The sequence below is a fragment of the Lates calcarifer genome, linkage group LG7_2 (genome assembly GCF_001640805.2).
Source record: "Lates calcarifer isolate ASB-BC8 linkage group LG7_2, TLL_Latcal_v3, whole genome shotgun sequence".
Classification (NCBI taxonomy): Eukaryota; Metazoa; Chordata; class Actinopteri; family Centropomidae; genus Lates; species Lates calcarifer.
The window spans coordinates 2828538-2968963 of record NC_066854.1 but is presented as its reverse complement, the minus strand read 5'-3'; the positions used below and the strand labels follow the sequence as shown (position 1 = coordinate 2968963).

The following is a 140426-nucleotide window of genomic DNA, read 5'->3' as shown; positions in this document are numbered from 1 at the left end:
GTCCTGGAGGTCCTGGTTCTCCCGGATTTCCTGGCACACCAGGCTCTCCGTCAAATCCTGGAGGCCCCGGGAATCCCTGCAGGGTGAGTGGAAACAGTCACCAGTGAGAGGAGGCATATTGTTTAGACACCATATAATTGATCAATTAATAACTGAGCTCATTAGTGCAGGAAAGAATACAGGGCAGCTGCTTCTTCATTAGTTAATGTAACAGTGGCACTGTTTGCTCTACGAGTCAACATTTTCTTTCTTTTTCTTTTTTTTGAAGCTTTAAGTGGTGTGTGTGATTAGTATTACTTTAATTCTGACTTGCACTTCATGTTTTCATTGTGGTTTTACCTTGCTAACTCCAATTTCTCTCTTTTAATAGCTAACGATTTTAACTTCTAGTTTAATCTAATTAAGCTGTGTGAACTCTGGCCCAGGATTGGTGGAATCTTTTGTTGACCCGCCCCCTCCGTCACGGGGAGAGCAGTGGCTAACCATTTTAAGTTCTATTTTATGCAAATTAAGCTGTGTGAGCGCTGGCCCAGGATTGGTGGAATCTTTTATTGACCCGCCCCCTCCGCATTGGCAAGGGCAACGGCTAACCATTTAAGTTCTATTTTATGCAAATTGAGCTGTGTGAGCGCTGGCCTAGGATTGGTGGAATCTTTTTTTGACCCGCCCCCTCCGTCATGGCAAGGGCAACGGCTAACCATTTAAGTTCTATTTTATGCAAAATGAGCTGTGTGAGCGCTGGCCTAGGATTGGTGGAATCTTTTGTTGGCCCGCCCCCTCCGCCACGGGGAGAGCAGCGGCTAGCCATTTTAAGTTCTATTTTATGCAAATTGAGCTGCGTGAGCGCTGGCCTGGGATTGGTGCAAGGCCCGCAAGCGCGGTCCAATGGAAGAGGGGGCTGAGGGCGGGCCAACAAAGGATCTCACCAATCATAAGCCAGCGCTTACACAGCCTAAATTGCATAAAATAGAACTTAAATGGTTAGCCATTGCCCTCGCCGTAGTGGAGGGGGTGGGGCAACAAATAATTCCACCAATCCTAGGCCAGCGCTCACACAGCCCAATTTGCATAAAATAGAACTTAAATGGTTAGCCATTGCCCTCGCCGTGGTGGAGGGGGTGGGACAACAAAAGAATCCACCAATCCTAGACCAGCGCTCACACAGCCCAATTTGCATAAAATAGAACTTAAAATAGTTAGCCGCTGCTCTTCTCGTAGGGGAGGGGGCGGGCCAACAAAAGATTCCACCAATCCTAGGCCAGCGCTCACACAGCTCAATCTGCATAACATAGACTTTAAAATGATTAGCCGCAAAAGGTCCGGTGTGGTTCAGTGTTTCCGCAAACGCAACATGACGTTAATACAATAAAACCAGATGAAGCCGTTCATCATGGTGGCTGTCATCTGATGTTGTCGGTCCCTAACGGCCGCCAGTTTGCCTCCATGTACTGTTTTTATGTTATTTCCCCTTCCCCCAGCATGCCGGGGTTTTAACAATACCAGTCAGCATTTATTCAGACTTACCTTCCTGCCCTTAAAGCCTCTTGGTCCAGTGTGTCCCTGGGCTCCTGGAGGACCCTGAACCATAAACACATAAAATAATATACTTAATTAATGATAAACTAATGGCATTATAAAATTATTAAGTAATATTGAAGAGCAGTGAGTTCATGCAGCAAATGTTGCTGCAGACACTTCTGCCTGCACTAATATTAATACGTTTACATGGTTTACCAACACATATTTATTGCAAGTAGCCAACATAACAAGTGCAAGGTGTTTTCCAGTCGCAGAGTTAAAATAGTGGTCTGCCCGACTCTGTAAAAAGTTAATTGGTGCCCTCTAGTGTCAAAAATGGTGCACAGAACTTATTATAAGGGAGATCATATTAAAAAGCCTGCTGCTACCTACTTTAATCTGTTTCTTAAACCCTGTATATCAGTTATACACATTGACATAGTTTAGAATAAACAAAAGTAAAAGCAGTAAAAACCCACCGCAGGTCCTTGAGGTCCAGGGTGTCCCACCACCTAAGAGGAAAAAACAAAACTTTCTTTACAAACTCGTATTTTAATTTTTTGGAAAATGCATGTAAAAACAGACATAAATATAAAAACATGCCTTGCACACTGTTAACATTACTTACGTATGGGATATCACCTGGCTCACCTTTCTGCCCCTGGAGGGGAAACAATAAACATTTTTATTTTGATTAAAAACATCAGTTTGTTTTAGATAAATCCATGTCAAAATGATTCAGTACTTACCTTGAAGCCCATTATTTCTTGGGGAAAAGAGAAATAAGAAAGTTAATTACATTTATACATCAGGTCACATTCTCCTAAACCTGAATTAATGATACAAACAGCTACTGAAAACTCGGTTTCAGTGATGCAGTGATGTGAAAATGTACTTCAAAGTGAGTCAGTACAACAGGACATCACTGCTAGGTGTGGCTACAGGTGACTAAATAAACTCCTGGTTTGGCTTGAACAGGTAAAATCAGCTCTGGACAGTTTGGACAGAGGTATAACAGGTAAATTCATCTCACCGATCATCCTGCCGACACTGGCGAAGTTGTCACACACAGGGCAGCACTCGCCCTCAGGTGTGACGACCTTCTCGCAGTTGGACAGGGCCTCACACTGCACCTCGTCACAGATGGCGACACCGTTGTCACAGACACAGACACGACAAGGCTCTGGTTTCCAGATGTCGTTGTGAGGGTGGATCTCCCCATCGACTGTGCAGTTATCTCCTTTACTCTCATCTGCAACTGTAACACAAACACAGGTGATTGATTTTATAACAAACAGTCCTCAACAGACTGACAGGATTAACATCTACCTGTCATGGGTTCTTCTTTGGGAGTTGATGGCGACGCCGGGGTCAAGCACACGGGGCAGCATTCGCCATCCGGGGTCACAGTTTTCTGGCAGTCGCCGAGGTCCTCGCACACCACATCCTCACACACAGCGGTCCCCTTATCACACACACAGATCCGACACGGCTCCGGGTTCCACATGTCGTTGTTGGCGTAAACTTTCCCATTTTCTGTGCAGGTATCTTCATGAAAAAGAGATTAAATTCAATTAGTAAATAGTGTTAGAAGGTAACGCTGACCACGTGGCATAAAATCCAACAAATGAAGAAGTTAAAGAAAAAGTTTAACATTTTGTGAGATTATTCACTTTCTTGCCAAGAGTTTAGTAAACAGCTAACCTCTGTTTAAAGTAAATCTAAAAGCAACAAATAAATGACTAACCAGTTTTTTTTTGTATGATAAGATAAGCTAACTGGTTGCTGGGCATAGCCTCGTATTTGCTGCAGCATTAGTCTTCTCTTAGCAAGAAAGTATATTTCTCAAAATGCCAAACTTTTCCTTTAAATACTAATGGCATACTCTGACATGCTTAACTTTTATGCCAGCAATTAAACACGAGAATAGACGTAGCCCTGTTTTTAAAGCCCCTATGTGCAGATTGTTTTGTGATTTTATCTTGTCTCAGTTCATTTATCTCATTGGGAGCCACCAAATACACAAATCCTAGTCCTACACATAGGGGCTTTAAACAGTGGAAAGGGTTGTCCATTTAAAATCTTTGATTTCAATTTAAAAGCCTTATTTACTGTGAAAAAGGAAACAACCCACAGTAAGTGCAAAGACCAATAAAAGTGACAATAACCATAAATAAAAGTGCATATCAACGTGACACAGAACATGGTGGAAATGGTACAATTTCCCAGAGGAATACACCTTATTTGGTAAATAAGTCACTTGCTCAGTGTTGTTTGTGTGGCAGTAAAACAAGCAGCAGCTCCACAAGTTGCATTTAATTTCCATTTTTATCAACATTAAACTGCAGATGAAACTGCTACCAGTGTTTTTGCTGCACAAAAGTTGGTTGAGAAGTGAACTTATCAGGCAAAAAGTCAATGTATTCCTTTTGCAAACTTAAAATACAGTCAAAGGGAAACTCAGAGAACAATATCATAGATTTAAAAAACAACATTTTGAGGTGGTGTGCACAGGATGGAGCCTGAAGAGGAGGGCTTCAGGCTGTGACAGCTGGTTAAGAGCACCAGCAGTCCTGACACAGGTGGGAAGATCGACTGCTTGAAAATAACCAAGATGCATCATCCACAGAAAACCTGGTCTCAGGACGTTCACTTTTACCAGCATTAGTGTTCAGGGCCGAGCACACGGGGCAGCACTCGCCCTCTGGGATCTCTGTGGTCTTGCAGTCACCTACATCCTCACACACCACGTCCTCACAAACCACCGTCCCCACATCACATATACAGACTCGACACGGGTCTGGGTACCATATCTGATCGTTGGAGTAGACTTTGCCGTCCTCTGTGCAGGAATCTTTGTGGAAAAGAACAGCAGCTGGTGTCAGTTGTTCTTCATTAGCTGATACAGTTGGCAGCAAGTGCACTGCATTTCTAGGCGCTAGGAATAACAACATTTTTACATTCATAGTTCCCCAATGATGTTCCCTGTTGATTTTTGTGATGCTCTGACTTTTCCTCTTTGTGTTTTTTGGTGAAATGTCTCGACAACTAGGGGAAGGATTGTCGAGAGTTTATTCAGTGTGAACTGAGTTTTACATGTTAGAATAACAATAATGAATTTTATCATGGCCCAATTGTCAGCTATCTTTTTAAAAAAGGTATAAAAAAAAGCATTTTACAACTAAATGTGACAATGTTATGGACATATACATTGACGACAACAGAGCACTGTTCTGTAAAATATATGGTTAATTCAGACACCACTTTTAATGTGTTTTATTTTGTCCCACTGCAGCACAACTCATCACTTCACTGATAACTTTAGAGGACAAGTAAGGAACATTGTACATATTATTTCTACAAGCATCTGCAAAGAACAAGTGAGAAAAAATAATGACTAAACTTCAGGTTTTAAGTTCTACTGTAGCTCATGGTGCCATTTTATGATTGTTCAATCCCATATTGATGCATTGTGCTGACTAAAGGTGATTACAAGGTCATTTCATCTCATGATCTCAGTGGAAACAACTTAAAATATGTGAAAATTAAATGCAGTAACACAACAACACAGTAGATACGAAGAAATGTGATGCAAAATCCATGAATGAAAACTACAAATGCAAAAACTGTGGAGTAAGGGATGGACTTATGGTAGAGGAATATACTGAAGAGCTGGTCCCAAATGCAAATAAAATGAAATGAACTGAGAGGAAAGTTGATCTGAAGCGACATAAAAATCTATAAAAACAGACCCAAGGTAGATTTGTAAATGTGGATATTTATAGAACACACAGACCCACATTTAAATCTGTTTAAAACGGTTCTTAAATATTTATTACCAGTTTTATTGTCCATGCTAGGAGTAGGAGTAGGAGCAGGAGTAGGAGTAGGAGCAGGAGTAGGAGCAGGAGTAGGAGTAGGAGCAGGAGTAGGAGCAGGAGTAGGAGTAGGAGGAGGTGGTGGGGCTGTCGAGCACATGGGGCAACACTCGCCCTCGAGGGCCTCGGTTGTGCGGCAGTCCCCGAGCTCTTCACACACCACTTCCTCACACACCACTGTCCCCGTGTCGCACACACAGATTCGACACGGCTCTGGGCTCCATATCTGATAGTTGGAGTAGGTCGTGCCGTTTTCTGTGCAGGTATCTTCATGAGACAGAACAGCAACCACGTCAGTATCGTGGGTGATTCCCTTTCAGCTGAAGTCTGAGCATCATTATGGGGTTTTCAATCGTAGCTGAGATGCAGGAAAGTCTATTTTCACTAAAGTATATGAAGTGTAGACATAGCAGCTGGTCTGTTCTAGCTCAGAAATAGTTCAAACCTCAAGTTTAAACCAGGACACAGGAGACAACAGGCCCTCCGCTGTTAAAACAATGCAGAGAAAGCTGGTTTCCTCAGCTTAAATTGCAGAACCTGTGGTGAAGGCATCCTGGCACTCGAGAGTCAATACTTGACCTCGACTGGAGCGCGAGACAAAGGGTACTGAGTGTAGGAGGCCTGGTGTGATTATACAACACCTACAGCTCTGTTTCCTGTTTAAACGCAGGAGGTAGCTCTGACAGCAGAAATGATCCTTACAGGGCAGGTCAGCCTCAAACCAGGGACAGGCCTCATTCAAACTTTACTTCATCAGAGTATGTGATTCTGTAGCTTGTTTCACTCATGTTCAGAGGAATATTACTTCTAATTAAAACCTGCTGCATCCTGTTATTTGTTATAATAATTTGTGTTTTTAATAATTTGTTATTAGTTGTTGTGCAAGGTGAACGTCTTTACACTGATTAGCTCTCAGGCTGAAGTTAGGTGGAGCTAAACCCACTCTTCTCTATCTGCTGAGCAATAAACAGCACACAGAAAACCTCCATAATGATGATATTGCACTAACTGAAAGGAGACTGAAGGTGTTGAGTGTAACCAGAGTTCCCTGCAGGAGGGAATGAGGCTGACGTCCATTTACCTGCTTTAGTTTCTGGACTGAGAGGCGGTGCTGCAGTGGAGCACACGGGGCAGCACTCGCCCTCAGGGGTCACAGCCGTCTGGCAGTCACTTAGCTCCTCACACACCTCGTCCTCACACACTACAGTCCCCGTGTCGCACACACACACCCGACACGGCTCTGGGCTCCATATCTGATAGTTGGAGTAGACCTTTCCGTTTTCTGTACAGCTGTCTGAGTCAAGCAGAGCAGCGGTGAAACATCTGGAGCAGTCACGGACGTCCATGCACAAAACTCTCACTGGCTATCTCCACATTTTCAAAGTATTTCAGAGGTCATGAGACAATTTCTTTGCACAGAAGACATTATTATATATCAGCCAGGGGAGGAAAATGTTTTAAAAATGAGTAAAATAAAAAAATGTGTTTTTTGAGGGTACGGATACAGCAATGAATTAAAGGATAAAAACTGGAAAAAAAAAACTTTTACCATAAACAAACCTCCATAAAACATCTAAACAACTCAATACCTAAAAGACTAAATGCCAGCCAAGTGTATTTCCCACTTTTGGCCAGTAGGCTGCGCCCATTACTAAGTAATACAATAAATTTCAGCAGGCTGAAATCGATCAAATACTCTGTGTAAATGCAGTAAATTTCCTCTGCTTGTGACAACCAGGAAGTGCAGGAAGTAGTCACATCCTTTACTTCAATGAAAGAATAAATACCACACACCACACTGCTAGTGTTCCACTATATTTATATATAATACTGAATTATTATCAGCCATGTAGTCCTCTGTATTTTAGCATTTTAATATTATTGTTTCATCTATAATAAGGAAATATAGAAGCTCACCATGTAATTTAAGTGTAAAATCTTAACTTTTAAAAGTCATTTGTAACTACAGAATAAACGTAGTGGAGTAAAACAGAGAGGAAGAAGTACGACTCAGCCGGTTTTAAAATGTCTTCTGTGACTCTGGAGGGTAAAAATAAATCCTGGAGACCTCAAATTTATAAAGGAGAAACTATGTTAAACTGCGGGTGTGGAGGTTCAAAGACATGGGCATTTAAGGCATGAGCAGTCTATGAAAAGATGCTACAGAGAAGAGCATTATGGGAGTTTAACCCATACAAGGGACAAAAAAACAGGATATATCAGCTTCTATTTTTAACCTGTCTCTCACCAGTCACCAAACTTTATTTATTTTATTTAAAATGTAAGTATAAAGCATGAACCAGTGACCAGTAAAGCTAGTCTGCTAACCCTGCTCCTACATGCTTTTAAAAGACACAAAACTCAACAAGAAAATACACAAAAACCAGAATTAAACAGTGAAATTTCCATAATCTGTCAGTCAACAGATCATTCATGACTATACGATTGATCCCTTCACTACATAGTTGGAGTCTTTCTTTATGCATCGGTTTTTCTCATCAACAAGTCACATGCACAACTACTAAGGTCTGAAACATACGTCTTTAACGGCTTGTGTGCAGTGATAACACAAAAGCGCTGCTGTTTTGTGTGTTGGTAACATTTTAATTTGCCTCAGGGGATAAATGACAGACACTGATTTATATCTAAAACCAAAGATGTGGCTCCAAACTGAGATACCTCCTCACTTTAAGACTCTTTCAGGCAAATTGCCACTGACCTGCACTTGAGCAAGGCACCACAATTATCCAGCCAGGCAGCGACTAGACTGTGGTTGATCTCAATAGCTCTTGGCTGTAAATGCATCTGTATGGTAGTATGCAATCATCTCTAATGTCTCTGTGTCTCTAGGCTCCAACTGTGATAATAAAACAAGATGAGACCTGTAGTTTACATGTTAGCACATCACGGTGCATAATATACATCTACATGTCATTAAGTCTGAAGGAATGTCATAGAATCTAACTTGTTTTTTGCAAATCAAGATGTTGAAAATATAAACTGTAAAACTAGTGATTTAAGACCTTAAATTATAATTTTGATCAACAAACCTCCAAAAAAAATAAGGTTTGAATTCATAAAAGACAAAACGACATGTGATGATGATGTGTACCAGTGTGTACCATCAGTCTTTAACAAAACAAAGAAAACCATCAGGAGAAAAAGTGCAAAACTAAAAGAAAGAAAGAAAAATATGGCCACCTGCTTCAGGCTTTGTGTGCATATTTTATTCCAGGCAGTTTAGTGACGTCCCTAAGTACTAATTATGTGGTGGAGCCTCTCCCCGCGAGAGAGGCTGGCTTTCAGAAACGGGAGTTATTTCAGGGGAAACCACAGCGGCTGTATTATATGTTGGGCTTGGGTAGAACTTGTGGCTCGCCTTTATTTGGGAGGTGCCACACCCGGAGAGAAACCCTCCTGCTACGAAACCTGCTTCACTAAAACTCAATAAGCTGCAGGTTTATTCAGCTCTTATTAGCAGTTTATTGGTTTTACATCCCTCTGATGATTTCTTCTTATTGAATAAATCAATACTCTGGAAAAAAGGAGCTTTGCAGATAAAAATGAAAATAAAAAGTTATAATCTACAGACTTCTATGATTAAACACTTATATTTTTAGTCAGTTGACCTTAGTTTGTGTGATTATGGCTCAGATTTCCAGCTTGAGAGCAGTTACCATGACCAACTATGGGCCCTCTTTTTAAAGTGGAAACTGCCCATGCAGTTTTCTGACCTGCTTTAACCTGCTTTTACTTTTTATTATGATATTTAAACCACATAAACTGTACCTTTGGCGAGCGGTTTACAACCTGAGAGCTGAATAAAAATCATGTCCAGGTGATTTATGGGATAAAAAAGGAAAACATTTCTTGTTTTCCTTGTCGTTATTCCACATTTAAAGGGGAAATTTAGATTGCAGGTTTACAAAATGCTACATTATGTTTGTGTTTCTGACTTGTTATTGATAAAGCTATAGATAGAGGTTTTTTTTCTTTTTCCCTGCAAACAACTGGATATTTTCTCTTTTTAAGCCTCTGAAAATCCTCAAAATGAAACAAAGGAAAAGGATCAGGAGGCCTTTCAGCAGTTAATTAATCACCCATTTAATCCAGTTTTGCGTCCTCACATCTTAAATCCAGTGAGATACAAACAAACTTCATCCTGCTGCTTAAAATCTCGACTCTCTTCGTCTCTTTCCATTTTTCCCACTGAAACAAACACACACATTCGCACACGCCGAGCCAACAGCAGCACACTAAAACCTTAAATGGCCAGTCAGCGTCTTCACAAGCTGACAGCCAGGCTCGTAAATCTCAGCAGACTGTTTCTTCACAACAACAGCTAACACACCTGGCTCCCTAACAAACACAACGTCTGAATTCAGCTGAAAACACCTGAGCTTCACTGGTTTCTCTCCTTAGACGACTGAAATCAACATATTGTACTTTAAGTGACACAGCAGCAGCAGCTCTCTACACTTCCTACAGATCTACAAACACAGGGTCTGACTGTGTTTTGGACCAGTTCTTATCATGGTTCCCAGTCTGTGCACTGGACACACTGCAGCCTTTACTAATCAGTGCTGCATTTAAACATCACATATTCAGTCCTAAAAGCAGCTGCTGCACATGTTGCGACCTTTCAACTCAGATGTAGGCAAATACATTGAAGCTTCAGTGGTGGTGATGAAAGTGAGCGAGGCATATTTCATATCCAGCATCCTCTCACTCTGGGTGTGTCTTGTCTGCCTTTGGCCCGAAGTCTGACCAAAATTAGTGGCCTGCTTTTGTCCATCCCATCCGCGAGGCCACATCATTATAGCCGTGGCGTTCAAAACCCCTTCATTCAGTCTCGACCTCGCACTGAAATAGCCCAACCAGCCGTGTGCGCTCTTTAGTGCAGCGTGCGGGGGGGTGGAGGTATTTTTGACCCAGAATCACATCCACTGGGACATTTTTATTTTAGAAGACGTGCTTGAAGGAGAAAAGCCACATCTCCTTTCTGCCTGGAAGTGGAGATGGAGCCACTTCAGCTTCAGCAGGCACGAAATCAGGAGTTTGTCATGACCTTTCAGATTTCTAATTCATTCCTGAAAAGTTTGCAGCTTTTGCCAGATGTTTTGCGTCCACACCATGAGAACACCCTCCTAATCACCGCTCTGTGAACAAGCAAACGGTGTCTCATTAAGGCGTAATAAGCCTCTCTGGGTTGAGGTTGTGGGTGTGATTTTAACCTTTAGCTCTTGAACCACAAAGGCGCAGTGTGGTCCGAGCATTTGGGACTTATAAACACTAAAACACAGAGCAGGAAATCTGGAAGAGACAAGACACTTCCCAAACCACATCCTAAAATTTTTGAAAAAGAAGACATCATAAAGCAGGGATGTAATGGGAAAAACAAACAGGAGCGTATAAAAAATGACAGTTTCATAAAAATCAAAGCAAATGTTTTTACAGGACTCAGTAACTCAACCATGAATCTTTCACAGTCAGCAAAAAATGATTCTATCCAGCATTAGAAGCGTTGAAAATGCAGCAATGCAGGTTGTTTTTATTAATCTTATCAGTGTTTTTTCTGTTTCATTTTTGCAACAACCTGCCAGCATCTAAACATATCAGGTATCAAAGCAGAAAACCAATCAGAAGACAGAGGGAGAGGTCATATCCGGGCGGGTGTCACTCACCTTTCTTGGAATCTTCTTGGCAGGTCACAGCAATCACCTGAGCCAAGGTGATGGCCAGGCAGAGAGTAATCCCAGAGCGTAACGAGGGGCCCATGTCTGCATGCCAGACATGCAGCGTCCTCTCACACGGCCGCCGCAAAATCAGACGAGGAAGTCAAGAGAGAGAGAGAGAGAGAGCGGCAGAGGTCGACCCCCGAGCTACAGCATCCAGACTAAAAAAATCCAAATATCCCTGAGTGGAACAGGCTCCTGGATGAGCGATTACTGCAAACTGAAACAAGCGCCCCCCTCCATGTCTTTCTCTCCTGCTCTCACTCTCCTCCTCCTTCATCATTTTTTTTTTCTTTTTGCTTTATTTCAAGGCCAACCTCCTCCTCCTCCTCCTCTTCAGGCTTTTACAGTTTGCCTTGGAAGATGCAGCTAATTAAAGGCTGCATTAAATTTGTCCAGCTAGAGCACTGATGAAAGAAACAAAAAAAGCTGGATTCGAGCATTTCTTTCTTTTCAGGATTTTCTTGCTTTTGCAGGTTTGAGACAAGTTGTCAGAACTGAAAAAGTACAAAATGTAGGGTGTAGGTTTTACAGCTTGTTGCACGAACTTTGACCTTGACTGCTTTGTGGTTCATGGATAACGTCAGCTCAACCTAAATAACCAGATGTTTCATGTTGTGGCGATTCAAATCATCCAGAAATACAGAAATGAAAATGAAGGAACAGTTTAACATTTCAGGGAAATACAAATATTTGCTAGTATAGTTCCAGTATGTCATTTTAATTTCGTCATTTCTTGGTGGATTCGTTACCTTAGCGCTGAGCTAGGCTAGCTGTTTCCCTCTGTTTCCAGTCTTTATGCTAAGCTAAGCTAGTTACAGCTTGGACTGGGGAATCTCCCATTTGCAAGCTCACATATCACTCACTTTTCTTTACATAATTTAGTAAAGTCTACTCTCAGTTGCACATTTTCAGTTGTTGATGCACCTGAAGTATACACTGGAGATAAAGCAACCTTCAGACAATCAAAGGTCCTTTTCTGTTTGTGTTGCCATCTACCTGAGGTTCGACTTGCTGACCTACATCCGTGCACTCGAGCCTGAGCGGTTTACAACGTGCATGTTACACTCTGGAAATCTGATTTGTTTTCCAGGGCGAAGCTCTGCCAAGTTGGTGCGTCAAGCCGACTGTCAATCCCCGAGGCGATGTCCTGGAGGTAAAGAAAAAAAACAAACAACATGAAATCTCTGCCACCGTCTCCACCAGTGCTTCCTCCACAGGATACTGTTGTCTTAACAAGTGATTTTTAATCTTTGAGCCGAGGTTTGAGGCCTTCTTAACGTGACATTTCTGTGTGTGGATGAGGAGGATTTCACTTGTTTCCTTTGCAGAACAAGTCAGGAAGCGTTTAAGGTGCTTGAGGAGCAGACTGATTTCCCATTAAGGCCTCAGAGAGCCACAGGGGACAGAAGCTGAAGCAGATGGGAAGACAGTTCCTCCATCAGATCAGAGTTCAGCCTCTGCACAGTTATACTTTTCTTTTTTACACAGTGTGATAAACTGGTTGTTAGAGAATATATGCTTTAAACCAAAGGTCACAAGTGTCGGCCCCTGGAACAGCCAGTTTGTTCCTCCTGAGACACTGAGTCCTTATAGATTATTTTAAAGCAGCAGTAGACATCATGTCACCTGTACTCAGACTCCTTTGTTTGGTCTTGGCTTCCACGTAAACCACCAACACATTAGTGATCAGTTGCATGTTGACAGGTATTACACAGAGGCACTAAACAGTCGTCCTTTTTTGTTAGATTGCTTCAACTCAGGTGATAAATGTGTTTGAAGCTGTCTGGAATGAGTCTCCTTGAAATTATGTGAACGTACAACTAATTCACCACAACAAATAAGCTTTAAGTTTTCTGTAAAAATAATCAGGTGGTTAATTAAGTTACCAGCATCCAAATATGCAGCACAATATCCACTTGTAGAGATTACAACAGATACTCACAACACTTCATTAGCAAAAATCAGTGTTGAAGGTATGATAAATCACTCTGTGGTAATAAAAATTAATTCTATTAATGATGAATTTACCTATTAAATCATGACACATAGCATCCCCCTACATTAGCTGCTATTAATAGTGATAATAATAATAATTCCAGGTGTTTTATTTCAGGTTGAATCCAGTGTTACGGTAAGAATAAGAAGAAACTTCAAATAGCAGCATGTGAATTACAGAAAGATGAACTCTTCTGTCCTTGAATCATTCTTTGCGGCAATTACATGACCTCTTTTGGCCAAGAAGTCAAAATTACAGGGAGTGTATTGTATAGGAAACTAATATTGTGGTGAGAAAGCCTCTTACATGTGGTGTTTAAAACCTTCCAACTTTCAAGCTATTTCTGGATGTATAGACTAGACAGCAGCGCAACCACAGGACAGATCGGCCCACGATCATGCAACGCAGGACACACACACTGTGAGGGGAGGCCGCCAGTCAGAAAGGTGGACATTATCCAAACTAAAAAAAGCAGCAGTGAAAAAACATTAGATGTTACAAAAACCACAGAGACATCTCTAAAAAAATATATGTAATCCAGGCCAGTTTTCAAGCTCGCTATAGAGAGGCTGGCAGCTGGAGCAGATGTTTCATGTATCTGAGTCAAAATGGAGCTACTGTTTAAATAAGAAAATGTACGAATACAGAGAAAATCAAACACCAAAAAAGTCATATACGCTGGTAAATGTGTAAGAAAACTCCTGTAATTAGTTTTTCCACCTCATTTGTCACGTGACAGGAACCAGCAGGCCCACAGAGACCAGGTTAACACACACTTTGTCCCATATTCTCTTACACACCACCTGCATTATTTAACATTTCACAGTCCAGTCTGAAAGAACACTCCTGAATTAGCCTCCCCCACTGAGAGGAGTCCTCCAGCAAACAGACCCACAGCACTGTAGTCCTTCTCCTGAGGTGGTGTTTGTTCAGAGGAATATATTTTTTAACACTCATGCATCGCTCGAAATGTTTGCTGCAGCCACCAAGAACTTTGTGAAGCAGGTTGGAGACACCGGGAGGTTGATTCCCGTCCCGAGCCTGAGCGAGGCCGACCGGTACCAGCCCCTCAGCCTGGTCACCAGCAAGAGGAAGAGGCATTTCTGGAAGAAGAAGAAGTACGCCTCAACCCCTTTCTCACTCAAAGACATCCTGGTAGGGGAGAAGGAGATTACAGCAGGTACAGTGATTAAAATAATGGAGGTGACAATTTTATAAAGCCAGAATTAGGAGGATCTGAGATTATTCTACCTTGTTCCAGCTCCCTTACATTATCTTTTTAAATATTTACAATCTCACAGTCCATGTTTTTATGGTTACGCACTCCGGCAAATGTAAATATTTTACATCTGTTGTGCATTGTTTTTGGAGACATTTCCCCAAAATTCAGTTGGTCACTTAGATTTGGTTTGGGTTACAATCTTAACACAGATTAGGAATATACCCTGGCCTGCGAATATGTTAGGCCAGAATACATTCCAGGCCATATGTATTTTGTTAGTTTAACTGTGCTTGTTTCGTTAGCTTAGAATGCAGCTAGCTTTCTCTGTTTGAAGCTATCACATCACCTCTAACACACACTAATTCACACATTATATAATTTGTGTGAAAACTACACATTTAGCAAAAAAAACTCGCTTCATATTTAGCAAACAGGCTAACAAAGTTCCAGTTCCTTCCAATTGAACCCAACATTTGACTGGGGTTAAAAGCACAATATTTTCATTGAACTCTAGGTAAAATACTTGAGTAAATGTACTTAGTTACATGCCAACACTGAGTATTTCCCTGCATTCCTCAACCACAACCTTTTTCTCTCTTTCATAGGAGTGTCTTCTTATCAGCTCCTTAACTACGAGGACAAATCAGACGTGGCCCTCAGCGGTCGATTAGGAAACCACATCATCAACGATGTGGGCTTCAACATCAGTGGGTCGGACTCTGTGGCCGTCAAAGCCTCGTTCGGCATCGTGACCAAACATGAGCTGGAGGTGCCCACGTTACTGCGGGAACTCAACTCCAGGTATCCCAAAGTACCGTGTGCTGCATTTAACAGCTGCTCCAAATCACTTAAGACTGATTAGATGAAGTATCAAGATCATTATTTATTCATTATTAAGTTAAATGATCTATATTTGATGAATTGTTAATCACTTTGTATGGAGATATAAAACTGGACGCATCTTAAGAGTCAACTGTCATCAGTTAACGTTACCAAAATCTACTTTTAAGTAGATTTTAAGTTAAAGTTTGACGTCTGACCTTTGACCTCGTTGTGACAGAGGGAACGTGAGAGGAGGGTTTTCCTGTGAGGATGAATAAATGATCATGTTATTCTACACTGGCACGCGTACAGGAGTTACATGCAAGAGGACAATACAAGACAGAAAATAGACTGCTGGTGTTGTGTTTTTAACATTAACAGGTGTCAGATGTAGCTGTGTTGGAAATATTGGTCTGCTGTAACGATACACGATGAGTGGTTGAGAGTTTATTTTCCGGTCTTTCAGGAAAGTGGACCTGGATCACTGCCTGGTTCGTCAGTCCAAAGACAGTGGGCGAAGTGTGCTCTGCGTTGTTGTGGAAAGCATCCGCACCACACGACAGTGTTCGCTAACCGTCCACGCCGGAATGAGAGGGACCACCATGAGGGTAAATACATGAGTTAAATCACTTATACAATCCACCGCCAATGTGAATAGTTATTGTTATTCATCTTAGATTATCCAGGTTTAAAATACATGGATTCTGTATCAATTTAATTATTTTTTGCACGGGACACCCAATAAAAATGACAAATAATATTAATGCTGCAACACTTAGTTGATTAATTGACTCCCAGTCAACTGGCAAGAAAGTTTAGCATCAGTTTTCATGATTTTCTAGTCATTGTTTAAGCAAAAATAACAAATATTTGCTTCTAGCTTCTCAACTTATTAAACTGATTAAACTGCATATGATATTTGCAGTATCTGTTAATGCATCTTTCCCTTACTGGACCCCTGACCCAGACTCAGCTTTTCTGCTCTGCTGCAGTTTCAGATCGACGACGGCAGAAACCCCAAAGGTCGAGACAAAGCCATCGTCATCCCGGCTCACACCACCATCGCCTTCAGCATCTGTGAGCTGTTTGTTCGACTGGATGGTCGGCTCGGTAGGAAGTCTACCTAAATCATTCTCCTTCTACACTTCATGTAGTTTTCTCCAGTAAAAGAAAATAAGTAAAGTCTTCTATCACAAGCATAAAAATAACTAAATGAAGCTACAGTACTGAAATTAGAACTGTTTTCAGTTTACCTGACTCCAACTTTAATCCACTACAAACGCAGCTGAGATGAAAGTCAATGAGGCACTTAAAGGATAAGGAGTGTGGTTTTTAAGAAAATTAAAGATTTGGATCCTCTTCTGGTTTACAGCTGTGTCCCACATGAAATACTCTGGGTGTATTAGTTGTGGTTAACACCTGAGGCTGTTCAGCATTCAGAGCTTCATGCCACACATTTTTATCCTAACTGCAGGGAGTTAAAGCAGCGTCTACACCTTTAAACCTGAAAAATGTTCATTTCTTTAACTGTGGCACCTGAAATTACAGGACCTGAGTCTCACTGAGTTTGATTTTTGAAAAACTGTCCTGTGAAAAGCAGCAACTGGGCCGGTTAGCTCAGCTGGTTAGAGCGTGGTGCTAATAACGCCAAGGTCATGGGTTCAAGCCCCATACTGGCCAGTAATGTACGATACTAAAATACATAACAGCTGCATTCCTTGCAACATCTTTCACACCAATAAAATTAGCATTGTCAGATTATTTGTTAAATAAATAGTTATTTTATAATCAGACCCACTGAGATGTAAACAGGAATGTGAATGTGACCATGTGGCCTAATGGATAAGGCGTCTGACTTCGGATCAGAAGATTGAGGGTTCGAGTCCCTTCATGGTTGCAATGTGACAGATTATATACTTAGATTCTTCCTAAATTAGTTTAGCATCATGCTAACACCACATATTGTTTTTTTTAGATGGTGACATGATGTTAGTGCACATTTTACCTCAGAAACTAAGCAAGTCTCCTTGTCGGTGTGTCTACAACAGGCCGGTTAGCTCAGTTGGTTAGAGCGTGGTGCTAATAACGCCAAGGTCATGGGTTCGATCCCCATACTGGCCAGTCTTTAATATTTATGAACCATTTGAGTGACTCCTATCAGAGGCAGGAAATTAAAAAGAAGAAACTGTAATAGGTGAAGTTCTTACAACATGAACTGTATTCTTTCATCAGTTTATTATAACAAAAGTGCCAGAAAGAACTGATTTTTAACATCTCAAACTTGATTCTGTGTCAGATATTTGCGTAGCTCCGGAGTCTCAAGGAGGATTTGAACGTGAGCAGATCAGGGAGCAGCTCGGTGGCTTCATCGGTCGCTTCTCCATGGGTCGACTGCGCCGCTTCCTGTCCGGGATCATCTATGGAAACCCCTTCAGGGCAGGTATGTCACCGTCCTCCACTACATAACAAATACAGAGTCGTCTTTTGGTATGCTTGTGCTTTAATCCAAGTCCTGCGCAGATGATCGAACGTTCGAGGAGCTCACCCACTCCGACACCTACATGGACGACATGGTGACCGACTACTACGAGAAAGCGGCCAGCATGACGGACGTGTCCACTGCCTACCTGAGGGAAAGCAGCCACACGCGGGCCAACCTCCTCAAACACAACATCCCCAAGGGCCCCTGTGCGTTGTGCGGCATGGGCAACCAGAGGCGGGAAACTGTCTACGGCTGTCTGGAGTGCTCAACCGGAGGCCAAAAATATGTCCGCCTGCACGTGGTGCCCTGTTTCGACCTCTGGCACAAAACTCTTAGGTGAAAAAAAAAATGTTTGTACGTTTTTTTCTGGTGGTGCGAGATGCTACAAGTGTAACTGTTTACCACGCTGTTTTTGAGATGTTAAACTTTAAATAAAACTCATAAAAATTTCCTTTGAAACATCTGTGACAGTGTAAGACACCTCAAGCCATCACCTCAGCAGCAGCCAACTGTTCCAGAAAAAAAAGATGTAAATAAAAACTCTGTGTTATCTCCTCACTTTGTGGTGTAATGTGTGGTGTCGTTTTCACTTTACCTTTGGCGCCGGCCCATTTCCACACGTGTGCTGTGCGTGTACTGTAGCTGCCAGACGATTAATTATTCACCAACGCCATTAAAAATGGACAGGAGGGATCAAGCGAAGGCCAGCAAGGAAACAACTAGAAAGAACGACCTGGTTTTATTTGATTCCAAGTGGGCCATTCATTGTATACTGAGTAGAGGTGTTTATGAGTAAATAACAACTAGTGACGAGGAAGACTGTGGTGGCAGATTATGCACTTTAATCTCTTATGAATTCAACTTTTCTAAAAATCTATGAAAACTTTGAAAACTCTTTGCACAGCTGAGTGTTAGAGGAGACCTATCATAATCTTACAATAAAAAGATATAACAAAAGAGTAAATATAAGTATATTATTTGGATATTTTTGTCAGTCTGATGTAATTTAAAAAAAAACTAACTTTCTCGCTAATAACAGACATACTCTGATATTTATTATGTTATACTGATTACTAAACAGGGAAGACTGAATTATTATTCAACAAAACACAACATCAAATTTTGTGTTAAAGATATTAATTTCATAATATTTTAATTTCCCTGGCTTTTTTTTATCGATATTTTTCTTTATTGGCCTTGATTTTATCTTGAGTCGTTTTTCCTCCCTGCCGCCAGAGGTCGCTGTGTTTTATCTCTTCACTCAACACAAGGCGGATACGTCAAGTGTCAACAAATCACAAACACGTGTGGAAGAGGAGGCATGTGTAACAGTAGTCTTATATTCTTACTTCAACGGGGATGTTTAAATAATTAATAAGAAGATAAATGCACGAAGATTAAGGAATATTCAACAAAATGAAGTTTGCTTATAGGGTAAGTACGCTACTGTTAGCTAACATGCTAATGTTCTCCTTGGAAACATTGGGTGCATGGGAGAGAACGTCAGACCAAACTTCATTCAAAAATAGCTAGTTTTATTATTGCACAGAGTTAGCTGTGTAAACCATACAGCACTTTTCAGACTGTTAAAAGTAAAGTGTTAGCATTCACATTTAAGTTCGGCGGATGTCTGTCATAACAAATAGTATTATTTTATTGATATTTTAATGTGTTTTTTGTTACCAGCTTCCACTTAAGTAACTCATGCTACACTGCAGAAATACAAGCGAATAGGCGTTTTAATGAAATTCTACGTTAGTGTTTTGTGAACGGAACTTTTCAATGATTAAAAAGAAAACCACTTTGTTTTCTGTGTAGTTTTCCAATCTGCTCGGAGCAGTCTATCGACAGGGGAATTTGAATTTCTCTAAAGATGGTAACGCTGTGATCAGTCCGGTTGGAAACAGAGTCTCTGTTTTCGACATGAAAAAGTAAGTGATTACGATAAATATAATAAATGGGGAATGGTTAATGTTGTCACGTGTGTGTGTGTCTCAACAAATCAAGTGTCGAGTGGGTGTATTGTGCAAATTGTATGTACAGCATGCACGATATCTTGTTAAATTGACTTTAAAATGTAAAACCAAAGCAAGGTTGAAATCTTTTCTTTTTTGTCTCCAAGCAACACATCTGAGACGTTACCTGTCTCCACTACGAAGAACATAACATGTGTGGGTCTCTCACCTGATGGAAACTTAGCCATAGTAGTGGATGAAGGTAAGAGGCTCCACTTAAAGTAAAACTTAAAAGTTAGTGACCTGTTACAAAAACCAACAAAAATCCAAATTGTTTCTGTGTTAATGTCTGTGTCATACAGATGGTGCAGCCTTGTTGGTCAGTCTCATCACCCGAGCCATCCTTCATCATTTCCACTTTCACAAACCTGTGAACAGCATCCGTTTCTCACCTGATGGCAGGTAAGTAGCTCAACCTAACCTTATAACTATCAAATGTAATTGTTTCAACTGTTAACTACAGTTGTTTGGAACAACAAGGTGATGCAGAACTTTGCGTTTTCCTCTCTCAGGAAATTTGTTGTTACGAAGGAGAACGTAGCTCTGATGTACCACGCTCCCGGGAAGCAGCGGGAGTTTAATGCCTTCGTATTGGACAAGAGCTACTACGGTCCTTACGACGAAACCACCTGCATTGACTGGACGGACGACTCCAAGTGAGTCAACATTAAGGCGCATATCAAAGTGAACGTGTAGCTGAGAAAATATAAAGCATTATTTGTGGTTGTGATGTTTTCCTTCAGGTGTTTTGTGGTGGGCAGTAAAGACATGTCGACATGGGTGTTTGGTGCAGAGCGCTGGGCCAACCTCATCTACTACTCCCTGGGCGGACACAAGGATGTGATCGTGGGCTGTTTCTTCGAGAAGGACAGTCTGGATGTGGGTTTAACTACTTTTATTTATTTGTGCTCAAAGTACAAATGTGGTTTTGCATAGAAATAAAAATAAAACGTCAATACAGAGACCCTGACCCTGTGTTTATCATATGTTTCCAGCTGTACACGGTGAGCCAGGATGGGACGCTGTGTGTCTGGGAGAGTGACACCGAGCTGGATGGCCTCGTCCTGAAGAAGAGCCGGGACAAACCCAAGCCCCTGAGACAGAGGGAGGAAGAGGAGGAGGATGAGGAGGAGGACAGGCTGGAGGGAGAGGAGGGAGAGGTCATCAGAGGGAAAGCTGAAGCTCCCAAAGAGAAGACGACGAAGAACGTTCGATACAAACAGAGAAGCAAGTAAGAAACCTACAAAAATCTTTTATAACCCATCGTGTTTACATCTACCCTGTTGTATTTTGTCTTTAGTTTGTTGCCTGTAGTTTTAGGGAGTGAACTTCTTTTTGCCAATTGTAAAAACCACACAGCAGTTTTCATTCCACTCTCAGTCACAGCCAGAAGTCCTTCCAAAAAAACACCGCAGGATTCAAACCTTGACACTGAGAGCGGCAATTATCTCACTCTCCATTAGGGTGCTGGCTTCACAGAACGCAGGTTTATTTGTCCCTTGGCTGCTCCAAAACTGTAACAGCAGTATCAGCATTTGTAACGTAGGCTGATGTCTTTTTGGCAGCAGGAGTTGGATGAGGGGTAAAAGTAAAGGCAGCGCATCTTGCTTTATTTCCTTTGTTGCCTCTGCTCTTGTAGACACTTCTTCAACAAGGAGGGGGATTTTAATAACCTGACTGCAGCCGCCTACCACAAACCGACCCACATCCTGGTCACCGGTTTTGCGTCCGGTATCTTCCACCTGCATGAACTTCCAGAGTTCAATCTTATTCACTCCCTCAGGTGAGAGAAAAGTTAGCTTTTTATTTATATAGTAAGAAGGAACAAGTAAAAAAGACATTTGACTATTTGAGTGTTTCTCCCTTCAGTATTTCAGACCAGAGGATTGCTTCAGTGGCCATGAACAGCTCTGGAGACTGGATCGGCTTTGGATGCTCAGGTAAAATGCCCATCTCCTAATGGTTTTCTCTTGCCTCAGGTGGAGCTGCAGCTGACTTTATTGTATTCTGTTGATTTTGGGTGGTGGTGTTTGTTTCAGGGATGGGTCAGCTGCTGGTGTGGGAGTGGCAGAGCGAGTCGTACGTCTTCAAGCAGCAGGGACACTTCAACAACATGGCGTCACTGGCTTACTCACCAGACGGACAGTACATCGCGACGGGCGGTGACGATGGCAAAGTGAGTGCAAGTCTGTAAAGCAGTAGGAAGTAATATTGTGATTTCATGAGCTTGAAAATAAAAGAAAAGCACCTGTGACCTAAAAGTGTTGATATCTGACGTCAGACTATGGTTTCGCTCCCTCAGGTCAAAGTGTGGAACACCAACAGCGGCCTTTGCTTCGTCACCTTCACTGAGCACACCAGCAGCGTCACCAACGTCACCTTCACCTCCAGCGGCTTCGTCATCGTCAGCGCTTCTCTGGACGGGACGGTCAGAGCGTTCGACCTGCACAGGTGAACTTGGGTGTGGTAAAGCTGGTTCGCTGCCAGAGGTGGATAGAGGTGGAGGTGGAATTGGTGTGAATATGTTTTGTGTGCGTTTACAGGTACAGAAACTTCCGGACGTTCACATCGCCTCGGCCTGCACAGTTCTCCTCCCTCGCAGTCGATCACAGCGGGGAGCTGGTGAGCGCAGGAGCCCAGGATTCGTTTGAGATCTTCCTATGGTCCATGCAGACAGGCAGACTCCTGGAGGTATTCATCACCAAGACTACACACAAACAAGATGTCACTGATTAAAGCTGAATAATGTAACTAACTGTGACGCCTCATCTCCTTCCTCCCTGTGATTAATCAGGTTCTTGGGGGTCATGAGGGTCCAGTCAGCTGCCTCTGTTTCAGTCCAGTCCAGTCCATCCTGGCCAGCGCGTCGTGGGACCGCACCGTCCGGCTGTGGGACATGTTAGACAGCTGGCAGGTCAAGGAAACGCTTCTCCTCACCTCTGATGGTAAAAGGCAGTGATCTAATCTGATCATGGGATGTTCAGCTATATATCAGTTGAGGTGTACCGTCGTGTGCCACAGTGTCTTTTCTTCTGCAGCCACTAGGGGGCACCAGTGTCAGAAAGATTTAAATTGTACTGCTCTCAGATTCATAACTTATGAGCTGAACTCATGGCAACAACATCTTCAGAAGCCGTTATAAGGTGGTCTTTAAGTGCTGTTGTTCTTGTGAAAAAATTTCAAAGAATCTGGAAAATTATTTTGAGATCTTGAAAGCCCTAAAATGTTTGTGTGAAACTGTAAACAGTAACTTCAATCACTGTATTTATTTTTTTCCCTCAGGCTTGTCGGTGACTTACCGCCCTGACGGTCAGGAGTTGGCTGTGGCCACTCTGAACGGGGAGATCTCTTTCTGGAACCCGAACACGGCCACACAGACGGGCTCTGTGGCTGGACGCCACGACCTGGAGGTGGGCCGCAAAGAGACTGACAAAGTCACGGCCAAACAGACCGCCAAGGGCAAGTGAGTAGACAGGATCATAACTTCAGTTTCCTCTGGTTCAAATCTTATTTTAAACGTTCAATGGGATAAATTTTTGCTGTAGATTAGGTACTGATTCACTGATTGTTTTTCATCCAGGTCCTTCACGTGTCTGTGCTACTCTGCGGATGGGGAGTCTGTTCTGGCAGGAGGTCAGTCCAAGTTCGTCTGCATCTACAACATCAAGGAGCAGATGCTTATGAAGAAGTTTGAGATCTCCTGCAACTTGTCATTTGATGCCATGGAGGTAATGGCCACACGTTCAGCTCAGTTCAACTTTTACAGCAACACATAATGTAATCGGAAACTTTGTTCAGTGGGAAGAACCTGCTCTTGATCTAGTTTCTCTCAAAAATCTAATTTAAAAAGACAAATTAAACATCTCAAAACAGTCTTGTCAAAAGAAAAATAATTGAATTTAATGCTAATGCTGTTGTTGCTTTTTCTTCAGGAGTTCCTGGACAGGCGGAAAATGACGGAGTTCGGGAGCCTGGCTCTGGTGGATGAGGGAGCTGGAGACGGAGACGGGGTCAACATCAGCCTCCCTGGAGTCAGGAGAGGTGCGACACCACCTCCAGACCAGTTTTTATAAAGTAGAAGAGTCGTTTATTTCTCCAAACAGGTGTGGAAGACTTGTATATCTTTTCTCTCTGTCTTTAAAGGTGACATGAGTTCTCGACACTTCAAGCCAGAGATCAGAGTCAGCTCGCTGCGGTTTTCCCCGACTGGTAGGTGACAGAACTACAACTCAGACAGTTTCTTCCCCTGTAGAGAAGTTGTCGTTAACGGGGGGAAATCCTGCTTCCATCTTCTCCCAGGTCGTAGCTGGGCGGCCACCACCACCGAGGGCCTGCTGGTCTACTCTCTTGACGGCTCCATGGTGTTCGACCCCTATGACCTCGACCTGGACGTGACGCCGGCCAGCATACGCAAGCAGCTGCGACTTCAGGAGTGGACGTCGGCCATCGTCCTGGCGTTCAGGCTGAATGAAAAGGCCCTCAAGCAGGAGGTGCTGGAAACGGTGCCACATGAGCAAAGTGAGTGGAGCATCTATCAAACACATTAGTTTACGTTAAAGCTGAAAACACCTGATAGATCCTGATTGTTTGTCTTCTAGTCCCGGTGGTTTGTGGGTCTCTCCCTGACATTTATGTGGAGAAGCTGCTGGGATTTGTGGCGTCGTGTTTGGAGAAGTCGGGTCACCTACAGTTCTACATGAGCTGGGCTCAGAGCCTGCTCATGCTGCACGGACAGAAACTCAAGAACAGGTCTGCTCTTGGCTCTTTGTTACTTTCTTGCTGGATGTAAGACTAACATTTCATTGCTTTGAGTCTGTTTTTAACCAGATTTCCTTTTGGTGTGCAGGTCAGGAGCCATACTGCCTACCCTCCAGGCGCTGCAGAAGAGCATCCAGAGACACTTTGACAACCTGTCCAAACTGTGAGTCTCAACGTTTTTGCAACTTCAACCTCCGTACACAAGAAATGACACAAACTTCAGGAGCTGTAAATGTGTATTTTCTCTGTGCAGGTGCGACTTTAACATGTACAACATTCGTTATGCCAAGGCCCTGTCGAAGCAGAGGGGTGTGAAGAGGGCGGCTGAGGAGGTCCAGGAGGAGGAGGAGGAGGAGGAGGAGGAGGAGGAGGAGGAGGACGAAGGGCTGTCTGAGGGCATGAGTGAAGCCTCTGCAGAAGATGCAGCAGAAATGATTCTTTAGGCTTATTTAGGTGTCCTGAAGCCCTGCAGAGATGATAATGATGTTGGATTGTAAAAACAAACAGATTTCTGTGATAAAACTTTGTTATTGTAAACTGTTTTTTATTAAATTCTTATGTAAATGTAAATGTGGATGTTTTTATGTTTTATTATTTATACCTCCCTGTCCAAAAAATGGAGAGGACCAGCTACTATGTGTACCTGAACAACCCCAGCTCCATCCCCCACTGTTTTGATGCTTAAGTCAACAAAATATGGGATGCTGGTTATGATTATGTTGTTTACCACATGGTGAATCCTAACACACTAATTTATTTAACTTTCAATTTAACACTTTTAATGCATATATGAGCTGCATTAAACTCATTTAGTTTGCCTATGCCTATAAAAAAATACAATGGTCCACAGTTAGAATTACATTTAAAGGATAAGAGCACCTGAAACCAGCAAATATGTGGTATTTTTCCATCAGTTTGAATGAAATGCACCAGAACTACATCGAACTACGTTACCCAGCAGTCCTTGCGGCGGAGCGGAAAAGGCGGAGTTTGAGCCAAAATGAGGGAAAATAAGAACATGTCCGAGTCCCCTTCTCAAGCGGGAAAAGAAATACCGGCGAAAAAACAAAAACTAAGCAGTGACGAGAACAGTAACCCCGATTTATCAGGAGACGAGAATGTAAGAAGCTAAACTGTGTTTGTTCTTCGTCGATAAATGACCCATAATTAGCTTCTAGCGGGTTAGCATTGCTGCTAAAGTAGCCGAATAGCTAAAGCGGCTAGCTAGCAGCTTTGTCCACCTGTACCGGCTGAATTCAGACAGCTGTTCCAAATTTATACCTGCTTTAAACCTGTTTAATATCTCCTAAATGTGTTGCACAGAGAGAGTTTTGTCTTCACCGTCTCTGTCTTTTATGCACACCCTCAAATGTCGCTATCTTTGGGCTCTGATCGCAGCTATTCACGTGTAAACTGAAGTTAGCTTTAGTGCTAGCAGCTAACTGAAATGTGCATTGTGGCAGTTATTGGAAATTATCTGTTAAATTAAGGGTCGATGGAGATGGATAAAGCTTGAGATATGATAATGGAGGATGGCTTGTTATCACCAGCATAATAGGCAGTTAGTATGAGAGCCACGTTGATTTATAGGTATTACTATTTATCACACTGAGCAAATATAAACTGTTATAATTTAATTGTTTACTGTGGAGCCACTTGTGCATGAAGTGCTTGAAGGTTAGTGCCCATTGACTTTAAGTGACTTTTCTGACGAAACTGTTATGCAGATTATTAAGAATATTATTGATCAAAATAACATATTTCTATTTTAAAACAGCAACAGTCACCAGGCAGATACTGGCAAGAAATGACTGTTGTGTCTGTCAGTGTAATGTCAAAGCATTCAGCAAGTTTAGAGCCTCGGGAGCATCTGTGAATTAAGTTATTTGTACTTTGTCTTTAAGGAAGTCTGTAAGATTTACTTTAAACACACACATACATCACTTGTACCTGTGTTTTGCTTTCATAGGATGATGCTGTCAGTGTTGAGAGCGGGACCAACGCAGAGCGCCCAGACACACCCACCAACACCGCCAACGCCCCGGGCAGAAAGAGCTGGGGCAAGGGCAAGTGGAAGTCCAAGAAGTGCAGATACTCTTTTAAATGTGTCAACAGTCTAAGGGTATGTACCTCCACCAGGTGTTTTCCTTCCGCAAAACAGGCAGCATATGTCTGGTGTCGTGGGCTCACTTCACCCTCTGAATGTTCATGAATCGTGTAATGGTTTTCACAGGAAGACCATGGCCAGCCGCTGTTCGGAGTCCAGTTTAACTGGCACAGTAAGGAGGGAGACCCGCTGGTGTTCGCCACAGTCGGGAGTAACAGAGTAAGTGACGACGAGCCAGTTCTCACATGCTGTTGTGCTGATGCTGTGATGTTGCCCTCTTGGCTCTACATAACCTTTTTTTTTAGTAATTTGTTGTTTGTACTGTTCCATAACTAACCCCCTGTTTCTTTTCTTCCCCAGGTAACTTTGTATGAATGTCACTCTCAGGGAGAAATAAGACTCCTGCAGTCTTATGTCGATGCAGATGTATCCTTTACTTACTTAAAATGTCTTTTTAAATTGGCTCCTTCCTTGTTCTTGTTGTCATTCTTCACAGTTTCCAGTCCACATAGCAGTTGCTTTTGTTCTCAATCGCTATTATATAACTTGTCACTTGAGCTAAACAGAAACACAACAACTGGAGGTCATACTTGAAATGTTTGCACAGAAATGTGAAAATCTTATCTCCTAGAAACCTTTTGAACATAATTAAAACAAACATACAGTGATAGTTGACAGCAGAAATAAATGGCAGAGTAAAAACAGGGTATTTTAAGTAGTATAGACAGAACCACCTTTCTGTCATCCCATGAAGCTCTTGAATTGAGGTGAAATTCTCTCACAGCTGAGAGGTTGGAGCATCTGAGACTTCTTGTATCGATTTCTTTGACTAAACTTGTGCAAAAGGCTGATGAGAACTTTTACACGTGTGCCTGGACCTACGACACCAACACGAGTCATCCCCTGCTGGCTGTAGCCGGATCCCGCGGTATTATCAGGGTGATCAACCACATCACAATGCAGTGCATCAAGGTACATTTAAGCCATTCTCGCTCAATATTCGGTGGCTGGAAGGCACAGAGGACTGTGTTTTCACAGTTCAGTGCTCCAGACTGATATAATTTTATATCCTATACATCATACACTGGATAAGGATGCATTTACTGAGAAGGAGATGCTGTTTCCTGCCTTTGCTTATCACCATTTGGTGTTTACTTTTCTAAGTTTTCTGACTGTGCCACAGATGGGATCAGATTGACATCCACCAAACCTGTTCACTCAAATACTTTAAATTGCATTTTCAAATCACAGAATGAATAAATTAAGACCACATCTATAATAACAGTGTTTTTCTTTTCATATCCAGCACTATGTAGGTCATGGAAATGCCATCAATGAGCTCAAGTTTCACCCGAGGGATCCCAATCTCCTCCTGTCTGTCAGCAAAGGTAAAAAGTTCTAAAATTCTTCACAAACAGCTAACAAGAGTTATATGTCCTGCTTTATTGAGCACTGAAAATGTTTTCTCACCCATGATTTGTTGCCACTGTCTTTGTGACACAGCAGAGAAGTAGGTTACTGTAGGTCAGGGGTAGGGATAGACAGTAGGGATAGTTAAAGTGTTTTTATTACCATGATTGTCAGGTGGTTCCTTAATCTGAGCAAAAACAGATTACTTCTCTGATAAGGGCCTAGTTTAATCTTAATAATGTTTTCTCAGTTACAACCTTCTTTAAATTTGCATATGTGAAACATCTGCTTCGCCTTGCTGAAGGGCAAAGGATTTTCTTCCATTATGAGCACATAATCCATCTGAAGTAGCTGTAATAATCTCTAAACTCTTGTTTTAATTGGTTATTTCATGCCAATTTCCTCAGATCATGCCCTTCGTCTATGGAACATACAGACAGACACATTAGTGGCGATATTTGGTGGCGTGGAAGGTCATCGAGATGAAGTCCTGAGCGCCGTGAGTGTTGCCAAATCACACCTCACATCAACGACTCTGTCCCATCAATAGATACAGTTAAATAAGTAGTTTATATGAAGGACTTCTAATCTGTTTTTTGTACATTTTATTTCAGGATTTTGATCTGCTGGGTGAAAAGATTATGTCATGTGGGATGGACCACTCCCTCAAACTGTGGCGGATCAATTCAGAGAGGATGCAGAAAGCCATTCGTGGATCTTATGAGTACAACCCCTCAAAGACCAATAGGTAAAAACAAATACAAAATAATTATTCTTTACTTGATAAGCCTCTTGGACCTTTGGGGGCAGTGTTTCTCATGTTTTTGTGTTTTCTTCAGGCCTTTTGTCTCACAGAAAATTCATTTCCCCGACTTCTCAACACGAGACATCCACAGAAACTATGTGGACTGTGTGCGGTGGCTCGGAGATCTTATTCTTTCCAAGGCAAGTTCTTACAGAGAGTGCAATGTTTGTAATGTTTTCAAACCTCTGGACTTCTTGCAAGCTTAATCAGGTCAGAAGGGACACATGGAAAAACCGAATGCTGCTTCTCCAGGTCAATATAGGTTGTTATGAGTAGAATTTTATCCATTTAACATTAAGTTTAACACAAGAAAGTGTAAAAACATTATGGTCTGATACTTTCTAAATCCACTAAATGTGGGAAATGTGGATAAAAATTGGATTTTAAATATGATATATTTGTCTGATGAGAAATGTAACATGGCTTTTATCCAATTTATCGTTCTCGTTTCCTCTTCCTGTCTCATTGCAGTCCTGTGAAAATGCCATAGTGTGCTGGAAGCCAGGAAAGATGGAGGACGACATCGATCACATTAAGCCCAACGAGTCAAACGTGACGATTCTGGGACGCTTTGATTACAGTCAGTGTGACATCTGGTACATGCGCTTCTCCATGGACTTCTGGCAGAAGGTCAGACAATTTAAACATTTCTGTCCACTTGTATCTCCATCTATAGTCAGGACATAACCTGTTGCTGATGCTCTGTGTGGTCTGATGGTGGTTTACAGATGCTGGCTCTGGGAAACCAGGTGGGGAAACTTTATGTGTGGGACCTTGAAGTGGAAGATCCTCATAAAGCAAAGTAAGTCCACAACGCAAACTGATAAGTCACAGTTTTAATCCTCTGTGACTCTGAGCCAGGACACTCCTCCTGTCATAGATAATGTCTGTCAGCTAAATCCCTCTACATATGACTATAATGTTTCACACCAGCCAGACGTGTTGTGAAACAAAACACGCGTGCTGCCAAAGTAAACTGTAGAGCAATGCTAGATGCTAATCCAGGCCAGAAAAATAAAGAGTGTCATAGCTTCGTCTGACAGCTGAAGTTTCACTTAAGTTTTATTTTTATCAGTAGAGTGTAGAGAAAATAATACATAGAAACACAAAACTGCTGCACATAAAATTACCATTTGGAGAAGATCCAGCTGTTGACTTATGTTGAGCTGTAACCCTCTTGTTTAGAGTAGGGATCTGTATGATTAGCACCAGAAAAACTGGTTGGTTAAACTTATTGATATATGCTAATGTGCAGATGTCAAAGTGGAAAGTGGGACAGTAGATGTGTCGTAAAACTACTCCACTCAAAGCTGATTTCTTCATGCTGAATATAGAATAAAATATACCAATGTTACAGCGCAGCTCACTGTCTTCTCTCTGGTCTCCAGGTGCACCACGCTGACTCTCCCCAAATGCATGTCGGCCATCCGGCAAACCAGCTTCAGCCGCGACAGCAGCATTTTGATAGCGGTGTGTGATGACGCGTCGATCTGGCGCTGGGATCGACAGCGCTGAGCGGTTCAGACTGACTCAAAAGCGATTTGAGTTCCTGTTGCTTTTATCCCCAACCTGCATCCCTGTTGTACAGATCTACACTGCTGTTTGAGCATTTTGTTTCCTCTGTGTGTTTGTGTGAATGATGTAAAAATACTGTATTTCCTAAAAGAAAGTGAAGAATCGTGCCAAGGTGAGATGATCCTGTGCTACTCCAGGAGTTAGTTTCCACTTCCTGTTTGTCCGGTAGCAGGAACGACAGATATTTCTAAGATGTTTAAGGACAAGGAACAAAAACATCAGTGATTATCTGAGATTTTTCCCTTTAGATGATCATGATGGAGCCACAAAAGCGTAAGCAATATGTTGGTGAAATAATCAGCATCGGCAGAACAAAGTTCATAAATTAATCACTAACACCATTTTAAGGCTTTGAGACGAGAGGAAATGTTGGTATTTCAGGCACCTGGCAGATCTATCACTCATTTTAGGGGAAAAAAGCTTTTAAGAATAAATGTGATGGATGGCAGTGTGACATATTTTATATCCAAAATGAAGATTTTTCTCCTTTTTTCTCCGCTTATTTTAACATTTCCCACATTCCTTTTCATATTTTTTAATGCCCTCTTGGTTTGCTCACCCCCCTCCTCACAAACACACACCTTTGACTGTTGCATCATTGACATTTGAGGCTTTATTGAGTGCAGTCAATAAAATGATTTTTGTAAATATACATTTACTAAAGAGTCAGTTTGTGCAGTTGAAAATGTTCCACTTTTGTTTGGTGAATAGTTAAATGAGATTGTGCTGGGAGTGTTTTTTTTTTTTTTTTTTTTAGCTCCAGAGAAGTTGACATTTGGATGATTGGATTTTTACAGCAAAGTAAAGTTGAAAAGTTCGAGTTAATCTCTTAAAACAAAAGTCTCTTAAAATAAAAGTCTGCTGAAGAGGAGGGAAGTGGGGTCCTTTTGCCTCTATGGAGTGCTTGTATTTGAATTTACCTGGACTTAAATAAAACTTATTTTTCTACACATATTATTGTTTATTTCTGTACCTTAAAGAACAGCTGTTTTGCACGTTACTGTTTTATAACGCAGATCTGCACTTTCTCCAGGCATTTACACACGTCACGTGACTCAAGGCTTTGCCCACTCTCATCATGTTCCCTCTCAAATCAAACCCCCAGGTCCAGAGCCAAAAAAAGGAAAAAAAAAGCATGACTTTTGCCGGAGTGCGCACCCGCAGCTGCGCCGTGCGCCCCTTATCTCCAGCAGGAACTGGACGAGGCGCTCACCCACTGCGGACTTTTGCCCTCCCGACTTTGACAGGTGAAGATAAAAAACTCAGCGGTATCGGCAGCAGCAGCAGCGGCTGGCCTGACCATGTTTTCGCCGAAGTCGCCCAGAAGTCTGTCCAAGTATGTCTCCAAGTCGTCGCCGGGCGCCGGGGAGCAGATCTGCATGGTGGAGTGTGGCTGCAGTAAACCGGACTGCACCTGTAGCGTCCACCCGGCAGGCCGCGGCTGGAGACTCTGTACCCAGGAGATCAAGGTAGGCCTCCTCCTGAGAGAGACGTCTGCAGCTCCTGTCCTGTCTGTCTCCACTTAGTCACATGTTGTTGAAGCAGGAATGTCTTATTTTGAAGGATTTATGTCCGTCTTTTTCAGTTAATACAGTTTATTTTAGCACAAGTAACTTAATTGGGATTTTATTGACACACTGGTGCACCACATGATGATAATGACAAGTTTATTTCATGGTAACACTTTATTGAATCATTTCTACCATAAACTGTCCATTTTCTGCGTTTTCTCTTAGTTAGAATTAACTGTTTACCTTGAAGTCAAAGGAAAAAACAGCTAATTTTACCCTGCTGCACTAAACTCAGATTTTGCTCTACTTTTTGTATTTCTTTGCTTATTGTGAAGTACTGAGTAGTTTTATCTCATCAAATTCAAACCACAACTCTATGTGTGTGTCAGATCATTTGATTTTTCTTGCAGTGCTGGACACACGTTTTATTGTCAGGCAGTGAAACATTTCAACAAGTCATTGTATCTGCTCATGTATCATGTGTAACATCTATACTCTAGTTTCTGTGTGGGTTCAATGCACTTATTGTATGTGCTCTGGACAAACGCCAGATGAATGTAATGTAATCATGCAAAGTTATTGAGTTGAGCAGAAGAGTCAGTCTTACACTACAAAATGTGAAGTGTAATCAAACTCACACTGATTGTTGCCATAGTTAAATTAACACCAGCTTTTTGTCTTTTTTTTAATACAACGTCTTAAAACTGAGCCAAACAGATCTGTATAATCTACCAAATGAAGACAAGAAAATAAGAATAAATTAATACAAGATTATATGTCACTGAATTATATGTTTATATATATATATTTCCATTAAAATCATATGTATTAAATTGTTCTTAATAGTCTAGTCTCTTCATCTCATAGCTTTCCTTCTGGTTGCGCTGTTTCCTATAAAGTCTGTTTATGTTAGAACTTTTATCCAATCAGATTCCATCCCTGCGTTGCCACGGCAACAGAAATAAGGCCCCTGTAATTTAAAATAAATGGCAATGAAACGGTCGCCTCACAGTTCCCTTTAACCAATCAGATTTAGAGTTACCGAAATCAGGGTCCTTCTAGCAGGCCTGTCATGACGTCGGCATTTTCATGACATTTGATTGGAGGGTCAGAGAGCGTACTGGTCAGAGCTAGCTAGCAAACGTCTGTTGCTACTAGTGCAAGCTAAAACATGTTAGTACAGATTTAATTTTTTTTTCAACTCACAATGGCTGAAGAAGAAGGAAGAGTTCAATTACTCTCTTGTAGAGGTTATCTATCTCACATTAGAGGTGGGTTGACCTCAGTGAAGGCCTAGGTGTGAAATGCACGGCCCGCCACGGTTGTGCTTGGAGCTGGTTGACATTAGCATCTCTAAGCTAACGTTAGCTGTAAGGGAATGGAATATTTTTTAAGTTAGGTTATAATTCATTTACACACATTAGCAATTAAAAAAGAATAATACGTGTAAATTGATTCATATTCTTACATACAGCATAGAACTTTCAATTAAAAGCCAAAGGGAAAAGTGTAATTACAGTCTTTTCCTACTAATGCTGAACTCATGTTACTGCAATAATTACCTTTCTCCCACTCAGTAAACACCACAGACTGTAAATTACAAAACCTCCTCCTGAATTAACTCTGCATGCTTTCTACCTTGACAGATTTTTGAAAATTTCCTTATTAATAATGAACCTATCCAGCTGATGGATTTGGTTTGTGCAAGAGCCGCCCAGTCCTTACTTTCTGTTTCTTCAGTAACATGACACATATATGAAAATATTTTCATCATAAGCAGCTGTCAAAAGAAAAGTTAAGACAGCAAGGTGTGACGGCAGATACTCAGGATGCAGGTAGGCAGAGGATTTAAAAAATATTTTCTGTAAAAAGAAATGTTGATATGAAAATACTGCTATTTTTCATTTAAATTGATCAGAACATCAGTTATCTTAAATAAAATTAATCATTTTTGATTGCATGTTACGTTTTTCTAAAATGATTTAAAAATTTTCATGACTTGCCTAGCAAAATCAATTTTACGTCAATACAGAAAGAAGGGGTATGTAAAAAAATAAATAAAACAATATATAAAATGTAAGATAGGCACTTTATGACTATGATATATGCAATATAAACAAAACTTAATATACAGTATGTACAGTAAAGTGGGCTGCTTATATTAAAGTATAAACATAAGAAGTTATTAAATATGTACAGTGTAAAAGAGACCCCTGGTTGGCCCTGAACCAGAGGTTGAAGCTCCCTGCAGTTCACTATTGCTTAAATAAACAGAAATGTGTATTGGTAAATCCCCTCCTCAGCTGTTGTGACAGGCCTGTAGCTCTTTAGATGAGTAAGATGGCTGCAGAAGATAAAGGAGCTGTAAAATACAGTTGTGTCACTGTTACACAGTTTATACTGTTGTGACGTCTTAGAAATATCACTGCTGCAGAAACACTGGAAATCTATAATAGAGGTCTGACATGTTTGATTTTTCTAGGAAGTGTTTGTCTGCGTGTGATTTATTAGAGAACTGTTGCACTTTGAACAGTGTTCATGAACTCAGCAGTCAACATTTCAGTGTTTGCTGTATTGTAACACAAAGGGCCACATGGGGACAGATCTTTCCAGTTATTGTAGTGTGGGGGTTTCCCTTGCTTTAAGACTCATTCTGAAAATGAAAGTGATATTGTATATGGAGTGAGGGGTGTGTTGTAGCCCCAGTGGCCTAATGGATAAGGCACTGGCCTCCTAAGCCAGGGATTGTGGGTTCGAGTCCCATCTGGGGTGGTTTCCAGCAGAGTGGCGCAGCGGAAGCGTGCTGGGCCCATAACCCAGAGGTCGATGGATCGAAACCATCCTCTGCTAGAAAGTAGTTCTTTTATCTTGCAGTGAGAGAAACAGTCGTGATATTTTTTTGTCTTTCACAAGAGTCACTGTGTCAAATACAGCAATCATAGCGCCATAAATTCTTGCCACATCTTGATAGAGGAGACTGGCAAAAAACTGCAACTTTGACCTCGATCAGTCATTGTTCACGTCCATACGTCTGGGAGGAGGGTCACGAATGTCAAACCAACAGATGGCAATACAACCCTAAGAGACGTGACATTTCTTTGAGGTGCCGTGGGGCGTCCCAGATGCCACATTGCTGTGTTATGTCCCACTACAAGACCTGTTAGTTGTTCCAGACACCTGACGCTTGAAATTTGTCATTTCAGAACTGGGCTGGATTTGTGTAGACTGGCACTTGTGTAGCCCCAGTGGCCTAATGGATAAGGCACTGGCCTCCTAAGCCAGGGATTGTGGGTTCGAGTCCCATCTGGGGTGATTTCCAGCAGAGTGGCGCAGCGGAAGCGTGCTGGGCCCATAACCCAGAGGTCGATGGATCGAAACCATCCTCTGCTAGAAACTCATTTTAGTGTTTTTGACCACTGATGTAGTTGTTACTGTTATAGACAGACAACAATAATGTATCAACCTTTAAAGGGTGATTTATCCATTTTTTAAAATAAAAAACTAAATCAGCAGGAGAAGTAAAACTCTCCCCTCAGTTCTGTGAGGTACCAATGATTATTGACTTTAAGCAGAGTCACATTGGGAGGCTTATGTGAAGGGCCAGTCATGTGGTTTTCAGGCCCCAAACTGGCAATGCTGGGTCTTTCCTCATTAGGGTCAGATGGAGTCTCCCATTTTTTATGACGTTCATGTTTCATCTAATTTGAATTTATAATATACAGGAGCTGATGCAGCTACTTCCTTTTTTCTGAAGAACAGTTAGGTGTCCAGTAAGCTGTTATTTGAATTTTTGCTAATGGGCAATGTGATAAACAAGAACCAGCTCTGTGTTTTCAGGAGGGACCAGTTCAGCCTGCATGCTTAAAAAGTGTCCCTTGATAACCTGATTCACAGGGGATTAACTCCAGGGCAGACTCCATGGCTTCACCCATGGAGCTGCATTCTTCACATCGTGACACTTTTACATTGATGTGTCCTGAAGTTGTCTTACGTGAGCAGTTAAGAGTTTTTTAAAGCGTAGCAGTTGGTACCTATATAGTTTAGGGGTTAAGATGCTCATCTTTAGCCTTTCAGTTGCCTCTAAAATACAAATACTGAAGTCGTAAAGCCTGGTAAAGGCTTTTTACTCCTGTTTTGGTTGGCAAAATGACAAACCAGACGCCTAAATTTCAGAATAAAAGTTGATGTTGCCAGTGATTATGATCCTAGGAGACTGTTCCACACCTGTTTTCCAATGGAAAAAAAAATACACATTTTTGGCCCATTATGTTCTCCATATTTTAATGGATAACTAACCCTAACCCTTCTCCAACCAGGACCACAATGTTTTTGTGATGTCCACTTAGTGAGAGCAGAGATTTGAGGATGCAGAGCTGAAACCATGGCCAAAGTACCACATACAGGCTGAACAGGGTCAAGTGGGTCTTGTTGAGTAGCTCAATAGTGGTTTGCCTGGGGAACATGTCCGTCAGTTCCAGCTGTATTTCTTGCACTCAGGATGAAAAGAGCTAAAGAAAACAGAGTAAGAATGCTGACATAGATGGAGCAGGAAATTAGAAGCGTGTTCCAGGTCTGTGCTGGCTTTGTTCCTGAGCCAATACAGTAATTACTCAGGAACACACAATAATAAAAGATATTGGTTTTATTGTTGGAAAGTTGTCAGTGATTTAAAACACATGTTTTGGTGTCAGAGCAGGAGGATACATGCATTTATTTTTTCCCTCTTGAGATTTATTATATAAAAGAGATCAAGCGCTTAAAAGTTTAATTATACATTTCTTTTTGGGTGTAAAACCGAATTAAACAAATAAAACAAAAGATCACTGGTGTTGTCCAAATCAATGTTATATCATGATATTTAAATCAGGTACATCATCCTTTTGCTCGTACTCTTTTAGTTGTTTAAAAGTAATTTAACCAACACTGTGCTGTTATATTATGAGAAAATTACAAGAAAACTATCTCATAATTCTAAAAAAAAGAATAATAACAAAAACACAATCAAGATCAGATCAGGATGTCATAAATTTGAGAAAAATATTGCATAATTTTGAGAAAACTATCTCATACTTAGAATTATTTTATATTTATGAGATCAGGATCTCATAAAACTGCCATTATTATGGGAAACTATCTCACAATTAAGAGGTAATTTGTTTGAAACCGTTGCTTGTTATTAGGAGATGCAGAAATTATGAAAATGCTGACTTGATTGCACTTTTCTCTCACACTTTTCCAGGAGAATTGCACTGATGTTGGGAAACAAGGCCTTGACAACTTGGCCTACGAGTATGGGAGTCAGAGTGAGCTCTACCGTCCACCCAAAGCTGCCTTCAGGGTGACCTTTAGACTCCTGGGACTCACCACTGAGCACCAGGCCCGAGCCATCGAAGCCAAAATCTCCATCCTGAAGGGAGTAGCCAGTGTCAGCTTGTCTTTACCCCGACGATTAGCCAAAGTGGACTATGATACCTCACTTCTCTCAACCAAAGAGATCGCCCTGGAGCTCCAGAGGCTGGGGTACAGTGTGGAGTTGGCGGTGCAGGTCAGGGTGGATGGTATGCACTGCCAGTCCTGTGTGCAGTCCATTGAGGGACAGATCGGGGAGCTACCTGGGGTTTCATATATTCAGGTGTCTCTTCAAGACAGGGCAGCACTGATTGTGTTTCAGCCTCTTCTGGTTACACAACAGGAACTGAGAGACAAGATCGAGGACATGGGGTTTGATGCCACTTTATTATCCCAGGACCCACCAGTGGAAGATATAAGCTACTGGCAGACTGACATATCGACTTCATCCTTGTCATCGTCAACCCGGACTGTAACTGTTTGGATCGTAGGGATGACTTGCAACTCTTGTGTGCAGTCAATAGAAGGGAGGATCTCTCAGATGTCAGGAGTACAGTCCATCGCGGTGTCGCTGAAGGATGAAAAGGGAACAATAACCTTTGACCCCTGTCTGACAGAGCCGGAGCAGCTCAGGGCGGCTATCGAGGACATGGGCTTTGATGCGTCACTTCAAGGTAGACACTGACGAGGAAAGGTTTACTGATAATATCAGAATATTTAATATCTTCGGCTTGTTTCTCTTTCCCAGAAGAGGAGTTGGTTTTGGAACTCAAATAACATTGAACTGGTTTTTCAGCTTGCCATGCTCAAGGTAGAAAAACACCCATTGTTAGATGCCCTTAGAAGGACTTATATTGTTCTTCAAGCAACCACCCCACCCACAAATTCCTGTACATGATATTAGGAGGAGGACTATGTTATTAATAACCTCATGAGTGTAATAAAAGAGGCAAAGAAATCTAGTAATAGCACCTGTTCGTTAAGCTCTTGCATGTATAATCTGAAGGGTCACTAAGCAACAAGACACCCCATAGTCACCTCAACTCAGTTTCCACCAGTTACTGTGGAAACCAGCCAAGTATGCTCTGCAGTGCAGCTCAGAGAGGGCCCTTTACGGTGGCCAGGGGATTTCTTGTCGGATTTAATGACAAAAAAAAAAAAAAAAAAAACAGCGTGCCAAGACATGGAATTAACTCAGGGAGATTATGAGCAGATTCTTTCATCTACCTTTTTCCAATTTCAGCTGTTATGGTCGAGTTGAAGTTGACGTTTTCAGCTTTTAAAGCTGCACTGCTGGCCTGGACTTGCGATTAATTCAGAGCTACAACTCAGCATAGAAGTTGTATATATTGGTATCATTGTGATGTGAAGGAGTCTGCAGAATAATAAATGGTCCAGTTATACCTATTACAACCACCGTTTTCTGAGTAAGATTTCATTGCTTGCAGATCACCAACATTAAGGCTGAGGTAATGGAGGCAGAAACTGTCTTCTGCTATGACTCTTTGTTTAGTCCAGTAGGTTTTCGAGGTTTGGTGCTTTGGCATCTTCCACTGCAGGATATACTCACAGTTAGCAGTTTATTAGGTACACCAACCTAGAAGTAATCCAGTTTAAAGAGGTGTCGATTCAACCTCCCTTTAAACATCTTTGGCCACTGACTTTGCTCTCTTTTCTCTTCAGAACCTGCACAGAGCATCCAGGGTCATGAACAGTCCAGGCCTGTTATCTCTGGACCCTCTCACCTCCCTGACTTGCAGTCACCCAGTAAGGCTGGAGTCAGCAATGGCACCGGATCACAGGCGAACACTGCGAGTCATCACCCCAACCCTCCTGACATTAAAGTACAAAAATGCTTCATTTGCGTAATGGGAATGACCTGTGCCTCCTGCGTGGCCAACATTGAGAGGAACCTGCTCAAACACAAGGGTATGTTTGATTTAAATAGTCAGTTTATCACCCAGTTTTCCAGTATATGAGAGAAGGGTTATTGATTAAGTAAACTACTCAAGTATGAGTCGCTGATAAAAAATAATGAGGAAAACACAGTGTTTCACAATCGCTTTGACTTCCAGGAATCATTTCGGTGTTGGTGTCACTAATGGCGGGAAAGGCAGAGGTGAAATATGACACAGAAATCATAGATGCTGCTGCTGTAACTCAGCTCATAGAAGACTTAGGCTTTGGGGCCAAATTAATGGAGGACAATGCAGTAACGCATGGGAAACTGGACCTCTCAGTAAGTCCTCAGAACGTAACGTGATACAGCATTCCTAAATACCAAGAACAGTTAAGAATTTTCACCAAATCTCTCACTGTTAGATAACAGGAATGACATGTGCGTCATGTGTCCACAACATTGAGTCCAAGCTCACCACAACCAAAGGAATCCTCGGGGCCTCTGTCGCTCTGGCCACCAATAAAGCACAGATCCAATTTGACCCAGAAGTGCTCGGAGCTCGAGATATCATCAAGATCATTCAGGTAGCCATCACTTATTTTTTACACTGTCTATTATAAGCCTCGTCTTTGATTTTGTGTCATGCTGTTGTTTCTCGCTGTAGAGCCTTGGATTCGGGGCCAGTCTGGTGAAGGCGGGCTTCAAAAACACCCTCGACCACTCAGAGGAAATTAGACAGCAAGTATCTGTTTAATGTTCCTCATTATCAGAATAAACGTTTATTTAATCTGTTTAAAGTTTAAATACATTTATAGATTTAAATAAAACCTCAAACATAATCTAATGGACAGACCCACCAACATAAAGATGAGTTTCTAGCAGAGGATGGTTAAGATCCATCGACCTCTGGGTTATGGGCCCAGCACGCTTCCGCTGCGCCACTCTGCTGGAAACCACCCCAGATGGGACTCGAACCCACAATCCCTGGCTTAGGAGGCCAGTGCCTTATCCATTAGGCCACTGGGGCTACACAAGTGCCAGTCTACACATGATGACCAGACTACACAAATCCAGCCCAGTTCTGAAATGACAAATTTCAAGCGTCAGGCGTCTGGAACAACTAACAGGTCTTGTAGTGGGACATAACAGCAATGTGGCATCTGGGACGCCCCACGGCACCTCAAAGAAATGTCACGTCTCTTAGGGTTGTATTGCCATCTGTTGGTTTGACATTCGTGACCCTCCTCCCAGACGCATGGACGTGAACAATGACTGATCGAGGTCAAAGTTGCAGTTTTTTGCCAGTCTCCTCTATCAAGATGTGGCAAGAATTTATGGCGCTATGATTGCTGTATTTGACACAGTGACTCTTGTGAAAGACAAAAAAATATCACGACTGTTTCTCTCACTGCAAGATAAAAGAACGACTTTCTAGCAGAGGATGGTTTCGATCCATCGACCTCTGGGTTATGGGCCCAGCACGCTTCCGCTGCGCCACTCTGCTGGAAACCACCCCAGATGGGACTCGAACCCACAATCCCTGGCTTAGGAGGCCAGTGCCTTATCCATTAGGCCACTGGGGCTACAACACACCCCTCACTCCATATACAATATCACTTTCTTAAAACACAAATCCCCCTAGTGACAATAGCTGGAAGGATTTGTCCCCATGAGGCCCTTTGTGTAGCCTGCACAGACCACAATGGACACCATCAGACAATGACTACAGCTGTCAGTGCTAGTCAAGTGTTGTGTTAGGTTGCTGTTGCCTTTCATACATCTGGAAATCAGCAGAAAAACAGGCAAAAGGTGAGAGACAAAATCACTACAGTGTCTCATTTCTGTGAATGTTGCAGGTGGAAGAACTCCTTCCTGCTCAGCCTTGTTTTTGGCTTGCCTGTCATGGGCCTCATGATTTACATGATGGTAATGGACAGTCAGCACCATGAACATGGAGGCTCCATGCCTGAGGAGCAGAACCTGTTGCCGGGCCTCTCCCTCCTCAACCTGGCCTTTTTTGTGCTGTGTACACCTGTGCAGGTAAGAGAACAGGTGACCTTGTTGGTTCTTTTTTAAGAGTTTGTTATTGCTAAATTCACATTGTGCATCAGAAATGGTTACGTGTTTCCTCTCTGCAAGAATGTACATGTGATTGGTTTTGTCTTTTGTGATTCTACAGGTCAATAAATTGATAATAAATATACCTTATATGTTTGATTGGCGGCCATTTTTCCTGTCTTCACTCCCTGCAGATCTTCGGAGGTCGGTACTTCTACATCCAGGCATATCGCTCGTTAAAACACCGCACAGCCAACATGGATGTCCTGATTGTGTTGGCCACCTCTATTGCCTACATCTACTCCTGTGTTGTCCTCATCGTAGCCATGGGCGAGCGAGCGAGCCAGAGCCCCGTCACCTTTTTTGACACTCCACCCATGCTGTTTGTGTTCATCGCTCTGGGGCGATGGTTGGAGCATGTTGCAAAGGTAAAAATAAGGCTCTTTCCAGCTGTTGCCAGTCTTTGTGCTAGGCTAAGCTAACCAAGGAGCTTCATATTGTATTTGCTCTGTAGACATGAGTGATATTGATTCTCTAATCTAACTCTTGGCTGGAAATAATTAAGCATATTTCACTGAATGATGTACTATTCTTTTGCTGAAAAAAATAAGTGATGTTAGGAGTGTGTTAAATTGTGGAAGATCAGCATTAACACTGACTGACTGAAATCACCTTCTGTTTTTTCCATTATAATTCTATGTAAGCTTCCATGTCACCACAAAGGCATAACTTCAATTATTCATTATACAAATCTGCATCAACTGAGCCTTTATTGTAATGTTTTGATGACTCATCAGTGGACATTTTAACAGCCTGGGATATGGGTCATGTCATGAGTTTTTGTAGATTATTAACTGTACATCAGCTGCTGTAACACAATCATAAGACCGGATTAAATTTTATCATGAGACTTGCTAGTGACCTTGCTGTACCAACAACTGACCAGATAGCATCTTGAATCACCCTTAAATACAAGCTATAATTCACAACCGCTGACAAGTCTGAATTCAGCATATATAATGTACAACAAAGCAAAAAGTACTACAAAGCTACTACAGGTTTTAAGTACTTTGTTTTGTCGCCATTTCTGCAGAGTAAAACCTCAGAGGCCTTGGCAAAGCTAATGTCACTTCAAGCCACTGATGCCACTGTGGTCACTCTGGGATCTGACCACTCCATTATCAGGTGGGACAAAAGATACAGTAAATAAAAACACAACACAATAGATGGACACCAGAGAGTGTAACTGTAGATACATTTGTTGACTTCAGTGAGGAGCAGGTGGTGGTGGAGCTGGTCCAGCGAGGCGACATTGTGAAGGTTGTCCCTGGAGGAAAGTTCCCCGTTGATGGGAAAGTGATTGAGGGAAGCTCCATGGCAGATGAGTCTTTGATCACAGGTAGGAGGATGTAACAGTTGTAAAACATTAACACAAAGGCCTGTAATTTTTGCTAACTTTATTTTTCCTGCCGTCTGTGTCTCCTATCTCTACCAGGTGAGCCGATGCCTGTTAGTAAGAAGGTGGGCAGTTTGGTGATCGCCGGCTCCATCAACGCTCATGGCTCTCTTCTGGTGGAGGCTACTCATGTTGGTGCAGACACAACTCTGTCTCAGATAGTCAAACTGGTGGAAGAAGCCCAGACCTCCAAGGTAGGGAGGCAGATTCTGACAATTTAAACATAAAAGCATAAAATGTTAATGACAGGTGCATTGGATCTTTGGAATACAACAGTGTATTTGGGTCATTGTAGGTAAATTTACTGCTTTAATCCCAGAGAATATCCACATTTTTACATAAATATACGACTTTAATCTTGGAAATTCTGAGTTTTTTTCTAAGTATATAAAACCCTTTTTATATTTAAGTCAAGATTTTCACAAATGAAAACACAGTTTTTGCTGCTTGGACTACAAAAACATTCACTTTAGACCTTTAATATCTAATATATTCCACATTCAATCCTGTTTTTTTTCATAAAACGAGAAAATAAGCAAATTCTTAAATCTCTTAATGCAGTTTCAGATATTTCCTAGAGATCAGTGTCTTGAGATAAAGATTAAATAAGAGGAAATAAGGAAAATCCATGCACCTATATTAGGAAGATGACAATTGACACTGAACATTCACAAAAAAAAGTTTCTTAGAATTTTTTTCACTTGTTTCAAAGGCAAAAAATATAATAAAGAAAGTGGTTAAGTTTAGTTAGTTTAGTTCTGATAAGAGCTGACAGTTCACTCTCCTTCACTCTTGTGTTTGCTCAGGCCCCCATCCAGCAGTTTGCAGACAGGCTCAGTGGGTACTTTGTGCCCTTCATAGTTATCGTTTCTCTGCTCACACTGGTGGCCTGGATGGCGGTCGGGTTTGTCGACTTTGATATTGTGAAGGAAAACTTCCCGGTAGGTGCGCACAAAAATGTTTTCACACGTGGACAAAAGCGTATGACACAGAGAGAGAGAGGTTATTTTTATTTTCATATCACTTTCACAACTTCCTCCTCGCAGGGTTATAACCAGAACATATCCAAGGCGGAAGTTATCGTCCGCTTTGCCTTCCAGGCGTCCATTACTGTTCTGTCCATCGCCTGCCCCTGCTCTCTGGGGCTGGCAACCCCAACAGCCGTCATGGTGGGAACAGGTGTCGGAGCTCAGAACGGAATCCTGATCAAAGGAGGCGAGCCGCTGGAGATGGCCCATAAGGCAACGCACTTTCATTTACTTAACTGTTGTTGTTAGCAATTTAACATTTAATAATTTGTTAATAATTAATAATGAATTCTTAGTTTTGTTTTATACTGACTGAAACTCAGGATGTTTGTAGTGTTACATAATGAGCATGAACAGAAAAGTTAGAGGAAGAGGGCAAAATGATTCCATTTTCCAAATAAAAGTTGAATTAGATTTATTTATTTTACAACAGCAAACAACAAGATTATCAGGTGCATAACTCAAGCTTTTGTCATATTTATTCTTTGATTTACTTGTGCAGAAACAAGAAGAGAACAACACCAATATTGTTGTAAGTTACATGAGATATAAGTGACTCACTCGTAAAAACATCAAACTAATGTGGCAGCTGTGTTATTTTAACTTAGGCAAATATTTGATGGGTGAATTGATTCATTCATGGCATCAATGTTGCCATTAAAGGTAGAAAAACAAAGTGGCTGCAGTTTGTCCTGGTATGTAGATGTGCAGCATACCATCCTCCTGGTGTAATTGATTCTTGTTGATCTTCTCACTTACTGCATGATCAATGAGAACAAAGTGTATTTTCCCACACACTGAGGTCAGGAGTCTGGAGTTCTGGATATTTTAACATCTAATCTATCTCTGTTCTAATTAACTAGCGCCACTGTGTGGCGTCAGAAGTTACTGCTTCATTACAGGCACACTCTCTTCTCCTGTGTAACTGCTTCCACCTATGTTTGTGTTCTTTAGTTTTACAATACTGTGATATTGTTACATTTAATTTGTCTTTGCTGCTTGCTCAGATCGGTGTGGTGATGTTCGATAAGACCGGCACGATTACAAATGGCGTGCCTCGGGTGACTCGTGTTTTGGTGTTGTGGGAGATGGCCCGCATGCCCCTGAGAAAGATCCTGGCGGTGGTAGGCACGGCTGAGGCCAGCAGCGAGCACCCGCTGGGCATGGCGGTCGCTAAACACTGCAAAGAGGTGGGAGAGGAAGCCATTTAGCTTCATTAACTGTTTGTATCCAGGTAAAATTAGCAGTACTGTCGTCTGTGTGCATGTACCAGGAGCTGGGCTGTGACGTCCTGGGCTACTGCCAGGACTTCCAGGCGGTGCCTGGCTGTGGGATCAGCTGCCGGGTGTCCAATGTAGATCATCTGCTGCAGCAGCAGAGTGAAGAGCGTTTCCTGCTTCCAGGAGCAACCACAGACGAAAGCAGCCTGCTCTCTGCTGTCGAGGCCCCGTCTGCAGGTCTGATGGTTTTCACTTTCCTGGGGTTCAACTCAGAGTCATACACAGTGTTTACTTGTTGATTTTAAATCTGGAGGGTTTATTTAACTGATTCCCACTTTGTTTGAATGTAATCACTGTCTGCCTTCAGTCAATGAGGAGCCTTTATCTTTCCTGTGGTGAATACATTAAAGTACAGCCTCTTAGCTGAACAATCAAAGTTTTACTACCCCTGAAAACACAGCACACACTTCAAACTAAATCTAGGTTGTTAACAAGCCCTAAATTTGTCCATTAATTTGAAAAGAAAACAAACAATCACAAATTTTAAAAGCCCCTGATTAAAAGATTAAGTAGAGCTTAGGTGGTACATGACATTAGCCTTAATTTTAATTTTAAAGATTTGACAATCTCATCAATTGTCAGTTTAATTTAAGATTATATTGAGGTCGATATTTTGGTTTCAGTTGTCTGAAATACTTTAATGTGCAAATTAATTATATTTTAGGAAATTCTCATACAGTATTTAGGTATTTAATAGGCTCACTGAGGGATTCAAAGGGGTAAAACCATTAATCTACACCTTCATTTATAACTTAAGACATTTTTAAATGGATTATAATATATTAAGGGGTTTAATGGGTTTAATGGTCTAATATGGATGTAGCCGCTTTAAGGTGTGAATTAACTGGATGTCATCTCCTTGTCCTAGATCATTTTTACTCATGTAATTTTCACTTCTGTGATCCTAAAATGTAGGTGAAGGCTTGTCTTACTCAGTCCTGATTGGAAACAGAGAGTGGATGAGGAGGAACGGTCACCACATTGGAGCAGATGTTGATGCCGCCATGAGCAGCCATGAGACCAAAGGGCAGACGGCCATCCTGGTGGCAATAGACGGTGAGGATAAAACTATTTTCTCGTTCTCCGATCTTTTATAGATTTTACTGCTGCAGTCATCGTCTGTTACGTGTGTTGTCTGCAGGTGTGCTCTGCGCCATGATAGCTATCGCAGACACAGTGAAAGCAGAGTCAGCGTTAGCGGTGTACACGCTCAACAGCATGGGCATTGAGGTGGTTATGATAACAGGCGACAACAGACGCACAGCCAAAGCTATCGCCGCACAGGTAAAATCTTTTTTTTTTTAAATACTGAGAGAAAAGCACCTGAATTAATGAAATAAAAAGCCTGGAAGTTTGGTTGAACTCAGGTGGGGATCAGGAAGGTGTTCGCTGAGGTGCTGCCGTCACATAAGGTGGCTAAAGTTCAAGAGCTGCAGGAGCAAGGCCGGCGAGTTGCCATGGTGGGAGACGGCGTTAATGACTCACCCGCTCTCGCCCGTGCTGACGTCGGCATCGCTATCGGCACGGGGACAGATGTGGCTATTGAGGCAGCGGATATTGTCCTGATCAGAGTAGGTGACCCACTGTAACTGCCAGTCTGTGCAGAGATATAACAACACGTTTACACCACCTGACCTGAAGGTTTTCACACCGTCTAGAATGACCTGCTGGATGTGGTGGCGAGTATCGAGCTGTCAAAGAAGACGGTGCGGAGGATAAGGATCAACTTTGTCTTCGCTCTCATCTACAACCTTGTAGGAATACCAATCGCTGCAGGTACAGGCTGATCATACACTGACTCACTCCTGAGGAATCAGATCTATAACAGCAACAAGATACTGTATCACCAACACAGCAGATCACCTTTTTTATTAATCAGGCAGGGAGATAAAACTCAGCAGTAAAACTTCCCAAATATCAAATTGGAGGACACATAGCAAAGCTGCAGCCAGAGTTGTGTTTGTTCATTTGGAAGCTGTTCAGTCTGTCTTTTTTAAAACTTAAATCCTAGTCATGAACGCAAACTCCACAAGCACAACCTCAAGAAAACTTTGACAAGCCAACAAAAAATGTTATAAGTTATATTTTTGTCTTTTCCACACTTAATTCTAGCAGACTATTCAATTTGCTGTCTTCTCACATTAAAATATAAATAATCAAAGCATTAAAACATGTGATCTGTGCCTCAACACATGGTTAAAAATCTTGTGAAAAGTGATGTCAGTGTTTACAAAGAAAGGAAATGATTTGTCCATACTGGTACCATGTGGACACAGAGCAAACTTAGACTTTGTTACGTAAACTTTAAAAAACTACATTGAAACACACCACAGCTGCACAAATTACACAAAGCTTTAACTTCTCTGTTGTGTTGTAGGTGTGTTCATGCCTGTCGGTCTGGTACTGCAACCCTGGATGGGTTCAGCTGCAATGGCCGCCTCGTCCGTCTCTGTGGTTCTGTCGTCCTTACTGCTGAGAATGTGAGTCCCTGGTATATCCTGTGACTTCTCTCTCCCCTTCATTAGAGTCGACTGACTTTCATGATACGTTTTCATCTTATTATACCTCACTTGCACTCAGAGGAGAAGGTAATAACCGTCTGTTTCCTCCAGGTACAAGAAAACCTCTGTGGAGCTGTACGAGGTGCGCGCACAGGGTCAAATGAGGAGCCTTCGATCGTCTCAGATCAGCACATATCTGGGGCTGGATGGCCGTCGGCGGAGCCCGGCTCTCCCCGCCAGAGCTCGGGAACAGCTAAGTCAAAGCAGCTCGGCAACCCCGCCCTCCCTCTCCAGCCAGGGGCCGTCCATTAACTCTGTCCAGGAGCAGCAGGACCGCTGCTCCCTCCTGGACCACCAGACTACAGAGGACCTTCATGTGTAGTAAAGGGAAAAGGGAAGAAAGACCTGGTTGTTTACAAATTCAGTGACGCTCTTTGATATTAATATCTCTAAGTATTTATATAAACAGATGAGGTTAATTGTGCACGGAAACTTTTAAAGTTCTCTTTTATTTCGCCTCATTCATCTTTAGCTCATAAATCCTGATCCTCTGAGGACCCTGAGTCAACACTGATCCTTCACTTTCTCATTGAAAATATCTGAAAATCAATTTGCTAACACTCACAAAGTGACGTTTGACCGTGCTTCTGAAGCATTTTCTATATTTTTTTTCCTTTTTCATGCCAGATCACAGGTGCTACACGAATTAAAATTGACGTGTATATAAAGGTGCACTTTTACAGTGAACTCAAAGTAAAACTACACATTGTTTGTTTGGATAAGACTGTGCTGGTGTGAGTGTTGGTCTCAGGTTATAAACAACTAATACACAGGTTGATGGAGGAAAATTAGCATTTTTATCAGTACGTGGGTTTATATTTGCACTTGATGCTCCTGTCTTTTGCATTCAGCTGCTCAGGTTTGTGCAGAACTGTCACTTCATCCAAGAGAATAATATTTGTTCTTGTTGATATGTTTTAAACTCTTGCAGTTCACAAGTATAGAGTTCTTGTGTTAAATATATAAATGAGGGAGAAGAAATGGAGCTCAGACCTTCTGGACTTTCCTTCATGTGTATTTCGAGCTGTGCCAGAGATAATTAATGCAGTAAATTAATCAAATCATCTCATCCATGGGCTCTATAGTTAACCAGAAAAGATCAGTCACATATATCGGCTTCAGAGATAGTAATGACTCTTGTGTTGCACTCAGCCTATATGATAGATAATAATAATAACTCATTGATGCTTTTAGTATGATGATCTTTTATTGCTTTATTTTGTCACTTTGCAAACACAGCATTGTTATATGGGGTATCCTTTGCTTGCTCAGCTATGCATCCGTAATTGTGCCAAGTTTTAAGGCTGATAGACTCGGCTTGCCTCCTTCTGCCTGCAGCTGAAGCCAGCGTAACATACCCGCAGACACAGTCCAGTGGTATCAGAGCAATGCAAAGACCTTCCATTTATTTATTTATTTGTTTAAGGTTTGAGCATATCTCAGAGAGAATACATTTGTTAAAAATCTCTGGTCCGTGCCTTTGACTTCGAAGACCCCCCTAAAGGTTTTTCTCAGCATGAGAATGCAAATCCTGAGACATCCAGACAAGTCAAAGAGGATCAAGTTGGATTTCAATCGATGCTATTTGGATGCGCAATTACAGCTCTGTAGGTAAAGGTGCACTTCTGTAGAATATATTGAAAAATACCTGTCTTTAGTAGCTAATATCTTGGTTTTTATGTTTGATTTTCTTAGATTTGCTGTTGTTTTGTTCGATTCTAACTTAACTAACTACTAAAAACTAAACTAAACCTAACTTAAATTGTACTTTACCTTGGCATACTGTAACTAAGCATAATATTTTCCTGACTTACAGGTTTGAAAGGGGTGAAAGAAGATATAAAAACCCTGGCAGTGGTGCAGTAATGTCAGCTTTATCTAAACATTTTCACACAATTTGGAGCTCGGAAACCCCCTGAGTTAAGACTTTTTCTGCTACTCTGCAAAGACAATCCTCTGACCCAAGGGCAGCAGAGGAGGAAAAGATTAAGTGTACGTACAGAAGCCCCAGGGGGACTAAACGTTTCACTCTGCTAAGGTACACTTAGCTGTGATATAGTTGTTTTTAACTTTTCCTTTACAGATATGAAGAAGCTCTTTGTTGTGTGCTCCTGAGTTCAGCAGCTGCAGCAGCTTCTGATAAATGACCTCCCCAGCCATGGGTTATAATGGGTTGCTGAGGGCACTGACTGGTTCAAGACCAGCCTCTGCAGCTCTGTCTTTGTGCTAAATCTTAATGGAAAAGGGCTGCGGAAAAAAACAAAAACATATTTAAATAAGTATGTCAGTGGTATCCAACCTGGGGGTAGGGACCAAACGCAGGGTCCTAGATTAGATAAATCTGAGCAGTCGCAAGATTTTTAAAGGGATAAAAGGGAAGAAAACAAACATATCTTCTCTTTTGAGGGTCTGCATCCCAAAGAGGCAGGAAACCACTTAAGTTTGTTCCTTCAAAACAGCACATTTAAAATGTCAGGCATGTTGGGATGAATGTGCAGTACCCAAACATGTTGTCCCTAGCTGCCTGCAACAATAGAAATACAGGTTGAAATGTCAGATTAAAGCTGCAAGCTCCTCTGAATTAAATATCTATTTTATCAAAGGTTACTATTGCATTTTTAGGTTTGATCATCTAAAGCTACTGTATATGACATATTCTTCTTACCACTGCGGGAGAAAAGAACATGATACTTTGGGACAATCACACCAGAGTAAAAGTGGTTAGTTTCTAGCACAGGATGGTTTTGATCCATCGACCTCTGGGTTATAGAGCCAGCACACCTCTGCTGCAGATTGGGATTCAAACCCACAATCCCTGGTTTAGGAGGCCACTGGGTCTCTCTTGTCACAGATGCAAACACATAAATTTAAAAACCTGCACCTTGGAGGATACATCCTGAATCACAAGACTTGTCAGGGAGCAGAATTCATTCATCCTTTTTTTTTTTTTTTTTTTATCGGCCTCATCTCTTTCCTTCTTTCTCTTGCACACACACAGAAAAACACATTTCAAATGCTTCATATCTTCAAGAATTCATCCTGAACTGAGCGGCCCCCTCTCAGCGTGTTCACCCACAAACTCCTGTGCAACACAATGATAGAGAATTACTCTCCTCTCTAAACCCTGGCACTGCATCTTCCTTCAAAAGTGCATCCTAAATTGAAAGACCCCTCGGCAGGAATCTTTCAACTTTCTGTTGCAACATGAAGGGACTATTCTTTGTTTGTCTCCTTGTTTGACCTCTTCCTGCTTCTCTGCTGCCTTACACGTGGATTAAATCACTAAAATGTGCCGAGAGAATGCATCCTGAATGGAAAGATAAATGTATAGAAAAAGAAATGTGATGCCTGTCCCAGCGTGTGCAGTTTTGGAGAACAGATGGCCACCACAAAACATTATGTGCTCCATGAATATCCTAAAGGGGGATTTGTATTCATTGCAGGGTTTAGTTTGTTTCTCCAGCCATGTGTCATTGCGTGTGTATATTATATGTTCACCCTATTGTTGTCTATCATCAGAGACAATCTCAGTGGAAATGAATGTCTCCAGTGAGTACATGTTTGGAGAGTCAAAAACCTGAGAGGCAAACGTTGTAAAGAAAGGAGACATCAAGAAAACTCAATGGGACCATGTATTTCAATACCTCAATGTGAGTGGTTGGTAGCTGTTTCAGCACGTGATTCAATTAGTGAGGGCACATTTTAATCAAAATTAAATTGAATCAGGTGTGTGAGAGCAGGACTGCAGCAGGAACACTGTAGGGCAGTTTAACAGTCAGGGCTCCACTGGGAAACACTCCATTAGGTTAATTACCCTAATAAACTTATTAAATGACCGTGTAAACTTTTTAAGGGGAGTCACCTTTCCCCTCAAATGATGGTAGCTGTGTTGAAACTGAAAATTCAAGCTGCAAAACTACTGACGGTGAGTTTGTTTTCATGAGAAAAAATGTTATCCCTTCGTTACAGCTAACATGTTAATGTTACGTGCTAATGTGTTTTGCTAACACTCTTTTGCTTAGCGTCACTTTCCATGACGCTTTGCAAACGCTAAATTTCTCATGTTTAGCTAACAAAACTTTTTTTTTGTTTTAGCATTCTTGCTAATGCTAACGTGCGAACTTGTTTAGCTGACGTTCTCTTGTTGAGCTAATGCTGTTTTGTTTAGCTAAATGTTCTTGCTAACGCTAACGTTCTTATGTCTTGCTAACGTTCGTTTGTTTTGTTACTGTTTAGCTAATGGTGTTTTGTCGAGCTAATTTGTTTAGTTGATGTTTTGTTTAGTTAATGTTATGGTGTTTTGCTGTACACACCTTTCTGAAACTCACCTCCCAACAAACAACAAAAATAAGCGTTATTGTGCACTGAAATACATAATAAGGAAAAGTATTAGTATGGATTAACATAACCTAAAAATTGTTTAATCCCCTTGAAGAACATCAGGCATTTATCATTCAAAAACAACAAATGCTTAGCTCTATGACTTGTGTGAAATAATAACACACATAGGCACAACTTCTCTCTCTTAAATCCTGTTCGTGCTGAAAAACTAAATGATAGATCTGCCTTGGGTCAGGTAATTTACAGGGATAAATTTAACAGGAAACAACCTTATTCCCCCTGCTGAGAAAGGAGGAGAAAATTTAATTTAATTCTTCCTTGGAGAGGAAGCACTTCTGGCTGTGCTGTCAGCAAGAGGAATAACACCAGCAATAAAACTATACTTAGTTTATATCTTTAGCAATTTACTTTGAAACTAAAAGTAGCTTCCCTGTCATTTTGCTGTATTGCTGAAATGTGTCTCACCTGGTGAACAACGCATCAGACACCATATTGTGCGTTCTGCACTGCAGAGTAATTCACATCACACTGTATGAACAGCTTTAAAAAAAAAATTTCTAGAAAGTAACACTAATAAGTTAGCCTTAAGTTTTACTGTGTTGAAAGAGAGAAAGATTGTGAGATAGACAGACAGGTCACGACGTAAGGGCACCTCTGTATAAACATCCTTTTCATTCTCTGTCTGTCCTGCAGATGCTTGAACCTTGAACAGTGATCCGTGAAGGTGCTGCGCAATGCATCAGCTCTGACCGATAGAGGTGAGGCGTGAGAGTGTGTGTGTGTGTGTGTGTGTGTGTGTGTGTGTGTGTGTGTGTGTGTGGTTGTTTGTGTGTATGTTTGTGCATAAGTATTGTAAGATGTCAGTGTGACAGAGACACATTTGCTTTTTTATAGACTGAGAGCAGGTCTGGAGCTGAGAGCAGATTTGGGAAGGGAATTTAAATTAAGGTAAATCAAAACACAGAGTTCACTTAAGATTCAGTGGTGTCATATTAGTTTGGGCATGACTTTGACAGGGTTTTCTCCATTATATTTACTGCCCCAAAATAAGAAATCATCTTTAAGATTTCTCCACAACAACATATGTCCAGTCACTGCTGAACAGATGTTCCAGTACATGTGTTTTAATTAGTGGGCTGATCATATACTTCACTTTATGTTTGTAAATGAAGTTTAAATGATGTGACAGCTGCTTAAGCAGCCACACAAGTGCTGTTTCTAAAGGTAGCACACGTTTGTAGACTGCAGGAGTGAAGCCAGCATTTCTAACTTTTTTAATCTGAGAGGCAAAGTGAACTCAGTTATTTGCAGTTTCTTATCCCAAAGGTACTTCATTGGGCACAGTAGGTGCTTTTTGTGTGATGCTCAGTTAAGCAGCAAACATGCTTCATCAAAAACTGTCATTCTCCCTGTGTAATGTTTTGCCAGCTTTGAAAAATCATTATGCTAAAGTCATAGTTCAGCATTTAAAGCTCTGTTCCAGTGCCATTTTGAAGGCAGTGCTATTGTGTCAATCACAAACACATTGCTGGCAACATAAAAGGATTTGAACCCCCACTCTTCTGGCAATCTTGTGGTAATTACTACATTTCAATGGAGCTATGGTTTGGATGCTTTGGATTTATTTGGGTGTTTAGTCAGCTGTGACCACCAGTTTGGTGTGAGTATATTTGTTTCTGTCAGAAGTGTTTGTGTCAACACTTCAAATGTATTGACCCTTGTAGCTGGAGGTGTTGCACCTATGATGTTGACTAAAGCAGGAGAAATGATTCCAACATCAGATAAGGCAATATGTAGGGTAAAACTTCCAACCATGAAGGGACTCGAACCCTCAATCTTCTGATCCGAAGTCAGACGCCTTGTCCATTAGGCCACATGGTCACATGGGTGCAATCATCACCTTTCATTGGACCTACGGTTTGGATGTTGTAGATGATTTTTGGATATTTTGTCAGCTGTTATCACCAGGGTGGTGTCTGTAAAGAGGACGTAGCTCAAGATAGTGAAATTCCGCAATATATTTGTTTCTGTGAAGTAAAACTACCACTGTTTTCTCAACTTTGCATCAACACAACCTTAATAGTAGTCAGAGTTGTTTCAATAATGCTTCCAACAACTATGCAGCACCCAGAGAAAGACAGGATGTAAATTTCAACCACGAAGGGACTTGAACCCTCAATCTTCTGATCCGAAGTCAGACGCCTTATCCATTAGGCCACATGGTCACATGGGAGGTTGTGATTGGTTGTTGAAGTTGAATTATTTATTAAAAAGGTGAAGATGCTTTTCATTGATGATAGACTGTGTCATGTTTTTACATTTTAATTTAATTTCTTCAGGCCTACAGTTAAAACTTTGGTGATGCAAGATGTTGTAGGGGCCAAAATTTGCATTTTGCAATTGTTGCCTGGAAAATTTTTCCTATTAGTTGCAGATTACTGGCCAGTATGGGGATCAAACCCATGACCTTGGCGTTATTAGCACCACGCTCTAACCAACTGAGCTAACCGGCCTGTTCTCCAGCCTTTTTTTCACCATTTTTTTTCTAATGTGGTTGTTCAGTCAGGTGTAACCATCTTTCACGGTGATGTTTGTGGATGGGAATTGGCTGAAATAACGGGGAACTCACTTCACAGGTAGGAGGTGGTGTGATTGAGCAAAATGCTGTTGGTGTTGTATTAAATATTTGGTCTATTCCTCCGTGAATATTAAAGACTGGCCAGTAGGGGGATCGAACCCATGACCTTGGCGTTATTAGCACCACGCTCTAACCAACTGAGCTAACCGGCCTGCTGTGGACTCAATGACTTGGGGGAATTAGTTCAACTTACAGAGAGGTTGCACAGGCTCTAAAAAGTAGTGGTATTCTCCAGTATATTTGTTTCTGTACAGAAAAAGGTGCAGTGTTTTCAAGCTTTGCTGCATTATGTGTTTCAACCACGAAGGGACTCGAACCCTCAATCTTCTGATCCGAAGTCAGACGCCTTGTCCATTAGGCCACATGGTCACATGTCTATGATTGTTCTTACTCCTCAACTAGCTAGCTTTTAAACATTTTGGTCCAACAATTGATTGAGACTTAAGTAGAAAGTTGAAGCTGTTTTTCTATCGATGCAGAGGTGATGCTGCTGTGTCAATCAGCCTTCAAGTGGATTTCGATGAGACCACATGTTGCAGTTGCTCCTCATTGCTCAGTGTAGGTCCCTTGGTAATAGTTTTGAATTTCATTCAACAGACGCTCAAGAATTAATTTACCTTGAAAGAGCCCTGAACCCAACTGGCTGTAAACAGCAATTAGAGAGAAACTGAAACTACAATGCATACACACTCACCTCCTGACGTTTTCTATTTTACTGAAGGTCGTTGTTTATGAGTGAAGACACAGCAAGGCCTCCGGGGGAATCTGTAAATACTGTCCAAGTGAAAAACCTCCACAAGGGAGTATTATTCTACCTGTTTTAAGCTGGCAAATGCACATCATAAATCAACGACACAGTGATGGATTGGAGTAAATAAAAATACTGAATAATACATTAATAAAACAGCACATTTACCAACAATCTAATGACTTATACGCACTGTATAACACAGTATACAATGAAGGGAGTGTCTCACTGTCTTGTAGCTGCTTTTTGTGCGTCTGTGTTGTTGTCTAAACATCTTTTATGTTTCTGTATGAAAGCTGTGTGTTCAGCGATACAGGCACTTGAATATTCAACAGCCTGGGGGGGGTGAGTTTAGGAGTGAGTCATTTATGCAGTGATTGTGCAAGACAAACATCAGGGAGCAGATTCTCTGGTTTGCAACAGCAAAATACGTCTAAATTGCACACCAATGTCAGACAATCAAGAGTCTCTACTCCCTTGTTTGGAGGTAAGAGCACAGAGAAAGCACTAATAGGGGTTTTTGAACCTGATAGTAAGCAGAGGTCATTTTGGTGTCTGTTTAAAAAGTCAGCAACCTCCCTGTGTTTCACCCAGGTGAGTCAAAACACTGCCCAGGCATTAAAGAAACTGCAGATGTGGAATACTCTCCTGATTTCGCTATAGCGCTTAAGTAACGCTACTGAAATGCCACTGTGAACTTAAACTTAGGGGAAGACACACTGACCTCAACTGTATCCGGCTTAATTAACAGTATTCAATTCATTATGACGTACGCCACAGCCCTCAGGACTCGTAAGACAGAGTAACGTGGACTGTAATTAATGTGGTGTCCGTTTGACAGCAGGGAGAGGTTGAGTTTTAGAGACTACAAGGTCAGGATTAGATAGTATACAAAATATATGAAGTGTTCTGTGCTGGGAGAGAGATAGATGCTAGAGGACAGGTCACAATTTTAGCATCGAGAGAGAACAAACTGATGAATCAAGTTGATTATATAAATGGACACTGTAGTAAGACACTAAATGAGCAGCCCTTCGTAATGCTTCCTACAAAGGCTCATTAGATTTATGGATTTGAACTGTTAGCTGGATGAAACTATTTTTGGGTTGCAAGACACATATTAATATTCTGCCTCATCCAGATCTATGCAGCTGAAGATATATGGCATCCATATTTGGAGCTGTGGGTATTTTTCACAGTAATCTGGAGGAATAAATAACAGGGTCTTATTGTGAGGAATAAAATAAATACAGAATTCAAAGCAGGATTCAAATATTTCTCCACCAAACAAGCTCACTGATAACAAACATTTCTAGTTTCCCAGCAGGAGAAAAAAGAGTTTTGTGTTATTATAAATTCCAGAAAGGACAGAGAGGAATAAATACAGTGCTTTTTTGTGATAAGACATAGTGAGGCAGCAGTATCTGACTTACTGAGTGACAGGATGGGATTCTCACAGACCCATGAAAGGGCAGGAGCTTGGTGTGAATACAGCCACTGGAAAATCGACTTGAGTTGGCATGAAGCTGCAGTTGTCATGTCTGTGATTAAGAAATACACTTGGTCTGTTGCTCTAAATCAAAAACCTGGGACTGTAATAAAACTACTAAATGGGGAAACAGTCTTCCCAAAGAAAACAATCACTTTAATCACTTTAGGAAATACCTAAAAACATTGTATGATTACATTCAAGTGACCTTTTAAAATACACCGTGGAAGCTTGGTTTTGGTAGCTCTATTTCAGGTATGTTTTGGTCCTGGTACTGGACTCAGTCTCAACACAACTGTGACAAATTCTGCATTGTTTGAAAGCTCTAAGTCTCCTGATTTTATCTGTGGAAAGCATTTTAGGATCCTCATATCACTGCAGAATTGGTTCAGATTTGTGGCCGTGGTGTTTTACACTCAAAAGCTCCAACTAAAGGCCTTATTGTCCCTTTTTTATTATTATTTATTTTTTTTATTATTAAAATTAGAATTTCTACCATGTTTTGTGCGCCTGCAATTTCAGGCTTGTGCACAAAAATGGCGGATGACATGTCTCTCCAGGAAGACATTCACAAGTGAAGTGAAGTGAGTGTGTATCTGACATTAGAAAGGTGATATTGGGAGTTGTCTTGCTGATAGGATTAGAAAACATGTCGCACTGGAGGGCTTTTATAAACTGTGTATTTTATTATGGATGATTTGATGAAGCTGTTTATACACATTTACTGTCAGGACATAAAAAAAATAAGTGTTTTTATGTTTTAAGATAGTGTATTGATAAAAACAAAGTGCAATAGAAACAGACTTGGCAAATAAATCATTAGCATGTGATGTTTAAATATCACTCAAGCTTTCACTGAAGAGACAAAAAACATAGATCTGTTTGGACTGACGAGGAGACTTTAATGTTCCTCAAATTAATACATGAAACAAACATAAATGTCTCATTTCCAACATGTTTTTGTTTGTTTGAGGAACAATTTAATAGCACCAAACTGGAGACTTCTCTTGATGCACCAAAATCCTAAACACACATACATTTTCTGGTTATTAAGTTAAGATTTGCTCTTGCTAAAACTTTGTGAAAGGTCTCCAAATGCCCAAATTAATTTCAGGTGTCGGGGGACAAGAGGAAGGGAGCGATCCATCTGCAGAAAGCTGACTGAAACTCCTGCAACGTTTTTACCTGCACCAGCATCCAACTCCATTTGGACCGCGTGAGTACACAAACTGTTGATGATAAAATAAGCCTTAAAGTTGTTTTATCTGTTTTGAAATCCGTTTCGTATTCACAATGCTTTAAACTGCTTTAGGAGGTTCACAAACTACTGTCTACTACCTTAAGCTTCAGAGATGTTGTATGAGAGCAATTTATAAAAGCCTGTAACTTCATTTAGAAGGAAAAAAACCTCAACAGTATTTGTTCAATATCCGAAACAAGCTCATCTAATGAAGGTTTTTCTATGACAGGAATCAATTACTCCCAAAGGTGACAAAGTTATTACCTTTTTGAAGCAAAACATAAAGTGAGGTGACAAGTGTTCAAGTGTAAAATTTAATTTGTGTTTGCAATTCCACCTTAAATGTAAGAAGCAGCAGCAGAAAAGGTTTAGAAAGGTCCACTGCTACTGGTCTAGATCCTTTTATGGATTATTATAACACACAGAAGCTAGTTTTGACACAGAATTTAACAGCTAATACATTAAAATATTTTTCCTCCTTCTCTGCTACTCTGACCAAAAAACAAAAACAAAAAACGTCCCCAGTCAGGATTTACTTTTTCATGAAACTCTCTCACAAAAACAACTTTTAACAGTGATATTTCTCTTCAAGTATCCTCCTCTGAAGCTGTGGGGATTATTTTCCAGGTATCTCATTTCACTGAACTATGTTTGACACTAACAGTGAATGAATGCACAGTGAACTCTTCAACCACGTATGCAAAACTATTTAGTTTTTTTTTTCTTCTTGAAGTTTACCTTAGAGATGCTTTTATGCATGAAACCTAACAGCTGCTTGGGAAAATAATGATGTGCCTCCTTTTGTTTCCATGAAAGGGAACATCTAAATATTAGCTGTTTTCCTGCTGGTCACACTTTTTAAAAAACTGGAAGTTTTACAGATTCTGTTGCTACTTTTAAGCCAGAACTCAAGACTTTGTTTAAACCTCCTCCTGAAGCCTTTATGCCTCTTGCAGTGTATATCACACAGCAAAGTTTTATCACTTGCTGCGGAGCTGTCACTTATCCTCATATGCTGTAAACATGTTCGTTGCTTCTTTTCAAACGCACTAAAACACACTGCTGGCTGTGTCGTAGTCCTTGCTGATGTGGGAGGTGCTGGGCAGCGACTTGAGGTACTCCATGTGCCTCCTGGCGTCCTCCTGGTTGTGTTTGATGTAGTAAATGATATAAGCCGTCACCATGGAGAACCAGCAGAACATGGCCACAAACATGGCCACATCTGTCGTCTTGTGGTGGAAGTTGCAAAAGTTGATCCCCGAGTCGAGGACCTGGATCACCGGTTGCCCCACGTACTCCTCCTGCACCGATGTGTAGCAGCTGACCTCGTTCACCGTCTCTGGGTCGAGCCTCAGCTCCCTCAGCACCTCCTGCAGGGAGCACTCACAGTGCCAGGGATTGTGGGACAGACGGACGCGAGCGTGGAGCTTGGCAAATGTATCCTTCGGGAGGCTGCTGAGGTGGTTGTTTGACAGATCCAGTGTCCGCAGGGCCTCAGAAATCCCCTGAAAGGCGCCATCCTCCACCATCTCGATAGCGTTGTGAGATAAGTCCAGCTCCCTGAGGCGGTGGAGGTCTGTGAATGCCTCCCTCGGTATGTGTCTGATGCGGTTAGATGAAAGCAAGAGGACGACGGTGTCCTTGGGCAAGTTCAACGGGACGGTCTCCAAGTTGCGCGAGGTGCACTGCACCACCATGCCGTTCCTGTCTGTGCAGTGACAGATCTTAGGGCAAGCGTGTGCCGTCATAATCACCGACAGGAGCCACAGAAAGAAAAGAAAACCACAGGGAGGAGGTTTTATGGGTGACCTACACCTACGAGAGGCCCCCATTAGCGGGCGAAGTCAGGTATCGATGAGACATGAAAAACAATCCAGGAAGTCCAGTTTGAGCTCGAGTTCGGTTTCTCAGATGCAAAAACAAAGCAAAGAAATAGTCTGTTCACATGAGAAAGTTTCCTACCAGGACTGTGTGATTGCATGTATTTGATTTGCCGATACAGAAGCTTAATGGGTGACGACAAGTTGCGTTAAGTTGTAGGAAAAGTTGAGCCAAATCCAACTTTTCTGGCTTCATTTAAACAAATGAACGGGCACGGCTAATCTCCCATCTGAAGTTTCATCTTCATTTACCCAGGACGTTATCGTGCATCATTTACCTTGACAGCGGCAGAAAACTGAACCCAGATCCAAACACAAAAGGAGCCACAAGGGTTTAGTATACAAGCTAAATGAGATGTTGAAGTGCAGCACAGCTGAGGAGAAAGGGGAAGGAAATTTGAGAGGGCCAGTCATAATCATGTATCCAGGGCTGGAGGGCATGTCTTTTTGGCTTATTGGGAGAAACCTGTGTGGGAGAAAGAGATAAAATGATGGAGAGAGAGAAGGTGAGATAAAGAAAATGTCAGTTCTTCGTTCTTTTTCTGTATTTAGCTGCTTTCCTGTTTAAAAATGCTGTTAATGTGAATCTGACAGCTCCTCTAGCCTCCCCTGTGCTTTGGATAAATTTTATGTTGTTAATTTCCCGGTCCTGTCATGTAACAAGTGCCCATTCAGTCATACTTCTACACCATTTCCCCTCTTCCTTCTCCTCGCAGAGGGGAAGCCAGTAAAGTTCAGCATTATCATAATAATAGCATGTCTCTATAGCGTGTGTCCCTTCACTCTGGATTTTGTCCCTGTGAGAAAATGACGAGCCGTTAAACAAGGTGCGGGCTCATCAATATGCAGCAGATGAACTTTTGAAAACAGTGATTTGTGAAAACTGAGTCTATAAGATGAACAGTGATGTATGTGGGAGCAGTGAAGGTCGGGATGCATATTAACATGAGTAAAGGACACAGTGCATCGGCTGGAAGATAACAACACAAAGAACAACTGATAAGCAGCTTTTTGATCAAGATGCTGAATGTCAAACTACTGTTTCTGATTTCTTCCAGAGTCAGACGATAATATTGATATTGATAAGCTAAATGTCTCAGAGAAACTACATCAGTGCAAGAATATTATTTGAGGTGCAGAAGACACAGTAGGAATAGTAGGAATATTATCAGGATATAAATGTACTTATTTGTGAATAAGGGAGATAAAACCATTAGATTCGATAATCAAATTAATCAACATTAAATTAACTGGCAACAATTTTGATCATGGATAACTTGTTGAAATTATAAAATTATGCTAGAAAAATGCAAATAATTGTTATTATACTAACAGAATAACTAAAAATTGAGCTGGGTTCAACTTCGTTTCTGATTCTACATATGAATATTTCCTGATTTCTTAGTTTTCTGTGATAATAAAATGAATATTTTTGTGTTTTGGGCTGTTCTTTGGACAAAACAAGACACTTTAAGATCTCACTCCAGGCAAATATAATCTGTTAATTAACCTTGACAATAAACAACAGATTAATTGATATGAAAATAAATAGTTGCAGCCCTAAAATCAAATATTAACAAACCAAATTTCAGTTAATAATAATATTTTATAAATGTCTTAGGAGTGCATTTTTTTCAGTGGCGAATCGATAATAGTGTAAATTATGATGTTTCAGTTGGTGACTAATTAACAACACATTTCCTCATATAGTGGATTTTTATAAATCTTCCTCTGATCATATATTCATCTCTTTGAAATCTGTAGTAGTAGGTAGGTTGTAGAGGAGGCTGAACTCCCTCCTGCTGATAAAAATGGTAGAAAAGTGAGTTGAGGTTGTTATTGTAGTCTGCACCTACCTGACATCTTCACTCTGTCCGGTTCAGATAAGCGTGTAGTCTCAGGGGGAGAGATTCTTTTGTCTGATCTGACATCCAGAAATAAATAAAATAAAAAACATCATTCATCCTTTGTTAATAATCTCACATCTCCGGTGAAACAAACAAAGAGGATGCAGACGGTTCAGGAGTCGAGGTCCAAACACTTTCATGTCAGTTTACAACCTCCTGTCGGTGCAGCTTTGCAGCAGCAGTGTTTCAGTCGATGTGTGTGTGTGTCAGTGTGTGTATGTGTGTGCAGAGGCAGCGCTGTGGTCCGGCTTCTTCCTCTCACTCTCTCCCGTTTAGAGAAAATACCCGAGGGAACCACTGTTATTAACTGTAATGGCTGAACACAGTGCACCCCCCAAAACTTTATCAACTGTACCTAATTTCCACTGATTATAAACCAGTTAATGGCAGCCATCTTAATTAATTTCCAATTGTAATATAATTGTATTATAGCCTATAATAATAAAGCAATTACCCAACAGACAGAATAAATATCAGAATTTTTGTTGTGCTGCTACTTTTACTTAAGAGAGTAGTTTGACACTTTGGTAAATATACTTGTTTGCTTTCTATAGCTAGCAGCCAGTTAGCTTAGCATAAAGAATGGAAATATAGGGAAACAGTTAGTCCGGCTCTATTCAGAGGTAAAAATAAAACATCAGAATTTTATGTAATGATTACCAATTATTTCAGCTTTGTTTCTGCTGCTGTTGTCATGGAAAAGAAGCTAGTTAGAGGTGCGCATAGTTAACTTCTCCCCTGAAAATGTACACAACCTAGCACCTTTGACTTTTTATGAACCAGGTATTATCTTACATGTTCATATTTTGCACTGATAATTTAAGTTGGAGAGTTTGGGTGTAGAAGTTCTCCAGCTGTGTGTTTCTATGGGAAATATGAATGAGACTTTTACTTGCAGAGCCAGAGCTGCCCAGAATAGCTCCTCTTCTAACTCTGTATAATTAGAAAATGATTAGGTTTTTTGGGGTTTCTGCTGCTAAAAAGGCCAAATGAGAAAAGTTGTGAGAAAAGTCTTGGGCTTGTCTGTTACTGTCCTATTGTACAGTCTACTCCATCACCTACAGTATTAGCTCATCTTACTGTACTCACTGAAATTTAACACCTTTAAATGGCATTAAATAATTTTTTACTTTCTTTTGCACTTTTGATTTGATTTATATTTTTACTCCTGTGGAAAAGAAACATAACAAGACCTCAGCAAAGAGCAACTACTTGAATTAAAGGCTCAGTATGTTGCATGTGCTATATATAAATCTCCTAAACGAACCACTGGAGCCCTTCTGAGGCCTCCTAAAGGTCCCCGAACCTCATTTTCATCACCTCATTCTCCCCATGCGTTGCCTGTCACTGATGGTTTGCCCCTGCCTGTCACGCTCTGTCATTCTTCATAAACATTGATCACTATCGTCCTGCCTCCCGATGGAGGACTTCAATACAGCGCCCGTCACACCCGCTGTGACAAAAGACCTTTTGAAGGTACTCCCCACCTGAACGATGCGGTCAGTGTGATTAAATGCCCGACCGTGCTGCAGAGTCCAGCCCCTGTCAATTTTGCTGAAAGGCAGAATCATTGATTTTATTGACTAACTCAACAGGCGCACTCATAAATGTCAAAACCTAACACCAGTATCTTTTTTTTTCTTTTCGCTCTTGGGTAATCAGGGTGATAGATTCACTTCACATTCTTCACTCTTTAATCTACGTACAACTTGCCAAGCCATTTGTTTAACATCCTTACTCATCTTGTCGGACTCCTGGCAGAAATCCCGTTCGGTAACCCATCTTAAATAAATCCACCCCCCTCCCAGCAGTATCACAATGATATGGAGCCGAGCCAGTTTATAAGAAGAAGCTCTGTTGGGTAAGCATTATAGACTGAGTGATTCTGTCTTGACACATTTCAGGAGAGGTATTTATCATGTAAAGAACACATGATTACTTCAGATTATTCAGAGATATATATCAGCATCATCCTGTCCCATCTGCCTGGTCTGACATTGCGAAGTCGCTCTGTGAAAGCAGCACAGCACTGCCCTACAGTATATATTGACCTCTCTCGATGCCACGCTCAGTACATTTGATAATGGTTTCCCGCTGCAGAGACTATCTGACATTGGATTTTGCTCGCTCTGTTCGGGATTGCTTTCATTCACGGGCGAGGACACGGCAGCTCCCGTAACCGCTGTGTCCAAAATCAAGCAGCGGGAAACAGAAGAAGACTTCTCACGCTCCCTGCTTCAAGACATTTCCAGCAACCTTTTAGATTTGTCGTCGTCTACCTCATTGCTTTGACATCACCTTTGCATTATAGAGAAGGTTGTCTGTATAAGCAGCTTACAGCAATGCTGAGTGATAGCATGGACCCACTCCAGCTTTGATGCAGAGCCAACACAGGGACAGAGCAAGCCTTTGTTTTCATCGGACAAACCCTTATTGAACTGTTATTGAGGGTGAATTGATTGAGGAAATACAGTCTGATGCACAGTGTATAGGCTGCTTGACCTGCTGGTGTCCTTCCTGTTAAAGGTTCAGAGCGACCCGGGTTAGAGCAAGGGGTTTTGTACAGATGTACAAAGTTTTAAAATTTTGTTTTGCAGAATTGTTCAAGAACATTTTAGCAAGACCTGAAGACCTGGATACTTTACATTTGAATGAAAATAGCTTGAACAGTGCACAAGCCAGAAGAATGTTTTCTTGCTTCCGGTGTTGCTTTTAAGTTGTGCAGCCCAGTGAGCTGAGCAAAGGCAAGAATCAAAAAGATCTGCTCACTGTGATCAGTCACCTGTGGATGTTTTTTTTTTTTTTTTTGGATCCCTTTTATTGTCTGGTCCCACACAGCCTGTAGGCATCACATTGACATGTATGTAAAAGTAGCTTTGGGGCCAAACAAATATAAAACCATCAAGTTTAGTTCTTTTTAAACAAAAATCAAGTAATATTTGACCTTTGAGGTTGAGCTGTCCTGTCAACAGTTTGACAGACATTTCTTTTATGGTGGTGGCCTAAAGGGAAAAAGCTCTCTGTGCTAAAGTGTGTTGTTTTTGGGCAACTATTACTCTTATTCTTTGGACACATTCTTGTGAACACAAGAATGATGCATAGTAGAAACTTTATGTTGTATTTTGGGAGCCTTGTTGCATAAATTTACATATTAATAAGGTAAAACTTTTGGCAAACTAGTACTGTGAGCATTTGTTCGGTGATGATTATTTAAATTTTTTTTACAGTACCATGGTTGTCCACTGGGGCTGTTTGGCTGTGCCACACTCACCTCTCTTCATATGGTACATTCATGATATTTCTTGACTGTGTTGTGGTGATTTGTTCCCAGTTGCAGCAGGAAATCTTTCTGAATTTGTGAAGATACTTAAACCAAGCTTTTATTTTGCTGCTAAACGCCACGCTTTCGTGCTGACATGTATTTTACCTTTAATATAAATTAATATCCTTTCTTTGTCAACTCCTCTTTGTAATTATGTGAATAAATTTGTCATGGTTCCTGTGTGGATTCAGGCTCACTATGAGCTGCAGCCCGTTAAACTCTGATACACCCTGCAAAGCTCTGTGCTGGATCCTGGCCAACGATTATTGCCTGCCTACCTATAAGCTTCACAGACAGCTTCTTGGCTCTCATCAAAAAGTTCTTAATCTACCTCTGAATCCAACCCTGCGAAACCAGAAACCATTATCTGTTTTGCTACAACTGTGGGGGCTCCCTGTCTCAACAGCATGAAGCTAACATTTCCTGGCATCATCTCATGCTCTGTTTTTAACTGTCAGTTTTCTTTTAAGATAAACTCAGCAGTATTCTGGCCATCACACATGGTTTCACTGCTCTGCCAGACACCATAAATGAAGACCAGCTTCATGTCCTTGAGAATCTACCCAGCTTTAGAACAAATCCAAACACAGAGCAACTTATTTTCCCAAACAAGTCCTGAGGTTAAGCTGAAAAAAAATCCCTTTTTTCTCCACCTGTTTATTGCTTACAACTGCTTGGTTCAAGTTGTATTTGCAGAGCTAAAGAAAGTAAAAGTGGCCTCTTGGATTTGTCTGTTTTTCCTGTGCTTAATCCAAGTAAAGATCCTCCGTAGGTGGATAATTTAATTGTGCAAAAGATAGTGTTCTGGATGGGGGAAATGGCCCTGAATTACTTGTCTGAGAGCTGCCTGGGAGCTGTCTGCAGTCTGGATGTTCAACATCCACTCTGGCAAAGCGGTTTGCAGGTTCAAAGACGGGTAAGATCCTATCAAGATGATAGAATGACTCTGAGCCTTTCAGCAGAGGAGAGAAACTTTTGGATCTTACCTTCTGTCTTTTGGTGCCTGATTTTAGAGTGACAAATGCTCTCTTAACCTCATGTTGTGGCTGCGGAGATATATGTCAAGATTTGTAGAAACAAAAGTGCTAAATAGTTTGGGAATAAGTGTAAAGACAGAGGGAATTGCACTGATTGGATGTAATATGGAGTAAACTGTTTGATGGAAAGGCCATGGAGAAGAGATAGAAAGTGTTTAAGGAGTGCCAGGTCCCGGTTTAATGTCAGGTCATGCTCCTTCTCTGCCACTATGTTCCTCCAAGGATCTGGCATTGCCATCCCTGCACACAAGGCTATCAAAGACTGTTCTCATTTGTAGCGCCTGTTGGTGCATCAAGCTCCCAAATGCTATCAGAGTAGAGGCGTCCCTCTCTAAAAGACTCATCTCTATCCTGAGCATCTCCTCTCCTCTAACTTAACTGTGTGAGCAATGAACACCCTTTGTAATAATTTATCTCTCACTTAAAGTCACAGAACTATAAATGAAGGATGACAGATTGATGAGGAACCAAGTGTAAACACAGTGTAACGCACCTGCTTAAAATTATTATAAAATAAAAGGTTACATTTATTATTAAGAGTTTAATCCAGGAACATTTTAATGGCTTTTTTCATTGATTGGTTATTGAACTATCTAACTCTGTACTGAAGCTGGTGAAATACTAGTGGAGAAAAAAGAAACTATGATTCCAGTAATGTTCTTTAGTCATTGTCCAATTAGGATGAATTAAAAATAAATTAGAATTAATGGCAATAATTGTAAGAAATCATAGTTATTCCTCATTATATAGAAATCTCCTGTAAGACCTCACAAGGTCCCTGAACACGTCTTTGACATCCACAGCTCTAAACAACAAGCACGCAGCGCTTAACTGTATCACTTGGAATATTTAATTGCCTTTTTTAATCTGATTTTAAAGCTTGTTCCACTGAAATTGCACCGCTGTCTTTAAAAAAAGGATAGATGAGACTCCCATTTAAACCTCATCATCTCATTACCATAATCACTTTGCCATACAATAATTAGATGTATTCAATAACTATCAAAGTCTCCCAGGGGGGTTAGCTTGACATAGGCCCCTTGTCAGCTCGTGGTTCATCAGGCTTTAATGTGTGAATAATCTGAAATAATTTTCTCTAAGAAGCAGCAAAGAGAAACCAGAGAAAAACAAATCACAGAAAGAAAAAATGAAACTTTATTTGTTTTTATACTTACCAACACTTTGAAATTAAAACCTATGTAATTACTCACAACTAATATAGATCTGCACATAGCAAATAAATCAATCGAAAATAGTTACAAAGTTCTATCACTTTTTTTTCCCAAACTGCAATACACACAAACAAAAGCTGAAAAAACAAAAAAAAATCATGTCTAGTCATTCCTTTTTTCTCCTGCTGTTCCTGCCACGTGGAAAGTGGTAAAATTTCAAAAAAGCATTTTTCAACAAGCTACACAGCTCTCCTTTATCTATGCTAATAACTAAATAACTGAATAAATAATTGCACATTGCACCCTATTATTGCATTAGTTGCAGTTTGTTTCAAAGTTGTAGTATACTCAGGCATATACACAAATGTAAATACAGTTTTCAAACATTGAGTAACACATGAATATTGATGTTATTGAAATCACACTGCCATCACTTACAACTCAATATTCCTGCTTAGCGATCAAATTCATATTACACAACAATAACTTGTCAAATGCACGCACCAGCTGTGCTAATAACTATTAGCAATCCTTGATTATCCATGTTTTAAGCAAACATTTCAATGGTACACATGCACTGATAACTGTTGTATAAAAGCCATAATACCCTTGAGGATGTTCTTCGCTGTTACAGCGTGTGGGTAATTCGGAAAGAATGCCCTCTTAGGTATTAGCTAACTGTTCTAAAAAGCAAGTTTGCCAAAAAACATAATTTCAGCTTGTTCATTTGACAAACATTCCCACTGAAGTACAAGCTATGGCAACTCAAAATAAAAAGAAACACAAATTTGTAATTTCAATGCTAGCACTACTACTTGAGTTCACATCAAAATGTAAGAATTATTGCAGAATAATCACTGACTATGCATCGTTCAGTATATTGATACAGCATTTGGTCCATTTACATCATCACATTTATGTCATCAAAGCGCTTAAGATCAAAACTTAAAAGAAAAATATGACATTTTGGCGAATACGTTCATTTGCTTTTGCTGTTTCCAGTCTTTAAGCTATGCTAAGTTAGCTTGCTGCTGGCGGTAGCTTTGCATTTAACAGACATGAGCATGTGGCATCAATTGTCTCATCTAACTCTCTGCAAATAAGCAAATTTCTCAAATTGTAAAACTTTTCCTTTAAGCTCAGCGTAGGCTACTGGAAATAAAACAAAAGTAGTGGTATGTATGAAGAAAATGCAGAATGTTGCTGTGTTGGACAGAAGATAATGTGATTCAACAATAACATTCAACAGCTGTTTGTTTGCATCAACACTGAATTGAGCTCAGCTGGAGCTCATGAATGAGATGACTCAAGCCGTCCAATAGTATTTAGAGCATCCTCATGAGTAGAATACGCGTGGGATGGTTGAAACACTGAATCATACCAAATATCATCCACACCTCCCCCTCAAATTAAATACAACAAAATTAACTTAGTTTAAGTTTCATGATCAACAAACAAAAAGTCATATGTGCGTCACCACACCGTAAATAAATGCACACTGGTTTTACTAGAAAACCAGCGAAGCAGGAATTGTCATCCAACCTGTCCTTTTTTTTGTAAATAAAAACAATTAAGTCTCTGACATAGTTGTGACAATAAAAAGACATTCAAACCTAAAGCGTCAAATCAACCGCATGACATGACAACGAAAAGAACATGACAAGATGAACAATCGTGAAAAAGAGACTGAGTGGTCACGTCCGCCCAGGCCCCGTGGGTTCCCCCCAATGAACCCCTGAACATTCCTTGGCCCAAAAAATACCATTTGGCTTCGTCCAAACGTTTAGGCCGCTTTGCGGTTATAAGATTCGGCTTCTTTCCCTTGTTTTTGGCTCTCGTTAATTATTATTATTATTATTTTTTTTTTTGCAAGCAGACTAGCGAATATTTTCCGGCACAAGGAAAGGAAGCTGAAAAGGTTTGGACGCAACACTTGGCTTTTAAGTCCAACTTTTTCCTCCCACATCAGAGGCAGTCCAGAGTAAAGTGTTGAATAGTCTATTGCATGAGCGCCGCGTAGTCGACTAATGTGCTAAGTCACAATAGTCCTTGTACAAAACAAATACAGTATAATAATAAGTTAGTAAACAATCATTAAAATTTTCAGTCAGTGTTTTCACCACTGATTTTTCACTAATTCCCATTCATGCATCTATATACTAATAATCGGTGTTGATAGAAGGAGGCTATGTTGGAAAGTTTTTTGTCTGGGCAGGGAGTAGGACTAGACGTGAGTGGCCAGAAATGCTGAAAAAAGTTTGCGGAAAAGAACAGGAGCACAAAGATATAATAATAACATTTGAAGGAACACATACACTGAACAGGCTTACTCAAATACGCAATGATACGACACTGAACACATGCAATATAAGCAATAATGTAAATATAGGAAATTAACATGAGAAGGGAGGCTCTAGGAGTGATACCATTGGCTTAAAAGGGTCATGTGATGCAGCAAAGAGTCATGGGTAGAGATTGGATTTGTAAGTAGACAAAGATGCAAATTAGGACAAACGCATAACAGTCCAATTTTTTTTTCTTTTTGAAATATACCATCAAAATTTGATAATTTGGCTACATCCCACCACACACTCTGCCGATAGCATCACTGAGCAGCTGTAATATGCAGATAACTACGTTCTACAAAAATGTTCAATCTTTTACTAGTACTTCTTATACTTTTAAATGATGTTCTATGACGCAGCACTGACAGAGAGAAAGAGAAAGCAATAGATAGAGAGAAAAAGAAGAAAGAAAGATTAACACAAGTTGTTCCTAAATAAACATTCAACATGCTTCAACAGTTCTCTAAAAAACCTAATCAACAGAGAATTTCTTTTTTGTAATTCTTTTTTTAAAATATTTAATTTGGCTCTCTGAAATAAAAGTGAGCACCCAAACCCTCCCCGATGTATAAACAACTTCGAACCAGGGAGGGAAGATGGTGGTCGGGTTTTTCGGAGAGCCAGAGCCAGAGTCCGAAGGGCTTCATCAGGGTTGTCTGCGGTAGTCAGTCATTGGAAAGGGCCAAACGGAGGAGCCAGTCAGGGATCTCAGGATGTGGTCATGGAAGATGGGTCATTCCACATGGCCGCCACGTCTCTGAACCTACAGGATGATGAATGAATGAATGTATCACACCAACCCAATACAAGTTACTCAGTAAAAAAGGGGAGTCTTTATGGTAAGCTAAGCAACTGGCTGTTGGCTCCAGCTACAGATTTACTGCACAGCTATGAGAGTGGTATCAGTCTTTTCATCTAAATTTGAGTTACATGCCTACGCACTGCCTACAGCCTCACTTGTCACTTCACTACATAATTAGTGCATTGTAATTAGCTGGCTTTTCAAGATTAAATCACAAAAAATTATTATAGAGATGCTAGCTGACAGAGTGCTGGGAATTTAAAAACGGCAACAATGTGGAAAGCAAAAATGGCAAAGACAAATGCGTACAGACAAGAGGTTTCAAGCTCATTAAAATAAGACACAAGTGGTTTTGCAGGTACCTGACAAACCAAGAGCACCTAATTAGGCACTTTTTCAGAACAGGGACATCCATGTCATAGCAAAATGTTCACAAGGAGGAGGGAGGCTTTAACTGAACTAAACTCCCCTGTGTTTGTTCTATCTAATCACCTCAGACCAGACTCTAAGCAACAGCCACTGAGTTCTGACCTTGCATTGATGAGGTACTGGGCCAGGCTGATGTTGGCGGGGGTCCCTGTGATGGTGATCTGGCGCTCCGATGACCCTTCCATGGCGTTAGCAATTTTGATCTGCGCCCCAGACATCTGACGGATCTCGTTGATTTTGGTTCCCTGGCGTCCGATTATGCAGCCTATTAGCTGGGAAGAAAATGGGGGTTGGACTTAGGATGGCCAGAACACACGGAAGAGATGGAAATAAGCAATACTACTCTATTAGAAGGGACATAGATTCTCTGTGTACGTGAGCACTGGCCAGATTTAAGAAGTCATCAGTCTAATCCCTCTGAAAATGGATTTTAAAATGCGGTTAGTAACCATGCTTGCAGTGTCACCCTAACCATTATGGCATTTCTGCAAAGTTTGTTGGCATAATGTTGACTCTCAACTGTATTTTCCTTTTAAGGTACAGTATGTCAGTGTTGGCAGTGACAAATTACAATGCAGTGGCCACAAATGATCAAAACCGCTGAATAAATGTGATGCTATTTCTGCAGTACTGTCTACATTATTGCTGAGGGCAAAAAAATCCAGTCAGTTTTGAATGACACATCTTTCAATGACAAAAAAAGCACTTGTCGTTGTTGCAAGCGGACATTCTGCACATTATGACAAATGTACTCACATCATTGGGAATGGTGAGTTCATGAGTACTGGCCTGGTTACTGGCATCCAGACCTGCTGCTGAATACAGGAAGCAGATAGAAAGAGAGGAGGGAAGGAAGAGGACATAAAATAGAGTTTGGCACGTTTAGGGAGTGAATAACAAAGATGAACTGCAGTCCTGGAGTTTTTTAATCCCCTATCTGTTGATTGGTAGCATTTCTCTCACTAGAAAGTCTGGCTCAGTCCTGGGCAGAGCCTACATACACTAAATAAAATACCTGAATTCCACTCTCTGAATGAAAAAAGAAACAATCTGAGGCAACTGAATCGTTTACAAAAAGGATGCTAAGGGAAAACCAAAGAACAAAAGAAACCTCAACATCAACAAGAGCAGACCACCAGCAGGCCATGTCAATGGCAGTGCACCACAGAGACCATTAGGAGGAGAACGACGAGAAGAAGAAAAAGAGAAAGGACAGAGACAGGAAAAGAAGAGAAAGAGAAAAAAGGAGGAAGAGAATGTGTTTGTCTCTACAGGTAAAAACGAGAGAAGGAGCTTTGGTAAAGAGGGTCGTCGTGTAGGTGGGTACGTACCGGGGAAGGCAGGGGTGGTCTGTCCGAGGGGGGTAAAGGGGGTTTGCTGCATAGCCAACTGGTGGAGCTTGCTCAACTGCTGAGGGGGGGAGGAGGAGGACAGCAGAGCTATGAGGTCATCGTTAAAAACACACACTCCCGCACACGCAAACGCACACGCACACAAGTAGACACACACATACAGGTCTGTCCGTAATGCTACAAGAGTAGAGAAAGGATCTGAGGAGAAGTAACAACACAGACAGGTGAAGGACGAAGACAAAGAGAGAGAGAGAAAGACAGAAGAAGAGGAGAAGCTCATAAAGGACTTGGCCTGAGATTGGGGTTGCAAGTGATGCTGGTGAATGGAATGTTCCATAAGCCCCGCCTCCCTTAGTTACTGTTCCTAGGCAATCCATCAAACATTCTAATCTACAACTGCACACACAAAGTTTAAAATGGCCGCCAGACTTAAAATTCTACAGGTGCACTACTTTATTTTTCTGTCTGAAATAGCTACTACAACTGAATTTATCAGCTGTAGCTAGCTGGCTAATTAAGGTAACACCGGCTTTATGTTTTGGTTGAAAATGCTGTGGTTTATTTTCTTTTGATGTTTCCAGTCCACTCATTTTATTATTTTTCATGTAAAAAGCTTTTCAATGTGCACTTGATATATACATTCATGATACTGGGCTAAAATATGGCTAAGCTGAAGCTACATGTGCCAAGCAGACAGTGAGCATCAGTTGATGATCCATGAGGAGGACATGGAAATAAAGAAAGAGCTGGTTTTAATCTTGTACTGCAATATGGAGTAAGATAAGGAACATGTAAAACAGATGAGAGCTGCAAGCTTGAAAAAGAAAAAATTGGCCACTATAACTATGTTTTTAATTTGTAATTGGTCTCAAGTTGATTGTTATAGTGTGTAGAAATAAAGGGAAACCACCAGCCACCAGGCCAAGCCCCATGAGGTTTAGGTTTCAGAAAAGTCAGAAGATATAGGAATTACATATCAGAAAAAAAGTTGTATTAATATTAACAATTAATATTAATAAGGGTGGAAAGAGAGGAAGAAGAGCCTGCAACTCAAAGAGAGAAATAAGAGAGAAATTTGGATGCAGCGAGACAGAATTATGGAGAGTGCAGTGTGGACTGCCTCGTGGGGTTAGCACTCACATCTGGATGAGGGATGGCATACTGTCCTTGAATGGTATAAGCCTGCGAACATGAGGAGAAGAGCTTATTGTTATCTTGTTACGTCATTGCAGCAAGCACACAAAAATACTGGCTTCAAATAAACCACAATGTATTCAATCAATCTTTTGACAAGGTAAAACTGTTGAATCTGTAATAACATTAGGCCAAAACAATACATAATTTAAGAACTATTCAAATTAATTGACATTTATACAACTTAAACACACTATAGGCTCTTTTTTTAAAATCTGTTGAGGTATATTTTTAGCCATATCACAAGAAAGTCATGCACTATAGACTCCCTGTCATGTTCTTCTACTATTCATCAATCAGATCCAGTTGAACTAAATCAATAAGGGACAACGCAGACAGTGGGGAGGTGAAGGGGGAAGGTGTGGGGGAAACCAGAGGAGTGGCCCTGAGAGGAGTAATGAGACTTGACCTATTGGATGTGTGGTTTATAGGGGCCACAGAGGTCAGAACTGAGCTAAATTTCATTTCATCAGTCCAGACAGCAGACACAAGTATATTGTAACCAGACAAAAAAGGCGTGCCGAGCCTCTATATGTGATCAACTCAGTGGAAATTCAGTGAGTGTAGCAGGTTTTTAAGTTGACAAACAAATGACATTGATTTAGATATTTAGTTTCCTTTACCCCTGTTTTCCCATCTAAGAATTTAAAATCAAGTAAATTTCACAGAAATATAATTTTTTGTTAAATGTAGAGATGAGGCAAGTAGATAGACAGAAAATTTTATTTTATAAACCAAACCACTAACTGATTAATGAGGAAGATTATTGGCAGCTTAACTGACAATTAAAATAATCAGTAGTTGCAGCCCTAGTCAGATATGAGAGCCTAGAGGTTTGGTGTTGATGTGAATTAAACTTTTTAAAACAGAAAGGAGTTAGGAGAAAGCTACTATTAAGCCTTAATAAGTTCTCCTGTCTCCTGTCTTTCACACCCCGTCCACTCGTTGACTCCTAACTGAGTTTTCCTACTTTTGCAGATCACCTGATTTAGCAGCTCCACATCAACAAAGGTTATTCTTGGTAAGTTTAGAAGCCTTTTGATCTTTGAAATGAGTTAATACCAAGGTTAGTTTCCATGTGTATGTATCTGGAACTGTGGTGATGAACCTGATGAAGGTTGAACACACCAAATAGCTGTAAACTAATAAATATCCTCACTCTTGTCTGTTTTGACAAGGTTTTGACTTGTCATGTTCTCGATTCAGGGTCTTTTTATGTTTACCCATGTAGGTTTAACATGGAGTACTGTTGATGGAGAAGACAAGGATCTTTCTATCGCCTGTGCTCTCATTATTAAAAGGTAAGTCGGCCAGTTTCTCAAAAAACTTGATGGATTTGATTCAGATTCTCTTGTAAGGACTAATGTTATTTATCCCAGTTCTGCTGTGAGTGGCCAGGGGTGATGGATGACAGTGAGGGCACAGTAAACAGCAGTGATGGTTCATGCTAGTTTAGGGGTGAGGGGGGAGTGAGGAAGGGAGGAAAAGTGAGTAAAACCTGGTGCGACACTAACAGGCAGTGGCTGGTGCTGCAGTAAGAGGCTGAGGTTGGCTGTGGACGCCCCCAGTGGGTCTGCTCTTACCTGGCCACCTGAAAAAATGACAGGGGTGGAGGCAGGCTTTGGGCGGTAGGGGATGGTGGCACCTTTCGGTGGGGACTGTGGGAGAGCAAAGGAGGAGAGAGTGGGGGGTAGAAGAAGGGGTGAGATGTGGAGAGAGTGTTAGAGCAGAAAGAAAGAAACGGAAAGAGAGAAAGAAAGAAGTTGCATAAAGTGAGACCAGAAGGGACAGTGCCTTAGGGAAGACAGCCTGTGACACTCACACAAAAGTGCTCTTCACTGTGTGCTCATGCTGACATAAAAAATGTCCAAATCGTGGTTCAGTGCACAACTAAACTTGGATTTACCTGGAACATCACTTTCAACTGGATAATGATGACTCAACATATTGTATTTTAAGTATCTTTTTAAGTCCATATTCTAGAGACTTACAGTCATGTCACATATCTCCTAGTATCCATGGCTGGTGCCATCATGAAGGCCCAATGGAGAACTGGCTGTGCAGATAGTTAAAATTAATGGAGCAGGAAAAAGAGAGACAACTACAGAGTGTTTAGCTCTTTGATCTAAAGCATTATCCTAATGGTGACATGTATCTACCAGCTTGTAATTAATCAAGAGCCAGGGAGAAAAGGCAATACTCTAGAGGTTAAAAACAGCAAAATAAGCTCCTGGTTTATTGATCTTGAGGGTGAATACTGTCTACAATCAATGGCTGGACAAATCTGCAGACATGTTTTGGCATTAAGCCTCCATCAGAGCATGTGTAACAGCAGTGAGCTCTCATTATGTAATCACCAATCAGCAGATTCAAGGCAAAACATCAGATTTGTCACCCAGAACATCAACACGAGGTGATTATTTCACTGACTCTGTAGGTGTTACTGCAGGAGAAGGGCACCTGTTTCCTCTTATGAACTAAATAGTTCATAATAATAGCTATTGGACAAGAGAAATGTGTTAGCAGCAAAACAGTGATGTGCAGATTAAAAATTATCAAGACACAGTCAAACAGTTCTGAAATGACAGTAGCAGTAAATAACAAGAAAATAAATAATCATCGCAGACCTCTTGATACAGCAGATTGTACTCATAGCTGCTGTAAAATTATAATCCTTAAGATTTTCCATTTTTGTTAGTATACAGCGACTTATGTTAGTTGTGTCTTCCATGTCAAATGTATAGTCATCAACATAGTCATTGTTAATAATGTTTCCTTCTTTTCCCTTCCTCCCCTCCATACTTTACCTCAAGCATCACCACACATATCTGTTTGACACACTGGATGATGGCTTCTGGGGCCCCTGAGATCGTCACCGCTCTCTCAGTGGAGTTGGGGAGCATGTCGCCTGCGACCTGGACCTGTGCTCCTGTGGACTGGAGGTAAGAAGGAAACATAAACATGCAAGAAATTTATGTTTTTATTGATTCCTCTAAGCTTTTGGCTTTACGCAGATTATGCAACATGTGAAGCTCAAATGGAAACTATATGAAATCATAAGTGTGGGATTTGGAAAGCTTACATGAGAGCTGTATGACGGATTTGCATTATACACCATCAGTAAAATTATACATGTGATTAATTTTCTGTTTCACCCAGTGAAATCCCTTCAAAAATACTATATTACTTTAATATCTGTTAACATTTTAATTCGTATGGTGCTTATATGGATAGTAAAAGACAGGGTCAACTCAGGATATATGCAGGAAATGAAGAATTTTCATCGCTATATACTCTACCTCTCTCATTTCTTTGATTTTGGAGCCTCCTTTGCCGATCAGGGATCCACACTGGCTGGCTGGGACAACAAGCCTCAGGGTTACAGGGGGTTTACTGGTTGCTGGACTGTTGCTCATGGAATTGATTATATCCTGAGGGGGAGAAAAGACCAGGTTTTATCAAATGAATGTTGTGCCCTTTACAGCATGTTTGTAGAAGTCCACCTTCATGCATGTGTCCTGCATCACTGGACACTGCAAAACGGATGATATTTAAAGTGTTATAACAAAAAACTGCCCTTAAATAGCTGGACATTAGTGTATTAGTGTCCATATTAGCCCACACACACTCCTTCCTTGCACAGGTTTATCTGTAACGTCTTGCAGACACTTTGGCTCGGTCCGGCTTAAAGCATGCTGATATGGCAACCCAAATCAAAACACAGTACTGGCCCACTTTCAAAAGGGCGCTGCAAGGTTAGATCAGCACATTTCTGTCCTACATAACCGGGCCAAGCCTGCTTTGTATTCCATTTGGAGATGAGTCAGTGCACACGCTAAAGCATACCATTGGTGGAAAGTAACTAAGTGCATTTACTCAAGTGCTGTGCCTCTAAAATGTGTTTTGTTACAGCTAGAACTACCTAATAAGATGTACAAGTGGAGCTTAAATGATTAATTAATTGACAAAAAATGTATGGTAGTTGTATTGGTAATTGTTCAGAGAGTAGTTTTTCTTGTAAGATACCAAATATGTAATGGTTCCAGCTTCTCAAATGAATTTAGTAAATGAATTTTGAAATTTTGAGTATTATTTGGACCAAACAAGCATTTTTCTCTACTGAGTACTCAACAGAACATTTAAAATGCTGGGGTTTAGATTATAGATGTAAATACCTCTTCAAACTTGTAGGCTATCATGGCAAAGGCCTTGAAAATAGCATCTGTTGGCCCAGTGATGGTGACTATTCGTTCAGGACAGTTCCCCTCTGAGATGTTGATACGGGCACCACTCTATAGAGCAAAAAAAGGGACAAAACAATACACAATTGAGAGCCAAAAACAAATAGGAGTGTTATGAGTTGTAGAATACTTGCAGAAAGTTTAACTCACGTCTTCACGCATTTTCTTCACCGTTTCTCCTTTCTGGAAGCAAAAGAAAAGGAACAACATTGAGATACTTGGTGTATTTCCTACAGGCATTATGATGCTTTACATGCTCTGCTTGTTGTGTTGTTGATTAAATACCTTTCCTATGATACTTCCAACCTCCTGCAGAAACACAAAAAGCATGTTGTTAGGTGTATTTGTGCCACAGGGACCCTTGAAGTCAGTTATTTTCTTTTGACAGATAATTAAAGGAAGTTACAGAATAGGAAATTGAATTTATTGCCGAAAACTGTTCTTGTGGGGGGGGTCGTTTTTTTTGTTGTTTTTTTTTTGGGTACCTTGCCGTGCATCAGCAGCCTGATGGTGAGGGTCACATTCAGTCCACCTTCTGATTGGACCTTGATGGGCTCCATGTTGGGATTGGATGTGAAGGAATGAGGGGCGTGGTCACGTGAGAGAGGAGTTCGAGGGCCAACGCGAGTGTGATGGTGGAGGCAGCCAACCGGTCACCTGCCAGAAACAAATAAATAAAGACACACCTGATGAGATAAGGCTGAGCAGATAATGAGCAGAGACTGATGTGCTGACAAACATCAGGATATAAACCATCTAATTCAAACCCTAAATTTTAACATTTCACTCATTTTAAATTCACTTTAAGCTGATTAGACTCTTCAGTCACATGCGGCTCAATAACATGTTAAAGCGAAGCGCTGTTGGAAAAATGTGTGAATAAAGAGATTCTTGTTTTACAAATGGAAGAAAAGGGGATTAACATAAAACTGGATTATCAACTGCCCAGGGTCATCAAAAGCTCCTGGTTTAATGTGTAGTTTGAGCTGAATGAAATTAATTTGTGTTTTGGAGTATTCACCACTAAAGCACATTATAAATTTACATTAAAAAAACACATAAGGCTTCTTATATTCTATAAAGAAAGAAAAACAACAGTGTGTTAGTCTGTCTTTTCAATACGTCCTGACATCCTACACTGTCTGTGACGTTGAATCCAAAGCCTGTTTGTTCCTACTGAAGACCTAAATCTTTAAAAAACAGATTATGAATGTGCTCTCATTCATCCACAAAAACGGCTCAGTAATTTCGTAAAACAGCTGGGCACTGTAGTTCTTAGCAAACATTACTCAAACAGGATTGAAACCTGGATTTGTTTGGGACTATTTTCAGCGGCGGATTAATCCTGTGGGCAATATTTACAGGGACCAAGTCAGAATAAACTACAGTGTAAAGTAGCACTCAAATTATCACTCCATAAGCTTTGGGCCTGGAGATATTTTATCAAAGAAAAATTCTGTAGAGAAAAAGATGGAGAAAAAGGGGTTATTAGAGGCGTAGCATCTCATTTTTGCCCCAGGGGAAAAGACAATTTAGTAATAACTGTAATAACAGTTATAAAAAATACTTCCATAGAAAATAAGCTGTGTTTCCTCTGATGCAGTAAACAGCCGTTTGCAATAAAAGCCGTTGAAATGTAGGTCAGCATATGTCTCTTCAGTCACGAGATGAGCCATCGAACGTCGAGCGCCATATTTATTTTTATCAAGCCCATTTCAGCCTGAACCCCCCCAAGATTCTGCCTGACAAGTGATGTAATGAGTCGAGCAGTACCTCAGAACGAACACAAGAGGGCGCCTCAGTCTGTGATCTGACTCTTAACAGTGGGTATGAATATTAACATGAAGTGCACTGCAGTCAGGGCTGGAGGATTTTTATCTGGTATGATGACAGAAAACAGCAAATTGGAAACTATAAAATAATTTTTAAAAATGATAAAAGAATCGGAACTGAACAGACATTTATACCTGTAGTTTACTCTGTTTTATTTTACGGCTCGAGATAATGACAAAAATCACAAAAATGCGAATGATTGTTACTAGATTTAAATAAATTATCCTCTTATATTAGAAGGGAAACACATTTGTAGTGTGAAACTGCAGGCCCCCAGTGTTTTTAACTTGAAATGATGATCATAGATGATGAGCTTCACTTCTCAAATTATGAAAAATGAATGTAAATTAAAATAAATGGGATATATAAATCATACCATGCAGATTTTGATTAGATTAGTTGTCCGCAGCTGGGAGCTGGTTAAGATAAATTGGTAAATTGTCCCCAAAAATGTGAATTTAAAGGAATTAAATGCTTTGAGAAAATAATTAAGGAAACACATGCAGGGATAAACGTGAATTGAATCGTATTTTTTCTTTTTTATTTATCGACATTGCAGCCTGCTAAGAGATTATATGCGGACAGAAAAGCTCCTGAAGCTGTTGACCTTGACTGAAGAGACAGATAATGTCAGTGTCTGCCAATCAGAGTCATTGTTGCTATGTGGAAATGGAAATATATATATTTAAAATCTCACTCATCACTTCTTTTCCTCTGTGTAACTGCAAATTTGCATTTGCATTCTTGGCCGTTTATCTGATTGAAAAGAAAGTAAGAGTATTTCAAATCCATGAGCTGATTAATGCAGCTCTTCAGAAGTTGTTAAGGATGATATTATAACACGACCAGCTGTGGGTATTTAATCAGAAATGAGAGAGTTTACAGGCAGCTCAGTTAACAATCCACTTGTGTTTTGGGTAAAACTCACTAACTACAGTCTGAGTCGTAGGGTGGACGCTTCAGTCCAGGTTATCAGGTTGAAGGTTTGTCTCTTGGACTGCTTGACCTCGCTGTCACCCTGCTGAGGTGTAAATGCTTTTATAATATGTAAAATAAGATAGCTAGCGTATTCAGCCATGCAAAGACTTCAAACTTCAAGGACAAAATATGATGTAAGTGTAGGAATATTCTCCTTTTTTGACTCATTCATCTTAGTTATTAGTTTATTGAATTTAGTTGCTTAGATCTTGCACCTGTGCAGAGCAACAAGCGAACATGACTCCACCTCACATGGGGAGGTTTAAGTGTTAGAGGATGTGAACTTTTCCTGATGTCTAATGGACTATATAAAGGAAAAGCAGAGCTGAATTGAGTATTTTCTTGAAAGAACGATGAGTTATTTGGTCTATAAAATGTTAAAAGAGAGAGAGTCTAAAAACCCATAGATATTCACTAAAATGGAGAAAAGCAGCAAATTCTCACACTGAAGAAACTTCAATTAGAGACTTAGTTGTGGTTTTGTTCCATAAATGACTGAAAGAATCAAAAACAGTTGATAATTTCCTGACAGTCGACGAAGTCACTCTGACTCTCTAAAATGTGATAAATAAAGTTGGTGGATCACAACAATCTGAGCTGCATGTATATTGTTGACTGTTTGATCCTATAGAAACACAATGACAACAAAGCAGTTCTTATAATTTCATGTAGGTAATGAAACGCACAACTGTCTTATTATCAACACTTGTGCATCCAGCTGAAAGTCATAATTGTTTTCTTGAGTAACTCGTTTATTGTTTGGTTTAGAAAATGTCAGAAAATAGTGAAAAACACTGATAAAAATCATCTAATGCTCATTAAAACTCAACTTAACAACCTTAAAAACCCAGTGATATTCAGTCTAAGGATGAGAAAACCACCAACCACATTAACGAGGCCTGGAAAACACACTTCTGGCTTTTATTTAGCTAATTCTGGAGTCTCTCCATTTATCTGTGGATGTGTTTTTTTATTTATGGTCACATCATTGTATTTCTGTATCATGTAGACACACAGTCTCTCATTAATGTCTGTAAATCATGATTGAATTATTAATATTTTAGGCTTAGAATGAAAAAGGCACACATCAAGTTGAGATAAAATGACTTTTCATGTCTATTATAGTTTGAATTTATAACATTTCCCTGCTGTATGTGTAAAACTATATTTTACAGCCTTTAACTCCTCTGTAATAATATTTTGTTGGATTATCACTACAGATTTGTTCATTTTTATTGCCATTAGTGTCATTTTTCATGTATTTTAGGTCCCTGACAGCTTCATACTTTGTTAAATCAACCATGCATGTTGGGCAAGGACAGTTTAAAAGGTGCTAAACAAAAACAAACTGCCAAAATTAACCTGGACTCAAAACAGCTGCTGATTAATTTCCTGTCAGTCAGCTAACATATTAATTGGGTAATCATTTAAACTCTAGTTGAAATTGTGAGTTGTTTAAGTGTTTATGGTTTCACAGTAGACCCACACATATGTCTAAAATAAATGATTTCTGGCTTCAAAAATTGTCCCTCCTCTAATCTATGCCGCATGCAGAGGCAGAGCTGAGGGACGTGTTGGTCGGCGGCCAGCGGAGGTTCGAGAGATAAGGACAGGGATTCTGTTGCCAGCTGTCTCTCCAATCTCCCAGAGGAGACCAGATTACATAAAAAGCCTTAATCCGGGTTTAAGACCCAAGCCAGCGGTGCAGGTCCTCTCCAGGGGAAGGCGGGGGGGCAGAAAAAAAAAAAACTACCAAGATTGACGACTGGATTCGAGCTAACGTTGATGATAGAAGCCACAGTGCTCATCCCCTCTCAAGACTACAAATTAAGGTTTTTGGGGGCAAAGAATTACTTAAAGGAAGTGATTTTCCCTCAGCAATTTCTCCATGAAAGTTAGTCGACTACATTTGTATTTCACACATGCTTCTAGAAACCTCTGTCCTGCCTCCACTCTTGCAAAATAATGAACTCCCCCTAAAAAAAAAACATCTTCAAAGAGCCTCCTTCCCCGTGATTAAGACACTACAACTGGGATACTCTGCTGTAGATTTAGGTCAACCAGAAACGAGTCTGCTGGACCTCGGAGATGAACGAGGTCAACGTTAAGAGCTGCGTTTTTTGAATAGTTGTCCTCCCAGACAGTATTTTGCTCATACATCCTGTAGCATAATAGAATTAGGTCAAGGCCCTGTGAATCATTTGCCCCAATGGGCTAAAACCTCCCAGCAAACAGGCACGTTTTTTTAAATATATATTTGAGTTTCTTCCTCTTAAAAGATTGGTTTTAAAAGCTTAAAAAAATAACCAAATTGTTTGATTGAAGTCTCCGCTCTGTGGCTGCTCCTGCTTATCATTGCAAACATATTGTACGTGCATCGATTTTGTAATTTTGCCCTGTCTTGTCTCATTGTTAATCAGGCAGGAAGTTAGAGAAGGGGGAATGAGAAACACAGAGAGGGAGGGAGAGAGAGAGAGAGAGAGGGGATAGCAGGGAATTTTTCATGACATCTGATGGGGAAAGTGGGTCATGCTCGGTGTTGCAGTGCTGCTAGCCTCCTCCTCTATGGCGGCTATTGAATTAATCACGCTTTACGCTCGGCTGGACAACGCAGTGCTCACAAAATGGCTCCCCCCACCCACCCCCTCGCTTCCCATCTCTCCCTGTGTCTGCTCGGCGCTCACCACAGAAAAGACTTGTGCATTGCTCTTGAAGGACTTGAATCTAAGGTCTCGCTCTCTTTTTTTTTTTTATCTCTTCTCATTGTGCTGCTAACAATGAGAAGATGCTGCTCCTGTGCAGAGCCACTGGTGTGTAAAAGATGGGAAAACACTCACAAATGGATGAAAAAGCAAATTTAAGGGCAGATATATGGCTTGTGAAAGTATCTTATCAGATCTTAGCTATTTCTTATGTCGTATTTTAGAGAATATCAGTCTTTAAAGGCATAAAAAAAGTTTAAAAACATATTGATTACATGTTTTTTCTGCCATTTTGCTCTCTTGACTGACAGGAAGAAGGCCAGAGTGGCTATACGTATAAAACTGGATGTCTCTCTGAACTTCAGGCTGAGAGCCGCTGCACAGCTAAGTGACCATCAACTCTCTCTGGCTCCTCAGATATGGTCCACATCACTCTGCTGTCGTCTGAGCTCGGAAAGTGGTTTGAAAGGTGAGAAAACTGTGGCGTGCACCTCCAAAATATCAAAGTAATTCCTTCAGAAGTTTATCCTCAATCTGGGTCCTGCATGTTACTCATTAAGTAAAGTGTATTCTCACCATGTTATCGCAAGACCCAAACCCAAAAATGACAATGAAAAACACTAAACTTAAAAGACTGGAGTTATTTTTATTTTTTTTCATTTTAGTCACATGAGAGGAATGTGGCATTATATGAACATGAGGCTATTAGAGTGTTTTCCTGCAGATTACCTGCCATACAATCATCGTTAGTGACACAGAGATGCTGTAAACAGTCAATAGAAGAACTGACAGACAAATGGAGAAAGAGAGAGAGAGAGAGAGATGTGAAATCCTGTAAAGAAAATCATTAAATGGACGGCCGGCGGTCTAATCTAGGCCAAAGCTCCTGTCATCTGTTCATCCTAATCCACATATCTACAGATATGTCATTATGACGTTTTGATATAAAACCCCTCATCGCTACAGCAGAGCCTGAGCTGAAGCTGCAGAGGCAGAGGTTTCTCAAAGTGAAGAGCTTCACTTCGGAGGGTGTTGATTTTTTAGATAATGAATTTTAAGTGTCTCCTGTTGGATAAATGGTTGTTTTGCAGTAAAATCGAGCGGCGTAATGGAAACATTAGCATGAAAAATGGGTTTTTGTGCTGGCGTCCTCCGCTGGAAAATGTTACATAATTAATTCTAGTTGCAGCAGTTTCCTGGTTGTCGTGCTTTTTGGTCAAAATTATCGTGGATATAATGTGTCATGTGCTGTGTGATGTTTACATGTGGAGCTAAGTCATAATCAGAGGTAAAGGAAGTAACGCCAGTGCAGGAATATAGCAGACTTTCTTATAAAAATAGTCCTAATGATGCCCCAAACTGAGTTTAAAGATGGGTGTCCTCATCTGAGCCCTTTGACCTTTACAGCTTTTGGCTTAGTTGCATTTTCAAACCAGTTTTTTCTCTCGTTTGCTTTCAATAGAAGACATATATAGAGTCTTCTTCACCTCCTACAGTAGCTTAAAGCGGCATTTACATCGTACGTTTTTGAGTTTTACTCGTAGTTAAGTCTTTTAACTGTCACTGTTTCTGTCAAGATGTGTCCTTTTCAGGAAATGGCTGCTTCTCAAACAAATTTAAGAGAACACATTTAGATTTAATGCAGAGCGAAGCATGGTCAGTGTCAAGGTAAAGGTTACAATTGTGAAACAACCTTCATTTAATGAGGGGAAAACTAAAACTCCATCTTTTAATGTGTCTCTCTTTTGATACTGAACGTCTTCTTTCAGTTCTCCATCACAGACTTTGTTAGGAAGCTTCTCTGTAAACAAAAGCTCATTTCTAACCATTCTAATCCAATGAAAACCGTTTAAAATGTAAAATATTTTCCCTCATCTTCATTGGTACACAGCTAAACTATAAGTGTGGACAGCTTTTCTTGGGATTGGTCGCGTGTAGAGCTGAAACGATTTGTCAATCGACAGAAAATTACCAAAGCAGCTTCTCCAGAGTGAGGATTTGATGACGTAAGCTTGGGCTTTAGGAAATTTTGACTGGAATTAGTCACCATTTTCTGGAATTTCTTATACCAAACAGTCAAATAAAATAATTTACTAATTAATATACAAGCTATACAGCACAGCTGAACTGCAATGGTATGCAGCTGCAAGTCTGGCATTAATCTACTCAACCAAAAGAAAAAATTTCCCTGTAACGTAGCCAATATGTCAGCCTCTGACTAGGCTGCTGTACATGTTTGTGCTCCAATTAAGGGCGAACAAAAGGGAAATTAGCGTGCACATATAGGGCAGCAGAGGGGGAGCACAGAGGGTGACCTGGTTGATCCATATGTTTTCACAGGATCTGTTCAAAGCACCTCAGTTCTGCATGAACGAACGTCTCACTTTCTGCTAAAACCTCTCAGAGACAAAGTTTGTGACAGGGAAAGCAACAGGGGATGAAGAATCTGAGTAGCAGGGAGGAAAGGGATGATGAATAATTGCTGGCGATGGTCGCTCCTGTCAGAAATAGTCACCGTAGGCAGATGAAGAGGAGGAAATGGAGAGGAGTTGCACTGAGTCCTGAGGTTTTCTCCCTCAGTTTACTGGTATATGAGCAGCTCTTGTCTCGTCTGGCGCAGGCTTTTGTTGTATGTGGTGTGGCGGAGTGGGGGGGCGTCCGCCCAATCGGCCTTCCTATACGCCGCTATGACAGTGCTCTCAAGAGCTGTCAGCCCACATCAGCAGCCCAGCATCCTGATAGCTCAGCCTAAATCACAATCAAAACTGTGGCCACCACAACCAGTCAAATCAGAGAAGGCAACGGGCAAAGATGACACGAGGGCCAACTATCACCAAGTGGCTTTAAAAGTACCCCGCCGAGTACTACGCGTTTTGCTTCAAATAGTCCCGAGTGTGGAGGTTGGAGGAGGGGTAGGGGTAAGGGGGGTGGTTCAAGGGAGCGCAGTGTAACGGGCTTTACAGTGCAGGCACACCATGTTGTGCTGTGAATGCGGTGCTAAGAGCTGAGCGTTAAGTCGGCCATTTTAGATTTGCCACAATTTGTAATGTGAGATCACTGCTTGTCACAAAGTCATGGCTTCCATACGTGGAGCTCTCGCCGAGCAAGTCATGCAGAACGGGTCGAGGGTCCACACCCCCACCCCCCTTTCTTTTCTAATTGTTATCGTCACACCCTTTTCAGTTGTTCGCTACAGTTGGAAGATAAATTTGTGCGACTTTCACTGTTGATCTCAGAAGCCAAACAAAGGAGTTATTCATTGGCTTATTTCAAGTCAAATGCTGCATTTAGCTTTTGAGCTAATGACGAATGACATTTTTGGTCTATGACTAGCCGAGAATAAGGCCATCAGCAGCGCTAATATCAGTGTGACGATAATTGGAATAATGATCACGGGGAGGAACTGATGTATCAATTCCTCTGACCATCGTGTTATGTTATCATTCCTACAGTGAAAAAGGTCAGTCCAACTAAGCAGCAGCAGCAGTTCTTCCAGTTATCATTCGTTTCATGTTCCGCATTCGGTGCTAATTCTCCCAACAACAATAAAACCGCTCATGCTCGAATCCTAACCTAAGACAATGAACACCCAAACAATGATAATCAAGAGGACCTTCTGAAAGCAAAATCGACTGACCATAAAATTGACTATTCTCTGGGGAAACCCAAAATATCTCCACACTGCATGCCGTCACCTTAATGGGGCGCGCTGAGGGTAACTTCCAAAAATGTTAACTTGATCTACTTCAAATAACTGAATTAGATAACGAGTCAATAAGTTGTACCATGTCGCGGCTCATTATCAGGATAATGATTATTCCCGACTGTTGGTAAGTTACCAAGTTAATTAATTATTGATGTTGTTATCCAACTCAGCGTTAACCTGGATTTGCTGCAAGTTTTGATGCTTTTGGAAGTCCAGAAACCGCGTTCATGACTCGATTATCCAATTTTTCTCTAAAAATAAATAAAATAAATCATGCATTTCAATACTAAAAGATGCTAAAGCACACCTTGGCCTAGGCTCTACCAATTGCTTCCCCATAAGAGCCATAAAAAGAGAGTTTACCTTTATGTAGCGCAGGACACAGTAGATGATGACCACTTTCAGCGTTGCAAGATTAAAAATCGCAAAGGGAAAATTATTTTTTTTTCCTTGTCTTCCTTTTGCTCTGCCCAGGACAAACCGCGGCACCCTATTGGTCCGAACCGCCAGGTCACATGAGCGACCAGAGGAACACGTGACACGTCTGTAAATTATATGATGAAACGAAAGCGACTGGCATCCTCAATGAGCGCAGTTTTTGTTGCTGCGGTGCGATACTCTGTTTGCCATACTGTTTGGTGTCAAGTGTAAATAGGCCGTGTGATGAGGTGGTAATCTGGGTGACCATCACCCTACCCCCACATCAGCCCCCCCCCCCTTTTCATCAGCTGCAACAAAAGAGGGGCATGCCCAGTGAGGCACACGGGCATCGTGGGGGCACGTCTGGGGATGAGGTGGCCTGAATCAGAACTGTAGCCTCCGGGGCGCTTGTCTGTCCCAGGGGAGGGTCGAGCACCCCCAAAAATCCACTGAGCTATCGTCCTTGTCATTGTTGATAACAGTCGACACAGAAATAACCCTAGCTACATGTTCAAATAACGCCTTTCTTGGATTAAAAGTGTTTTGTGATGTGCACCCATGAGGGACTCGCTCAGGACAGTTGAGGAACTTTGGTGCATCTCAAAGGAAGTAGAGGTCAAACCAAACGCGTGCACACAACCCCAGCAGTGCACAAACGCAGTACCGTGACACGCATATCCTCTCCAGCCTCCTCTGCTTTTTAATCTGCTTCTGTGTGTGGAAGTGTGTGACTATCTGTTGAGTGTGTATGTGCAGAATTACAGAGCTTTGGAGGCATCCCATCCAGATTTTCCAATCCAGCACAAATCCAGCCCTCATGTCAGATGGACAGTTGTGCAGGGGCTTAATCTGACATTATTAGGGTTGGACGGCAGCAGCGGCAGCAGAACGTTTAAGGGAGCTGCCAGGGAAAAGCAAACAGTGGGGTTATACCGTCTGGATTAGGGGCAATGCAGACAATGAAGAACATGTTTCACCTCATTGTCAATTGTTTTCATTTAGCGCAGATGCTCTCAAAGCAAAATTAAGTCCTGGTCCTGCATCAAACAAACAACAAAAAAGAAGCTTTGTAATGAGGCTCCCAATTCACTTTTAATGTTTGTACCTATGCAAGACAAAATGGTAACCATGCCTTTACCTACCCACCCGACTGTAAAATGGCCCATGGGATAAACTACAAATAGAGCATTAAATTTGCTCCACATTGAATCATAAGAGGCACAAGAAGAGTGTGTGGGGTAAAATTGAGCGACACGTCAGAGGAAATCTGCTTTATATTCGAATGACACTGTTGGCTCGTCTTCAAAACCCCAAAAAACCAAGAGTGGTGATAGTCCTGGATAAAAATTAGTTTACATAACATTCTTGTATAATTGAGTAAAGTCTAATCTTCATTAGTGCTAAATGTGCTCTGTCCTCAGTCCTTTGAGAAATGACATAATCTGTCAGAAGTTATTTGATGGAGCAGTATTAATGGCTTAGAGGCCTGTAATAAGCCATCTAAATGAAAAACTGAAATCATAGATAATTCTCTACATGATAAATTGACAGTATTTGTGGGATGGAGATCTCTGTATCAGGCTAAAACCTGGAAGTAAATCTTGTTTGATGCAAGTAAGTAGTCAAGCATTGTCACTCAGGCCTGTTTAACAATGCCTGTGTTTAGGTCAAAGGTCAAGCTGCTTACCGGTTAAGTTGTAGGGAAGCTCCTGATCAGGAGAGGGAAGGTGCAGCCTGGGAGTTTAGGACCAAGATGGCAGATTATGGGCACACTAAGGGCTGGGGCAGCTCCCGTGGCCCTATAAGTTGACTAAGCCCCCCACCCCCCACCAACCCATGGCCTCCAGCAAGGTGATGAACCCAGGCTGGTCCAGCAAGCACTGACACCCCCCCCCCCACACACACACGCACCCTCCACCCTCATTACAACCCCACCCCTATCAGAGCTTGTCCTCATAGCCACCCATGTCTCCTATCAGGGTGCCAGGGTCCTAATGGAGGCAGAAGGGCGTGAAGGAGAGAGTGAGGGAGATCAGAGTGCCGGTCAATCCCAGTGATTGTTGGCGAGTGCAGGAGAGTGGCGACAAAAGGCGTCTGAGACAACCACATGAAGTAGTAAATCATGAGAGATTAGGCCACAAAATTGAACTTTTGAATGTAGGAGTCTTAAGTTAGTATCCTTGGATTGGGCGCCCTGGTGGTGTTAGGGTTAGGGGGCCAGGCAACAACCACAAAGTCTCTGGTTTGTGTCCAGTTACTTGTCAGTCCCCATTTGTGTTTCCTGTCATTTTCTGTCATTTGTCTACTTTTGCTGTTGAATAAAGTAATCAAAAAAACAAATAAATAAGAGCTATGTCATGTGACAAAAGCAGAAAAGTGTGTGAGGATCCCTAGAGGTTGTGGAACTTCATAATGTTTTTAGAAGTTAATCAAAAGTCTTAGAAAATGGGGAAAATCTTTTTTGAGTTCAGAGAACACCGAGAATACCTGTATTTTCCAACTTAATTCACACATTTCTCTCTACACAAAGTTCACCTTAAATGGAAAGCTAGAAAAGTAAGATAACTATATAACTAGAAAAGAAGGTTAAAGAAACTCATGGAAGAGTAAAGTGAATTTTGTCTGTAAAATTTGGGTGAGGCAAAGTAGGAGAATGGTTGTATTGGCTCTGTGCTATTTCTGCCACACTTTCCTCTGCAATCAATGTTGGTTTTCCATGAGTAAACAAGACCACTGACTGTTAGATAACTGGACCATAGCCAGCCACTTTAGTGGGTATCAGTCCAAAACCTGTTTTTTAACAGTGGTCCTGTTTATGAGAAATCACATTGGAAAATTCAATAAATGACCTCATAGTATTGTAATGTAAACTCAAAAAAGAAACCACGTGGCTCTGGATAAAAAAAAAAAAAGGATTCAGATAGTATTAAGCAGTATGAATTAGTGTAAAAGCAGAATGTAAAAAGTAATAAACACACAGATAGGAGGCTGTACTTAAACATAAATAACCATAATCCAAAAAGAAACGCAGAGGCCCTTTGAACCCCTTTCCATTTTATAATGTCTAACCGTCCTCTTTTATGTCAAGAGTTTATCCCCGATAGCCATAACCAGAGCACTCTTGTGTCTTGGGAACAATAAACCTGCCGCGAGTATTCAGCATGCTCTAAAAGCCTTCGTCCCTAACTCTAAAGCTGCTCCACACAAAGACACTCCGTGCTCCTAATGGAAAATATTGCCTGACCCTCTCCACTGATGTGGTCAATGCAGCCAGTAATGGGTTCACGTTGCCTCCTGGCAAAAACCGATGATGAATAAACTTCCGCTTGGTGAGAAACTTTTGACTGTGTCTGACTCCTCTGGGCTCAAACACTGTGTTCTTGCTTTGTTAGTGTGCAACAAAAACAAGATACTGTACCACGTAAATGCAAGATACAATATGCAGTAACCTTTATTTACGAGGAAGTTTAGTTTGCAGTTTAGTTTATCACACACGGGATAACAAATTACACAACTTATTAATGAGGAGACAACACTTACTCATAGAGGGATGTTATATTTCCCAGATTCATCCAACAAGCTGTCTCCTGAAGGGGGATAAATGAAATATTAATGTTGATTTCCTGTGGAGATTTAGACAAAGAGCAAAACGGGTGTGATAAAAGTAAAAGAACATTTGTATTAGTCCAAACTTTCATAAAATCCTGTCCTCTGACGCTGCAGATCACTTATTTTTTTATTTAATTATCCTCTTAAGACAAACCAAAAGCCCTGTGCAGGAACAGCCTGAAAATGCAGCACAACAACATTTTAAAAGAAAACTACAGTTGTAGGACCTAAAATGCCAAGCAGGCCTGTTCTTAGATTTGATCTCAAACAAATAAAAAAAGAGATAATCCTTATGTTTTATTGTCAACATTTGATCGCTTACTAAATCCTAATCCTTTCTCATCATCTAAATGTATTGTCTGTGAACACATAATATCTAACATCAGGCTCTATGTACTATGAAATAAAACACTGGTCCTGTGAAACTTACTCCACTGAAAACCTTGAAACCTTTTTGTGTTTCAGTGGCTGATTATTCTATACTGTAGGTAGCTGTATATTTTTCTTATTATTCTTATTATTATTCTTATTCTTATTTTTCTTATAAGATATCTGCTATCACAGTAGCCATAACAGCAAGCTGATCCAGTTTTATGTAAAACACAACATATAATCAGTATTTTTATAAACGTAAACATCTTTATTTTTTCAGAAAAAAAGGATGAATAAATAGCATAAAAAATATGAAAATAAATATAATATGAAAATCGAAATGTAACATAAATATATGATATTTTACAGAGCAGCATTTGAATTGATTGCACACATAACTATATTATTGAACATGAGGTTTTTCCAAGCCCAGTGTAGAGTGTAAATTTTAGTGCCTCTTAGCTCATGGTTTTGGTTTCAGACACACAGTTAGAGACCAGCTGGTGAACATAGTGGAGCATTTAGCAGCTGGAGACAGATATTTGTAGACTTAATACCTGAACTCAGTGACTGTTCATATTTGTAATTCCTTATGGGCGTTGGCACTCCTTTCATCTGTAGCTCCGGTCTGTAATTTATGCTGATGAAGCTGCTGCAGTTTACATTTAAATCCTGACTTCTTCAGCTTTAATAACGCCTCAGTTCTTACTGATTTATATTGTTGCTTACACTTGGAGTGTGTATTATCCCTGTGTTGACTCGCAGAGATGTTGAAAGTGACATAGTCTTTCTGAGGGTGTCTGCTTCAATCCCAGGATTACCTTGGTGGTAATACAGGACAGAACATTGGTATCGAGTCATAACAAATACTGTATGATGGGAATCTATTTTAATCAACGCATCGACACGTGGGCTCCCCTGGAACAATCCCAATAGGATTTAGACTCAAACCATCCGATGAGATCTGACATGTTAAGATGTGAGGCACATACAGCTGTGAAATCAGATGAGGATGATGAGCTGGGCAACCATGTGCTGAACTGTAGTGATATGAGCCAGGGGGATTATGGGTACGGTAACTGCAGGGCAGGCAGTGCAAGAACACACATCTGGGATGGAGATGATTTGCAACACATGATGGATAAATCGACCGATACCTGAACGGATAGATGAAGAAATGGACGACTGGTGCACTGCAGAGGCAGAGTGAAGTGTTTCTTAGCCCTGGTGATAGAAATCGGACCTGACCATGCCAGAGGCTGGAGATGAGACACACTCGGTGCACACATGGAGGAACATCACTGAGCCTCAGAAGGACAGTTTTTGACGCTAGCGAAGTTAGAGGGCCCGTAACGCACAAGCGCTCGAGACAACCTCGGGGGGGGTGCGGGGGGGCTCAAGTAGCAGCAGAGTCAACTGAAAGAGCCAGAGTGGATTTATGAAATATTCAGAGTCTGCACGTGTACTGTAAAATCATACAGTAAATCATGAATACACAGCAGTTAAGAAGCCAGAAGCTGAGCATGTTTTGATAGAATTTGTTTGACATAATTAATAATTAATGAAAATAGTTGCATATTATTTTTTGTTGATTATCTACGCAATTAATCAACCAACTGTATCTCTTTCAAAATCACATTAAGACTTAAAATCCATCCTTAAAACATGATCTTACTGACAGTGTATCGAGTGGCTTGCTTCATATGTGTAAAAATTATCTTAGTTCAGGCTGTTAAAGTTTTTAGACATCTGAGATTACAACTAAAACAAAAGATTTTAGACGAGAGGTTGGTGAGTTAAACTTGAGTTTAGTGTAATTACTTATAGCAGCTGCTGTAATGGAGCCTGTTTGTCTTACCAGATGCCAGGGAAGTGCTTCATTTTGTCAAGGAATGAAATAAGAACTGACAAATTAAAAAAAAAAAAAAAAAAGGACGAGTGCAACAATAATTGCCCCAGCTCCAGCTCTCATCCTCCTAATAAAAAGCTGCTATTGGCTCAAATGATCCCAGGTTTTGCTGCACTCAACAGCCTCAAATTGATAATGTCAAGAAAATTGTCAACCTAGTGTGTTTTTATAAATGAATGTGGAGGTTTCTAACATGAAACAATCATTTTTTTGGCTGCAGTGCCTGCTGGGAAAACTACGCCTTTTCCCAAGATGACAGATTAAGTGCTGATGCATCTCGTCTCTCAACCTTGTTGCTAAGGACTCGTCGCTGTGCTGTTGCTAGAGCTCGGCTGTCAATCAAGCGGCGCATGTATGACTGTAAGTGGTTTTACATTTTGATATGATCACACACAACCCATATATACAGTGATTTCTCTCGGTCTCCCACACACACACATACACACTGTGGCTGCCTGTAGCTGAAGCTGCCAGTGTGGCAGAACCAGTTGCTTTGACAAAGGACACAAGTTCCCCTGGGTGTCAGTAGGACTGAAGCCTTGATGCCCTGAATATACTGGAAGTGTCACTGTTTTGCATCAGGGTGTGTGTTTGAGTGTCTGGGTACTGTATGCGAAGGGTCTCCGTGGTTTTGTTCTATACTTGTGAGGACCAAATGTGCATAAAGAAGCATGAGAAGGTGATGGGAACTACCCTAAAAATGAGGACATGATGGTTTAAATGGTAAATGTTGGGTTTAAAGATGAGGTTCAGTGTGTAGAAGCTCCTCACAGACCTATGTCGGATGCTCAGGCAGATTTATGGATTTTTGGTCAAAATCTATACGACCAAAACAGTAAGAGGAAATCCTGGATTGAGGTATTAAACACAGATTTGAACCGATTTGGGAATATTCAGATATAAGGGTACAGTGCAGTTTAGTGTCAGGCAAGATGGAGATCACGTCATGTCACTTGAGTGAAGGAGTTTAGTTTACTCAAGCTGACATGAAGTGAAGTGCTACTGAAACTCTGCTGGTAACTCAAGGTTGTTGCATTTCTGTTTTATGCTTGTGTTGTATCATCAGGTGTCTCTGCAGACAGTTATATCCCAAGCAAAGTTGTTCAACAGGAACATACGGCAAAGAAAGTCTTCAGGCTTCTATTGTGTCCCTGTGTCTCTTTGTCGTCGTTTTGCATCTTTCTGTGGTTGTTTTGTCTCTCTATATTTATTTATTTATTATAAAAGATACATCCAAGAAAAAGCACGTTTAAAACAACAAGAGCTTAAAAACCAAAATTACCTTAGTATAAACTAAATCGAGGAATAAATATCCACAATAAAATCACTTAAATACAACTAATACAAACCATGATAAACTATAGTCAACTTCTACTTAGAAACAAATTCATCCAAGCAAGGTTAAAAAATGTGTCTAAAATTACAGACAACACAGAAGAAACATTAGAGAAGCAGCCGACATAAAACACGACCAAACCATTTAGCGTTTATGTCTTATGAAATTATAATGGGCTGCTCCATGCATTAATAAAGAGCTGAACGTTGAGACAAAAACCTAATTTGCTCTTATCTGCGAACATGAAGTTCTAGACAGTGAACAGGCATCAAACCAGCAACTCCTTTTTTTTTTTTTTTTTTATTTCCTTCATCCATCCAGATTTTGTTGGAGCTCAGTTGGTCCTGCAGGATGGACGTGGGCACACAGTGGATTTGCTGCTTACTAAAACTGACATTCCTCATGGCTGCAGCACCATATGTGGAGCTGCTCACTTAGCCCATGCATGGCTGGCTTCCATCATTAGCAAAGAAAAAAATAAATTAAATTAGGCCCTGTAATTTCAATCATTTCTTTTCCCCCTCAAGTAAAGATCCAGCAGTTTTCATGTGGGCGGGTTCTGATCTGCGCCAGCTGCATAAAAGTGTGAAATACAAGAAAAATCTGACCTAATTTAAACAGATAAGAAGGAAAATATGAGACCAATCAAGAAGGAAAAGTCGTATGGGGACAGTCTTTTGATTAAAATGTTGTGAATTAAACTGTCAAACCCCAGCAGGGACCGTTTGTGATTTGTAATTCTTGCCATCATTTTTATTATATGTTTTAATTTGCATTCATATCTGTGAGGGATTCTGTTAGCATAAACCACTCAGCTGTGAAAAATTTGAATGAACCCCCTCAGCCTAGTGCTTTTTTAACAGGGACATATTTAATTTTAATACATTTCTTTTTAAAAATACTGTATGGCCTGTAAAGTTTGGTAAATAAACATGGTTTAGCAGTGAATATTTAAATGATAGGTTAGGTATTCTTTAACCTGGGTCTTATTTTCCCATGTTTTAGGGTGTAAATGATTGATAGGGAAATATTTGGAACTATATATCACTTTTTTACCAGTTTTATCAATTCTGTCATAGGACTATGCACTGGTTCCTAACCCTTTTGGCTTGTGAATCAGTGTGAAAGGTTTTTGTCTCCAGAGGCAGCACAGTCCCTGCTTCATTAGTCCTTTTGCCTTTTAAATCCACTTCTTGTGATTTACAAGCTATTTTTTGCTGACAAATCAACTGACAAATCACACTGTATGTGTTCGCAGTGATGTGGCTTGGCCTTTATAAAACCAGCCTCATTTCACTGGGCCTGTACTGGATGTGTGTGTGCTGTGCTAGAGGAAGACATGTTCTGAAGTTGGTTGACTCATAATCTTGGCATCGCCAAAGGACAAATAGCGTTCTGCAGGCTGCTAGCGCCCCTTGGTGGACGGAGTTGGTCACTGACGTGTTGTTAAAGTGAACAGGAGTCATCTTCTTTAACCTGATTCTGTTTTCATTAGCATGTAGAGATATGGCAGCAGGACTGTAAACGTCCACTGGTGCATCATTTAGATCACCAAAGTCTGTCAATATTCAGTTACATTCATTAAAAATCAGTAGAAGAATTAATTATCAGATCATCTGGACAGAATGTGCTCAGCACTAATCAACAAAACCTGCAAACGAGATCAAATGCTGTGTGAGAAATCAATTTAAAAACGTGATAATTAAGTTCTCAATAGCTTCTAGAGCTTTAATTCTGACTGAAAAAAATATATCAAATATCAAAACCAAATGTCAGCTTAAAATTAGTCCCATCATGCATTTATCCTGCATTGTGTTGTATTCAAAGAAGACGCACCCTTAATCCTTTTACTCTGCATCATGACTTAAGGGCTTTTTCTTTATACAGCAGAAACACATTTGCATACTGCAATAAACAAGGAAGTAAAACTTGCTTGATTTTTGCCGACAAGTCCTCCCAGGAGCAGAGAGAAAGCACAGCTCATCAGGCGTGCCGTAAAGTGGAACTTAAACAACAAAGCAGCTATGGCTGTAATAAACTGTGATGTTTCAGTGCTGATCATCTCAGTTTCTAACAGTAGGAGTGAGAAATTTAACATGAACATCTAAAATGGAAACCTTTTGTGCAGCTGGCAAGTCAGTCAGTGTTTCAGTCAGTGCATCAGTCAGTGCATCAAGACACTTCAAACAAGGATTTTGCATTAATTCAATCAGAATAGAGAAAACAAACTCCTGTTGCAGGTTTTTAAATGAAGGCATCACAACTTAAATATCTGTTGCGCAGTTTGCAGAGCAGCCTGAAAACATAAAACCCTATTTTCTGAACTCTGCTGCTTCTTCAGATGCTGCTCTACAGCAGAAAAGTCCCTCTCTCCAGTCGATGACTCAGCTTTTGCAGTTGGGTGGATGGGGAGATCCTGAGGGGTACCTAGACCAGATGGGATATTTAAACCCCTCCAGCATGTTCTTGATCTTCTTTTATTTTTTGGGCTTCCAGTTGATCAAAATAACCGCTACAGGGAGGCGTCCTGGGGACATCCTGAGCAGATGTCTGAATCATCTCAGCTGACTCCTGTCAACAAAAGAATCTCTGGTTCTGCAGTGACCCCATAGATTTTCAAACAAAGCTTTAAAACTTCTCAACTACTTAGGTAATATTTTTTATAATGATGTTCACTCAGGTCAGCCCTTTGTTTAATGTCTATGTTGAGGAACTAGCATGGATTTAAAAAGATTTAATGCAGCTTTTTTGACACTGATCAACAACTAAAAACACATTACATACATGTTATTTGAGTGTGTAGAACACTTTGGAAAAGTTACAGGATTATGTAAGAACTCAAAAAAGTCTGCAAACTAAAAACAGCTTGTGTTCTGAGTGTGCTTTTGATGGTGTCAACACAGCTGCGGACAATTAAAACAAATTATAGGTAGTGGCGAGCCAACTCGAGGAAGATTATGGAAATCAAAATGAAAAGCAAAAAACAAATAATGAATCTGAGAAAAACTATTTTGCTTTTTGTTGTGCTGTTTAATTGACAGCAGTGTTTCAGAGTTTCAGTTTGGGAGTAATCAATGGTGACATATGTTGATATCTTGGATACGGTGATGATCGGTATATGGTAAATACTTTATACAAGTAGCATATAGTATATCCGTTATTACAGCGACATCTCTCTGCATAGAGCAGCTGACAAGAGTATTTAAGACTTAAATTTCAACATGCAGCATTAAATGAACACAAAAATCTTGCTTTCTAGTTCACCTCTTGAAGGTTAAGACCATTTGCTGCCATTTAATCACAGAAAATCAATACCAAAAACTTTGTGAATCAATATTCAATGTCAAAGATGTCAAACTTCTTGTGACTTTGCAGGGAAATAACTGGTGCAGAGCAAAAAAATGGTGAAAAAGGCTAAATCGAAAGCTTCAGCCCAAGATTAATGATGGGCGAAAACTGTCCCAGAGTCACTGCTGCCCCACAGGTTTTAAACAAGGGCTTTATTAAACAGGTATTTTATTTTGACAGCATACTGTATCTGGGACAAATGCCAGTTTACACCGTAGAAGAGGCTTTGCAGAAGGAGGAGACTTTACAAGCCAAGGTCAATATGCTTTATCCTCTGTGGCTGCCACAATTGAATTTTCAAGTTAATATTGTGATCATAAATACAACAAACAGAAAATTATTTGCTCTCTATTACTTTATACTGAAAAATCTATATGAACCTGACCTTACCTTGTGATGTTACTGCTAAATGGGTGGATTAGTTTTCTTGTTTAACTGCTGCTGTTTTCTCCAGTTACTTGACTTGAAATACTTGATTATTTTATCTTTTCAGGCCTCCAAGCCTTCAGATTAAACATTTTAAAAAGGGAAAATCACTCTCTTGAGGCATTGTGCGAGTGTGAACATACCAGACTTGCCATATTTCAGTATGTTTGGTCAAATAATCCTTAATTAGTCTAGCGATAGACCAATTAACAGGTTAATGAGTACAGATAATTTAATACATAGGAAAAACCTAAAGATTTAATATTTTTCATTATCGTGCCAATTTGTTTACGTTTAAAAAAAATCATAAATTAGAATCTTACAAAATATCAAAGGATTTGAAGGCATTCCGAAGAGAATACACTGATGTAATCAGCCCTGTGACATCACAGAATTTTGAGGGTATAAATAGGGGTCACGTCTGTTTGGCCAGTTAGTATTTTCACTGACGCCAAGGATTATTTCCAAGAGCACCTACAAACCAAGAATCAAGACAACGAACAAGGATGGAGTCCAAGAACGAGTCCATTGTCCAGGAGGACGAGCTAACAGCTGCCTTAAAAGAAAATGCGCTTCTGAAGGAACAGCTGTTTGACGCCAGGTTCAAACAGCACCTTGCAGAGTGCAGATTGGCGGCTGCAAGAGAGACCATAACAGCATTACAAGAACAGCTGAAAGAGGCACGCGATGATCAGGCCAAAAAAAAGACCAATCCTGATGCAAAAATGGACATGGCAAATCAGAGGCTGGGGCACGTCAACGCCTCAAAGTCTGTGGCCAATGTCAACAGAGCTAAAGGAAAAGGGCCAAAAAAGAATCGGTGTGTCCGTGCCTACAAGAACCAGGAGCAGCAGACTGAGGACCAGAGAGAGGAAGAGGCCTTCAAGGCTGCAGTTTTAAAGCTGCAGCAGGAGAAAGACCTGGAGGCTAAACAATACCAGAAGGAGATTGGGGGTCTCCTTGGCAAAATTCATGTGCTGAAAGAACAACTCAGCAACGAGGAGACCCTCATCAAGGAGGCGGCTCAGGAGGAGATGAAGAACATGAAGGCCTTCTACACCGCTCAGCTGGAGGACCTGGGGAAGGTGAACAGCGAGATTGCTGCTGCCCAGAAGTCAGCAGAGGAGCAGCTGCACAACCAGCTGACAGAGTGGCAGAGGGAGAGGGCCAAATTGATGGAAGCTCTGCGGCTTATCCAGGACATCCAGAAGGATAAGCAGGAGGATTGGACCCAGAGGGAGAGGGCCATGACCAGCAGGATTGACCACCTCGAGACCTGCATGAAGGAGATGGTGGAGAGAAAATCCAAGAGGAGAGGGAACTGGTTCACCAGACACTTCGGGTGCCGCGGCTCGAAGTGAACTGGTACGCCGAGGGGGTGGGGGGTCTTGTATGGTCCCAAAACTTGCACATATAAAAACCTGGTGACTGATCTGTGAGCTGAGAGACGTCCTCCACAGACGTCGCCTTCTGCCCAACAACCGGCACTGGAAGCTAGTGGAATTAAAAAAGCCACGTCCGACCAGACTGCCCACTAATTCAGTTTCACCAGGTTTTTATACACGCAGGTTTTGAGACTAATTCAACATCATAAGGCCCCCCTCCTCCTTTCACCCCCTCCCTTCTTTCCCCTACCCTTTCCCCCCTCGCCCCCTGCCCCCGCCCCCACCTTCCCCCCCACCCCGTCCCCATTCTGCCGGCCGAAGCAGACGGCCATCCACCATGAGTCAGGGTCTGCTCGAGGTTTCTGCCTGTTAAAGGTTCAGTTTTTCCTCGCCACCGTTGCCAAGTGCTTGCTCATGGGGGAAACCTCCTAATTAAAAAAAAGGCCCCTGAAATTAAATTGGACATGAATTGGCTTACAATAAAAATTCAAAATTTTATTTCTGTGTTGTTTCAGATCTGTAGTAAATTATAAGTTGTATTTCAGTCAAATAGCTGGTTTTGTAAAGGTATATGACAATTTTTTATTACATTTTTGGAAGGTTCTCACTTTTTCTAATGTTTTTGATTATTTCAAATGTCGTAAGGCAGGCACTTATTCAATATTTACTCAAGTAAGTGAGCAGCGTATGAATGGATTTGGGTCCAGATGTGAAAAGTATTCAAACAGCTCTTTGGGAAACGTCTCCCTAATGAATTAAAACACTATTTTCAACAATCTGGCAACCCAGAAGTTATATTAACAATAATAGATCCTTTAATTACAGCTTATAAACTTTATAAATGGCTCCGTATAAAGTGAATATTTTATTTATTAGCACACAAGTGATAAAAAGTCTGTAAAAGTATGTAAAAAAAAATTTACATAGTAAAGATTGTGCAAGAGAAGTAAGAAACCCATGGGTGCTTATAATCAAATCTTTACAGTTTGTCCTTAATACTATGGATATTTTCTACTTAACAATATAGACAATCAAACAAATAGTAATAATGGTCATAAATAAAACAGATGATGAAGGACTGGTATTCCAAAGTGATGGACCTTTGTATTTTATGGCATATTGACCAAGAGTTCTGTGATAATAAGATAAATATCCTTTGCTTTTCTGGTTTCATATGAATGGATATCAAAAATCACTAAAAAGTTCTGCTTTTGAAACCTACCTGTATACATAAAGATACAAATTTTATAGGTATTGATATTGGAAATAGACAACAAATAAATGTCTTGACAAGAGGTTCATAGCAATTTAATGCACTTACCAAGATTAGAATTTTTTGAAGGGAAGAAGGATTTGTACTGGCACAAACGATATTAAACACATATTCAGTGTGGTCTTTGCATGAATATTTTTCATCTTTCACATAAATACCTTTGTGCATTTTGATATTATTAATGAACAGTTTGGCATCTTTTATTTCTAAAGATGATTAAATTGGATTTTTTGACATTTAGGGAAAGTTTGTTCATCTGGAACCACATGCCAGCACATAATATAATATCATTAATGTCTCTGATCAAGCTGCCAATGTTAGTATCAGCAGCAAAAAACATGCAATATCAGACATCCAAGCAAAGTCAATTTATGGAGCTGAGTGACCCTAGAATAGATCCTTGAGATACCACATAGCTCAATTCTGTTAGATTTACAATCATTTATAGCTGTGTATTGATCTCTACTCTTAAGATAATCACTAAGCTAATTGATAAGAACAGCCTGAAAGCCATAACAGTGAAGTTTGGATGAATGAATTTTAGGATTTACTGTCTAAGCCTGTCTAAGAATAGACCAGTTGCAAACATATTATCTAAAGCTGTGGATATTTTATGTACAATTTATTGGCTTATAGACAGAAAACAGTAAAAGAGGCGATATTGTTCAGTGTTATATCTGCAGCATAATCAACAGTTAGCTCCCTCCCTCCTTCCTTTCCTCCCTCCCCTTCATCCTCCATCCTCTGTGTAGTGACAGGATTTGTAACGTCGGTGTCGGTGCTCACAGAAGCACCATGCAGACGCGCCGTGTTGTTTACGTGTGCTTGTGAGTGTGTGTGTGTGTGTGTGTATTGTGTTGTGTGTGTTTGGTTTGGCCGCAGGAGTTACCACCGAAGCTCCTGCAGACAGAGACATTTTCTGATCCTCCGGGCTTCCCATAATCTGTCAGATTAAACCAGCCTGCCGCCCTCTGGATGAGACAGACCACCTTGCGCCTCAGACCTGCTTCAGTCTCACCTTGCTCTTTTCTTCTTTCTATTCTTTATTTATTTAAATCCTCTAAAAAGAAAAGACGCAGGTTTCTCCCTTTTATTCTTCACTGAAATGACGATCCGCCTGAGCGCTGTCCGCGGAGCTGAAAAACTCCAGCGACCTTCCAGCGTCTCCTGCTGACATTTGACGCAAAATTAAACCCGCTGGACTCGCGCAGAGCCGAGGATAAGTGAGAGGGTCGAACTACCTGTTAGCTTCTCCGGGGCTGCGGGATTATTATGCAGGCTCCGCCGCTGCTGCTGCGCGTTTGAAAACCGAAGGGACTGAGAAATGTCGCCTCATTTTCATTCAGCGACGGCTGATTAAAATTTCAGCTGCATACCCACTGACCTACTTTGTGCAAGTTCGGGGGGAATAGAAACCCAGTGCGGTGCAGGTTCTGAAATTCAGCCTGCGTTACGGGAGGATGAAGATGAAGGGTGATGAGGAAACAGCGGTGACCCTGTGGAGAAACTTCCAGTAAAACGCAGGAGAGTTAAAGGAGGAGGAGGAGGAGGAGGAGGGGGGAGAGGAAGAACAGAAGGTGTTGAAGAGCCAGAGGTGTGCGCGTGAGTGTGCGCGGGGACAGAGAAGGTTATGACCGCGTCTCTTCACCTGGACCTCGGGCTGCTGCTGCTGCTCCTGGCCTGCTGGCAAACACCGGGGATGGTCAGAGCAAGTGAGTCCCTCCGCTTTAGATCCTCCATCTCTAAGTTAGTGCGTTTGTGTTTCTCTCATTTCTTATTAATGTAATAACCTTACATCAAAGGTGCCTTCATAGAGTGATAATGAACTCATTTATTTTTAAAATTCAATTAACAAATTGAAATGACAGAAGCAAAAAGGAGCCTTCATTCAAAACTACATTTATCTTCTCAAATTAATAAACCAAACAATTATCATGCAGCAAATTTGCTGGAGTATATAAATCTAATTGTCTCTGCAGTCAGATCTCTCAAAAAATAACAAATATAAGCCGACTGAGTGGAGTGGTAATTTTAACAATAAATAGGTAATAATACCATAACAATAGAGGCAGGACTAGAATCAGGTGTTTCTGAGGTGAGACAACAGTTCAAGGTGCTTGCTCTTTTTCCTAAAGCAGGATTTTTCTTGTTTTACCTTTTTTTTTTTTTGACAAATTAGTTCCTTAAAAGTAGAATTGACATTTAAAGTAGGTCTGAAGACTCAGAGGAAATTATCCTCTTTTTTTAAGATTTCACAGCTTTTCCTTTAAGTAGGATGGTCATTTTTTCTTTTATTTTCAGCTTATTCACATTTTGAGTAAGATTTGGGGAAATCTCTCTGCATATACACCATAAACATGAGAAAATTACCATATTCAGACTTTATTTTGAGCAAAAAGCTGCAGCTGTCTCTTTCTTTTTCCTCTGCATTGATTCACTTAAACCTCTTAACCTGCTGGTGGTCCAGTCAGTACAGAAGCTCCTGTTGTGCAGCCAGACATGATTGAAACTCACTGGACTTTATTTTAAATACAAGTGTCGATCCAAAGGTTTCTGAGGATAAACAAATACATCAGGCTGAATTTTGAGGAAAATAGGTGTGAAAGGATTAAAAGACACATGGAGTCTTTGGGTTTGAATACTCGACTACTGTGTGGAATAAGGTGATTTAAACAATCTTAAAGCTTCTGAAGGTGGAACAAAAGGGGGGAACTGGGTGTTAAGTGGCTAAAATATGAATATATGAATTAATACCACACTGATTTAAGAGTTGAAAATTGATCATCAACTACAACAAAGGGCAGATCTCTCTTATTTTGTCATCATCCAGAGCGTTAAGTACATGACAGCAGCACAACTGTACATTAACGTATCGCTCGGTGTGTTTGATTGGAGGTGAGTGGGGAGCTGCTGTTGCACTATTTACACCTTATATTTCCACTAGACAAACAGCTGTAGTAAAACTGTCAAAACCTTAATTGAATGTCTATCAGGGGATTAGAATTTCAAAGCAATCTCCTGCTCACTCTCCAGCCCTGTTTAATTAGCTGTAGTGGGAATGCACCGGCACGTAAATCATCCCAACCACTGCTCAGATTCCTGCTCTCTCTGTACCTTTACATGAGGTTTTATGTAAAGCAGCCTTGGGCGAACGAAAACCACATTGATGTGCATCTTCTCCCTGGCTGGATACCAAGAGGCGGCTAATCTGCGTTTACGAGGCTCCTTATCGATTTGGCAGATGAAGTGTGCCTTTATGTTCCCCCCCACACGGCCTTCACCCTCTCCGCTCATGGCATAAATATCATGTCTTTACAGCAGCTCGTCATCCTGCTGCTCTTTGCCACCACATCTGGTTTAATTAAGGATTTTCGATCATGAAAAACAGCTTTTTCTCCTTCAATATTTGCATTAGTTGAAGCATAAATCAGTAGAAAACACGCACAGGAGTTCAGGGTGCAGCGATGTCTGATTTTGGTGCAACAGGTAGCGTTTTTGAACCCATTCATGTTCTGATTTCAGCTTCTTAAAAACTCCACATGCTCTTCTACATGTGCAACTGTTTATTTTATCTTTTATTAACTTGGAAATTGACTTTTTCCAGCAAGAACCTGGGGCTACTTTACACTTCACCAAGCAGAACGAGTTCTGTTTGCCACTAAAATCACTGCAGGAACAAAACTGAATCTCGACTTTTACAAATTCTTAATACAGTATTCACTGCACCCAGGGCGAGTAGTGAATGAGCTGCATTATCAGCTATGATTCGATGTTTGTGGATGGTTTTGTGAGTCCTTTTGGTAGCTGTTCTGGAGCTTTTGGTTGTACCACATGATCTTCCTCAGTGAGTGGATTTCAAGAGAAACATGGATGTGAAGTCTTTTAAGTGCTCTGAAAAATGGCAGTTTAAACATTTACATCTTTTTCATTTTCAATTTAAGGCCTTTTACTGGGTCGCAGTAGCGGAGAGATGACAGGAAATAAAGGCGAAGCAGCAAGCACATCTGGTGTGAGCCATAGACGACACTTAGACCTTGAATTTAGACGCTCAAGGAGACAAAGTTTTCTCACACACAGTAGGAAGATCTTGCTGAAAACCTTGGGAACGAGATGGAAAGCTGTTCATTTTCAGCCCTAAAAATTCTATGAGGAGTTTTGGAGAGGAGCTCAAAGAGGAAAGCTGAACATTTGCAGCATGTAGGGGATCATAAAAATGCACCATCTGTGGCCACAGGAGGTCTTTATTGAAAAAGAGCAGGGCAAAGTGCTGCTTTATTCATGCAGGGAAGGTTTTCTCTCTGCTCAGCCTCATGTCGCTGCTGTCTTCTCATTGTTGGTTATTTATTCTCTTTGCTCACTCTGATTTTCTCTGGTAACCTGATGTTTCAAATGATTCAGGTGTCTCTCTTCTCACCTGCGTTGTTTCTGTGCAACTGCTCAGAAATTCAGCAGAGCTCAGTTTGATGTGTTCTTGTGCGAACGTGACTCAACTTGTCCAGCCAAGAGCAAATTAAAATTCTCATCTAATTGCTGACATTTGGGTCCAGTTCAAATATGTTGTTGCATAATGTGGTCATTAATCACAAATTATGATTAGAAACTTTCAGATGACTCAGAAAGAATTCAAAATCTTACCACGTTATGTCTTACCTTTATATAACAATGCTCATTACTGAACAGACCTAACAGGCACAGGCCTAATGTTCACATGTTGTGTTCGAAAGTCAATTTTATGACCACAGAGAGACACAACTACAACTACAAAGACCCAAAACGACCACAGAGAGAGACAAAACGACCACAAAGTGCTCAACATTTTGTGTGTCCTTCTGTCTGTGGGGTCTTGCTCCCATGTCGGAGAGGTGGGCGTGAATGTGTCTGTGCCCTCATTGCCTTGTAATGATCATACTGTATCTCAATCAGCATGCACAGGTTGTTACTGTATCTTGAGCGCACACACTTGCAGAGACACCCATCCGTCACAGAGAGTGGTGGGGAGCCATTAGCCAGATTAGGCTGTCAGAGTCGATCAGCAAACTGTAACTTTGCCGTGATTTACAGGCGGCTGTCCGGCTCGAGTCGTACGTCACAGACTACTCTACTCCAGGGGGAACGATGTAAACAACCAAGGCTTGTTTTTGTTTTTCCTCTCTGGCGGAGCGCTGTCTTTGTAGTGTTGCTAGGAGCTGTGGAGAGATGCTTAAAGTGAATGTTTGTTGGGAGCTCTTGTCTGTCTTGTAGTACAATAAGTGAACAGAGCTTTGTGAGGAAAGATCAAACCACTGTGGACATCTGTGTTGTTCTGAACTTCTAAGGAAAAAATAAAGAGAAACATAAGGAAATCTCGAAAGCAAACACATCCTAGCTTTTCCCTCCTTCTTCTTCCTTTGTGCTGAAAGCATGATTAAGATTCATGTTTTAATTTTATGTTATGTTAAAATTCTGCCTCTAAGTTTAGTCAACTTGTTTGCACATTTAAGAAAAACCACTAATAACCTCAAACAGCTTCCACTTCTGCTTCAGGTAATTATTTTGAAGTTGTCTGTCTTTGTTTGTCAGTTTAGATGAGGCTGGAGAAGATATTTGTCCTTGACGTTGCTCTGCATCTTTTATTTATTTATTATTTTTTAAGTAGTGCTTTTATAAAAGCATGAATCAGCCACCACTAAAGGAAAAAGGTGCCTTATTCTTTTGCTTTTGGGGCATGTGCAGAAATTCAGCTGATGTTTGACCTCCTACAGTTATAATTTCTAAAGGTCTGTAGAGCAAATATCCAGAAAAGGTTTTCCAAGACTCCTGTTTGTTGGAGTCGTGTTTTTCTTGCCTGTGGATGAAAGCTGAAAGCTTCAGCTGTAATGTCTCATGAAAAGGTTGCTGTGTTGTGGAAAAATATGAGTCTGAAAAGACTTTTCCCTGTTGCTTCATGTTTGATGCAACAGGATTTTCTTGGCAAATACATATCAAATAAAAAAAGATATATTTGGCATTTCTGTACTGCAGTTTATCAGTCAAAATGTATGTAGATGTCAGTATATCTGAGTATTTTATGGTGAAATGCAGCTGTCCAAACTGTTAGATGGCAGCTTGGTGATAGAAAAATATATATTATATATATTTGAAAGTATGAAATCAAACTTATGGACAATAGCCATCCATTCATGCTGAAAGCCATTGATTATTAGTGTAAAATAAATCCTTAATCAGCATATAGAGCTCTTTTATGGTTATGGGTTGGAGGAAGATGGATGACTGAGGTCTAGGTGTGTTATGTTTATGTCAGTGTCTTGTGTGTTTATTGCCTCTGTGTGTGTGTGTGTGTGTGATGTTAATGTATATTATTGAAGTGTTAAAACTGTTAATTTAAAACAATTATAGATCTGAAAAGTGGCTGAATGCATCATAAAATGTTGTGAATGGGCTTAAATAAATAAATAAGTTGCACAAGCTGGCCTGAAACATGAAGGACAAACAAGGACATACGAGAACAGTGCGTTTTTACATCTACCTGAACTGCTATATTTCATCATTTAATCAATATCCACATTCTACTCCTCCTTCTACTCCCTGTTTTTCCTCCACCCTCCCTCCGTGGCTCACGTTCTTTCACCACTCCTTGATCTTTTTTCCTCCCTCTCCGTCCATCCATCTCACTTTGCCCTTCGTCCGTCTTTTCTCACAAAGCCAAAAGACTGAAAATCCACTCGCCATCTCTTGATATCAGCCCGAGATAATTGCTCTCTCTTCTCCTTCTCTTCATCTTCTTTTTTTCCCCCTCCCTCGTCTGACTCATTCATCCCTCACACTGTCATATTCCTGTCATCTTTCATCCTCCTCCCTCTCTCTCTCCAGTGTTTTTCCCTCTCATCTCCATCTCGTTCCCTCTGTCTTCCTGACTCTATCTAAGCTTCCACCCTCCTCTCCTGGTGTGTATAATGTAATTGCAGAAGTCTATTCACTGTGTGTGCACTCCATTGCAGCTCAGGCAGATGAAAGCAGTTGGGATTTAGCAGCCGTAACGTGATGGGAGTTGGGGGGGGGGTGTTTGCTGTCATTGGCAGAGACAAGGGAAACAAGGTTTTCAACAAGGTTTTTCTCTGTGGAGAGTATTTGTGTAGGTGGAGGATGTGATGCAGAGACATGTTTCTGTTAAATGTATATGTATATTTTATGAATGTCTACATTTTCTCTAGTATCTTCTCCTCTGTGAAGGAGAAGTTCTCCTTAAAATCCTCTTAAAAAGTCAGGTCTAGGTGCAATATGTGGCCAAAAGTATGAGGATAATAGTTTAGAAAATGGCGGTTTGGTTAGGGTTAGGAGTTAGTAAGTACAGAATTCGACGTGAAAAGTCTTAAGGAAAGTGGCGCGTTATTCATCTGCCATTTGTTGCCTCTACAGAGCCCTGACCTCAGCCCTAATCAGCAAATTCGGGATGACTGTGTTGGTGGGCCGTGGTTGCAATCCACAAAGTGCAGTTGTAGTAACAGATCCATGAGTTTGAAGGCTTTTCAAGAAGCCAAAACTCATGTAATCTACCATGAATGTGCCACAACATAGAGCCTCACTGGATGACAGGGATCTGGGTCAGTTGGTGCCAACGGTCATGTAACATGTCTGATATCGTAGGCCAATTATGCCACTTGTTTTGATTTGAGATTTTGACGTTAGAGGGGAATATAGATGTATATTTCTCTCTAGCTTTCTTTGTCATTCAGCTCTTTCTGTTGAGAGGAGGCTGTTATTAATGCCTGTCATTTCAGACTAATGTATTCTTCAGTGACATACTGGTGTAATGTTTGGGTGTCTAATCTCAGGAAATGTTTCCGAAAAGGAAAAATGCAGCTACAAACATCGTGTTTCAAGTCAGGTCGTCTGAATCAAAAGAGCAAGAGCCTCTTTCTGCAGCCTCTGTTTATCCACGCAGACCTTCAGTGATTATACAGGGAGGAATTTATCAGAGAGCACTGGCCAATTTTTACACCTACAGGATCAGGAAATAGACCAGAATGTGTTGCAGCCACAGGACAGGTTGGGTTGAGATACAAACGCTGCTTTTTCTCAACTGGAAAAAAAAAAACCCTCCCACCCTCTTGCTCTTGCTATGCTGCTTCATTCACTCCACCTACACATGCTGGATGCTTTTTAATCCTGTTCCTGGGAGCTGTCATAGGGGATTCTGGGAAATGTAGGAATGCCACAAACTTGAGATTGATGGACCTGTTGTATGTCAAAGAAAGCGTGTGGATTTTTCCTTTAATGACTCTGAGGTAGTTTTGGCAGGCGAGCCAGCGAGTCCTGCAGGGAGCCGGGGGGGTCTGGCTTGCATAATGAGCTGTGGTTAGCTTGTTAGCATGAGATAGAGCTTGACATTCACGGTCATACTCCACAGAGCCTGACTGGATGCTTTTGGTTTGGATTTCTTTTTTTTCTTCTTTTTTTTCACAGTCTGTCACCGAATATTTGGAGAGGTGGTGTCACTGCTGCCGCCTCCACCGGTCTGGAAACGAGCGGTTTTCTTTGTTCTTACAGGAGAGGAGAGGTGATACTGTCTTTTCTATTTGGGCTGTCACTGCTCAGGACATGGTGGCATTCAGATTTACTTCACAATAAATAATAGAAATAACTTAGAATAGAGTATTCCCTCAAAGTCTCATTTGTTTTTACTGAGAAATCAGTGTTCTCTGTGTTTGTTTTAGCTTGTGAAAGCCGACTTATTTAGTCAAAGTTGTATTTTATTGCAGTGATATCTCTCCCTGCAGTGTTCTCATGGGATTGTGCTGGTACTTTATTGGTAATTTGATTGGTTCAGTATCTACAGGTGCTTAAAATAGTTTGTAAAATCACTTGGGACCAGTGTTGTTAGCCACTGGTCATTTTCTGTCACCACAGCTCAACTCGTAAAACAAAAACCGACAACTTTAGCAAGACCTCTTCCTCTGTATTTTATTTCATGTCAGTTGCTTGGTCGGTGGTTCCTCCAGCTTGCAAGTCAGGGAATCCTCAGGCAGAAAATAAACAAAAGTTTCTGATCCTTCCAGGTTTAGTTGATCAGATAATCTTCTCAGATGAACACCACTGTTCTGATGTTTGAAGCCTAAATCCAATCTCCAGAAGTAAAAATCTAATGTTAGGCTATAAACCAAATACACCACGGTCACATGACGTCGACGTCTCCACTGCTAAGCTTCCAACTTGTCATTTCATTTAGCTCTGAGCTCTTCTACAAAAGCCTTTCTTCTTAGAAAGTTAGTGATACAAGGCTGTAAAGGTGGACTGGTGAGTAGATGGGTTTTCATGTTAACATCCCCGACAACCTCTGTAGTCTCATTTAGACACTTAGCAACCGCCTTTTTTAAGACACGTAAAAGCTTCAAACATCAGGAGTGGGGGATTTACTGACGGACTTTATCTGCACTTACCCAGAGGAATACTTAACAACACAATGAGTCCCCCTGAAAAAGCAGTGATTCCCAGTCAGGGGTGTTTGTTCTCCATGTGATACTGCTGCAGTCACCAGGAGAGATCGTAGAGCAGTCACCATTATTATGACAACAAACGGTGGAGGAAAATGCACAGCAGCTGCAGGATCATTGTTTCTATTCAAATTTCAGTTTGACTTTAATCTGCTACAATGCAAAACCTCAGCATTTTAATGTCCTTTTTTAGCCTTGATGCCCTAATTGGCTGCTTCTCTCTTCTGATGCTTTCTGTTTTTTTTATTACACACATGGAAACACACAAAAGGACACACACTCTCTCTCTCTTCCAGTGGGCACATATTAATTGCTTTCTGCAGCCAGAGAAGTGATGAGAAGTGTGTGTGCTATTCTTGTCCTGCACTAGGGAAAAAAAAAGAAAAGAAGAAGAAGTTGTGTGAGTGGATGAAGTGAACTCATCAATAGTTCCTGACTCGCAGTAAAAATCCAGTTATTGATTCCATTAGATGTTATATCATCACCATGAGGTTGAAGGAAGTCGTCTTTGGTTCTTCCCCTTTTCTGTCCTTGGTTTTATGTCGTCAAGTCTCATTTGGTCTTTTCTTACTGTCTTGTTTTATCTGTCTTTGTTTTTTGTCTTTCTTTATGTCTCATTTTGTCTTTTGTGTTTCTGTCTCAACTTGTCTTTCTTTTTATTTCATCGTCATATCGTTCGGTCTTTGTTCTTGTCTTTCTTTATTGTTATCTTTGTCTCATTTTGTCTGTCTTGTTTTTTCTTGTACCCCTTTATTTCATTGTCTTCCTTGTCTTTATTTATTTTCATTTCTCTTTTTGTATCATTCATCATTTTTGGATCAAGAAGGTTATATTTTCACCTGTGTCCGTTTGTTTGTTTATTTGTCAGCAGGATTACACAAAAAACACTGAACCAATTTGGACCAAACTTGGTGGAGGGATGGGGCATGGTCCTGGGACAACCCCATTAAATTTTGGTGCAGATCCAGTTAAAGGGGCAGATATGCCAAATAAATCATTTATGTCGTCAGACTACTTCCTTTTTCCTTTTATTTTTCTATTATAAGAGCTCAACAGACGTGTAGGATTGTTTGGCCTTGGCAGAGGTATGCACTCTTGAGTGCCATTCTAGCTTTGCTCTTTTTCTGTCTTTCTGTAATGTCTTTCTTTGTTTTGCTCTTTCTTCCTCTTGTCTTTTATACTATTTCTTTCCCCCTCTCTTTCTTTCAGATGTTTAGCTTGTGTAGAAATGGTTATGTCTTCCAGCTTCCCTCTTCCCCGTTTCCACGTGCCTTTATTTCACTTCCCTCCTTCCCTCTTTCCTTCTTTCCTTCCCTCCTAATACTCAGTGTTTACCTCATAAAAAAATATGAGGAGTTTTCTCCTTTATTTACCTTCTTTTCCCCTCGTTCTCAGAGGAGGTCACAGCTTTTACTGAAGATTTAGTGATATTAAAAAAATCTCACCCTCTCTTAGCGAACACTTCAGATTTTCCCATCAATTTTAACCTGCCCCCAGAGAGTCATTAATATGAGTTTTGTGTGAGAGTACAGTTCAGAGTGTGTGTGTGTGTGTGTGTGTGTGTTATCCTTCGCACGTGATCATACATTTACATTTTAGCCATTTAGCCGACGCTTTAATCCACCGCGAGTCACAGTGACAGGGGAGACGGGGGAAGTCATCCTCACTCACCACTGTCTTGCTCAAGGACGCTCGGACTGATGGAAACTCACACGTGGGCATGATGGAGTGTCTGTGTGGATGTTTGTTTTGTTGGTTAGGACGTCCAGCTGGAGCTCAGGACACTGTGAGGACCAGCAGGAGATTTGTGCAGTGTATTAGCCTTCAACTGTCCTCCCTCAGTCATGCACAAGAAATAAACACATGTGCGTTTGGTGTTTTAGGTTCAGGTTATGATCAGTTTGAGGCAGTTTCTGTCTGTTAATTGAAAGTTTTTCCTCAGTCACACACAAACAAAAACAGGCAGCTGTTAAGAGGGTAGTTCAACAGTTTGAAAAACATTTACTGTCTTTCTTTGCCCTAAGATACTAATAATATACTTGACACATTTAAGGAACATCTGTAAATTGTAGCTTCTACCGATGCATGTGAGGCGTTTAGGGGACATTTGTAACTGTAAATTTGAAATTAGCTTGCCTGGAGACAGAGGGAACGGTCAGCCTCTCTCAAAGGTACAAAGGCTGCCTACCAGCAACTCTAAATCTCAGTAAGTAACATTTTACATCTTGTTTGTTTAATCTCTTTTTACAAGGGATTATTTGCTGGACTGTCTCTTAATTGGGCAGAGTAACTCCCTGGAGACAACGAGCCAGCGTGCAGCTTAAATCCTCTCATCTAATTCTTGGGAAGAAAACAAGCAGGAAAAAAAGAGTCAAACTTGTCCTTTAATCCAAAGCAAAACTGTTGTTGTTCTCCTAAAACGGTAAAAAAAACCTTAAATTTATCTTGTGACCCACTGGAGGGGCCCCAACCTTCATGTTGGGAGCCAGGTGATAATATGATGAGCAGTAATTTGTGCAGTTCCATCAGATTAATCAAAGTATCTTGGCAGATGAATGTACAGTGATGGATTAAATCATTAATCCAAATCAGTCATTCTCAAATTGATCCTCCTTTGTTAGAGTCATACTTTATTGTAAAGTGTATCTATCATTAGTAGAAGTGTTCATATATCTGTGTCTAATCACATTAAACACTGACAACTAACATGAACAGAGGAATGTAATAAATAAAATGCAACAATAACAAAGAATGGGAAGATAGTTAAAGTTAAAACAGTCTGTGGGAGAGGCCTCAGGGCTGATGTGCATTATTCATGTTAGTTTATTCATCTTTAATGTATTTAATTTGCCTGAGAGAGATTAAGGTTGCAATCTTTTCTAATTTTCCTCAGGAGAAGAAACTGATTTTTGATGCCGTGATGTTAAGATTTGACATTTCTTTTTGGTGAAACTGTGAATAATGAAGTGGAACTAATTAAAATTTTGATCCAACTGGTTTTGTATTCAAATACGTTTTACTGGCAGCCTGTTTTCATGGCTTTCATGACAGGTCATTTTAATGCTTCAGGAAACTGATATTTTTGCCAGCGTTGTTGCATCCGTTTGGAAAGACCCTTCCCTGTTTCAACAAAACAAAGGCTGCTATTTTGTCTTGGTTTTTTTTTTTTTTTTCATTTTTGTGTGGAAGAACTTGGCTCAATCCCAGTGACTCACCAACTCACAGAAGCACATTCCTGTTAAGTCCTTGAGAGCTCATGGTTGCCCCACTGTGAAATCATCAAATGCATGATGACTCTCTGGCAGACATTTTGAGCCAGGGAATTACCCACAGATCATAGCGTTGTGACGTTAAACAGGGGGAAGCCTGAGCACATTAAAAAAAAGAAAAAAAATGCCAACAAACTTTGACACAAAGAGACAAAATAATGGACAGTGTTGGACCAGATATTTTTGGCCACTTTGTGTATCATGTGTCTTATTTTGAAATCCTTTGCTGCAGCAGGACGAGCGCACTCTGCAAACTAGACACGTGTTCTCCAAAGTTTTTTTTCACCGACCGTCCCTAACAACTAATATACAAATGTGTGTGTGTGTGTGTGTTTTAACAGCTGTGCCAGCAGCCCCGGTGAACGTATCAGTGACCCAGCTGAGGGCGCACTCGGCCATGGTGACCTGGAACGTCCCTCAGGGAGATACTGTCATTGGATACGCCATCTCACAGCAGGTACAGTGCAGCAGCAGCCCTGTTACGTGTGGGTGGCAATCGAGCTCAAAGATTGATTTTTCTTAATTGGTTTAATCCTCAAAAAGCTTGGAAAAATAATTCCTCAGTCTTCTCATTAAACTCAGTCAATCTGTCTCACGTCAAATTTACCCTGATCTAACCTTTTCTCCCTCTGCGCTCTCATTTGGTTGAAGGCCAATTAATTTTCCAGGGATACAAATTGAAAGGATATAAATTATGAATCAAATGCCCAGAAAACTTGGCTCGCTGCCACGTTCTGCGTCTGAAAGGAGCCTTTTTTCAAAGTTGAATTATGTATTTTTTTTTTTTGTGTGATCCATCTTTATCTCTTGAGGAGTGGATTCTTGTCCACAGGGCTTTTTAAAACCGCTGCGTCATTCATGAGGCCAGTAGACAAAGTCAGCATTTTGCTCCAAGACGCTTTCACTCACGAGGGGTTGAACGTGTCTCTTTAAAAAAGAAGTCTGGAAATATAAACATTTAACTTGAAGAGCTTGTGAATGTCGAGGCTGGCTGCTGGTTGATGTAGGTACTTGGAGCAATAATGAAGGAACAAATCTTGTGATTGCAAAATTTTCCAGCCAAAAAAGAAGGCGTGGAACTTTATAAGCATCCGATCAGCGAGAAAAAGTCTGAAAATATTGGTTGAATTTGAAAATAATTCTTAGAAAGCGGTGGAAATCATGCAACAGACCAACCCACCAGGCATCCTGCTCCATGTTTTCATTGTAACCATAATTTAGGTTTCACCTGCTTTAACAATTGGCCAAGATCCTGTTCACACCTGGTGATCCGATCACAGGTGCACAGCTGTAAGTGAAGGTGTGAATGAACCCAAGACGGACTGAGTTTCCATCTGACAACAAAACAGATACTAATAGAAATAAAAAGAAAGGAACAGGATTGAAAAGCTGAGGGTTAAGTAGAGAAAATACATTTTTTAGTTCAGTCCACAGGAGCTCTGTTGTGTCTACATGTGAAACTGTGACGGTGCGACGCTTTAAATGCTGCTGCTGCAAGGAATTATGGGACAGCATTCTCTTCATAAATGATTTGCTGTGGTCAAATAGTTGTTTTTGCTTAGGAAGGTTCCTAAATGACCCAGAAGTATCTCACTGGCAGCCATGATCAGAGCTGGTCCAGGTCTCTAAATGTTAAGGAAAGGAGCTTCAGTGTTTCCTATCTTTAGCAGAGGAGACACTGGACCTTCCTTTACGAAAGGAAAGGAGAGAATGCCATCCCACAATTCCAGTCGTAGTTTCAGATCCACAAATATGTGGGCACATCAGAGCTCCTGTTTCATGTTTGTGACACAATCCAAAACTTCTGAAAATCTCCTGCAGGTTATAAATAACAACACATTTTATCTTTGCAAACAGAAATGATGATCAGGGAAATGAGATCACCTCCAGGTAGACCTCTATCCTCGCTCGCTAACTGCTCTTCATACACTCTCCAGCTCACTCAACGTGTCGATATTTTTCTCTGATCAAAACCTAATTCTTTATTTTGCTAATTAACTGAGCGACTCTACGATCTCTCCCTGGAGTCCACGTGGCCCCGGTTGCATCACAGTAATAGACATTTCACATTAACCCCTCGCTCGTATTTCACCACATTACGTTACATCTCCTGAAACCTCGGCGCTGCAAACTCAGCTCGGCTCACTCTCTAATCAGTTTTTACCACCCACAGTTTGGCAAAAAGCAGAATCAGACATTAGCTGAGCTTCTGAGTGGGAGTTGTCTCCATTAGTGGAAATTATTTGGCCGGGACTCGTCTCACAGGAGGAACATCCACAGCAGCAACGATGCCAAACAACTCTTGTATTTATTTATTTTATTTTTTTCCTTTTAAAGTCGCCTCACGTCTGACTCAGAATCCATCAACCTTGTGGCATTTTCTAGAAAACAGAGGATGGAGGGGGGATGTACGACATCTCCTCCTCCTGCCATAACCTCAGAAAGCACTTATGTAAAAACCTTACTCAAATATTAATAAGGGAGGTGATGGGAGCAGGTAGATGTAGGTTTTATCTATTGACTTCTTTTTTTGAAGCAGAGGAAATGCAGTTATATAAAGGCAGCTGCTTCTTGTCAATCACATTTTTGTCTTAGAGACCAACTTCTTAATAGATAATAAAACAAGCAACAATTGTTCAGCTGCGTGCGTGTGTGGTTTGAATCCTCGTACACAAGCCGCTTTATGGAGGATTATTCCACATACAGTATCTTTTCTGGCGAACAAGCCAAGCCTTCTGTTTGTGAAGGAGAAACAGGACGAGTGAATCTGCTCTAGACAAAGAGTTTTCGAGCTTCACTCATCTGAAGTCTTTCCAAATCCCAGAGCGCCGGCTGCCGAGATTCACACATTACGCAACAGCACTCACTCGCTTGCAGAGGAAGTAACCCAATTTAAGATTTTATATCTGAAACTCACAACAATCCTGATTCATAAATCCCAACCTATGACAGACACAAGGTTAATTGATGATTATATGAATATGTGGGTAAAATAAATCCATGCTGGCTCTTTCAGATAGCATCTGTTGTCAACAACAGAGCGGAGATTTGTTCCTGCTGACTTCCTCTCTGACCTAAAAATAGTTACACAACCAAACTTTATCTTCACCTGTGGAGTCATCAAAGAGGGAACATTTTACCGAGGTTACCTGGAGCATGACAGTCGTAGCTCCTCTGCCCCCGCTGAAGCTTTTTAGAAGGGATCTGAGGGGGTTTGTTTGATGGGTTTGTCTCAGCTGAACCATAACAAACCTCACTACAACAAATCTGTCCAACGGAAAAGAAAAACTCAGGGTGAATTCTTGTTTTGATCTTTTCTTTTACAGCAATGGAAATGGAGCAAAACTGCAAATCCTCTCATCTAATAAGTTTAGTCCTTCTTTTAGAGTAATGCTGCTAGAATAAAATAATTTAATGATCTCAATACACTTCACCTTCCTAGGATGCTGTTTATCACTGGTCAGATCTATTTTGCCTCCTCTACTTGTGCAGTTTCAGTTTGATATAATCACTACATCTTGTTTGGCTCTGGAAAACTTTAAAGGGAATGTTGAAGAAGCAAAAAGGTGCAAAAATGTAACATTTATTACCAAAAAATCCAAATTAAAGTCTTTTTTTGCTTCTCAGGTAATTTACAGTGGTATGGTGGTGATATTTTGTGTCCACTATGGGGTGTTATAACTCTCACTATACATTCAGACAGCACCACAAAGTGGTGAACTCACTTTGTACTAATTATACAGTAGTTATTCCTGTAATAGTTACTGTACAGAAGCATGGGGATGTGAAGTGCACATTTAAATAGCATGCTGCGTTCAGGGACATTTTGCATGTCATGTCGAGACATTAAGCTTTTAGCGTGAGTGAAGACACGTTTAATTACTTTAGGACACTGGTGTTTTCAGAAGCCTTTTCGCCTGAATGAGCCATTTGGTTTTTTGTTGTCCTGCCAGTTGCTTCAGCTGCGTTTTTTCTTTAAATTCTGTACATTTGTCCAGAATCGGAGAAACTTGCATAATCACCGTTGAGTCACCAGTGCTGATTAACAACCCTTTTAACCCCTGAGAAGACGTCGTGTAGTCTCCACAATAAAATCCCTCCTTGCTGACCCGTCGCTTGCGGCGCTGCCAGAGGAGCAGGAGACACGGCTCTGACTCTGCTGAGTCTCTGATGCAGACATCTGGAGGGCCTCGAGCGTCCTGCCAGCCTCCTAATTATTGACTCTTCCTCAGCTTTGAGTGCTTTACAGCCACATTTACTCACTGAGAGACTTGTGTCTCGTTCTGAACCCAGACTTTAACGCCCACCACCGGCTGCATCATAGTAGACTTTAATCCAAAAAAAACTATTAATGGAGTTCTTACCGAACACTTTTCCAGCTTAAGTCACAAAAAAAAACACACAGCTGTTGATTATGCAAATGTTAGCTTCTCATGAACATGAAAATAAGCAATTTATTATGTTTTTATGAAGTTTTGTGAGTGGTTTTTTGCACTTAAAACAACATGAAAACAAACAAACCTCAAAGAAAAAAGTAGGAAGTTCATGAAAAATGTTTATTTTTCAAATAACAACAGATCAGATAACTACTTGTACACAGACAGTTTTGCTGTGTCCCCTCAACTTTATGGAGTTTCATATTATTGTTTTTGTTTTAATGCCTCAAACTCGACTGTTTTGGTTCATTTTTATTGCTCTCACAGTGTTTTTCAGGTGACAGACAAATGAAGTAGCTAGCTAAATGTAGCATTTACCAGCTAAAGAGACAAATATTGCCTTCAGAGTTGGTACAGACCAAAAGCAAGCTAAAAAGCTGAAGCTAAAAGAGAGGGAATACTGGCTAAAAAGGACACAGAAACAAGCTAAAATGCTAATGTTGCTCCTTATCTACAGCCAACAAATCAACCTTATTAATTTGTCAGTGTTGTGTGTTTCTGCTGCCCCCATGTGGCCAAAAAGAGCTCAACAACTTACATTTACAGAATATTTTCTGACTCCAGCTTGTTACAGAGTGATATGATCTCTAAAATAAGAATACATTCACTCTGAATTACCCTGAGCAACCTCTGCACAGTGACTTTGAACTGATGCCATCAAGATAAAAGTCAACTATTTCTTTTCATCGGGTCAAAATCAGTTCATGCATAAACTGGTTTTGGAGATATTTCTGCACAGGCTCTGTATTAGCCGAGTATCTGTGCCTGCATGTGGATTATTTCTGTGTTTCTTCCAAATGATGATTTGCTGGTGTTACCTTGCCTGCAGACCTAATTTCCCCCGGTGGGACAGGAAGTGTTTGAGCTGAATTCATATGAGGTGAAGCTGCTTTGTTACAGTGAGAACTGTATTTGTCTTGAAGTGGTGAAACAATGCAACAGATGAGTTATACTGTGAAATTAGACCGCAGTGCCCTCGTGTGTCTCGTCTCCAGAGGCAGGACGGCCTGATGCAGCGCTCCATCCGAGAGGTGAACACGTCCAGCCGCTGGTGTGTGCTCTGGGACCTGGACGAGGACACGCACTACAGCGTCCAGGTGAGACGGTTTCTGGGTTTTCTGTCGTGTTTGCAGACGAACCAAACATTTTTGATATAGGGAATAATTCAGACATATTTCTCTTTCTTCTGCTGATGAAACTGTTTATTATTCTGTTGCTTTAACCCTTAATGTGACAAATATTTTTGAAAGAACTTTGGTGCAGCAGCTCATCGAGTCTGTGGGCAGCAAACTGGATACTTACCAGCTCGTATATGAAAGAAACCGTAGCACAGGAGGATATAGTTGTTTCTGTTTTTGATTATTTTGTGTCTCTTCTTGTAGTTTTGCATCTCTGTACTCGTTCTGCATCATTTTGTGGTTCTTTTGTCTAAAGCCTAAAACTACAGCTAGTGCTCTCATCTTAGATTTTACATCTGAAGACTAGACTAGACGTTAATCTTCAAACAACAAATGGTTAGGTTGTCACAAGGAAAGCAGCAAATTAAAATCTGCAGGGAAACTTAAATCAAGGAACTTCATTGATAATAAATTTTCATATATAGAAATGAACTCTTATTTTTATTAACCTCCTCTCAGTGTTTAATTAACACACTGACAACACTTTCTTTATGGCACATTTAATCATTATTACAGCTCAGACCAGCTTAAATCAAAAGCCAGCACAAAACTGCAGCTCCTCTCTGAAGGAGGAGCGTCTAATGTGTTTCCATTATCACGACTCTATTAAACTTTTTATAATCCATTATAGCTTAATAGACGGATACAGATTGTCCTTCACTCTGAGGGCTCGGTTAAATATGCTCCTCAGCCAGTGGATGTCCTGCAGAAGTGTCATTGAGCAAAGCACTGAAGCGATGCCAAGACGGGGGGGGCTGAGATTTGACCTCTGACCTCCCTGAGGAGGCGAGGAAAGTGAAAAAAGAGATTTTCTCTATGTTTTGGTTTCAGCTCTTTTTTTTACTCATTTTGTTTTATGAGATTTTCTCTGTGGAGTCAGGTGAAGAGTTTATCATTAACCAGACTTTTTTCCTCAAGGACAGATATCAAACTTGCAACTTGCCAATTAGAGAAGTCTTTTGGATACTTTCACATGAATTCAAGGACTCATTTTGAAATGTTTTGTGCCGTACCCACCTCTGCTAGTTATTTTCCCACAATGACTTGCAACTACCTCCACAGAAAGCTCTCTGCGTTCAACCTCCGGGTTCAGCGTGTGGGTGGAGGCAGCAGTGTCTGCAGCACTGTGGGACCTCTTGTGGATGTAATTGTGGTGGATATCTCTCTTTGTGTGATTGTTGAACTTGCTGTTATCACAGCTGCTAGAAATATCTCTGTGTCCTGTTTGAGTCAGAACTACGCCATTAAACTCAATGTCTTCATTTTTAATGGTTTTTCGCTTTCTTTAGTTGCTGAAAACCTCCCGAAAAAGTCCCTAAATGAGCTGTGGCTCTAATCTGTGTTCCCTCTTATTATCTCTCATGCTCTCTCTCTGCTTCTACATTTACAGTGCCATTTGTCCTCCAGTGATCACTCAGGATCCCGGCCAAAAACCAGAGCGCCATTTGCTCGCTAAATACACCCTCGCGAGCCAGCTTCTTCTCATCGTTACATAATGTCATCCTCTGTTAATGACAGGCTGGGTTTTAAAGTGTGCTCTGATTATATGGCTCCATCTTAGCTTCAGTATTTCCTTGAAAATGTGAGTTTTCACCTCTTTTATTTTCACTTTTTTTCAGGTGCAGTCCGTCGGGCCGCACGGCGACAGCCAGCCCAGCCGTGCCATCCACTTCAGGACTCTGGAGAGAAGCGACCACTATCCAGCCGGAGTCCTGGACCACCGTAAATAATCACAAATACACGTGTACAGACACACAAAGTCAGGAAATAACAAAATATAAATGTGTAAATGTGGATTTGTCCTCAGACGAACCAGCGATGGAGGGACTCGGGATGACTCCTCACCTACAGACAGGAGAGCTGCTCATTATCACCACTGTGCTGCTGCTGTGGGCAGGTCAGCCTTGATATATATGTGTGTGTGTGTGTGTGTGTGTGGGTGTGTGGATGTGTCTGCTTCACTGTGTGCAGATAAGGATGTTCTGGGAGAACACTCACAGATGGATTATGAGAGTGTGTCCCTGGGCTCACACATGTAAAAAGTCTCCCATCCCTCTCTACATGAGGGCAAGACTCACACATTCAGAGACTCTGTGTTTGTTGTTTTGTGTCTCTTTATGGTTGTTTTGTTTCTGGTCGTTCTGTTTGTTTACTGTTGTTTTGTGTCTCTTAATCATTCATTTGGGTCTCTTTGGTTGTTGTTCCTCTCTGTACTCATTCTGCATTTGTTTGCCACTTTCATTGGTTGTTGTGTGTCTTTTGTGGTCATTTGTAATGTTTTGTGACAATTTGTGGTCATATTTCTGCCACACACAAATGACAACACCCTTTTCTTCTCTCTCTTGCATTTGACTTTGTCTCCACTTCCTCAACTGTAATCGTCCTCCCCAGCCGTCATCGCCCTGTTCTGCCGACAGTACGACATCATCAAGGACAATGACTCCAACGGCACCAAGGAGAAAGCCAAGAGGCCGCTGGTCCGCGCCACCTCCTCCTACTACAACGCCTCGGCCGGAAGCTCGCCCATCTACCACAACGGAGCCGTGCGCAGCAGCAGGGTGAACATTTAGAAAACTTCTCCTCCTTCCCCGACTCTTCTCCCGAGCTTTTGTGTTGTTTGCTGCACCTCTCTATAATGCATGATCATTCTTGGCTGCCAGGAATATTTTGTTTTCCTCTGAAGGGCCTTTGTAGTTGCATCAGAGATCTCCTAGCAACCAGAGCTGCTGCCATCATGGCTAAATATAAAACTTCCAGGCTGGAAAACAGAGAGCTAGCTGCAGAAGCTCGTTGGGCTTGTTGCTGTGCATCTCTTCAGAGACGTGCTCGGCAAAAGTGAAACATCTGACGAGGAAGGTTTATAATGATAAACTGGAGTTAGAGGCGAGACTGTCCTCACTGTCACAGCCAGCTAGCTAGAACATTTAAAACAGCTCAATTTTACATTGTTTTTGGTGGTGGTCAGTGAGTTTTACACAAATATATCTTGTATAAAACTCATTAATAATTAAATATAACCCGAGGCTGCTTTGCTAGACATTTATTTTCCTGACTGCGTAGTCCTGCTCACTGAACTGAAACACGGTATATTTTACCCATGATCCCTGGCTCCTGGAGCAGGAAGTGCTGTCACTCTAACAAATGCACCAACCTCCATTCAAATTTTTGATATTTTTAAAGTTTCCTGGCTGGATATCAGAGATGAACACGGGTTTTCAATGACTTCTGAGTCTTTTTAACTGACCTACAGTTCGGCATTGCTCTTGAACTTGTTGGGCTGCTGACTATCACTCAGTTAGAGGGAGATTGTACCTGTTCATCATCAACAACAGGTGCTCAGGAAGCAGAGTGGACCATCACAATGATTCAGAAATTGGTATTTTATGGTAAAATAGTTATGTTAGTTATAATAGTTAGTTATGTTGCTTGGAATAATATCAACCAAAATTTGGCAGCACAGGATGAATTTATAATTGAAAATGATCAACTCGGGGTAAACATATGTTTTTGGTTCAGTTTTGGAGCCAAAACTCCAGAGCAGAGATAAGTCAAAAGCAACAACAAGACACAATGTCCTTTCACGTCTGGTTGCCTTGATAACAAGGACGTGCCTCTCCATCCTCCCTGCAGTCAGACTTATTTTCCATTTTCTGTCATTTTTTTTTCCACCAAACCCGAACCCAAACGCAATTAAGTGAGAAGTGCATCCGAGCCCATTGGGACGCATTAGATTTGTGCTTTAAATGTCAAGCTGTCTCACATGAGTGGAACAGTTCATTGATTAGCTAATAAATCTTTGACAGACGTTTTATATATATATATGTGTGTATATATATAAATATATATATATATACACATATATATATATATATATAATGTATTACAGCACGTGGCGGCGCATGTGAATCTGACCCACACACTGTCGTCCTGAGCTGTATGAGTCATGTTTATATATGCGACCCTCTCCATCTCTTTCTGTTTATGACTCATGTGTTTATGCACACAGCTTCTATCTCACTGTTTCCTCTTCTTTCAGCTCCACAGAGCTTCCTCCTCCATCAGCATCATTAGAGTCTGAGTCCGGACGGTTTGGTTTAAAGACTCTCTGCCGTGCTGTGCAGGACGGGGCGGAGCTGAGGATGTGTGGTGGCAAACTTGGGGAATTTATAGACCTAATTTATTGTAAAATATGGACAAAGTGAGAAACACAAAGTGAGAAATGCAAATCTAATTCAAATCAAACTAAGGAGTCGCACTGTGGATGACTGCTGCCCTCTAGTGGCAGAAGACGGCAGCATTAAAACATCACAGCTGTTTGGAGCTTTCCCAGCAAAAAGAAGATGTATTTTCAACTAATATCCTGTTGTATAAAGACGTTTTCTTCTCTCTGATGTCAAAGACTAAAATGTGAATAACCGCCAGCATGTCGGCCAAGTCCTCTCCGCCTCAATTTAATTGATTCTCCAACACATCTGTGTGTGTGTGTGACTGTTTGTGTGATTTATACATTTTTAAATTTCCAATCAGTAATTAGATGTACAGTACTAACATCAAAAGCAGTGTATTATATGTAATTAGAATATGTACATAGATAACTTGAAGGCAGGTAAGTTGAAGTAATTGAAACAAATATTTGAATGTATATGATGATGGTGTTGGAGGCTGAAAAACACGCAGACTTCACACTGTAAGCTTTCATCAACAGTTTAATTAAATCATTAACTCAGTGTAATTAGATCTGAACATTAATCTAAGTTGTTTAGCAGACTTCCCTTGAATTTTCTGCAGTTGAAAACTAGGCAGCAAATCCTGTCAATTTAAGAAAACTTAAATTTAACTTGTTTTTCTTAAGTTGACCTCACACTGTCAAGTCTTGTGTTTACACGTGTCTAACAAAGCTTTAATTATCACATTTAATATTGTTCGACTTCAGCCCCTCATCTCCTCTAATTAGTTTGATTGAGATTGACAGGGACACAGACTTTATCTCAACATGCAATAACTGTAAAAACTGTGTTTAAATATATGAGATAATAGATTTAAAATCAAGTATTTCCTTGTGTTAATCAGTAATTTTATCTTTGTCTTGGCTGGATCATTAAGAGTGGTTGCTGGATGATGATGAGTTGTGAAACCATTAAGGTGTCTGAAAATGAAACCCTTAAGTTGTTTGGCAGCTTCTTGAATCACAAGAACCTGTGTGTGTTCTGTTTTTTCTATTTTTAGTGGTTCAGTTTCAGTCAGTCTTTCACTGTGTATCTGAGTGGATCAGGAGTCTGCTGAAAATTTCTTAATCTCTGTATTCTCCAGTTTCAATAAACATGCAGTAGGATGATTAACAGACACCCAGGCATTAATCCTGTTCGCTTCTGTGTCAATGTATGTGTGAACAACAAATACAACTGATATTCTGTTTTAATTAGTCAGAAATTAGTCATGTAAAATGTTAAGATATGTCACTGTAATGTTTTGTTTTGTTTGCTTTTTGACAGGCTGTGACATTAGATGCAGTACGTGAAGTGGACAGCAGATGGCACCAATACTCTATCAGATACAGGTTGTATTCTGTAAGATAGATAGATTAATTGGTACATGCCGAATTAGCTATTAGAAGCCCCAGTTTGTAGTTTACTCATGGATGTACAGATAACTATCACTGATTTATTTTAATGCTGAAGAAAACTTAAAAACCTGATGGTTCTCAGGCAAGTTCTGGGCTGATTTCAAAGCAGATTTATGGACATTTAATCACAGTTGACACTGGAGATAATGTTATCTTCTGTCACACTGAATGTCACATTATTATCAGTGGAGGATATTAAATACATTTAGTCAAGTCCTGTCCATTTTCTGCTGCATTATACTTGTACTACACTACAATTCAGAGGTAAATCTTTTTACTCTACTACATTTATTTGACAGCTTTAGTAACTTGTTATTTAGTAATTTAGCTACTTTTTACTTGGTAATCATGAGTAATACAAACAGATTTAGTGCAAAAACAACATTTAACAAGATGTAAAATAGAATAGAATTTATTCTGTGAGTATTAGTGTTGTGTGTTGGTTCACAGTGAAAAACCACAGGTTTCCCCTGCAGGTGGAGGTGGTCAGAGTGAAAACAGATGAATAACACTGCTGTTCTGTCGTGTTGCTGCAGTGGATAAGGTATGAATATTTTTCAAAGGGATGCATATATTTCTGGTTGATTTGAATAAAGGCAAATGTCAGTGTTCACCCCACAGTGAACATGAGCTGCAGCTTCAGGGTTTCTTGGGTCAGAGGTCACAGGAGGGACTTCCAGATCGCCTGAAAATACGTTGCTGCCATATTTTGTCTTTGTCTTCAGCCTCTCCTCGCTCCTTCAATCTCTTTATTCCATGTTTAAGGAAAACAAAAGGCAGGAAAGTGGAGGAATCCATGGCGAGGGGTGAGGTAAAGGGCAGGTCGCCCCCGCTGTCAGACTGAAATATCACAGCTTGCCCGGGGCTCGTCTTCGTCTCTGATGCTCCGGGGGAAGTTTGTGACAAGTCGGGGAGGGGGGGTAATATTGAAGGAAAGAGGGGGAGCGTCTGCCAGAGAGAAGCCACCAGGGGAACGAGATCGATCAAGTGCTTTTGACTGAATCACTGATGTTGTGCCATCAAGATTTCCATTGAGGGAAACGTTGAGAAAATCATGGCTCCCAGGTACCAGAGGATCTCATTCTAAAGTTAATGAGATTTTAATCCAACATATATAACAGCACCCTCCACGGTGACATTTAAAGAAGTCATTAAATGGTGATGGGTGAGAACAAGGGGGGAGACAGGGTGGCAAATTGTGTCTTTCCTTTTTGTCTAAATGTCTTGTACTTTTACCCCAAGTACACTAGTATGAATACAGGCATGAAATTTGGATGAGTTTAGTGTTAATTAGCACCTCAAATACCCTAAACTAAGGCGAACATGGTAAACAATGGAGATTTAATTGGATAAAAAGTAGAAATTGATCTGTTTTATTAGATAATATATTTGTATTATTGATACAAATTCATCAATATGTTTAGCATTGTAGCAGTTAGCTTCACATATAAAGTTTCTAAATGACAATTCTGATCATATTTTTAATTTCACACAAACACAATGTTTCAGATTCTTGTTTGTGATTGGACTTTAGTAGCAGAAAATTATAAAATTCAGCTTGAGAGAGAAACTGAAGAATAAACTGAATTTCACATTTTAAGATGAAAAAATGTTAAAAGACTTTTTTTTTTCTAAAAGTCTAAAATCCTAATTTGATAAGTGAGTATGACTGCCCTCCTGTGGATTAATGTGGTACTACAACGAAGAGCATCTGCCTTATGTGTGTTTCTACATTATTTTACTTTATTCATATCTAAATTAAATTTATTTCTTAGTTAAGACATTAAATTGATTTAACTTAATTTTATTTAATTTTAGGTTAAATTAAGACTCCTGGTTTACCTGCAGAGCACAATAATGAAGCAGAATAATCCTCTGTAACTCATTTAACATGTAAGTATGACTGCCCTCCTGTGGACTAATGAGGTACTAGAACAAAGAGCATCTGCCTTATATTATGTGTGTGTTTCTACATTATTTTACTTTATTAATATCTAAATTAAGCTTCTTTCTTAGTTAAGACATTAAATTAATTTAAATTAATTTTATTTAATAGAGCATCTGCCTTATGTCTATGTGCTGGACTAAGTGTCTCTGACTAGATAGCCTAGGGAGTAAGGCGACTGCTCTGATGTTTGGAGGTTTTGGGTTCAATCCTCAGAGACTACAATGAGTTTTAAAGCCCAGCATCCAAAATAAACACTCAAAGGCTCAAATAAAAAGGGTGCAATTGTCTGACTGGATAGCACAGATGGTTAAAACACTGACTAGTAGTTCAGACGTTGAGAGTTCAAGTCTCATAAGGTTCAATTAATTTTTGGGGCAGCAGTAGAGATTAGGTTAGGATAGGGGCAAAGAGCAGCAGTAAGAGGAGGGGATGTTACTTTCTTGGAACATGTAGGTGGGGTCTGTGCTTTTGGAGATTTAAACATTGGTAACATTGGTAACTATTGCTTAAAATATCCAGTTAACTTCCTTTTATACATACAAAGTTTAATAAGTTCAGTATTTCTGTCCATATTTTGCTTTTGTCCTTAAATTCAAAACACAAAGTTTCAGATTCCTGTTTGTGATTGGACAGAAAACACGTTAAGTAGCTCGTTTGCGTCTTACATCATGACGGGGTCATGTGTATACAATGGAGACGCCTTCACAGGCTCTCCTAATACTATGGATTTTCCCCATTCATGACTGTATAAAACGATCAAAGCGAGAGACCAGGAGAGGCTACAAGGTAACGTAACATATTTAGCCATGTTTATGTTGCTGACTTGTTTTTTTGCTTCGGCTACAGCAGCTAATGATCGCTAACAACAAAGTGTTTTTTTCAGTGTACAACTTTGTCCGCTCTCTTGTTGCTGTGTTTTCTCCTAAAAAGTTGATTTGTTTACATTGATCGTGTTGTGCCTTGTTAAATGTTTTTTGAGGTAACATCATCATACTTGTGGACACAACCGTCACTAATGTAATGTGATTCCTCGGAGACTGAAGCTGTCATCTTTCTAATCTTGATCATTAATCTGATTGAGTTAAGGTTGTAGGGACTGTGTTAGTTGGTAATAGTTATTTTAAAGGATGTTGTTAGCTGGATAATTTAGCTAAACCAGCTAACGTACACTAACGCCAGTTGTCACTTGTTGCCACAGCAACGGTAAATAATGACGTCAACTCAAGCTGCATTGTAACTAGAATAAACTCGTATTTATTACTGTATTTAAGGATGCATGATTTGAGGGGTTAGTTCACCTCTAGATTATCACTGGTACTTAAATATACACGCTGATTTTAAGCTTATTTGAATTCCGATAATGTGTATTGATCTTAAACTGAATTATTTAGAAACATTTTAGGATACTGTCATTTTGATGTACTACTGTGACTTACTAATTATACCTTGTTCTAAGCCAGATGAGTTGGCATTTGCACCCAGTATCATCCTAGGTCCTGTGTGGATCATGGATGTAACACAACCTCATTGCTTTTTAATAATGGTTCTGTTGTTCTCTTGATGCAGAGGCTTCACTTGATCTCCATGAGTCAGCCCAGAGCCAGAGGATGTCACTGAGATGTTTCATGATTAACAAGGTAAATGAATTGTATTCATACGTGTAAATGTGCTTTCACTTAGATATCAAGACAGAAAATGTTTCACAGTTGAACCATATCAGGTAAAGAATATCTGTATTTTATATAGTAATAGGGAATCAAATAAAAATTCAGACAAAGTGATTCTCCTCAGTCTGTTGTTTACATGTTCTTTTCCCTGTGTATTTTAGTGCTGACACTGCAGAGCAAGATGAGGTTAATCTTCATCTGTGTGCCACAGACAAGAGATTCTGCCTCATCAACGATGGAGATGATGTTTCACCAGGCAGGAGCCATGCTGACTACCTCCACATCCATGCACAGCTTCACGTCATGGATGCTGAGTATTGCGACTTTGTGACTTTTTTGTTGAAAGAATTTTGCCAAAGTTGAGAATTTTCTTCAGGAACATTAACTTCCAGAGGCCTTGGGACAGAAGGTAATATGTTGACATGTAATATGACAAAGACACACTGGGTGGCGTCAGCTCAGGCTGTAGATTCAGTCATACTTGGCAAATGAAAACATGACTAACACAAATGTATGTCTTTGTTTGGCAATTGGATGTCATTGTGAAGATTAAATAATACAGCAAAGGTATTAGTGTCTCATTTACAAGAACTAAAACTGTCCAACTATAAATTAAATTCAGTTTTGTGGAAGTTTGAACGTTTCAGACTTGGGATTAAATTCAGTCAAAGATACTGTGGAGTATATCTTCCTGTGTTTGTGCAGAATTGGAATTGGACTAATGAATGGTTGGATCAGCTGTCTGTCATCCAGTCTAACTGATTACATCTGGGGTTTGTTTGGGCTTTATTTCCTCGCTGGAAAACATTGCAGGGCTATTACTGCAGCTCTATTCTGTTCATCTATTGGCAGAAATGGAATGTAACATTATAATAATTATAATAGTTGTGTTTTTGTTCCACCATGTTGCGCTGCCATGTTTCTACAGTGGCTGTATAGGGCCTTTCACATTTTTACATTGATGCCACAGCTTGTTACATATTAGCTGTTACCTGTAGTTTTACAGAACCTCCTCAGTTGGCAGACTAGTGGATGTCGTTTTGTCACCTGACAGCGATCGTAGACTCTCTGACAGGCTTGACACAGGAGGTGAGAGGGTTCAGGTATTCAGTTGGCTGCAATCTATGTTCTCACCACTGAATGTCACTACTTGGACTGTTCTCTTTTCTTTGCAACTTGCATGGGGATCAGTCAGCTCATTAACTGACACTGTGTCTTTCAAGATGTTTGCAGGACAGCCTATATTATGTAGCATGTAGAAATTTATACTTCTCTCGATTTAAAGTTTGCACTAGTTTCTAATTTCCTAAACAAGAAAATTATCTTCCATATAATATCTTTGGAAATTGACAAAACTTTCAAATATACCTGTAAGTAGTTCACCTAAGACACTAGATACTGTGGCAAGAAAACTGTAAAGTATCTACACTGAGGTGTGTATGAAAACTTACAACAGCATGGTGAGGCTGCAGTTCAGACCTGACTTAGAGGGTGACTGGACTGTACCAAGTCAGGTAGAGAGGGGCGTGTCAGCATAACTCTGATAGTCTGTCTAAGGTTTCCATATGTTGTTGTAATACATAGACTGACTTTAACTCAACTTAAATACTTTGAAGTAGTTCATGAAGCAGATTAATTGTGTATTAGTGATTAGTCTCAACAGGACAAGACATCATTACTTATAATATGCAAAAAAATAAAAAACTAACTAAATGGAAGATGTCAATTCAAAATACACATTTACATATTAAATAATTTGTCTTTCAACAAAAAAATCTGCAGCTAATGTCATAAAAATTGGGTATCTAAAGTTACTCTGTTTGGAGGTTTAAATTATCCTGGAAAATTACCAGTGGTCAATAGAGTGGGGAGCTGTTTAACTTCATTACCCTCACTGATATAAGTTGGGTGGACAAAATACAGACACATCAGTATGACACATTACAAATTATGACCATGACGAGCAGCTTACCTGCCTCGAATGTTTTATTTTACTGAAAACTTGGTGATGCTGATGAAAAATGTCTTTGAGAGTAAACAGTATTGTTCTCTCTGGAAGTTTAACCCCACCCCATGCAGTGGTTTTGTCTGAAGCTGGAGCTGGTGCTTAAAACACAGACAGGTGTCTGTTGAATGTATTAAGACTCTGCTGCTAAAGGGCGCCTCCTACTGGCCCAGGTAGTTATTACAACTACTGGAGAGCATTCAGCTGTCAAATAACCACCTAACTGGTTGGGTTTCATTTGTTTTGTGCTTTACTTTTAGACTACACTTAACCCAGAGGTGACTGTGAATCTTAAATTGATATTTATTCCTTGCTCAGCGATACACTGCCACACATTGGACTAACTTTATTAAAAGGTTGAAACTCCATGTTAGGTGCAGTGTTGCATTATCAGTATCACCACCTGGGGTGGGTCTGATTTCCTTGCAAGTACTGGAGGTGGGCGTGGCAGAAGGTCATCAGCACCTGAGTCAATCAGTCAATCAGTGCACCCCCCACCCCACCCACACACCCCCTCCCTCCCAAAATCTGAGATGATACGGCAACAACCTTATCTAATTTGACACAGAATGACCCTTCTGAAGTTCTTGGGTTTGATATTAAAGACCAGTAGTGACGTTTGAAGTCCAAGGCCCACCCTGAGCACTCCAAGAGTCTAAGAAATAAGGGTGAGCTGTCTGATCTCATGTCTGTAGGAACACTGCTTGGATGTTGTAAGGATGTGGGTTTGAAAACACTCAGAGAGAGGTTCTCAATGCAAAGGGTAGAGTAGCTTCAGTGATTTTGAAAGCCCAGCAGTCAAAGAAATAAAATGTCTTACTATATAGCTCAAACTGGAGGGAGACTGCCTTGCAACTCTGAGGTTGCAGTTTCAAATCTTGTCCCAGTCATTGAATTTTTAAAGTACAATACCCAAAGTGAAGGCTGAAAGGCACTCAGAGAGATCTTCCCAATGTGAAGGGTATGGTGGTGCAGTGGATTTGTTTGCGCCCTTAAGGTTGTCAGAGTCTGGGCGTGGCGGGTTCAAATCCACCCTGTTTCCAGTACATGTGGCATGAGATTTTGGGGTCGCTGCAGTGAGTTTTGAAGCCTAGCCCTCAAAGTAAACACTCAAAGGCTCAAAAAAAGAGTGTGTAATTGTCTGACCTGATAGCGCAGACTGGTAGAACAGAGATTGGTGTTCCTGAGGTTGTGAGTTCAATTCTTTGTTGGGGCAGTGAGTTTTTGAAGGCTGGTGTGCAAAAGAAAGGCTGAAATGCTTGGAAAAAGGAGCTCAGGTGTCTCACCACATAGGTCAGTGGTTAAAGAGACGGACCCAGAATCAAGAATTGGTGAGTTCAATTCTTGCTCGCGTAAAAGAGTTTTTGAAGACTGGTGTGCAAAAGAAAGGCTGAAATGCTTAAAGAAAGAGTCCTCCACTGTCTGACAAGATGGCGCAGACTGGTAGAACACTGACTCGTGTTCAAGAGTCGTGAGTTCAATTCTTGGTTGAGGCAGTGAGTTTTTGAAGGCTGGTGTGCAGATCACAGACTGAAATGCTTGAAAAAAGAAGCTCTGGTGTCTCACCACATAGGTCAGTGGTTAAAGAGACGGACTGGGAATCAAGAGTTGGTGAGTTCAATTCTTGGTTGAGACAAAGAGTTTTTCACGTTCAACTGCCAAAATGAAGAAGCCAAATGCGCCACGAGCATTAGTCACATCAGATCCTCAGTGGTGCAGTGGATTTGTCTGCAGGCAAGAGGTTGTGATTGGGAACCAAGAGGTTGCAGGTTCAAGTCTTGGTTGTGACAAAGAGTTTTTCACTTTCAACAGCCAAAATGAAGATGTCAAATACGCCCGGAGCTCTGTTCATATCAGATGCACGGTGGTGCAGTGGGTTCGTCAGCGGCCGGATGGTCGACTGGTCTGGGAGAGGCCAGTTCGAATCCCCTTCACTGCCAGCGTCTGGGTTAGGGGGTAGCAGGAGAGGACTAATTTAGTTCGGGGGGGGGAGGTAGCTGGGGGGGAGGGGCTAGATCAGGTGAGGGGGAGGGGCTAGATCGGGGGGGGGGGGGGCTAGGTAGGAGGAGCTAGAAGGGGGAGGGGCAGGTAGGAGGAGCTAGAGGGGGGCGGGGCAGGTAGGAGGAGCTAGAGTAGGTAGGAGGAGTCAGGGGGTGGGGCAGGTAGGAGGAGTCAGGGGGCGGGGCAGGTAGGAGGAGTCAGGGGGCGGGGCAGGTAGGAGGAGCTAGAGTAGGTAGGAGGAGCTAGAGGGGGGAGGGGCAGGTAGGAGGAGTCAGGGGGAGGGGCAGGTAGGAGGAGCTAGAGTAGGTAGGAGGAGTCAGGGGGAGGGGCAGGTAGGAGGAGCCAGAGGGGGGGTGGGGCAGGAGGAAGGGAGGGAGTGACTTATTGGTTTTATAGGACATGCTTGTGCATACAAGGTGCTTTTGAAACTTTTTAGCCAGCAAGAACTGGAGCACATGGAACAAACATTTGGTAACTCTTACTTAAAATATCCACACATTTATCACATTTTCTGCATTTTTATTGTTGTTAGTGCAGTTTTACACTGTTAACTATTAACTTTAGCATTAGCTTTAACTTTAACATTAACTTTAACATTAGCTTTAACTTTAGCATTAACATTAGCTTTAACTTTAGCATTAACATTAGCTTTAACTTTAGCATTAACATTAGCATTAGCTTTAACTTTAACATTAACATTAGCATTAGCTTTAACTTTAACATTAGCTTTAACTTTAACATTAGCTTTAACGTTAGCATTAACATTAGCATTACAATGCTACAGCAGAACTAGCAGCAACAAAAGGTGCAGAGATACACTTGTGAATGGATGCAACAAAGGTTAAATAACAAGGTCCAAACAAACAGCAGCGCAGACACGAGTGTATCTCCTCACCTCCCGTTTCTGAAAAACACAGAGAAGAAACAGATGTAGTTAGGTTAGGCTATGATTCTAGCAGGAGTTGAAATCTGCAAGGATTCTAGCATTAGTCAAAATCTGCAAAGTAAGCCAACAAAAGACTCACGTTTACACTTAAATTGAAAGATAACCATTTAATAACTGCACCGACAACAGTAAAAACGCAGAAAATGTGATAAATGCGTGGATATTTTAAGCGAGAGTTACCAAATGTTTGTACCACGTGCAGCAGTTCTCGCTGGCTCCGTCCGCGCGCGCCGGGTGTCAAAGAGGAAGTCGCTGTTTCCGGCGCGCCTTATATAGACGAGAGCGTGGGGGGAGGGGGGCAGTGCACTGGGGAGAGGAGGGGGGCGGCTGGACCTCACTCTGTGCAGGTCTCACGGGAATCGAATCCCGTTTCTGACACGTGTGTGATTCCCCCAAACAAAATGTCCCGTGAATAAATCACTATAAGATCGATGTTTTATTGTGTGAACTGCTGCGGACAACATATAAATCCACAGACGTTTGCAGAACAGTCAGTTTGTTTTATATTTGTGTTGCATTTAACACTTTGTCACGTATTTCTCTTGATTCAAACGACACTCGGAGGTTGTCGCTCAAATCTGACAAAGTGTCTGACTGGACTGTACCAAGTCAAGTAGAGAACAGAGGGGGGTTTCAGGTGATCTCCACCTTAGTTTGTGTTGAGCTGCCGAAGGCTCTGTGTTTCTTGTAATACTCTGACTGACTTCATCCCCACTTTAAAGTCTTTGACCGTTTCATGAACACACCACGCTTGCTCATGGTTTGAATTGTTGGGTCTCCTTATAAATATTATAATATAAAGAGCACGGTGTAAACCTGCTCTGTGTGTACAGCGCCTCGACATGACGTCTGTTATGATTTGACGCTGTATAAATAAATATTGACTTGACATCATCAGAGAAATCAGAAGAAAGCTGCAGCTGTTCTCAATTAAAAATGATTGCTATGAGTTTATGGGCCAACTTTTCTTTGAGCGTCTCCTGCTCCACAGCCTGAAAGTTAAAAAATAAAATAAAAGAACCCCCCACCCCTCTTCCCTCTTCCCCCTCCCGTGCAACCCCCACCCCGCACCCCCGCACCCCTAACCCTAACCCTAACCACAATCTCAGTTTATATAACGCCAGATCACAACAAAAGTTATGTGAGGGTTGGAATGATTAAATCAGATTCAGTTGTGATGGTCAGAATGTTTTATTTGAATGAAAACGTGCTGAGAAACGATCTTTATGATGAAATATTCCTGTTCCCTCTCTGTTGCTTCAACCCGCTCCATACAACACTCTGGTGTCACGGCGCTGACAGGTGTTTGTTCAACTTAGTCAAACTCTGCTTTTCGTTTGCGCCCCCTAGTGTTTCATCTTTACATTGCTATCAGTAAGGTTAGGTAGGATATGGGTTTAATTCATTTTATTGACCCTGAAAGCGAATATCTTCAGTAAAAATCCTTGAACAATAATGTGGCGCTATGATGGCTCTAACGGTGATCCTGCCGGAGTTTCCTGTGGTTTCAGGTGGATTAAGAATGATTTTACGCTCCCCGGCCGCTCTGACAAATGTTACACGTGTTTATTAGGGTATTTACGGTCAGAAATCCTGTTGTGTGTTTGTGTGTGGGAGGGGGCTCGAGGAAATCCGAGCATGCGCTGTATTGACTGTCATTTGGAACGGATCGATAGTCAATCTGACACGTTGTTGTTTTCATGTCTTATTGTGAAACGTTGTCATAATATTCTGTCAACGTTTGAATAAAGTTTAAAAATGATCAATGTGATTTTATGGCAAATTTAAGGAGGCACGCAGAATCATATTCTTTATTTTCACTGTTTTACAGCAGGGAGTATTATGGACTTAATAAAAACAGATGTATGTACAAAAATAAAGTGACAGATCCCGTCTAAACCCGACTTCAGCTCCATTTGGACTGGATCTTTTTTAGAGGAGGTGGGCTAGTTTAACAATACCTGGCCCACCCACCCATACCTGCAGTAATCACAGCATATACATTTATTCACATATTTTTATTCTAAGTATGCAGAATTAGCTGCGATCATCTCCTGTCTGCAGTGAACCCATGGGCGTACAGACAGCTGTCACTGGATCACTGTGATACTGAAGAAAAGTTACAAACAAGTTCCAAAAGCAAGTTCTGCACAAACACAAGTGTCTTTTTTCTGACTTCTTAGCAGAGTTATGGAGGTTACATTACAGAAGACCACAGTGAAGATTTAAGTCCCCACCTCCTCCCGTACAGTTAATCCCGTCCAAATGGGGCTTTAGTCTCTGTATTAAACAAAGACATGAAGAGTACACTGGTAACAAGAGGATGAGGAGCTGGTCTTTAGTTCTGGTCAGGAAAGTCTGCGCTCATCTGAGAAGAAGAGAAAAGGACAGGTTGTTAGGTACAAAGACACAAAGTAAAGTGACTCCAGCTCTAATGTAAATCCAGAGTATTGTTCTAAGAATGAAGGGGATCTTTCTGCATGAATTTTATGTTAACAAGTGAATTTCATGCAACAGACACGTAAAGAAATACAATACATGACCGAGGCGCTTTAGATTTGTCCTAAATTCATTCTGCATGCATGTCAAATATTTTCTCTACTGCTGTTTGTATTTCAAGCTTTAATAAGTGTCAAAAATAAAACAAACACTTGTGTTGGAGGAGGGAGAGCCACAGCTGTTAGTGTAGTAAAGTATAGTTGAGTTAAACTGCAGCGGTTTAGCAGGGGAACAGATTGAAGCGGCGTCTACCTGAACGTCAAACTCTCCAAATCCAATCAGATTGCTGGTCTGGAGGCCGAGCAGGAAGAGAAATACAAAAAGACAAAACAAAAGACAGACGGCGAGATTTACAGCTGAGAAGACAGAGATCAGACTGAGCAGGAAAAACAAATGACTGCTGCTTCAGGAACTCTGAACACAGTCAACTCTACAGTTTGAGTATGAAGAGGCAGAGAGGATGCGGTTTCCAGTTTTCTGTGCGTTCCTCAAGACGTTGCTCACTCAAAGTTAAATAATGAAAACATGAGCGGTTCTGTTAACAACCACCAAGTAACAGAAAAGTATCAATCGTAGTATCGATACGCCTCCACCGACCAGTCCTGCTGCAGTTAATAAGACTGAATTCTTGAATTGTGGTCGTAAATGTGTTTGGTGCTGTCACGGTGACCTTTGGCCTTTTGACCACCTGCATGTAATCAGTTCATCTTTGAGTCCAACTGAATATTTGTATTAAATTTGTATTAAAATTCCCTCGAGGCCTTACTGAGATATCGTGCTCAAAGTAAAGGGACGGCTGCCCATTAATTGAATTTTGCCGGCACGAGTGAGAAACAGCTTCCCATAAACACAGCTCAGTCTCAGAAGATTTACAATGACCCAACAAATGGAGGATTTGGGAGAAATCCGAGTGTGAAAACTGTGGATGGTTCTGTCAGCGAGCCGTGCAGAGTTTAAAGCAGCAGTGTTGGATCCAGGTGAAGGTGATGGCTCCCTCTCTGCTGCTCTCACTGAACCTGAGCAGGAAGCACAGCCTTCTCCCTCTCCTCTCCTACTGATGAAGCCCATGATGGAGCTGCGACACAGGGCAGAGGTTTATGGTCAAATCTCACACTCACCACTGTGTCTGCTGCAGGAGAACCAGAGTGGCACTCACCCGTTGTTCCAGATGGAGAGGAGGTGTCGTTTAATCCTTCAATCCTCAGCCTGTCTTCCACACTTACTAACCATCATTATCACTTTCTTCTTGTTCTTTCAGGCCAAAGAGCTGCAGACTCTTCACAACCTCCGCAAACTCTTCGTTCTGGACCTCACCACACGGGTTAAGAAGGTACATCACCTTCCTCTGCTTGCTTGGTTCTGTTAAGCATCATCTCTCTGAAAATGCCAGTTTAACACTGAACCTGTGCTCTGACTATTGTTGTTAGAGTGCAGAGATGGACTGTGAGGAAGGGCTTGGCAACATCGCCCAGAAACAGAAGATCTCGTTCCTGGAGAATAACTTGGAGCAGCTCACAAAAGTCCACAAGCAGGTAAAGTACCTAACATATACTATATACAGCATATGTAACATTAATACAAAATAAGCTGACGTTCTGTGAAGGAGACTAGTATTTTTCTTTTTTCTCAGCCAGTGATGGAAGAAGTCAAAATAGCAATACAGTAAAATAAAAATACACCTACTTCAATGAAAGCATTCTCTGCATAATTTACTATAAGCATCAAAAGTTTCAATGGAAATACTCAGGTAGGTACCTCAAAATTGTTCTTAAGTACAATTTGTTAAATTGTTCTTATTTTTACCCTCTCAAAGTCACCTTATCTGAGAAGCCATGTCTGGGCATTAACATCCTGACAAGTTTTATTCCTAGCTTCACCAAACTTTGTAAGATCGCTGTGTTGTCTCTCTGCCCTGTGTGCCTGTCACTTGCAGTGTGGCTGCTTTCTTTGCAGATACTGGAGGTGAGCATGGTCATGAGCACCTGAGCTCATCAGCGCCCTCTGGTGGACACAGGCCCTGTATGTCAGTGCTCCTTCTGAAACCCTCTCAGAGCTGAGTTCAGACTCTCCCTCTTCTCCCTGAGACACACCCACTGGCTTTGGTTTGTGTTTCTGGATCAAACAACACCACACAAACACTTCTTCCCTCATGGCCTCAGCTACACTGCTGATTTTACTGATTACACGTCACTGTTAGTTTAAGTTTTCCTCATTGTTTTAAATAGAATCATTTGTTAATTGGTTTTGTTGTGTGCAACTGTGCAGCCTTGTTGTCAAGAGTAGAATTAGCGCTGCTGAGAAACGATCTTTATGATGAAATATTCCTGTTCCCTCTCTGTTGCTTCAACCCGCTCCATACAACACTCTGGTGTCACGGCGCTGACAGGTGTTTGTTCAACTTAGTCAAACTCTGCTTTTCGTTTGCGCCCCCCGCTGGACGAAGATAACTATTACATGTGCTGACTTTATCCCCTCTGAAATATGTTTGAATGATGAGCTAGATTAACTACATCTACACACTATGTACTGTAAGAGTCTCAACAGCTACGTGGTAAATGTCATTTATTTACTAAATAGTTAGTCTGTCAAGACAAACTTACTCACCTGCCTTTGCTTTGTATCATGGTAATCTAAACCTCATATTCCTCACACTCATCAGAGACTACAGGGATTTTAAAAGCAGCCCTTATTGTCATGTCTGTTAGAAATGAACATGAAGCTGAAAAACATTATAAACAACATCTTTTTATTCATTTAGTACAGAAATAATCTGATGTAAAGTATATTTATTCACAGAGACACATTACATTTAAAGGGAACTGAGATTCTGTGACACAAATAATAAAAAGAAAGAATGTTAAACACAGAGAAGCAGCTAATAACAAAATTTAATGACCATTATCACTGGATTTCATAATAATTGTTTGAATGTGATGTATCATTCCAGCCTTTAACAAACAGGGCAGATACAAACAGTGTGTGTAATCCTGACAGATAGTTATATATGTTTGAATATTAGAAATCCAGATATGCAAAAATAAAACACATTACTTTTAACAGGAGTTTTATTGGTAATAGAGTATTTCTGCAGATCTGATCGTACGTATCTCTCATGTCTTGTGACCCAGTGACACTGGACACGTAAGATAAACTTTATTTTACTGGATGATTAACAGTTATCCTCTGCTCCTCTGCTCTCATTGTAGGTGACCGTTGTTCAGCGTTGAAGACCAGTCAGAGAAAACTCGACTAAATAACAACAAAATCACATGAACCCAGTCCTCCAAAAAAGACAGAGCTGCTTCAATCATCTTATCTCTCATGAAATTTGGTCAGCCCACTCACAATCAGTCACAGCCAGCGACAGTCAATGGAGCGACTCACTGCACAGATTCCAGTGTGAAAGGACTCATTGTCGCTGGGCAGAAATACAACATGGTGCACGACAGTCTGAGGAAGACGTGGATGAAGAGTCTGCTTCATTTTCACTGCGTAGGAGGAAGCAGAATGAGCTGCCGTCACTAAACACACTGTGGCTGCTGTCTGTGATGCTCTCATGGGGATGTTTGGTCTCTGGTGGCGCCAATTTGTCACACTTTGAAACAAACTGCCATTGTTTTACACGACAAGAGGACCCTTTGCTGTATCTATGTTAATAATCCTTGTCTTTTCCGGGTTTTTCAGGGAGGAACGACGGCTCCTTGTTCGGGTTGATTGGCAGGTGTCCATTGAAATGCATCTGAAAGAGCTTCCTGTCAGCACACAAAGCCTGTGAATGACCAAGGTAAATGTCAGGACACCTTGCAGAATGGGTTTTTGTTTGACCAGAGGAGGATCAAGAGTGGCCCAGAAAGGTCTCAACTATTATTTCCCCCCTTTAAGTGGAGATATTTCAGGGTTCACCAGACATTTTCTGCACCCTCACACCTCCTCACTTCCCTGGAGCTGTTTTAATGTTTCATATTTCATAAACAACCTCCTCCTTTAACGACTTTCACCACCAATTAGTCCTAAAGTCACAAATAACACCAAATAATGATAGATTAAATTAGTCAGTTCCCTCACCTGTCCTCTCCCATGTCAATATTTGAACTTTTCCTTCCTTGCAAGAGATCGGTGTGATTAATTTCTCCAGACGTCGGTTAATTATCGTCTTAATTACCATAATTATTAGCTGAAGAAGTGAGGATTTGCCGAGTTGTTGTGGGGCCGCCTGGTCCCCGCTGCTCTTACTCACAGTTCTAATTAAAACTCATCAAAACACGATTATTTTTGCAATAACTTGTCTATGGAAACGGGGAGGACGGCCCACTCACAAAATATCTAATTACTAAACACTGGCACTCAACACTGGCTCAGGGGCTGAGGAAGGCGCTAACACTGCTAACGCATGCAAGGCATGGCTGGATTAGTCAGTGAGGGGGGTCCTGGGGCTGTAAAAGTGTCCTAGACCCCGACCAGAAATATCAAACAGGACTAAA

The 140426-nt window shown here is 40.8% G+C and overlaps 8 protein-coding genes, 1 long non-coding RNA gene and 12 other non-coding genes across 25 annotated transcripts in view; 11 read left to right on the top strand and 10 right to left on the bottom strand.

Moving 5' to 3' along the window:
* Window positions 1-11385, bottom strand: part of col5a2b (collagen, type V, alpha 2b) — a 22282-nt gene extending 10897 nt beyond the window's left edge. The window contains exons 1-9 of one of the 4 annotated variants that reach the window (XM_018661091.2): window positions 11081-11385; window positions 4178-4372; window positions 2848-3066; window positions 2552-2776; window positions 2268-2284; window positions 2147-2179; window positions 1998-2030; window positions 1525-1578; window positions 1-76 (exon numbers count right to left, since the gene is read on the bottom strand). The exon at window positions 1-76 is cut by the window's left edge and continues 17 nt beyond it. In XM_018661091.2, coding sequence (XP_018516607.1) covers window positions 1-76; window positions 1525-1578; window positions 1998-2030; window positions 2147-2179; window positions 2268-2284; window positions 2552-2776; window positions 2848-3066; window positions 4178-4372; window positions 11081-11174 — 946 coding nt within the window. In that variant the 5' untranslated portion in view covers window positions 11175-11385. The other 3 variants (XM_018661093.2, XM_018661094.2, XM_018661095.2) reach the window with 3 other exon arrangements.
* A 2626-nt stretch (window positions 11386-14011) lies between these two features.
* Window positions 14012-18028, top strand: pjvk (pejvakin). The gene is made up of 6 exons (XM_018661241.1): window positions 14012-14310; window positions 14958-15153; window positions 15641-15782; window positions 16167-16284; window positions 17471-17614; window positions 17695-18028. The coding sequence occupies exons 1-6, from the start codon at window positions 14100-14102 to the stop codon at window positions 17994-17996; spliced, it is 1113 nt and encodes a 370-aa protein (XP_018516757.1). The 5' UTR covers window positions 14012-14099; the 3' UTR covers window positions 17997-18028.
* Window positions 16781-16854, top strand: trnai-aau (transfer RNA isoleucine (anticodon AAU)). Its single transcript has one exon. It is a non-coding gene; the product is annotated as a tRNA-Ile (tRNA).
* On the top strand, window positions 16999-17071 carry trnar-ucg (transfer RNA arginine (anticodon UCG)). Its single transcript has one exon. It is a non-coding gene; the product is annotated as a tRNA-Arg (tRNA).
* On the top strand, window positions 17222-17295 carry trnai-aau (transfer RNA isoleucine (anticodon AAU)). The gene has a single exon. It is a non-coding gene; the product is annotated as a tRNA-Ile (tRNA).
* A 906-nt stretch (window positions 18029-18934) lies between the features above and the next one.
* On the top strand, window positions 18935-24999 carry pwp2h (PWP2 small subunit processome component). Its single transcript, XM_018661148.2, has 21 exons — window positions 18935-19090; window positions 19475-19587; window positions 19779-19873; window positions 19974-20073; window positions 20184-20327; window positions 20415-20550; window positions 20667-20902; window positions 21311-21454; window positions 21541-21611; window positions 21711-21847; window positions 21974-22122; window positions 22215-22362; window positions 22466-22616; window positions 22954-23134; window positions 23252-23399; window positions 23604-23712; window positions 23815-23880; window positions 23971-24189; window positions 24270-24420; window positions 24518-24592; window positions 24683-24999. Exons 1-21 carry the CDS (start codon window positions 19073-19075, stop codon window positions 24870-24872), a joined length of 2781 nt encoding a protein of 926 aa, XP_018516664.1. The 5' UTR covers window positions 18935-19072; the 3' UTR covers window positions 24873-24999.
* A 394-nt stretch (window positions 25000-25393) lies between these two features.
* On the top strand, window positions 25394-31278 carry eed (embryonic ectoderm development). Its single transcript, XM_018661210.2, has 12 exons — window positions 25394-25549; window positions 26399-26551; window positions 26663-26755; window positions 26897-26962; window positions 27383-27508; window positions 27843-27924; window positions 28354-28445; window positions 28561-28694; window positions 28786-28891; window positions 29223-29381; window positions 29480-29553; window positions 30140-31278. Exons 1-12 carry the CDS (start codon window positions 25430-25432, stop codon window positions 30264-30266), a joined length of 1332 nt encoding a protein of 443 aa, XP_018516726.1. The 5' UTR covers window positions 25394-25429; the 3' UTR covers window positions 30267-31278.
* Window positions 31279-31468: 190 nt separating this feature from the next.
* On the top strand, window positions 31469-48454 carry atp7b (ATPase copper transporting beta). Its single transcript, XM_018661115.2, has 21 exons — window positions 31469-31795; window positions 37077-37860; window positions 38870-39115; window positions 39262-39425; window positions 39509-39670; window positions 39751-39824; window positions 40943-41126; window positions 41339-41572; window positions 42238-42329; window positions 42416-42543; window positions 42640-42794; window positions 43407-43541; window positions 43647-43841; window positions 44636-44818; window positions 44902-45085; window positions 45824-45964; window positions 46050-46192; window positions 46276-46479; window positions 46567-46684; window positions 47286-47388; window positions 47521-48454. Exons 1-21 carry the CDS (start codon window positions 31628-31630, stop codon window positions 47789-47791), a joined length of 4068 nt encoding a protein of 1355 aa, XP_018516631.1. The 5' UTR covers window positions 31469-31627; the 3' UTR covers window positions 47792-48454.
* On the top strand, window positions 34537-34609 carry trnar-ccu (transfer RNA arginine (anticodon CCU)). The gene has a single exon. It is a non-coding gene; the product is annotated as a tRNA-Arg (tRNA).
* trnar-ccu (transfer RNA arginine (anticodon CCU)) lies at window positions 35077-35149 on the top strand. Its single transcript has one exon. It is a non-coding gene; the product is annotated as a tRNA-Arg (tRNA).
* trnar-ccu (transfer RNA arginine (anticodon CCU)) lies at window positions 40041-40113 on the bottom strand. The gene has a single exon. It is a non-coding gene; the product is annotated as a tRNA-Arg (tRNA).
* On the bottom strand, window positions 40597-40669 carry trnar-ccu (transfer RNA arginine (anticodon CCU)). Its single transcript has one exon. It is a non-coding gene; the product is annotated as a tRNA-Arg (tRNA).
* Window positions 48455-53618: 5164 nt separating the features above from the next.
* On the bottom strand, window positions 53619-53691 carry trnar-ucg (transfer RNA arginine (anticodon UCG)). The gene has a single exon. It is a non-coding gene; the product is annotated as a tRNA-Arg (tRNA).
* Window positions 53692-53962: 271 nt separating this feature from the next.
* On the bottom strand, window positions 53963-54035 carry trnar-ucg (transfer RNA arginine (anticodon UCG)). The gene has a single exon. It is a non-coding gene; the product is annotated as a tRNA-Arg (tRNA).
* A 214-nt stretch (window positions 54036-54249) lies between these two features.
* trnai-aau (transfer RNA isoleucine (anticodon AAU)) lies at window positions 54250-54323 on the bottom strand. Its single transcript has one exon. It is a non-coding gene; the product is annotated as a tRNA-Ile (tRNA).
* A 203-nt stretch (window positions 54324-54526) lies between these two features.
* On the bottom strand, window positions 54527-54600 carry trnai-aau (transfer RNA isoleucine (anticodon AAU)). The gene has a single exon. It is a non-coding gene; the product is annotated as a tRNA-Ile (tRNA).
* A 144-nt stretch (window positions 54601-54744) lies between these two features.
* On the bottom strand, window positions 54745-54817 carry trnar-ucg (transfer RNA arginine (anticodon UCG)). Its single transcript has one exon. It is a non-coding gene; the product is annotated as a tRNA-Arg (tRNA).
* A 3077-nt stretch (window positions 54818-57894) lies between these two features.
* Window positions 57895-60961, bottom strand: LOC108873103 (leucine-rich repeat-containing protein 3-like). The gene has a single exon (XM_051066126.1). It carries the CDS (start codon window positions 59755-59757, stop codon window positions 58975-58977), a length of 783 nt encoding a protein of 260 aa, XP_050922083.1. The 5' UTR covers window positions 59758-60961; the 3' UTR covers window positions 57895-58974.
* Window positions 60962-67185: 6224 nt separating this feature from the next.
* Window positions 67186-78166, bottom strand: LOC108873098 (poly(rC)-binding protein 3). Its single transcript, XM_018661225.2, has 12 exons — window positions 78092-78166; window positions 77892-77915; window positions 77757-77789; window positions 77541-77657; window positions 76665-76796; window positions 76173-76301; window positions 74880-75023; window positions 73312-73353; window positions 72151-72229; window positions 71576-71634; window positions 70922-71091; window positions 67186-70351 (listed from the first exon to the last, which is right to left on the bottom strand). Exons 1-12 carry the CDS (start codon window positions 78164-78166, stop codon window positions 70297-70299), a joined length of 1059 nt encoding a protein of 352 aa, XP_018516741.1. The 3' UTR covers window positions 67186-70296.
* LOC108873102 (fibronectin type III domain-containing protein 4) lies at window positions 76183-124601 on the top strand. 2 transcript variants are annotated; one of them, XM_018661229.2, is made up of 9 exons: window positions 76183-76307; window positions 83431-83588; window positions 93356-93495; window positions 113984-114099; window positions 119074-119175; window positions 120876-120978; window positions 121064-121153; window positions 121648-121814; window positions 123293-124601. In XM_018661229.2, the coding sequence occupies exons 2-9, from the start codon at window positions 83539-83541 to the stop codon at window positions 123332-123334; spliced, it is 810 nt and encodes a 269-aa protein (XP_018516745.1). In that variant the 5' UTR covers window positions 76183-76307; window positions 83431-83538; the 3' UTR covers window positions 123335-124601. The 2 variants fall into 2 exon arrangements, with proteins under 2 accessions (XP_018516745.1, XP_018516748.1); XM_018661232.2 differs by lacking the exons at window positions 76183-76307; window positions 83431-83588; window positions 93356-93495 and adding an exon at window positions 101619-102615.
* Window positions 124602-127055: 2454 nt separating this feature from the next.
* On the top strand, window positions 127056-129056 carry LOC108873121 (uncharacterized). Its single transcript, XR_001959364.2, has 3 exons — window positions 127056-127613; window positions 128394-128464; window positions 128656-129056. It is a non-coding gene; the product is annotated as an uncharacterized LOC108873121 (long non-coding RNA).
* The last annotated feature ends 11370 nt before the right edge of the window (window positions 129057-140426 follow it).

What these genes read in the sequence shown, in the direction of transcription:
- LOC108873103 (XM_051066126.1), bottom strand. Translation starts at nt 59,757, where the DNA reads ATGGGGGCCTCTCGTAGGTGTAGGTCACCCATAAAACCTCCTCCCTGT.
- atp7b (XM_018661115.2), top strand. Translation starts at nt 31,628, where the DNA reads ATGTTTTCGCCGAAGTCGCCCAGAAGTCTGTCCAAGTATGTCTCCAAG. An exon ending in ATGGGAAACTGGACCTCTCA is followed by an intron (nt 39,426 to 39,508) that starts GTAAGTCCTCAG and finishes TCTCACTGTTAG; the next exon opens with ATAACAGGAATGACATGTGC. An exon ending in TTGTGAAGGAAAACTTCCCG is followed by an intron (nt 43,542 to 43,646) that starts GTAGGTGCGCAC and finishes TCCTCCTCGCAG; the next exon opens with GGTTATAACCAGAACATATC.
- LOC108873098 (XM_018661225.2), bottom strand. Translation starts at nt 78,166, where the DNA reads ATGGAGCCCATCAAGGTCCAATCAGAAGGTGGACTGAATGTGACCCTC. An exon ending in TGAAGAAAATGCGTGAAGAC is followed by an intron (nt 77,658 to 77,756) that starts GTGAGTTAAACT and finishes TTTGCTCTATAG; the next exon opens with AGTGGTGCCCGTATCAACAT. An exon ending in CAGTACCTCATCAATGCAAG is followed by an intron (nt 70,352 to 70,921) that starts GTCAGAACTCAG and finishes ATCATCCTGTAG; the next exon opens with GTTCAGAGACGTGGCGGCCA.
- LOC108873102 (XM_018661229.2), top strand. Translation starts at nt 83,539, where the DNA reads ATGGTCCACATCACTCTGCTGTCGTCTGAGCTCGGAAAGTGGTTTGAA. An exon ending in CTCGGAAAGTGGTTTGAAAG is followed by an intron (nt 83,589 to 93,355) that starts GTGAGAAAACTG and finishes TTTTGGCTGCAG; the next exon opens with TGCCTGCTGGGAAAACTACG. An exon ending in TGTGCTGCTGCTGTGGGCAG is followed by an intron (nt 121,154 to 121,647) that starts GTCAGCCTTGAT and finishes CGTCCTCCCCAG; the next exon opens with CCGTCATCGCCCTGTTCTGC.
- eed (XM_018661210.2), top strand. Translation starts at nt 25,430, where the DNA reads ATGAGGGAAAATAAGAACATGTCCGAGTCCCCTTCTCAAGCGGGAAAA. An exon ending in AATGTGTCAACAGTCTAAGG is followed by an intron (nt 26,552 to 26,662) that starts GTATGTACCTCC and finishes TGGTTTTCACAG; the next exon opens with GAAGACCATGGCCAGCCGCT. An exon ending in AGTCTTATGTCGATGCAGAT is followed by an intron (nt 26,963 to 27,382) that starts GTATCCTTTACT and finishes CTTGTGCAAAAG; the next exon opens with GCTGATGAGAACTTTTACAC.
- pjvk (XM_018661241.1), top strand. Translation starts at nt 14,100, where the DNA reads ATGTTTGCTGCAGCCACCAAGAACTTTGTGAAGCAGGTTGGAGACACC. An exon ending in TCGACTGGATGGTCGGCTCG is followed by an intron (nt 16,285 to 17,470) that starts GTAGGAAGTCTA and finishes ATTCTGTGTCAG; the next exon opens with ATATTTGCGTAGCTCCGGAG. An exon ending in TGGAAACCCCTTCAGGGCAG is followed by an intron (nt 17,615 to 17,694) that starts GTATGTCACCGT and finishes AGTCCTGCGCAG; the next exon opens with ATGATCGAACGTTCGAGGAG.
- pwp2h (XM_018661148.2), top strand. An exon ending in AGCCATAGTAGTGGATGAAG is followed by an intron (nt 19,874 to 19,973) that starts GTAAGAGGCTCC and finishes TGTGTCATACAG; the next exon opens with ATGGTGCAGCCTTGTTGGTC. An exon ending in AACGGTGCCACATGAGCAAA is followed by an intron (nt 24,190 to 24,269) that starts GTGAGTGGAGCA and finishes TTTGTCTTCTAG; the next exon opens with TCCCGGTGGTTTGTGGGTCT.